The sequence below is a fragment of the Cryptomeria japonica genome, chromosome 5, assembly GCF_030272615.1.
Source record: "Cryptomeria japonica chromosome 5, Sugi_1.0, whole genome shotgun sequence".
Classification (NCBI taxonomy): Eukaryota; Viridiplantae; Streptophyta; class Pinopsida; order Cupressales; family Cupressaceae; genus Cryptomeria; species Cryptomeria japonica.
Window position 1 is genome coordinate 629,618,503 of NC_081409.1, and position 144,179 is coordinate 629,762,681.

Below are 144,179 nucleotides of genomic sequence, written 5' to 3' on the forward strand. Positions count from 1 at the left end.
GAAGTGAAAGTGAAGGTTTTATGAAGTCTACAACAACAAACCAAGCATTCATCAAGTATACATCAAGTATTTTCAACATCCTTTAGGAGGTTTGAAGACATTGAAGAATAATAGGAGATCACCAACTGATGATTGAATTGTACATCTCCCTTAGGGTTTGGTATGGTTTCATGTTGTTTCATGTCTTTGTATGAGCTTCATTTTTAGATTTACATTCATGCTTTAGATCTCTAGATCATTTGTGATTTGAAGCATTTGCATTTACATTTACAAGCATTTAGGGTTTTCTCTCCAAAGCGTAGGGTAGAACTCTATATTTACTTTCTTGTTCATTTAGAATCTTGCATACACACAAGATTCTTTCACACACTTTTTCAGTACATTATCGATTATTTGTGGAGGTGAAAATCACCAAAACAAGGGGTTTGACTAAGGAAAAACCCTATATAGCCACCTCGACACCCTTTTTCAAGTTGCAGGTGCAGGTATAGGAATTCGAAAGACGTATGAATTTCGGGACCGACGAAAGACATAGAGATAGTCTCAGGGCCAAAATATGACCTCACATCATAGAGACAGGGGTGTGGCACCCTGGGATAGGACCACGACGTGGCGCGTTGGTCCCTAGGGTTTTGCAGTTTTTTGTGTCAGATCTACATTTCAGACCCTCAGGACCTCAGATCCAAAAATCCAGCCTTCTGTCAGCACAAGGAGCAAGGCGCCCAATGCCTTGGTCCTATCAATTCTGCTTCATTTTTCAGCATCAGGTGCACCTCTGAGTCCATTTTTCAGCTCTACTTTCTATATTTTAGTTTCAGTTTCCACATAATTTGCATTTTAAGTTTAAGTGTGATTCGTTTCTCATCTCTTAGTTTAGTCGATTGTTGCATCATATTTCACATATCTACTCCTCATTTATAACAAAGGAATAGAAACCATAAGAGATATTCCTTGACTCTCTCTTCCCTACAAGAAGTAGTCAAAGTGAGATATCTCCCTATGCTCTTTCGTATTCCACTGTGTGTACATAAGAGTGGGATTAGGTCTTAGCTACTTGGTTCCATTTTTATGCATCACAGATACAAGTAGCAAAGCTTCACGTATGATGTTTATGAAGTTCAAATATCCAAGGTGGCAAACATGTGTGGGTATTAAATGCCATTAGTGTTCTTGCGTTTGGTATGTTGATTTTAAAGGTTGCCACCACCTTTGCCAAAGAACGAAAGGCCATCCATTGTAGAACAATGCCCATCTAGATACATTCAAAGATTTCTTTGATATGCATGGTACTTGAGCTACGTCGTCGTACCCCTAACTAACAGAGCAATTAAGGCTCTTTGCTTAACCCAATAAATCACCCCTTACTGTCCCAATGGGCAAGAAACACATGTATTCAAACTTGGGCATGGTGTAGTGTCCACCCTTGACTTGTCTTGTTTTGATTAGAGTTGACTTTTATTTCATGCGTGATAGACTTATCTCGACTATCTATGATGATTTGGATGATGATTATTCATGTATTTTAGTTATGCGTTGTGATGATAGACATTATTGGGTATATGCTATTTTGGATGATTTATACGATGTTGATACTATCATTATTGATCATGTGATTTGATGGATACTATATGCTTACTATGTGATATATTATCAAAAGATTATATTGATCACGGATTTGCTGTTGATTATGATTACAATAACCCTATTTCATGATTACATTTTATGAGATGTGTTTGACTATTGTTTGACTGTCTTCGTGATAGAGATGATTCCACATCACTCATTGCGAGCGGGATGTGTCGTCGCAACTCTCTATCACTTGCCTGTTATGATATATATGTATATGTTGTGTTATCATTTTGTGGTTGTAGGACCTTGCAGGTATCGGACATCGACTCCACCTGACTTCACAGGTCTGAGTGTGTCTTTAATTCCAATGGATTATGTGGTTCGGAGATGACATGAGTTCCCTTCACTTATTCTAGGTCTAAGATGTGCACCAAGTGTTGTAGTGTCTTGGCGTAATTCGCCATGTCAGTTAGTGAGTTTGATCTTTTCTGTATTGTGAGTATGTTTAGAGATGGTTGATTTATTTGATTATGTTTAGATTAATTATGTGATCCTTGATGTGTGATTTTATAATTAATAATGCTTATTTTAATGTATTTAATTTATTGGCTTTGAGTATTTAATTATTTGATATTTTATGGTTATTTATTTTGTGTGATTTTAATATTTATTTGGTATTTATTGTTTAATCTTTATTGAGGTTTGATCATTTATTTGATATCTAATTATTTATTTATTCATTTAATGTTTATGGTTTAATCATTTATTTGGTATTTAATGTATATTTATTTATTATTGATTTATTGCTTAGTTGGTATTTATTTATTATTTATTGTTTAATAGTGCTTTTATATTTCAATGTTGATTAATATTTGTTGGTAAGCTTTATTGTTGTTTAATATTTATTTTATAGTTGTGATTTGATTATTTATTTATTTATTTGATTTTCTATGGTTTATTATTTATTTGATATTTAATATTTATTCTGGGTTCCTTAATTTATTTTATTAGCTTTTGGTTTATTTAATTTTAATCCCCATTTGGATTATTTATTATAGCTTATGTTTATTTAATAGTTTGACTTTCATTTCCTAAGTGGGGTGTATGAACACATTAAATTTAAAATAATAATATAACATTCCCACTTGGCTGGATAAATATATTTACTATACCTACCATTTACTCTCATTGGCTAAATTCGAAATGGGAGAATAAATTATAATATATGGTGGGTTGGTAAAATATATTCCAAAATGGAATACTTTGATTGGCCGAGATTGAGGCTAGGGTTTTGATTATTGTTTGCTTTTTATTTTCATTCCTGTGAAGTTTTTAGGGCTTGGATATTCTCTGAAAGTTTTTCCTGCAAGCATTTTTCCTTTGGCTTTTCAATTTTTGCACTTGGATTTTGGCTGGAGCTTGGTTGGATTTTGGTTGGAGCTTGATTTGGATTTTGGCTTGGCTTTGTGGGGATCTCTTCTTCAACTTCATTCTATCACTTTTGGTTGCAGGTTGGAGCTTTGAGCCTTTGTACTTTTTTAAAATTTTAATGGCTTCCCTGTATGCTTTGTGTCTGCACATTGTTTTCGTGAGATGGGTTGAAAATAATATTTATTCTATGGTTTTAATATAGTTTTTGGAAATAAATATTTGGGGATAAACTTTATATTATATGAGTTTTTATATAGTCTGTTGGAAAATATATTTTGGCTTCCTATACATGTCGTCTCACAACTTTGAGAAATTTCTGTGTGAATCTTTGGTTGTTGAGCCATTTTATTGAATGGGAGTGTGAATAGTTTTTCCTTTGTGAGTTTTATAGTCTAAAGGTGTTGGATTTGATTTTATTGGAGTTTCTATGTGTTTTGAAATGGTTTTGTATGTGCTTTGCCGTGAAGAAAATCTTATTAGAACTTGGCTTATAGTTTGTAGCTATTCATCTCATTTATGCCCTCTTATTCCTTGTTTCTGGGTGACTCTTTCCATATGATTTTCGAGCCCTTTTGTTAAAGACTTGATTTTATATTTTTACTGAAAGTTTTCTAAGTTTTCTATGTATTTGTACTGTTGTGTTAAAGTGCTAACCTGCTATGTAAAAGTGCTAACTTGCTGTGTAAAATCGCTAACCTGTTGTGCATAAGCGCTAACCTGTTGTGTAAAAGCGCTAACCTGCTGTGTAAATGTGCTAACCTATTGGGTAAATGCGTTAACCTATGTGTGAATGCGCGAACCTGTCTGATTTATGTGTTTTTCATAGTTTTTCTTATTTTGAATAATTTTTCCGATTGGATTTTTGTACCAGAGGCTTGTTTGAGGTGTGATGATGATTTCCAGAATTGGTCTTGATTTGATTTGATTCTTTTGCATGGTTTTATGCTTATTTGTCTTCCTACGTTATTGTGGTTGTACTTGCACTCTCTCCATGTTGATAAGCCATGGATGATGAGATGATTATGTTGTTGTTTTGGACCAGCAAGTGGATTGGCCTTGCTGTGAGGTTATATTCTTATCTGATGGCAGATTTGATGGCCTTGTTATGCCTTGCATTTATTGGCCAAGAGGCTCATCTTGTTATATTTGATTATGTTGTAGCCTTGCGTATGTTGCAATAGTATGAGTGGATGTTCTTGGCTGCATATGAATGTTATATTTTCATGTTTTATTATGGTTTAGAGCCTCTTGTGATTTATTGTTGGGCCATGTTAGGGGGAGTGGACTTCCTTGTGATGACCGGGGTCACGAGAGATAGGCTTGCATGAGGTTCCTTGTAAGGATGCATGAAGTCTAGACCACTAGGGCACATTGGATTTTACCTTGATTTGTAAATAAGTGATAACCTAATAATTGATGGGCTAGATAGCTAGATTTATTAATAAGATAATAAATTGATTTGAGCCTCATGACTTAGTCCTAGGCAGGATACTTTAGGATAAGAATGAGAAGTCTGTGAAGATGGTAAGATAATCTCCCTTAGTCTCTCATAGGTTGAGATGGCTACACATGTCCATCAGGCTAGTGCCTCATGTTATTATTTTTTGAGGATAACATGTGATGACACTCCACTCCTACATGTGTCCCCCTTGATGATTTATGATTATGCCTTGTTGAGTTGTACACCTCTGGGAGTTTAATCTTGTTGTATTGTGTTGGTTCATGCATGAGAGTCCTTGTGTGGTTAGTCTCTTTGGTTATAGGTGCCAGCTTAGGTTTAGATTGTGCGTTGGGACCTTGTGTCATCTCCTAGCACGGGGGGTGGTTCCACTAGTTCCACATAGTCAGGTGGTTGGTTCTTTTTAGCCATTAGGATGTTCTCTTGGATTCTTCGTGCACGGATGTGGATTCTCCTTCTTGATGGATCAAGGATGTACCTTGTAGCAGATTTATGTAATGAATATGATGGAATGTATGTATGTAGTATCTTGTATGTGGTGGATGGAATCATGTAAAAGGAAGAGCTATGATCATGATGTATTGTTATGTAAATGTATTCGTAGGTAGTTCATAAATGGTAGTTAGGATATGTCATGATTCCTAAATATGGCAATGAGATGTATGAATATGTTCTTGTTAAATGAAGGGAATGATTTCATGTACCCAAATTTGGTAATGGAGTTGCAATTGAAATAGATGTGATTTATGATATGATCTTCTTGTATTGGTTAGAAAGGAATTTTATGGTTATTCTTTAGGTTATGATTTAATATGTGAAAGAACCTTGAGAAATAGAATAATCTTAAATGTAAGTATTGAGGATGTTAGATAATATGGATAAGGTTTAGATGATAATGTCTCTATGTGTGGGCATTGGAAATTAGGAAAAGTGTGCATAGAATTCAAAAAGGATTATTGAAATAAAATATTAGGAGTCTTGTGTTATGCATTGGGGTAATTATAAAATGAAATGATCATGTTAGGAAAGTGGTTGCATAGTAATGGAATACATATCATGCTAGATAGATAGTAAATGACTTGTATTGAAAGTAGTGGATTTATATTGTTATATGTTTTTAAGTTAATACATCAACTCTATGATTGAAGGATTAGAGTGACATTGTGCTTGTTCATGCTTAAGTAAAGAAATAAGGGAATTAGTTTATCAGGGTGGTTAAAGAATGAATTATAGTTTATACATTATGAGTAGATAATCATAATAGATGGAATGCGATCATGTTAATATTAGATACAATTGATGTAAGTTTAATTGGATTAGTAAAGATGGATTATACCCATGCATTAGGATTGCATTATCATGGAAAAGGATAAGAGCATGTAGATAGGAAATGATGGGTTACAACACATTTAGATTTGGTGCATAATATGAATGTAGGAATATGGGGTTGTCTTGCATTTTTGAAGAAGGAATGTAATATGTTAGTAAAATGGTAGAATGTCATGCATATCATAATGGATAGATAATTTGGTAGGTTGCATATCTCATGATTAGGAAATTAAATATGATGCATTAATTCAAGATGGAATATGTTTATCATGTGAGTAGGATGTCATTATGGAAGTTAATTGAGTAATGACGTTGAAGTACCCTAGGGAAAGATTAATGACGTTATGTTATTTCCGCTTGCATTAATTAGTGAAATGTGTAATGATGCATGTTCATAATGGATAAATGGTAAATGAAAGTAGTTAAATGGAGATGTTATGTGTTACGTTAGTTGTTAATTATTATTTTTTATCTCCATTAGTGTGTTAGATGCTTAGTTTCTCTAGGGTATTTTGGCGGGTATTACACTTGGAGCCTTGTCGCTCAATTTAGTTGGAGCCGTTAGGGAAGTCGAATTCAAATTTGACTTCGCCAGTTTGTAGTTGGTCAGCGCACGTGTCTGCTTCCATATTGCCCTCCCTTAGGACATGATAAATTTTAAAACTATGGAAGGAAGATAAGAGTTCTTTTATGTCTCGATTTTCCTTGTCAATTTTCCAATTTTGTGCTCCGCTCCGAATAATGGCATGAGTAATGACTTGAGAGTCCCCTTCTAAGTGTATTTTAGTTACCCCAATCCTTCTTGCCAATTGAACTGCCATCAAAGCCTCTTTCACTTCAGCTTCATATTTGTTCCTTTAGGTAGACGCTACTTACCTTTCACAAGAACTTTACCGTGACAATCTTTAGCCACACACCCGACACTTGAGGGGCTTGGATTACCTTGAGCTGCTCCATCAAAGTTAATTTTGATCCACCCAAGTTCCAGGGTGATCCAAGTAGATATCCTTTTTTGAGCATGCATAGGATTAACCCTTATAGATCTATTAATGGATTAAAATGGTAGTGGATTATTGTTTCCAAGAGAAATATTTGTTTTCTCTACTCTTCTAGCTCTATTTATAGTGTCTTGTAAATAAATAGGATAAAAAGATCTTCTTAATGCTGAATTTGACCCTTCAATCTACCTAAAATCAAGTTCAACATATTTTTAGTTCAAATACCTGCTAGTCTTTAGATCCAAGTTGGAATTCTTAAATGCAATCATTAACTAAACCTCCTTATCGAAGCTTTTACAATTGGCTAAAATATTGACCACTAGATTATTGTTGTACAAGCTAAGATTTAGAATAAAAAAAGGATAATGAAAATAGAAGCCCCTATTCTAAACTAGCTATACACCTTCAATTGAGAAATGTAGAGTTAAAAAACACAAAATAATCATGCTTTTAACCAGTCTAAACCCTTTGATGGAGTGGAAGAATGATGATGGAAAGAACCATTATGAGGTTGCTCCTAGAAATTTCAACATTGGATAACATATATTTGCAAACATTAATGGATTTTATATGATATGATGCCATTTCTGGGGTTTTATAGATTGTTGGCCAAGGGCACAAATGGTTGAAATTGTGCCACAAATTTGAGGGCTGAAACTGATTTGACAGAATTTTGTTCAAAGATTGGTGACAAATGATGACAAAGAGGTAGCGCGATGAAGGTTTTAGATTCTATTGATTAAGATATTTATTAGTTTGAATGAAGGGATGTGATGCAGATTTGTTTTGACTTCCATGATAAGGTGGATGTTTTAAAGGTGGAGTAAAAGAGATTTTACCTTTTTAAAGGGGTGAAGGAAAATGTGTTTTTTTTTTAATTTTTCAAAAAATGTATGATTGCAAAGTTATTTTTTGTACGTGCACGACTTGAAAAATAAATTAGCCTAATTAATTAAATAAACATAGTTTATTTAGATGAAGCACAATGATATGAACACACAATTAGCCCAATGAATTAAAAATAATAATATTTATTTAACTAAATTGTGATGGAGCAATGTGGAATTAATGATATGGTGACGGTGTCAAAACTATGGAAATGTCAATGGAATGTTAGATATAAAATTAAAATATAGAAATAGATTTTGACTTTCTATATTTCACCCCTGTTTGAAATAGTATCCTGACAACAAGTGCATATTTCAAAGAAAATAAATATAGATATAATTGAGGAAAAATTAGTGCTAAGATGTTCCACTTAGAAAATGGGTTTAAGGATACCCACTATAGAGAGTAGGTAGGCTTGGTCCCTTGAAAGGAGAATAAGAAAAAGGTGAATAAATAGGAGGGAGTCAAAAATATCATTTCCACCCTTGCAATAATGGATTAGAACTCTACAAATTAGGAGAAAGAGAGTTAACATGGATTTTATTCTTGTTTATGACTACTAGATCAAGTGGGTGAGGTAATATAGGTGATGATATTTGGGTGGGAAGATAGTAAATACTATTTTGAGTTTATAAGTGTTCATTAAATAGGGTCAAAGTTAGCTAGAGCATAAATGCATGTCATTTGCATGATCACAAATAATATTTGTACTTAGGACATAAGTGTATGTCGTGCGATGTTTGCTCAAACCTTTGCAAAGGTTGTGCAATTATTCAATTGTACTTGTGGTGAGACATTTTTGTGCTTCTTAATGATGTTCATGCAAAGCTTGTGCCATTTGCAACGCATAGTGTTTGCGATTTAATTATGTAAAGAATGAATTTTATTTAAAAAAGGTTTTTTAGTAATTGTAGGAGTGATTATTGGCCTTGGTGACACAAGAGAGGAGAACATTTTTAGAACTCACAACACAGTTTAGCGAGGCTAAGCAAGATCTCTTGGATATGGTGGGATTGTATCACATTACCTAGATTCCAATGACTCAAGCAAATAGAGTGATTTGGTGGCATTGGTAGAGGTGGAACTTTGAGACTATCATCTTCCATTTATTAATAGGGAAGATGATTGCAACCTTGAAGGATGTGTGTTAGATCCCACACATTCCACTTCAAGGGAAAGTATTGCAAACAACACAGTAGAGCTTTGACAATCTAGGAAAAATGTAGAATCTTTGAGGATGTGTGGTAGATCTTACACATTCTAATCCAAGGAAAAATATGACATTTTTAATAGTGATGTAGTGAATTTTGGGGAGGGTAGATGTTAGAAATCAAGATCTTAGGATACTAATCAATATAAACAAAATATAAAATAAATATAATAAGTATCATACAAACATATACTTTATACATTACTCAAGATATGCATGGGGAAAACCATTTCAAATAAAAAAAATCATTAAACATCATTTATTAAAACACTTACAAAAAATAGTCTGTTAAAAAATAGATTGAATCTGGTGACACTCCTTTACATACTTCTAGATGGCCAATAACACCTCATGTGCATACTGATACGATTCTCTATAAATCTTAAAATTTACACATTCTCAAATGAGAGAGAACCTCCTTAAATATATGAGAAAGGTTGGTAAAATACCTTTAAGGGGTATTAAACACACCTATTCAAAGTGACCATTTGTAAATAATTAATAATCTAATAGTTATTAGATTATTAATTATTAAATGGTATATGTTTTATAACATAAACTTTTATTACCTTATATTACAACAATATATAAATGTTCTAAGGATATGACCCCTGATAACATTATGTTTTAACATTCCCTCTTAATGTTAATAGGGGGAATCACATGTTAATTCCTATAAAAGAAAAAAAAAAACAGAGCACTCCAATAATGTGTTTTTTCTTTGACTAATAAATAAGGACACAAATATATACAAAAGTGAAGAGCATGTATTCTAGATTACATGAAAGCCATCTTCTCATAATTTACAATCTCAATGTATCAAAATATGCTATATATAGAAGGGTTATTAAATATTTTTGATGGAGCCCAGGTCTTCTCAAATCAACCTCACCCTAGGTTCATTACATAGTGCATGTAAGTCTTAATACAATGTTTTTATAAGTGGAAGATTTACAAAGATAACTTGATATTTAGATGAACAAAACTTGAGATAAATTTTATGATGGAATACTTTTTCTTGAATGAAGTGCCCATGGTCTTCAGTGTGCTTTCCTATCTCTTTTTTCGTTGGAAATAAGTGGCTTCGGTAAGAGAAAAATATTTCTAATTATCATTTAGTAAGTTGGTACTTTTACTAGTACCTTGATGAAATTTTTCCATAAATCTTCAAAGCCACATTGATTCTTTTGAAGCTACTTTTGTATTTAGCCTTTTGACTTTTAAAACATAGAATATAATTTTTCTAAGTATTACTTTATCTATGGAATAACACTTGCACCATTTATTTTCAAGACACATTCTAAGGTAGATTTCCTATAAATGGAATCACTAGCATATTCATAACCCAACAATCAAAATGAACTTGATTCTAGGTGTAGTGTAGTGCCCCTCCTAGACTTGCATTTTGATTTATGCATTGATAGACTCATCTAGACATATGAAGGATACTTAAATAGTTATTTATGACTCTTCTGCTATTTTAGGTGATACCATTGATGTTAGGACTTATGCGGATTTATGATTACTCGATATGATTCATCATGTTTTGGGACTTAAGTGATTGATGATGCGAGACCTGTTATATGATGTGGTATTTTGGTATTTTGGTGATTCTTATGGATATTGATACATAGTATCACCTTGATGAATGGATTTATATGATTCATGGATTTATATGCAATTATTGATCATGAGAATTATATGCCTTATGATGATACTAACCCTATTTAATGATGATGATTCTATGCAATGTTTTGATATTGTATTGTGTGACTGCCTTCGTGAGTAGAGACGATGCCATATCATTTATTGTGAGCGGAATATGTCGTCGCGATTCTAGATATCACTTGTCTATTTATCATGATGTATATGTATTGTATATGATGTGTTGGTCTTTGATGCATGTTTGTAGGTACTAGACATCGACTCCACTTGGCTTCACAGGTCTGAGCGTGTCTTTATTCCAATGGCAAGTTGTCGGAGATGACATAGTTTCCCTCACACACTCTAGGTTTAAGATGTGTACCTTGTCGATTTCGCCACGATGCAAGTTGTGGTTAGAGTCTTGTGTTATGTATGTTCCCTTGGCGTAAGTTGATTGGAGTCTATGCTTATTTATTTGGGTAATATGATTATTGTTTGATTATTTGATTTTAGACATTTGTTTGATTATTCTAGGATGATGATTTCATTGTGAGGTTTTATTTAAAACCAATTGGGATTAATTTAATTGGTTTATTGGTTTATTAATCAATTTAATTATTGTGTATTTTTGAATATTTAATCATCTATTTATTTGTTGATGATTTATTTATTTAAATTAATTATTGATGAGATTTAATTATATTAATGGGTTATTTATCTATTTATTTATTGTTTAATGATTTACCTATTATTATTATTATTATTATTATTATTATTATTTATGTTGTTTTATTGATGAATGTTTTATTTATTTATTTTATTTATTGTTTTATTGCTTTATGTAATTTATTATTGTTGTTGAATTTGATTTATTGGCTCTATCGAAATTATTTATTGATTTTTGTGATTTGAATTTTATATTTTAATATAGGAACCTATTTTTACGGTCTTATCTATTTAATTTATTTAATTGCTTTTATTGGGTAAAAATTATTATTGAATGTGTAATCAAACATTGTCAACGATTACATTTGAAATATATATTACCTACCCACTTATTTGATTGGTTGGGTGAAAAGGTAGGTAAATAAAATATATTTATTAAATATCTTTCTTGAACTATGCAAAGGTAGGTATAATATATAGTATAAAGAAATATTTTGATTGACCGATGTTTTGAGTGATTTTCATATTTACTTGGTTTTCTGGAATGGTTGTCGGGTTGTTCTTTCGACAGATTTTGGATTTGATTTTGAAATTCGATTGAAGATTTGGCTTGAGGATTCTGGATTGTTGTGGATTTCTTCATCCTTTGATTTGCGTTTGCAGGTTGGTGCGATTCCTCCTTGAAGTTTTTATTTTCCAGAAAGATTGTTCTCTCTATGCCTGTGAAAATTGATTGCTGGTTATTGTGAAATTTGTTTTGGGAGATTTTGAATTCAGATGGTAGATTTTAATTTGATATTTTAAAGAATTTGGGAAGGGAAGTGCAGATTGTTGTAATTTTTCAAATTTAAGAAATTGGTTTGCCAGGATGCTTTCTGAGTATTCTCTGGGAATTACATGTTTCCTTATTTATGAGTTTTTATGATGTTAATTCAACTACTTTGGAGTTTATGCCATCCCTATTTGTGTATCTTGAATTTTCCCTTCGTTTCAGTGAGAATCTCTATGTGTGGGAGCTTCTTGAGTGTATTTTTCACTCTCTGTGATTTGCATTTCCCGAGGACAAACCATTAGGAAGTGTTTATGACAGTGTTTTGGTTTCCTTAAGCCTTTTTTATGCTTCTTCAATGTTGTCTATGTGGTATGCATACCTCCCTTTCATTATTTGTGCCTTTGAACTCAATTTGAGCATTGTGGGAGAAGAATTTATTCACTATTTTCATCTTCTGAGTAAATAATTTTGTAATCTTGTTGTTCTTTAGTGATTTATGCATCTTTCAGGTCTTCTGAGTTGGTCTTGGGTGATTTTTTTGACCCCTCTTCTGATTTGGGCAAGTGCCCTATCCATTTGAGCTCTTTTCTCTATATTTTTGGTATTTTTACCCAAAACGCCATTTTGGAACCTAGGAGCATTGCAAGACATACCAAGAGCACTACTCTACATCCCAGGGGCACTAGAGAACCTACCCAAAGCACTGGGAAACATACCCAGAGCTCTAAGCCCAAAACCTCAAGTGCAGGACCCAGAACCCAAAACTCTATTATGTGACCCCAAAACGCTGCAGGATGGACAAAAAATGCTACTGGATGTACTAGAAATGTTGGGACACATACGAGGGTTGCTTTTTTGCATTCTAGGAGATCTAGACTACTCCGGCGGTCCTAAAAAGTCAGTTTTGAGCCCAGATTTGTGTCTTGATGAGTTTGTGATTTCTCTATGGCTTTTCTAGACTATGTTGTCATTTTTAGAGTTGCATTTGATGCATTTTGATCCTTTAGGTTTTTTCTTGTGCTCTGGTAAGAGGGTTCATGCCTTACCATTGAGGTGTTTCATATGCGATGTGTAGCTTCGACAAGAGGGAGAATGCCTCACTATTGAGGGATTGATTCTATGGCTCTAGTGGGATGTGTTATTCCTCCTTGTTGAGGATTTGATGTGATTTTAATATATTTGGTGGATTGCATTCATGATAGGATTTTCCTTTATGATGTTCTGGTGAAGGTTCCTTTCTATGAGTATGGTTCATGAGTTCTCTTGCTCAGTTTGTGCTCAGTTTATTGTGACTGTTCTTATATCATTTTGGGCCTTCGTGATGATGCTTTATGTTCTTTGGATATGTGTTTCTACCCTATGGTTTTGGTCCATGGTAGGGAGAGTGGGCTCTTGCATGTGTGGACCAGGGTCTTGAGCATTAGGCCTCTAGGAGGGGGTCTTGACTTGATGGAACCACATGAAGAGATTATTTGTAATTGCAAGTGATAACCTTAATAATTGATTAGTGGGTTTGGGTATTTAGGAATTCACTAAACAAGATAATAATTGGTTTTGGCCCCACCTCATAGCCCTAGAAGCGTGCACGCTCAGGATGATCTTGGGAAGACCGTTGGAGCGGTAAACCAATCTCCCTTGAATGGATCCAAGGTTGAGATGGATCCACATGTCTATCAGGGTGAGGCTTGGCCCCTTCTATTGTGAGGATAACATGTGATGAAACTCTTGCCCTACATGTGTCCATTATCCATATGCCTTGCTTTGTTGGTTTCGCCTCTAGAGGTTATTTGCTTGATTTAGCCATATGATGCATTTGATGTTATTTTTCCTATGTTGGAGTCTTGTGGAGCCTTGCTGTATCCTTTGGTTGTTAGGTATCAACTTAGGTTTTGAGTGTGAGTTGGAACCTTTTTCATCTCCTAGCACGGGGGGTGGTTCCTATTTGGTTCCACATGGTCGGGTGGTTGATCCCTTATTCCATTGGGATATTCTTCTTGGATGTAGCGTGCGTGGATTCTTGGATTCTTCATGTGATTATCCTTCGTAGCTTATTTCTATGTTCAAGGAAAGAAGACATTGTATCATGAGGATTTGAATATGTAAAAGTGATTATGCCTCTTGTAATAGGTATCTATATGAAATTGTAAATGACATTGCAATAGGACATGTTATGCCTTGCATACCTATTTCCCCATTAGTCTCCTTGCATCAAATTTGGGTCCCTTTTGTCTTTTCTTTGCTTCTTACCCTTTGTTCCTTTTATGGGTTTTAACCTTGCAACTCTGGAGTCCTAGAGTCTCGAGGTCCCTTTGTTTTCTTCTTTGGTTTTTGACCTCGGAACTCTGGAGTCCCGGAGTCCCGAGGTCCCTTTTTTTTCTTTGAGTCTTCTGCCTCAGAACTCTGGAGTCCTGGAGTCTTGCGGTGGAACCTCCTTTGCTTGCTTCGGAACCCTGAACCCCTAGAGTTTCGGGGTGGGGTGTTTTCTTTCTTGTGTCGAGCTTGGAACCTTGGGACCCCGGAGTCCCGAGGTCATGTTTAAAGCCTTCGTACAGGCAGGCTTGGGAAGGACTATAAATAAGGATGATGAAATTTTAAAGTTCATTTGTGCATTCAGAACTCCTCCTCGCTAGCTCGAAGTTGCGAACTTGCGGACTTTCAAGCTTCCCTTGGCATTTTCGGGCATTTCAATTCACTAGGTTGGTAATTTTTCTTGCCCATTTTGGTGGTTTGTAGATTAGATTTTCTTTCCTCGTCGTTCTTTTTGTTGGTTGTTGGTTTTTGTTTGTTTCATGTTTTCTTTTGCGTGCCCTAGTTCTCCCGCCCGGAACCCTGAAGTTTTGGGTAGTTGGTTTTCATGTGTCCAGAACCCCAGAACCCCAAAGTTTCGGGTAGTTGGCTTGACCTAGCCCGAAACCCCAAATTTCCGGGTCACTCCTGTTTAATAAGCTCAGAACCTCGTAGTTCTGGGTCACTCTTGTTTAATAAGCCCAGAACCTTGGAGTTCTGGGTGGCTCTCATTCAATGAACCCGGAACCCTGGACCCCCGAAGTTCTGGGATTCCTTTTCACATACAACCCAACCCTGAAACCCCGAAGTTCCGGGACTTCTTCACTTGTGCCTAGCTCGAGACCCCGAGACCACAAAGTCCTGAAGTAAATCATCTTTTATGATTATTATCTAAGACTGAAGATTTGTTTTCTACTTGTAGGTTTGAGTGGTTAGATGGACTCATCCTCCAGTAAAAGAGGCAAATAAATTGATAGAATCCCAGCCACCATGAAATATCATTATCAAGGACATGTCTATGTTTCAAAGTTAGATGGGTTACGTATACCGAAATTGGCCATATAGAAATTGAGGATATCAAGGCCCAATAAGACAAACCTAGTCTAGAGGCCCTCCACAGGAGAATCAAGAGATCGGGCCTAGTTGAAGCTACTGCCTTTCTACAGTCATTGCAGGCACCAGAGTTCATAATGACCATTGCCCCATTTTATAACCCAGAGACTAGAAAGTGCACGGATGCACAAGGAAAAATAGTCTTAGACTTCTCTCCTGACATGCTTGGGTTCGTTTTTGGCATCCCAACCAGGGAGGAGATATTTCTGTTAACTGAAGAAGAGGCCTTAAGGGCATGGAATGACAAAATATAAGCCAGTAAGAAGCACATGAATACAAACTAGTTGGAAGAAGAAAGAAAGACAAGTCTCAAGGCAATGTAGATCCCGAGGACGGATTTCAAAGAGCCCCAAAGAGACTTAATAATTATGCTTAGCAGGGCCTTTGGCAAGCTGGATTACAAGAATTTTCATCCCTGGATGTTCCAATTCATGAGCATTATTTTAATAGGGAAACAATACTTTGATTGGCCGCAGATCCTCTCCGACAATATCTACAAACATATGGAAGAAGTTCAGCATACCCAAAAGTTCTTTTTCACATCATACGTCATCTGGGTAGCTGCTAGAGCTAGAAAGTTTCCAGAGTTACAGGTAGAAGGTCAATTGGCAGAGGAGGAAGGACAAAAGAAGGTATGTGAGTATTATTGCCAACTCACTCTAGCTAATGAAAAGGCTCATTTCAAGAGAGTTAATGATGCCTTCATTTTCCTAAAAATAATTAAATGAATAGGAGATGCAGTATATCGAATTAGCCCGAAGGCCATGACTATCATCCGAGAGTGGGCATGTTGGTTCATCCAAAACCCACGCTCCACTTACATTAGGGTTAGTGGATTCAAAGGGAACCTAATGTTGCTGCCCCGATATTGCAATGATAGGATAATTTTGGTAGAGTATGTAAGGCAACTTGTGGGCCTCCAGTCACTTTTGTCATCAAAACACAAAGCGAGTATCGATTTATCAATAGCTATTGGGTACTTTGCATGTTCTAAGATACAAGTAGCAAAATTAGCAGAACAAGAACTTCAAGATTTCAACTTGAAGGAGTATGATCATGCTAGGGAGTTCTATGATCCCTATGGGAAACTTAAACAAGCTATGCCTAAGGCATATGAGGGGCACAAGCCCAGCTTGGAGGACTTTTGGGCCAACCTGTAAGACAATTTTGAGGTTAGGGAGAAGAGCTATAACATGTTATATGTGCCACAGGTAAGAGATTTTGGAATTGAGACTAACCTCCTAAAAGCCTTAGGGATGATGGGGATTTACTTGATCTAGTTTATAGGGAATCAAGGATAGAAAAAGGCCCCTCTCCCCAATAAAGTGGTTTGCAAGTGAAGGCACAAATATGGAAAAAGTTTCTCAAGTGGTCATCAATATGACCAAGCAATGGTTAGGCCAGAGGGTAAGGCCCAATGTCTCAAAGGCGAAACAGAAGGAGTCCACTTTAGGTGTACCTTAATCAAGGGACTATAAGGAGTACGCTCGGAAGACAAGGTCAACCTCAAGGCAAAATACATCCATCGATCTAGATGAGGAGGACAAACCTCAAGAAAGTACTGAGGACTTAATCAAGAAACTCCAAGAAAAGATGAGGGAGTCTGAAATGTTAAAGAAGGCAGCGAACCTGAGAGTGACCGATGGATTGGGAGTGGTACCACTTGCCAAAGTTCTCCCACCAAGGAAGGCTATAGGACAGACTGCAGGAGAGGGTACCAAAGAGAAAGAGGAAGATAAAGAAATTACTGAGGATATACCTACTCAGGCACCTTCAACAGATGCCACACATGCTCCAAGTACCAACGCCCTTGTAGCACCACCAATCAATATTCCTGCAGGGCAACCTGGACTGCAAGGCTTCAGGTCTACCACTGAAAGGATAAAATTTAGAAACATCGAGTTGAATTTAGATCAGGAGGAAGAAGAACTTGAGCAACAATGACCACTAGAAGGTGAGCAAGAAGGGGATGAGGCAGAATACCTATTGAAAGAAAGACTAGTACTAAACCCTCAAGATAAAGAGGACCTCCTCAAGGATATAGGAGTCAGGGAAGGTGAAATGGAGGCAGGTAGGAAAAAGATAGAATTTAATGAGGAGGTCAGTGGAAAACTAGGAGAGCTACATAAGCATCAGGCTCTCCAAGCCAATCTAGCCCGTCAAATTATCCCGCCTCAAGACCTTGGGCAAATAGAAACAGAAGTGAGAGATGAAGCAGAGGAGCAAGCAGAGGTCCATGTTATGATTGCGGATATAGTGTCACATCAAGGTGACAAGGATGAAGATATACCACAATGGTTGGAGTTTACCTTTGGGAAGAAAAAGAGGAAAGCCAAGCTCCCTAAGGTCACTCTACAATAAGTAATCACCGAGGAGCCACCAAAGGTTAAGAAGCTGAAAACTATTCATCATCTATCAAAAACTGGTTTCGGTGAAGTGATTGCAGATGTGGTCGTTCCATCCCAAGCCGAGGGACAAGCTTCCCCCAAATATCAAATATCCCAGATAAATTTGGGCAAACAAACCAAGTGGGGGGAGCTATATACTGTGGAGTTAGCCACGAGCGTCATCAGAGGGCGTTTAGAGAAGGAGCATACTTCCAACATGGAGCTCAAAGCGCAACTAGGGCAATATAAGCAGCTACTAATTGAAATGAGCAAACCCCTGGACTTGTGCAAAGCTGATGACCTGCCTTCTACCTCATCATTTCCAAAGGAAGAAGTAAAAGCATTAAGGTAGGTGAGATAGGTGGCCGCTGCAGCCAAGTCATGGGCCCAAGTAAATACACCCAAGATAAGATTATTTTTGCAAAATACTATGGAGGTATATCGCAAGGCGGTATAGGCAGGCGAAACTTTGGCTTCCTATTCCATGCAATGGGAACGAAAGTCGAACATTTTCAATAAACAGTTCTGAATTTTGAAAAAGATATTGCAACTAGGGGAAGAGACGATAGTGGAGGAGGACCTTTGAGGGGGTGATAGTTACAAAAACTTGCACTCATATGTGTACATATTGAAGCTAAAGATTGAAATGCTTCAGTAGTATATCAAGGATATAACAGAGATTCGAAACCCTCTCCTCAGGGAAATTTTATCATATGAGAGTTTTGTAAAGGATATGCTAGGACCTTTTGGCCTCGGATTAGCTAATATAGGAATAATGGAGCAGCAACAAGTTTTGGATCAGTGGGACGCATATGAGGCGCAACACCTAGGACCCTTGGCCCAGTTTGATGTCACTCTCATGGACATGTATACATATCTGATTACTCATTGTCAAGAGGTGGCAGGCATGTTGAAGGAGTTAGAGGAGGGGATAACGCATGTAGATGATGTTTTGAAGTAATATAAATTATAGATGATCCTCATGTAGGTGATCCTCCAGTTCAAGCAGTTGCATGTATAGTTGATAATTATAGAGCTTTTACCAAGAAATAAGGAATAAACACATAATTGCTAAAGATGGCAAAGCTTTTTCATAAATCCTTAATCTTGTATTTTCAGTTGGAGCTCCTACTCAAGTTCCAATTTTGAGAGCAATTCTGCATGACTACAAAAATGTGGCTCACCCAACATGGTCTTCGTAGTGCTCATGCAGTCCCCATTTTGTAGTTGTTAAGTGGAGTGTCAAGGCAGAAACTTGCAAGTTAACTATGACTCCTAGTTTCAGTTCTTAATTTAAGGTAGGGTTATTTCCTAGATAATAGGGTAGAGAGCTTCTATAAATTGAGAAGTTGGATTCATTTGTAAGTGTCCCAATTGATGATTTGTGGCCCACTTAGAGATTTTTAGAATATTTTGCAGATTGTTAAGAAGTCTGAGTTATTTTTGTTATACATTCATTTAGATTAATATGAGAAGCAGCTTGTAGATTGCCTGATCTACGTTTATATTCTACCAAACTGTTATGTGTAATCATGTAATGTCTATTATTTGGAGTTAGCAATGTGGTTTAATCTTTTTGTTTATCACTTTATGAATCATATTGCGCAAGTCAGTGGTGTATGAGAATTATTGTGATAGGCCATATTGTTGATGATTTTATTTTCATAAATTTGTGAAATTGATGATTTTGCAGGTTTTCTAGAGGTTCGTTGTTGAATGCTAACTTGGATAATATTTGATAATTTTTTGGATTGCACGAAACTAATTGAGTAGTTCATTAAGTTGTTATCATATTGGTTTTTATTGTTATTTTCTTGTTCCTCTTTACGCTTCGCATTTTATTTCCCAGAGAATCTTAAACCATAAAAACACAAAAAGAAAGGAAGTGCAGTTATCCATAACCAGCAGTATTTAGTTCCAACCAGTAGGCCCCTTTATAGGTACAACCACATCAACCATTGGGCTGCCCATCACTATCGTGACCCGACTATAGAGACCTTGAGGTAGTGAGTTTTCCCAAAACTCATTGCTTTCCAGGAGAGGTGGTGAGTGTTCACATTGGCTACATGACTGTTGGTGGGTGTGTCAAAATAGTTGTCAATAGAAACTGGAGCTAGAAGGAGGGCCTAGACTAATCCCCTCACTAGTTAATCACATATGGTACTTCCAGGAGATAGATTGATGCCCTTTACCCAACCTAACCTCAACAACGAGAAATACGACATTCTTATCCAACTATACGACTTTGCTTGGGACAATACAAGAGATTATAACGATTGGTTACGAGAATGAAAAGTATTGGACAACAAGAGACAAAAGGCTATACATATAGAAGTAGAGGCACAAAGACAACTTAATCCTCAGGTGAAACCACAATAAAATCCACAACCACCTCCTCAACTAGAGAATTGAGGTAGTAAGCTGGATCATATATCATCTTTCTCTCCTGAGAGATTCCACCGAGTCCTTAGTAGTGGTTCTTCACCATCCGACTTAGTAGAGTTAGGACCTGCCACTAGGAGGAAGAGGAACAAAGCTAAGAAACAACCCTCAACAGCCTCACCTAGTACAGTCATCCATACTCAATGTAGAATATCAACTGATTCCTAGTCCTCAACCTATCGCTAAACCTTTTGTGACTCAACATCCACCAACACCACCTTCGATGGCCTATTTTAACCAAGACACCACACCACTAGGAACCGTACCAGGGGGTATACATGACCTACCTAGAAACCCAAATAAATTTTGCAACAAATTTTACTATTTTGGGGGACGAACGACTGATGAACATATTGAAGCATTCAAAGATGCGGTCGTTCATAATCATATTGAACACCAAGATGTAGTATGTAGACTCTTTCCATATTCACTTGAGGAGAATGAATACAATTGGTACTTAACCTTACCTTCAATCTCTATCACAGGCTGGGACGTCTTGGAGAAGGCCTTCATTGATCAATTTCGAGTGTATGCAAATCCTGAGACACTATACCACTAGTTTGCTTCTCTTAAGAAATCACCAAATGAGCCATTAACGACTTTTAATAATAGCTTCCAAAGGGCATTCAAGAGGCTACAAGCTCCTTATCAAGTAGCGCCTAACATAGCCATCAACTCATATCTAAGAGCTATCGACCCTTGGACTGCTATGTTTATTAAGAAGAGTGTTCCTCAAGATCAAAGAGATACCTTGGCAAAAGTCTTCACATTAGCAATTAGCATGAACCATGAGTTGAATCAAACCCCAGGAGGGATCATGTATAATCTACCTATAGGGGTGAATCAAGGAAACTACAATCAACTCCCAGGTGTACCCTCGTCTCTACCTGTAGGTGCCCCAACGATGAACCCTATGCCAATCTATGCACCCCAACCTCAGGCGAATCAACAGTTTGCTGCCCAAGCTTTGACTTGGCAAAATGGTACCAATACCGCCCCCACTCAAATGTAATATGCTGGTCAAGTGTAAGTCAGAAATCAACAATTTGACAATACTAATTTAGTGAACCAACCTCCAACCATGGCACCTGAGAATCAAGGATCTCATATATCTACTGAAGTAGAAGCCTTAAAGAAAATGATCTCACAAGTTACTTTAGACTTGAGCTAGATAAAAATGAATCCTCTAGGAGGGTATAATCAATCCCAACCATATAATAATAAACAAAACTACAATAACCAGATCCAAAATCAAAGGTATAACAACAAACCTTATAATAGGCAGTGGAATACGGGTCCGAATAATGGTGGGGTGAACCATGATCACCCGACGCATGAGATAAACCAAACCACACACAAAGTGTTAACCTTGTAGACATGAGTTTGCTAACAAATTGGTGCAAGTTGCATGACACAGCTGCACATTCTGAGGTTAATTATGCTCAGTTCGAGAAAATCATAAGAATTGCTCAAGCTGACTCTCAGCAAAAAGATTGTTCCAATGATGAACCCGATAAGGTTAATACTACCATGTTGGTCGATACCTTCCTTTACAAAGAATTTTAGGCTGAGGCTGAATGTGAACTATGTGTATATGATGCTCAAGCCTTTCAGACCAGAAACAACTACAATTTTAGGAGTCAAGGCAAAGCTCCATTAACGGAGCCACCTCCCCCGATGGGTGGGTTTGTACCTCCTGATGCGAATGCAAGCAACAATCCTCACCCTCTTTAGGCTTTCCAAGGAGCACACCCTAGACAAGCTCAAGGGCAAGATTATATTCTAAAAGGATCATTTGACGTTACTAAGGAAATGGAAAGAACTGCCACCACTATGTCCTTGATGGAAGTATTGAGATATTGCCCTGAACAGAAGAGGGCTCTCCTTAGAAAGTTGGAATTGTTAGAGTCATAGAGTAATGAGGTTAAGATGGCAGACCTTAATGAAGTCAACACTAACGTCAGCAATGATGCAATAGAAAATCCACCATTTTTACTGAGTTTGAGGATATGTGGAAAAAATTTACACAACTGTTTGGTAGATTTAGGGGCTTCAGGAAACGTAATGCCCTACTCTATATGTCAGACGCTTGGACTTCAACCAGTATGTGCAAATAGTAAGATGGTACAACTAGACAAAACTAAGGTTAATGTAATCAGAGAATTGAAAGATGTATACATCCAATTAGGTGCTGATCCCCAGATATCTCGTTATATTGACATTCAAGTAGTGGATATTCCGGAAGTATATGGGATGCTCCTTAGTAGGGATTGGTCAAAGACTTTAGGAGGATATTTCTCGACTTGTTTTACATACCCGTGGCTTCCATGGAAGGGGGTAAGCAACCAGATCCGAATCGATAGTGAACCTAAGTTGAAGAAGTTGGTAACAAATTATGGTGCTCCCAATGAGGTGGTGTTTTCTGAAGTGAGTCTAGGAGTTTACAGGGTTAATGAGATTCTCACTTTCTTGGCACCAGATCCTCTCCAGTTATTTCGAGTAGATATGACCTCATCTAAAAGGAGAGTCAAAGGTTTCGCTACAACAGATACAACAAGGAATGTGTTTGTTGGGGGACACTATGAAGATACAAGATTTGTTGCTTCCAAAATGGTGTTAGATACATCATGAGGAGAACTCAGAGATTTCATGTATCCCATGTCAAAATGAGATTATGAAATTGATGAGTCCGGTTCCATATGAAGAAGATGATCATACCATCAACATGGAAGAAGTTCAAGGTCTAAGTTTTGAAGTATTAGAGCCCCAAACAATAGATTTCATAAGTAAGACTACCCAACCTAAAGAATACAACCAGGAGATTCTTACAGTTGAGATTGTCAAAAATGAGAAGGAAGGTATCTCTCTTGAGCAAGAGAACAACAAAACACAATCTCAACTTCAACCTCAATCGAAACAAATTATTCTTAACACTACTGAACCATTCATACAACCAGAAATTGAACAACCTCAATTGTCACAAGACTTTGAGTCAGAGAAGCAACAATCGTCTCTGAAAGCTAATTTGATTATTGACCCTAAGGTGAAAAATTTAAAGAGACCAAAAGATGAAATATGGTTTTTAAAGTTTGTTGGTCAAGATCTGCAAGGCAGTGGAGCAGGCCTAGAGTTAACCAACCCAAAAGGGAAAACCCTTTTAGCTTCTTATCGACTCCAATTCCCTTGTACTAATAACATGACGGAGTATGAGGCCTTAGTTAGAGGATTACTTTTTGCTCATAAGAAGGGGGAAATTTTTTTGAAGGTGCAAGGAGATTCTGAGCTGGTGGTTAAACAAGTGCGAAGCCAATATGTGTGCCATGATAAAAGGTTAGTAGCGTATCAGAATAGAGTGTGGGATCTGATTGAGGATTTTGATGCTTTTGACATTCAGTTGGTACTTAGGAAAGTAAATGGAATACCTGATGCACTGGCCATAGCTACCAGTACATTAGAACCAGTAAGCCAATCCCCTTTGAAGAAGTTCTCCATGGAATTAATCTCTATACCTGCTATACCTGATAATATTAAACACTTCAAATTCTTTCGGGATGATGCCCACATTCTAGCCTTTCTTGCCAATTCAGGGGATTTTGAAGAGCAAATTATTGATGAGGAAGATAAATCGAATGATCTTAATGTTGAAAGTAATGCTAATATTTTGGATTTACCAACTAACGTTATTCCTAAAGGGATGGTCACCTTAGATAGACTTTTTGATTCATACCCTAGAGTAAAGGAGAGACTAACAATGGATTCAGATGCTGGAAAGTACGAGCCCCATAATATTGGTCCAGAAGGTTAAGAGAGGATTGTCTATATTGGGAAGATTTGCACTCAAAATGAAAGAGAAAAACTGATACAAATATTGAAAGAGTTCATTGATGTAATAGCATGGGGGTATGAAGAATTAAAGACATTCGATACAATGATTATCACCAATGTGATCCCCCTAAAACCTAACATAAAGCCGTTCCGACAGAAGCAACGACCGGTCAATTCACTAATAGAACCCTTGATTTTCAAGGAAGTACAAAAGTTACTCTCCGCCAAGATTATTTTTCTGGTACGACATTCTACTTGGGTTGCTAATCTGGTACTAGTACGAAAAAAGAATGTAGAAATACGGCTTTGTATGGAATTTCACAATCTCAACAAAGCCTCTGAGAAAGATAATTACCCGCTTCCTTCTTTGGATGAAGTACTACAAATAGTAAATGGTTCGCAAATGATGTTATTCTTAGATGGTTATTTAGGATATAACCAAGTATTGGTGAACTATGAGGATTGTATGAAGACAATGTTTACGATGAAGTGGGGAACATATGCATACAAAAGAATGCCATTCGGGTTGATTAATGCTGGGGCAACCTTCCAATGAGCGATGGATACGACTTTTAAGGAACTGATTGGAAAATGCATTATTATCTATATGGATGACTTGATATTTTCCAAGGTCAGAGAAGACCACCCAAACCACCTCCAAAAGGTATTGGAAAGATGTCAGAGATATGGGATTTCCCTTAACCCCAAGAAATATGTGTTTGGAGTGGTTGAAGGAAAGCTACTTGGCCACGTAATATCTGAGAGGGGGATATCTATAGACCCAGATCGGGTAGAAGCGTTATTGAAGTTACAAATGCCCGACAGTAAAAAGGAGATGAGATCTTTATTTGGGAAGATCAATTTTGTTAGAAATTTTATTAATGGGTTTGCAGAGATAGTCAAGCCATTGAATGAAATGATGAAGGATGCTAAGATCGAATGGACAACTGAAGCAAAAGAGGCTTTTGCCCAGATTAAGAAATCCATCACCGAAGCTCCTGTGCTAACTAGCCCTGATTACACTCTGCCATTTTACATATATTCTTTTGCTTCGCTACACTCAGGAGCAACTATTTTGATGCAAAGGCAAGCGGGAGATGAGAAACCTATTGCATTTATGAGCTCTCCTTTCAAAAGTGCCGAGGTTAGATATTCTGCTCTTGAAAAATAGGCCTTTGCATTGGTAAGAGTAGTCAAGAAATTTAGGCATTACATCCCGAGGAGTAAAATTTATGCGATTTTCCCTGATCAAGAAGTGAAGTCACTACTCATGCAGTCCGAGCTGGGAGAACGTCGAGGAAAATGGATGGCAATATTGCAAGAATTTGATTTAGAGATGCATCCAATGAAGTTTGTTTGAGGCTAATGATTGTCTCAAGCCATGGTGACTGACATCCCTCAAATCCAGTGCCAATAGTATATGTTGGAGTCATTCACTCAGGACCCTTGGTACATGGATTTGGTATTTATATTGCTGAATAATATGTGTCCTGAGGGGTTGACAACTACGCAAAGATGAGCATTAAGGCTCAAAAGTGCCAATTATATGATCAATGATTCGTCACTTTATAAAAAGAATTATGAAGGTTTTTACCTTCGACGTCTTGATCATCAAGAAGCCCATAATATGATTGAGGAATTTCATGGGAAATTTGGTACAAGTCATGGGTCAGTGGATGCTACTGCACATCAAATCTTGAAGGCTGGATATTATTGGCCTAGAATATTTAAGGATACTCATGAGCATGTTTGTCACTGTCATACCTGCCAAACTGCAGCTTCCAGAGATAGAAATCCTGCCATGCCTCTCCAACCAGTGTTCGAGGTAAGACCTTTCGCTCAATGGGCACAAGATTTCGTAGGTGTTATTAATCCTAACTCATCCGCATGACATAAGTTTATTCTTACTGTGATAAATTATTGCACCTGGTGGACAGAAGCCATTGCATGCTAGAATGCTACTGCTGAGGTAGTCTTGAAATTTATTGAAGAGCACATCGTCACCAGGTTTGGTATGCCATTCACTCTGGTATGTGACAATGGCCCTGCTTTTACTTTTGCATAGGTGATGCAATGGTCATACAAATATAAAATGATATTAAAATTTTCATCCAACTATTACCCGCAAGGTAATGGAGTAGCTGAATCTATGAACAAGAACATCCTAGATGTCATTAAGAAGCTACTTGAGAAAAACCCCAGGGATTGGCATAATCAATTGAGATATGCCTTATGGGTTGATCAAACCAGAGTAAAAGCTGCCTTGGGAACTTCTTTGTATTACCTTGTCTATGGCCAGACCCCTATCTTCCCAATCAACTTACAAATACCAGTCCTCCAATTAATGAAAGAACTTGACATTGAGGATCAGGTAGAGGTTCGCCTCTTAAATTTATTAAGACTTGATGAAAAAGGATTAATACTCTACAACACTTTGCCAAGCACCAAGCTGTTGTTAAGCAATGGTTTGATAAGAGGGCCAAGGTGAAAGCTTTTTGGATCTCTGACCTAGTCCTGTTATGGGACAAGGCCAAGGAGAAGAAAGGTGATCACCACAAGTTTGAAAGATTGTGGTTAGGTCCTTACCAAATAGCTGAAATTTTAGGCGAAAACACTTTTAGGTTAAGCTCTTTGACTGGAGAACTTGTACCATTGCCTGTCAATGCTTAGTTCCTCAAGCATTACTTCGATTAATCTTCAGTGAAGCTTAACCTATTGTCTATAGTAGATTAGTTATTTCTTTTGTTTTTCTTCATTGTTTCTTTGGGTTTTTGTTTGTTTGCTGTGTTTTTGTTTTGCTGCGTGCTTGTTTCCCTTTTGTTTTGTTTGATTGTTTGTTTGTTGAGTCGGGATATACAAATTTTGTTCTCAAATATTCTAACAGGAAGCTATCCTTTGCATAACAACTTGCCAAATCCTGAGAGACTTCAACTCTTTGCTATTTATAATTTCATTGTCATTTGGTTAATTTTGAAACTTTTGTCTATACTCGTTCAAAGTGGTATATAATCATTTAAATATGATTTGAAGTTTTGAATTTCAATTGGAAAAGACTAGCGTGATAAACTCAACACAAACGTCACATTAAAATTCATCAGAAAGTTTTGTAAGATATTAGATAAACTGGATTTCAAGTGAAAAATACGAAGTCAGGGCGTTTCACGTTATCCACCGTGGCTCCCAACCCAGTTATCAAACTTCAATGCTTGAAAGTTGCTTAAAAGGTTATTGAAGAAATAAGTCATTCTATATCCTATAATGTTTTCAAAAAGAGAGAGAGAGAGAAAAGAAATAATCCCCTTAAGCAACTCAAATGGGTGTTTCAAGTAACCTCCACCGGGGCTATGGACGCCTGCCTAGTAGTGGAGCACTATTTGATGAGAACTAGAGGTATCTCTGTCGGGGCTATAGACACCTAACTGGCAGCAAAGCTATGCCTAGGATTACCTTGCACGAAACACAATTGATGACTTCATCTATGTAGCTTGCGCCCAGTTTCCTCTGATTATTTGCATTATTGAAATGATGGAGTAATAAATCATACACACACACTTAAAAGTTAATCACATTTATTTCTCTTCTTGGTTGCTTGTTCATTGGTTCACTCATCTTTTTCTCTTATACATCCTTTTGAATGATAATAGCCTTAGGTATCGGGTTAACTAGAGATTCTGAAGTTCTAAATTGCCTATAGTCATTTTGCCCAGATAGTCACTATTTGTTATGCCTTGCATATCTATTTCCCCATTAGTATCGTTGCGTCAAAATTTGGGTCCCTTTTGTCTTTTATTTGCTTTTTTCCCTTTGTTCCTTTTTTGGTTTTTGACCTCGAAACTCTGGAGTCCCGAGGTCTCTTTGTTTTCCTCTTTGGTTTTTGACCTCGGAACTCCAGAGTCCTAGAGTCCTAAGGTCCCTTTATTTTCTTTGAGTCTTCTGCCTCGGTACTCCGGAGTCCCAGAGTCCCAAGGTTTTGAGTCTTCTACCTCAGAACTTCGGAGTCCCGGAGTCCTGCAGTGGAACCTCCTTCTGCTTGCTTCAGAACCCTAGACCCCCAGAGTTCCGGGGTGGGGTGTTTCCTTTCTTGTGTTGAGCTCAGAACCTCGGGACCCCGGAGTCGCGAGGTGGTGTTTAAATCCTTCGTATGGGCGGGCTTGGGAAGGAGTATAAATAAGGATGATGAACTTTTAAAGTTCATTTGTGCATTCAGAACTCCTCCTCACTAGCTCCAAGTCGCGAACCTCCAGACTTTCAAGCTTCCCTTGGCATTTTCAGGCATTTCGATTCACCAGGTTGGTGATTTTTCCTGCCCATTTTGGTGGTTTGTAGATTAGATTTTCTTTCCTTGTCATTCTTTTTTTTGGTTGTTGGTTTTTGTTTGTTTCATGTTTTCTTTTGCATGCCCTAGTTTTCTCGCACGGAACCCTGGAGTTCCAGGTAGTTGGTTTTCATGCGCCCGGAACCCTGGAACCCCAAAGTTCCAGGTAGTTGGGTTTCATGCGCTCGGAACCCTGGAACCCTGGAACCTCGGAGTTCCGGGTAGTTGTCTTGACCTAGCCCGGAACCCCGGAACCTTGGAGTTTCGGGTCAATCCTATTTAATAATTCTGGAACCTTGGAGTTCCGGGAGGCTCCCATTCAATGAACCCGAAACCCCGGACCCCCTAAGTTTTGGGATTCCTTTTTGCATACAACCCGACCCTAGAACCTCGGAGTTCAGGGACTTCTTCACTTGTGCCTAGCCCAGGACCCCGGGACCTCGAAGTCTCGAAGTAAATCAACTTTTCTGATTATTATCAAAGTCTGAGGATTTGTTTTCTTCTTGCAGGTTCGAGTGGTTAGATGGACTCGTCCTCCAGTAAAAGAGGCAAAGAAATTGATAGACTCCCAACCACCATGAAATATCATTATCAAGGACATGTTTATGTTTGAAAGTTAGATGATCAAGTCAGATGGGTCACGGATACCGAAATCGACTATATAGAAATTAAGGATATCAAGGCCCAATAAGACAAACCTAGTCTGGAGGACCTCCATAGGAGAATAAAGAGATCAGGCCTAGTTGAAGCTACTACCTTTCCACAGTCATTGCAGGCACCGGAGTTCATAATGACCATTGCCCCATTTTATAACCCATAGACTAGAAAGTGCACAAATGCACAAGGAAAAACAGTCATAGACTTGTCTCCTGACATGATCGAGTTGGTTTTTGGCATCCCAACCAGGGAGGAGATATTTCTGTTAATCAAAGAAGAGGCCTTAGGGGCATGGAATGAAAAAATTTCAGCCAGTAAGAGGCACATGAATACAAACTGGTTGGAAGAAGAAAGAAAGACAAGTCTCAAGGCAAAGGAGATCCTGAGGGCAGATTTCAAAGAGCCCCAAAGAGACTTAATCATTATGCTTAGCAGGGCCTTTGGCAAGCCATATTGCAAGAATTTTCATCCCTGGATGTTGCAATTCATGAGCACTATTTTAATAGGGAAACAATACTTTGATTGGCCGCAGATCCTCTCCAACAATATCTGCAAATAGATGAAAGAAGTTCAACACACCCAAAAGTTCTTTTTCACATCATACGTCATCTGGGTAGCTGCTAGAGCTAGAAATTTTCTAGGGTTACAGGTAGAAGGTCAATTGGGAGAGGAGGAAGGACAAAAGAACTTATGGGAGTATTATTCCCAACTCACTCTAGCTAATGCAAAGGCTCATTTCAAGAGAGTTAATGATGCCTTCATTTTCCCAATAATAATCAAATTAACAGGAGATACAAGATATCGGATTAGCTTGGAGGCCATGGCTATCATCCGAGAGTGGGCATGTTGGTTCATCCAAAACCCACACTCCACTTACATCAGGGTTAGCGGATTCAAAGGGAACCCAATGTTTCTGCCTCGATATTGCAATGATAGGATAATTTTGGTAGAGTATGTAAGGCAACTTGTGGGCCTCTAGTCACTTTTGTCATCAAAACACAAAGCAGGTATCGATTTCTCAGTAGCTATTGGGTACTTTGCATGTTCTAAGATACAAGTAGAAAAATTAGTAGAACAAGAACTTCAAGATTTCAACTTGAAGGAGTATGATCATGCTAGGGAGTTTTATGATCCCTACGGGAAACCTAAACAAGCTATGCCTAAGGCATATGAGGGGCACAAGCCCAGCTTGGAGGACTTTTGGGCCAACCTACAAGACAATTTTGAGGTTAGGGAGAAGAGCTATAATAGGTTATCTATGCCGAAGGTAAGAGATTTCAGAATTGAGACTAACCTCCCTAAAGACCTTAGGAATGATGGGGATTTACTTGATCTAGTTTATAGGGAATCAAGGATAGACAAAAGGCTCCTCTCCCCAATAAACTGGTTTGCAAGTGAAGACACAAATATGGAAAAAGTTTCTCAAGTGGTCATCAATAGGACCAAACAATGGTTAGGCTAGAGGGTAAGGCCCAGTGTCTCAAAGGTGAAACAAAAGGAGTCCACTTCAGGCGTACCTCAATCAAGGGGCCATAAGGAGTATGCTCGAAAGACAAGGTCAACCTCAAGGAAAAATACATCCACCGATCTAGATGAGGAGGAAAAAACTCAAGAAATTACTGAGGACTTAATCAAGAAACTCCAAGAAAAGATGAGGGAGTCTGAATAGTTAAAGAAGGCAGTAGACCTGGGAGTGACCGATGGATTGGGAGCGGTACCACTTGCCAAAGTTCTCCCACCAAGGACGGCTATAGGATAGACTGCAGGAGAGGGTACCCAAGAGAAAGAGGAAGATATTAAAATTACCGAGGATATACCTACTCAGCCACCTTCAACAGATGCCACACATGCTGCAAGCACCAACGCCCCTCTACCACCACCAATCAATATTCCCGTAGGGCAACCTGGACTGCAAGGCTTCAGGTGTACCACTGAAGGGATAAAAGTTAGAAACATCAAGTCGGATTCAGATAAGGAGGAAGAAGAACTTGAGAAACAACGAATGGTAGAAGGCGAGCAAGAAGGGGATGAGGCAGAAGACCTATTGAATGAAAGACTAGTGCTAGCCCCTCAAGATCAAGAGGACCTCCTCAAGGATATAGTAGCCAGGCAAGGTGAAATGGAGGCAGGTGGGAAAGAGATAGCATTTAATGAGGGGGTCAGTGGAAAACTAGGAGAGCTACATAAGCAACAGGCTCTCCATGCCAATCTAGCCTGTCAAATTATCCTGCCCCAAGACCCTGGGTAAACAGAAATAGAAGTGAGAGACAAAGCAGAGGAGTAGGTAGAGGTCCATGTTATGACTACGGATATAGTATCACATCAAGTTGACAAGGATGAAGATATAACGCAATGGCTGGAGTTTACCTTTGGGAAGATAAAGAGGAAATCAGAGCTCCCTAAGGTCACTCTACAAGAAGTAATCATCGAGGAGCCACCAAAGGTTAAGAAGCTGAAAAATGTTCATCATCTATCAAAAACTAGTTCCGGTGAAGTAATTGCAGATGTGGCAGTTCCATCCCAAGTCGAGGGACAAGCTTCCCCCAAATATCAAATATCCCAGATAAATTTGGGCAAACAAACCAAGTGGGGGGAGCTAGATACTTTGGAGTTAGCCACAAGCATTGTCAGAGGGTGTGTAGAGAAGGAGCATACTTCCAACATGGAGCTCAAAGCACAAATAGGGCAATATAAGCAGCTGCTAATTGAAATGAGAAAACCCCTGGACTTGTGCAGAGCTGTTGTCCTGCCTTCTACCTCATCGCTGCCAGAGGAAGAAGTAAAAGCATTAAGGGAGGTGAGATAGGTGGCCACTGTAGCCAAGTCATGGGCCCAAGTAAATACAACCAAGATAAGATTATTTTTGCAAAATACTGTGGAGATATATCGCAAGGTGGTACAGGCAAGCAGAGCGTTGGCTTCCTATTCCACGCAATGGGAATGGAAGTCAAATATTTTCAATAAACAATTCCGAATTTTCAAAAAGATATTGCAGCTAGGGGAAGTGACGGTAATGGAGGAGGACCTTTTAGGGGGTGACAGTTATGAAAACTTGCATTCATATGTGTACATATTGAAGTTGAAGATTGAAATGCTTCAACAGTATATCAAGGATATGACAGAGATTCGGGACCCTCTCCTCAGGGAAATTTTATCATATGAGAGTTTTGTAAAGGATATGCTAGGACCTTTTGGACTTAGATTAGCTAATACAGGAATAATGGAGCATCAACAAGTTTTGGATTCGTGAGACACATATGAGGCGCAACACCTACGACACTCGACCTAGTTTGATGTCACTCTCATGGATAGGTATACATATCTGATTACTCATTGTCAGGAGGTGGCAAGCACGGTGAAGGAGTTAGAGGAGTGGAGAACGCATGAGATGAAGTTTTGAAGAAATATAAATTTAGAGTTAAGCATGTAGCTGATCCTCCAGTTCAAGCAGTTGCATGTATAGTTGATAATTACAGAGCTTTTACCAAGAAATAAAGAATAAACGCATAATTGCTAAAGATGGCAAAGCTTTCATAAATCCTTAATCTTGTATTTTCAGCTGCAGCTCCTACTCAAGTTCCAATTTTGAGAGAAATTTTGCATGATTACGAAAACATGGCTCACCTAGCATGGTCTTCGTAGTGCTCATGCAGTCCCCATTTCGTAGTTGTTAAGTGGAGTGTTAAGGCAGAAACTTGCAAGTTAATTGTGACTCCTAGTTTCAGTTCTTAATTTAGGGTAGGGTTATTTCCTAGATAATAGGGCAGAGAACTTCTATAAATTGAGAAATTGGATTCATTTGTAAGTGTCCCAAATTGATGATTTGTGGCCCACTTAGAGATTTTTAGAATATTTTGTAGATTGTTAAGAAGTTTGAGTTATTTTTGTTATACATTCATTGAGATTAATATGAGAAGCAACTTGTAGATTGCCTGATCTACGTCTATATTCTACCAAATTATTCTATATAATTTGGTAATGTCTATTATTTGGAGTTAGCAATGTGGTTTAATCTTTTTGTTTATCACTTTATTAATCATATTGCACCCATTAGCGGTGTATGATAATTATTGTGATAGGCCATATTGTTGATGATTTTATTTCCATAAATATGTGAAAGTGATGATTTTGGAGGTTTTTAGGAGGTCCGTTGTTGAATGCTAACTTGGATAATATTTGATAATTTCTTGGATTGCAGGGAACTAATTGAGTAGTTCATTAAGTTGTTATCATATTGGTTTTTATTGTTATTTTCTTGTTCCCCTTTACGCTTCATATTTTATTTCCCAGAGAATCTTAAACCATAAAAAGAAAGGAAGTGCAGTTATCCATAACCAACGATATTTAGTTCCAACTAGCAGGTCCCTTTACAGGTACAACCACATCAACCATTGGGCTGCCCATCACCATCGTGCCCCGACTATAAAGACCTTGGGGTAGTTAGTTTTCCCAAAATTCATTTCTTTTGAGGAGAGGTGGTGAGTGTTCACATTGGCTACCTAACTGTTGGCGGGTGTGTCAAAACAATCGTCAACATGACATGATGTAGTAATTAGGAGAAGAGTCCCTTGATGTATCGTATGTTCATTCTGAAATATGAGTTTATGAGATCTATGTGAAAGTGAAATGGAATAGTTATATGTACTTGAGTTGCATTTGTATCTATGAGATGGAATTGTGTTATGTCATACTTTAGAATAATTGATAGAAAGAATAAAATGGTTGCATTGAATCTTATATGAGTAATTGAGAATCATCTAGATGAAATGGTTAAGTAGATCTATGATGCATTATGATAAAACAAAATAAGATTATGTACTTATGTAAAGCATTTAGGATGTGATGTAACTTTAGAGGCTATGTGCTTGTTCTATGTACTCCTTTGTATTAGGTCTTGATGAAATAGAAACAATAATCTTGTATTAAGATGATGTATTATCATATGGCTCGTGATGAAGGAATGTTCAATAAGTTGAGATTGAGGCACTATGTCGTTTTAGGGGATTGAATGATTGGATGATGTTTATAGAATTAAATATGATTCTTGACATTGTTTAGTGGCATGGTATCCTATTTGGAAGATAATAAGTGCTTGCTATTATAATCTTACATACAGATAAGGAGAGTATTTTTGATGAGTAGTGTAATGGTTATGCTTAAGGAAATGCAATGAGATGAGTTATACATATGTATTAATGTTATCCTAGTTGCATGGACTGTAAATGAATAGTTGAATGATAGAAGGTGATGATGTTCTAGATGAAAAGGTGTCATGATATAATGATGTCAAGTAGTGACATTAAGATACCCTAGGGAATGGTTATGTTTGCAAGAGTATAATTGAGATATGTTGATGTGTTTAAATATTTTAATTCTGCTTGCGTAATATAGTTCAGGATTATGTACATTGCGGTATATGTTATCTTTTGAAAAGTTGATGTTGCATTGATGTATGATAGTGATAACTTAGAATATTGATTGTTAAAAAAAAATATCTCCTTTTTGTTAGTAGATTTTAGGTTATTTCTCTAGGGTATTTTAGTGGGCATTACATCCGGTATCAGAGCCCGTGTTGAAAACACTGCGATCTCTGGTTAAGGTTGTTTCTCTTGGCCTTGCATCATGAGCTATAATAATTTCTTGACTTGAGTTTTTCTCTGAGATTTTTGATGGAAAATGATACTGGGACTTTTGAGATCTTATATGTTTATGCTTGGTGTCCCTCCCTAATCCTTTCTAGAAATCATAATTGTGTGCAATATTTGTATACATTTCTTATGCATGCCTCTTAGATTAGCGTGATTTCTATACAACTCTATGTGACCTTGCTTGCTTGAAATTGCTAGTGCTTATCACAATATTAAAGGTTTTTTTTCCCTATATAAGTGATCATGCTATAGAGTGAAGAGAAAGTGTGTGTGTTCTCTTATCTAATGTTATGTTTTTAGGATTAGTTGTTATATTAATTTTCTTGTGAATAGAAAGATGAGGTGTTTTGTATTATACATATAAGAATGATTTAGTGTAGACCTTGAGGTGAAATTGAAGAACTTGCATGGGATGCACCTATAGTAGTTTAATGATGCCTTTCTCTTTTGTGTATTCTCCTATGTAATATGTGAGGAAGTTAATTAGTGAAGAATGGATACCAATGGAACTATCTGGTGTTTATATAGGTGTGTGTGATTCTGCATTTAAGAAAAGATTGTTTGAATAAATCATATCTTTCATTAAGGATTGGAGATTTCTAGCTGCATTTGTAATATTAGGAGACCTTATGGGAAGCTGAATTTGCATATCTTAGAAAATGATGTGAATATTTACATAGTATGATAAATGAGACATGCCTAGGAATTTTAAAATTTATCATGTATAATTCTTGTGTGCATACATTGGTTGATTGGTAGTGTTCTTTCTCCTTTTCCTCTTATTTGGGTAAGAGAATCATAGTGCTTAGGAGTATTGGATACTCATTGATGAAGTGAGGTATGATATATATATTAAATAAGTTGGATAAAATGAAATTGTTTGAAGATGGAGACTTGTGGAATGTATCCATGTTTTAATTTAAGGAATAATTGATTAGATATAATCTCTTGTGCATAAATAATGTAGGAAGTTATTGTAAACTAACAGGTTAAAAGATAATGTTATAATATGTGAGTAGAACAAAGCAAAAACTTGGTGCATTGCATGTATAGAATATTTGAAATTATACCATTATGCTTTTATTTTCTTTGGCAAGATAAAAGTCTTACTCTTGAGTAGGAGCTGTGTGGTTTGATGAAATGTTCTATTTGATCAAAAGGATGGATTGAGACTAGATGTTATCTCCTTATCCTATTTAATTTTAAGAAATCATTTGTTCCATGAATTTTAGCAAGATGAATTGGCAGTGCATTGAGTGAAGTTGTATTGCATTCTAGATGGCTATGTTTCTTGTTCGCTATGATGCTTAGTTGGGAATGATTATAATTAAGTGATGGCAGGAGATGAGATTGAATAAGTAATATGTTTGTGGTTTAATTTATGTATAACATTAAATGGAAATAAAGTGGTGGCAAATAAGGCTAGGATATCAAGTTTCATGCTTAATATAGGCAATTGACTGATTAATGGTATGTAGGGAAATGACCATAGGTGATTGAAGTGGAAATTTGGTATTAAATCTTGCTTCAAGTGAAGAGATTTATTTTTTAAGAGTCAACATTTTGAGTAAATATATGAATGACCAAATGTTTAATAATATCATGCAGAACATTCTAATTGTCTTTTTACTATTTATTGAGCATTAATCTAGAAATGGTGTATGTATGTTAAAGTATATCATCAAGTGATTAATTAAATTTCTAACATTTGTTTCTATTATAACTCGGTAAAGGTGATCATATTATAGATTGGTTATCTTTGAATATTAATCACGAATGAGTGTATTCCTTGTGTATGTATGAGAAACCTTATTTCCTTCTTGTATATGTTATCTTTCATGAAGGATAGTTGCCTAGGTTATTGTAAAGGATTGTATTTCATTAAGAAAGATAGATGAAATTTGGGTATATAGATAAAATTTATGATTTTAAATGTCTAGCACACACTCTCTAATACATTCAGGGCATTGTACCCTTGGATGCTGTCTAGCGGTTACTCCCTCCTGGTGTGACTGATATTGGTCACCTTGTGATGTAGATTTGGATAAGATGGTTATTTGGTCTTGATTTATTTTGTGATATTGTGAAGTACCGTTGGAGTTAACTTGATTTTGAATCTCTTACTTTAGGATTGGCCACTAATTTCTTCTTTCATTTGTTTTGTTCTTGTGGTGGCACTTGTCACACTTTATTGCTTGATTGATTTCGCTGACAAATTTTATTTCTTTCGTGATTGGATTTGATGATCTTTCCTTTTTACTTCCTTTTTTATTGTCCATAGTGGTCATTCTATATGTTGAGTGTTGTGGGCCCTCGTTCTGTGTCAATTTTGTCTCTATCATGTTCAGTTAGAACCTCTAATAGTGTGTGCAAGGGAGGACACCACAGAGAAGTGTACTAGCTTTAAAGAACAATTGAATAATGCTAGAATCAATTGAGTAAATGAAAACATGTTAATGGAATGAAATATACTGATGACTTGTTAGATTTTATGAAATTTAGATAGCAGTGCATTCAAATTGAGGAAATTGTGAGTAGATAAAAGCAAAGGAAACTATGGAGGACTTCTTATTATTAAAAGGAGAATAGGTTGGATATAGTATCAAATGGTATCATTATATGTGTATTAGACCAATAATGATTATTATATTAGTATAAAAGATTATATTTTAAATTTTACCAGTTTATATTTGGAAAGAGAATTTGTTTTTTTTTAATAAAGTTCTAATGTATGTTTTTACAAGTTGCTTTCAAATAGAGATAAACGACAAATAAATGCTTCATGATATATTTAATATGGTCAATGGTCTATTAGATGAGTACAAATTATCTTGTTTATTGTGGTGAGAATTAGAAGGAATACGCTAAAAAATATCTAGTCGTGCATGTGGTTTTATCCAAGACAAATTGGGCTACTTAGTGTGATTATAAATCAATCTACACCATTAACAACTTAAAAAGATAACATGAAATAGTGATTTTGAAACTAATAGAAAAGACACATCATATGTATTGCAAACATAGCCTTGCACTTGTGTATTGAGCATAAAGAGGGTTTCCATCAAGTTCTATATATCTTCTAGTATAACCTATAAAAAATGATTAGTATAGCCTAGCTTGCTTTGATACCATATTAGAAATTAGGATCTTAATATACTAATCATATAAATAAAATATAAAATAAATAAAATAAGTCATAAATGTATAGATTTTACACATTACACAAGATATACATGGGGAAACACTTATGGGTTATAAACCTTGTGAAGCGTCATTTATTAAAATACTTACAAATATAGTCTATTAGAAAATAGACTAAACATCGATGCACTCCTTTAGATACTTCCACATGACCAATAATACTTCATGTGCATAGTGAGATAATTCATTATAAATTTCTAAATTCACACATTTTCAAATGAGAAAACCTTCATAAATATAGGAGAAGGGGTGAAAATACCTTAAAGGGTATTAGTCACATCTCTTCAAAGCATTCATTCATAAATAATTAATGAATTAATGTTAGTGAATTATTAATTAATAAATAGTTTATACCTTATAAGGATTTATAACCTTATATTAGAATAATATATAAATGTTAATTGAGTATGACCTCTAACAAAATTATGTTCTAATAGTAGACATACCATTATTGGGTTGAGCCTTGGATTTAGATGCTTGCATGGCAAGAGAGTTGGTGGAGCTTCCTCTAGTTCATAAGGTACTTGTCAATGATGTATGTTGCATGACACTATTGGCTGCTTCTTTACGATGGGACTTGCAAATTGTGTAGCACACATTATTGAGGATGATGTGACATTAGTATGGGGGCCTTGTGTGCTAGTGTAATTGTACATAAATCTACATTTGGTAGTATATAGGGGTGGATATAATATTACCTCATCAATATTGCTTTAGATACACGCTTGGAAGCATATGGTCATTGGTTAGCAAAAGGGTGTGTTAGATTTGGCTAGATGGAGACTCATGTGTGTATACATGGAGAATGATGAGAGGTAGCATACAACATCAATTGGGAGACATGTGACATATATATGCACACACACAAACACAAATTTATTATGGATATGCTAATGTATGAGTATTAAGTATGTGAGTATTTTGGGTTATTAAAATGTATGCCTTTATGATGTTATATATGGATTGTGAATTAAGGATTCATAGTTTCTCCCACTGGGATATGATGCATGTTTTCATGATAACAAAATGTTAGGTAAATGCATGAAAATTAGTAAAAGGAACATGTAGAATGTTTTAATATTTTATGAAATGAAAAAGAACATTATATGTATGGATAATGACAGGTTGGGATATTGTATTTTAAAATAATTTGCATGTTTTTTATGGCAAGGACATGCAAAGAATCTTCAAAGGAACTCCAATGTGTTGAACAACCTAAGTTTGCTATAGCACTAGACATGATGCATTGTGATATGATAACCATAATCCCATATAATTTTATTTATCAAAATCCCATGATGATGATAGTGGAAATGTTACACCTAAAACATCTTTGGGCACGAATACTAACCATGGAAAAATAAAATCAATGGAAGACAAAATCTAATCCTCATTGTACATTTGGTAATCATAGGAAATACTTGGATGGAAGATTGCCTCTCGCTTTTAGTTTATCTCAAGAACTTGAAACGACATGTCAACATATTAAGCTGAATAATCACATCATGAATATGACCACAAAAAATAAAATAAAAAACAATATAGAAAAGATTATAGATGAAATAGGGTAGGAAGTAGAAGATTCAAAAATAAGATGTTTGAACCATTAGGTAGAAAAGATGCATAACCTCACTCAATCATGGATTGTAACTACAAGGGAAGGACAATAAATGCATTTATCTATGTGCATAATACATTAAAATAACATCCCACAAAACTACATGTAGGCTAGATGTCTATTGAAATGGTTGTGTTAGATGTAGAGTAGATGTTTTCAAAAGTGAATTCCATTATGAAAATAATGTAAACTTCAATTAAGCAATAAATAAAATTCAAATCATAAAATTTAATGAAAAACAAGTTAGTAATGTGAACTCTATTGTTGTAAGTTGATTTTCTTAATGTTTTTTATATGTGGTTGCTCAACTATTTGCTTTAAAATCCCTATAATATATACCTATCAAAGGGAATTGATCCTTTATGGGGAGCTTGCAATTCTATTTATAATTTTTTGAAATGGGTGATGAATGGTGGAGATTTGTTTGAAATATTGACAATAGATAATGAATGAGAGGGTTTTCCCTGAATCAAGGAGAAAATGTAGGGGTGTTGATTTAGTTTGTTTAGGATGACGGGATGGGATTAAATCAACTAAAAATAATAATAGTCACAAATAATTAGTTACAACAAAAAATGAGAGGAAAAAATAATTAGTTGGTCATTTATTTATAGAAATGGAGGGAATGTAGATTAATTAAAAAATAAAATATAATTAGCTATTCATGTCAGATAGAAATAGAAATTGAAGAATAAGGTTAGTTAATTGAAATGAGGTGGAAAATGAAATAAATAAATAACAAGTGTCACGTAGTGATAGAAGTAATAAATGTAATAAGATAAGTATATATGAAAAGAAATAGAAATAGACAATGTAATTGTAACTTTGAATTATATACATTGCAGGTTAAATTTATATGTATTGTAGTTTAATTTTAACATTGTAGGTTAAATTTATATGTATTGTAATCTAATTTTAACATTGTAGGTTAAATTTATATGTATTGTAATTTGATTTAAATTTTGATTTTAAGAAATGAAGTTGTATTAGAAATAATAAGATGCGACCTATTAATGAGCCAAGGTAGATTAATCCTCTTTCATCTACAAATAAAATGGTGGAATGAACCACTCTCAAACATAATTGGATCAAGATCAATTTTGACAAGGGCTTGCAGGAACTGGGACTGGGGCTGGTTGTCTTGCTAGAAATTGGAAGGATCGAACATTAGCATGGAGTAAGCAAAGGCTCGATTTAGTAACAAACAACGTAGCAGAAGCAATGGCGACCCTTCTTGTGGTTAGATTAGCGAAGAAACTTTCAGCCTCATTGGTCCATTTGGAGGGGAATTCTTAGATTATAACTAATGTAACTATTAAGGGTGACTCAGAAAATTGGAAGCGGGGAAGTCCTCCTGTTCGAAGAGTGCTAAGAGGTCGAAGATTGCAAAGGTGGCAGGGGCTTCTTCCAGCTGTGGGAACAGGGTGCTGGACTATTCTACCACTTTGCAAGAGGCATCAATTTTTCTTTGGATGTTTTATATGCGTAGTGATCCAGGTGGGCAGTTTATGCTCATCTTTTTTGTTGTGTTTCCCAGACTGTGCTTCTACGTTGTTACTAGTTGTTTGAGTCTGAGTAGGCGAGTTAGTGTTTGAAATCATCTTTCTTGTTTTGCTCTATGGTTCAGGGGTGGTACTACTATGAATTTCATTTTCCCCTGCAGGTGGTAGTGCTATTTTGTGTTGTGTGGTTTTACTTTTGCAAATGGACTTTTGTTGTACATTTGATGCTTATATACGATGGAATGAATGTCTATACATAGGAGGTGCAATAAAGGTTGAATGCAAAGAAGTATGAAACTTAGTAATTATGATTTGAATTTGGGAAATGTATGATTGATAGAATGAGACATACTTACATAAGATTGTATCATTTGTTCATATTTAAATGTAGTATTTTTTTTTTCAAAATAGACACAAAATTAAATGAAAATTTATACAATGTAAATTTTACTATTACATTTTTCCTTCGATCTAAAATCCATGGGAATCACTTTCCTCAATTTTATCTAAAATGTTGGGTTTGTCTTACACATTTGCCTATGCAAAGACACAAAATTAAATAAAAAATTATTTAAAATTTACTATTACATTTTTCCCTCGATCTAAAATCCATGGGAATCGCTTTCCTTAATTTTATCTGAAAGGTTGGGTTTGTATCTTACACATTTGCCTCTACAAAGACATGAAAACAAAAAAAGTGAGTCTTTGTTTCTCTCATACATACACATGAACACTAATATAGATAAGCAATCACATACATCAAGAGGCATTGAACACTAATGTCAACACGAAAAAAATGAGAAACTAAAACTCAATAAATTAGAATATATTTTCATGGCATATATGAACATTTAAAAAACCTTAAAAAAGAAAAAGGAATAGGAAAATGAAATAGTAGAAGCTATGAAATTTAAAAAAATGTAAGGTGTGCATATTTAGAAAAACACAGAAATTGAAACCGCACAAATTTTATCCATATCTTTTGTACTTTTATTGATTTGAAGATGATCTTTGTCTTCAGTTTTGACCTAGGAGAACAATTTGTTAAAAAATTTAAGAAAAAAAGTTGTTACAAGAAACCTTGAACAACAATGTATTTGTGCCTAAACCTAATTCAAGAATATATTTGTGTTTGCAACTAAAATGTTAAAGTGATGATGAGAAAAGAAAATTGATTATTCTGTTTAAAAATGTGGACAAGAGTTGAACCTTGAACCATTAAAAATAATAATAATAATAACTTAATGAATACAATATCAATAGATGATGGCAAAGCAAAGGAAGGAGCTAGGGTTTCATAAGCCCCAAGATTGGTGGATTGGACGAGGGCAAGGTGCCTAACCACTCAACAAGAGGGCTGGTAGCTGTTCTTAGAATAGGGCTTGGCGGCCTCCACAACAAGCATGGAAGGCTCCGGTAAAAAACGCCAATAACTCCTTTGTAAATAGCTCTAGGAATTTCTCTCGACAAGAAATAGTGAAAAGGAATAGATGGGGTTTCACAGACTTAAGACTGAATGAGCCTTTTGATTTCAGAAGAAGTTCTAGAGGAAGAAATCTCTGGGTGAGGTACATAGTCAAGAAAATATAAGCCCTAACTGTGAGTAGACTACTTTAGTTTCTTTGTGTAGTACCCCTACTCGTTTGAACTCTTTAGACTCATACTTTATTATTGTTTGTTTTCAGTGGATACATTACCATGATGTGTTATTCAGATTTTTATGACATTATTTCATGCTTTATCTGGATATGAGATGCATAATTTATTTGCAGTATTTTAGTACTTGTGATTTATGGCATTTTATGGATTATTGTTATGTACTAACATTTTACTTTATTTATGCAATGTGGAATTATATGTTGTGTGTCTGCGAGTGTATTGGATGCAAGGGGACGATTTTCCTTCACTCATTTCGGTGAGACAAGGAACGTTGCGATTCTCCTTCGTCAGTGTGTATACCGTGTTTTCTATATTGTATATATGCATGTGTGGTTCGGTGATGCAGGATATTGTAGGTACAAGTACCGGGTAGGTACGGGGTATCGTCTCCACCTGGCTTCACAGGTTTGAGCGTGCCTTACATTTTTCGATGGAAGTGGAGGAGATAGTAGTTGACCCTATTTTACTCAGTTACACTCGTGTGAGTGTCGTTAGTTGATCGTCCTTTCAGTTAGTTCGGCCTTCATATTTTGTCGTTTGATCTTCTTATGAGTCTTTGCTTTGATTTTCTCAGTTGTGTTTTTTTGTGGATTTGAATTAATTAATTAATTAAGTTTATGGAATTGTCTTATAGTTGAATTGTTTATGCATTGAGATTATAAATTTAGTTAATTAAAAGAAATAATTAGATTAAGTTGCAAGCTGCATGATATTAGAAATATATTTTATTGAAATTTTAGTGGAAAAATAATTAGATTAATTATATTTATTGTTTCCTAGAATTTTAAATAAATAAATAAATAAAAGGATAAATAAATAAATAAATAAATGAATGAATTAATTAGAATTAAAGTATTGTGTTAATTCTTTATTTAGAAAATTAATTAATTTGCATGAGAAAAGAAAAGAAAAGAAAGAATAATGATTTTTAATTATTGCATGTTAGCTTATCTTTTGTTATAAAACTAGAAAAGAAAAGAAAATTACTTTTATTCTAAATTTAGGTTTTTTAGAAAAAGCTATTGAACCTAGAATTTTAATTTAAATAGGGGAATAGGTCTTTATTTTAGGGAGACAACAAATAGGTTAGGGATTTAGGTGAAGAGAAATTTATTTGGAAGCTTGTTGAAGGATTGGTTCTCTTCTACAAATTTCTTCCTGGAAAGCTATACCAGGTTGGGTGGCTTTGTTTGATTGTTTGTTTTAAAGAAAATATTTTTTCTTTTATCTTTCTGAATGATGTGTGTGTTAAGATGTTTGTCAAATTTAAAATCTTGTTTGATTATTTCTTGTTCTTGGCTAAAGTCCATTCCTGAAGTTAATTTCTAGTTTATGGAAAAAAGTGATTTCCTGGGTGTTTGTAGATTAAATTTTAAGAAAATTGGAAAAAGTTATTATGGCAAATTTCGCCAAGATTTTTATTGTGCATGGAAATTGCAAGATTTGGGAGGAATTGGATTTACCAGAGAAACCATTCCCTCTTGTTTGATTTTTGTTTTGATATTTGGCTATGACAGTCCTTTTTAATATTTGTGTATCTCTGTGATATAATTAGTTATTTTAGAAATAAATTTAATCATTAATTAAATTTGTTGGGTTATTTAATTTTGGAAAAAAAATAGTTTATTTAATTATTTAAAAAAAATTGTATTAAATAAAATTCTGTGGAAGTGAATTTTATTGGAATTGGAAATTTATTTTTTTGTTATTGTATTTTTAAAAAAAATAAAAAAATAAAAAATTAATTAATTAAAAAAATAAAATTATATATATGTATATAGTATTTTTTGTGGTTTTAATTATGTTATTTTGGAAATGAAAGATATTTCAAATTAAATCATCTTTTTATTATATGTTTTAATGTGATATAATTATATAATATTATATTCGTAGAATATATATATATATATATATATATATATATATATATATATATATATATATATATATATATAATTTTTAATTTGGAATTTAATTTAGATTATTGATATAATCTAATCGGGTTTATTTGTAAATTAATCATGAACATATAATTAGGTGGTTAATTTTTATGTGATTTTATTTAACTTTATTGGACAAATGACAAAATTGATTTCTTTGTATTAATATAATTGTATTTTCTTATTTTCTGGAAAATCTTTAATTGCAAGTTATTTATGCTTTTGACTGTTTAAAGAAAAGATTGTCTGTATTAGGATCTTGTGTAAATGGTGTTTGTAGTCAAGCTTAATTTTGTTGCTATTCTAGTTGAGTTGTCATTATGTCATATGTTGATATATCTCCTTGGTTAGGTGTTGTTGTATAACCCCGTTGATGTGAGCCATTGTGTGTTTTGTCCAAATGGTCAATCTTGGGTTAGTGATTGTGTATCCTTCACTTGTGGTTTGTCAGGATTAGTTATGGCTGTCTGTTTCACCATAGAGTTCTCGTAGAGAGACCTTTCCTGTTAGTGTCTTATGAGAGAGTGGCTTTCGAGCGGGGGTCATGCCTGAAGTGGATGACAGGATAACCCGTCGAAAGTCAATTAAAAAGTGATGACCTAATAATATATTGGGGGGAGTGAGATAAATATTAATTAAGATAATGTACCTCGTGCATAGGTGTAGTGCTAGTACAGGGCTCATAATGCTACGAGAAGGCCTGGAATGGCAAACTTACCACCTTGTCTTCACGAAAGGATTGGTAGGGTCCGCATGAGACTTAGTTGGAACCGAAGGCTCGGGAGAGGTTACTAAGAGAAACCCAGGATGGGGGCCGGGACCTATGGAGGCTGTACCATGGTATCCACCGTAAGACATGCGATGACACTCTCTCCTCAGAGTCACTTTTTTTTGTGAGTTGAGTTACATGGATGTTTGCGGAGTCTTGTAGTCCTTTCATACTTGTCTTACTTTGCTTGCTTGAGGGTTTTCTACTATCTCCTAGCACGGTGGGGTGGTTCCATTTCAGGATCACATGGTCAGGTGGTAGTGCCGCTTCCCATCAGATGTTCTGGATTGTATCTTCAGGCGAGGAAAGGCTTCGCTGGTGTTTCTTGGTTCGTGGTTCATGTACCAGCTCTTGTTCAAGATCATTGTTCAGTTGAGACCTTGTGGTCATTGTATCAGACTTTTATGTAACCTTGATATTGTAACTTTGTAATTTATGGCATTATTGGAAGCCATGTATTTATGGATATTGTAATAGTATGTCAGTGGAATGTATGTTATTTCAGTTGCTTTGATCTTATGTTAAATTGTTTTATGGAAATTGGATACATTGGAATACTTTCATTTCTTCATTATGGAATTTAGATGTATGTGTAGTTTTAAACTTAAGCATTTAATTTATCTAATTAAATGGACAATTGGATTAACTGTGGTGTTAATGTAATATACAAATTAATCTTCATTAGTAACCCTTAGGAAATCATATGTTAGACTTCCGCTGTGTTATTAAACGTGCAATGGTTATAGTTAGTGCACTTAGTCTTTAAATTTTTTTTATTTCACCCTTTAGTTGCCTAGTTGTGTTGTTTCCTTTAGGGTTCCTGGTGGGGCATTACACTTTGTCAATAGAAGGTCAAGATTGGAATGAGTCGATCAATAATCTAAAAGAGATCTTTTTTCATGAAATGGAGTGGCCCTTGGCCGACGTTTAGATGGGTTAGAGATTGGTGTAGTGATCATTGGGGGAAGATGGGCCTAAAAATGTTACCCAATGGCTTTTATTTGGTTATATGTCCGAGTCCAAAAGATAAGGAGTGGATTTTTAACAGTGGACCATATATGGTGGGGGGCAAAGGTTTTTATCTTAAGGATTGGACTCCAAATTTAAATCCTAAAGAAGAAACTATCACATCGCCACCAATGTGGATCAGGTTGTATAACCTACTGCACGAGTATTGGAATCATGAAACCCCAGCCCAAATCGGAAATAAGTTGGGTAATTTTGTTAAGGTAGATGAGGCTATTACAACAAAGGATTATAGTATGCATGCTCATATATGTATTCTATGGCATGCTGAACACCCACTTCCTAAAATGATAGAGTTGAGAACTGGAGAAGGTATATGGAAACAATCAGTGGAGGTTGAGGAGCATATAGAAATGTGTAAGGTTTGTAAAAGGTTGGGACACCTGGAAAATGAATGTTTGGTCTATCTTAAAGGAAAGGGATTGGAACATGATACACTTACTGATATCCTTCTTAATAAGGAGTCTTTTGTAGCCAAAGATCCATTTTTTTTGGAGGCGATGGTGTTGAAGAAGGATCAATATAATGAGTATGAACAAGGATTTGAGGATTCAACATATATTCTAGATACTCAATCTTTGGTAAGGGATGAGGTAGGTGATCAAGGTTTTGATGGTGAGTTGGTGGAGACGGGAAATGGTAAAGTTAGTAAAAGGACTGAAATAAATGAAGCTTCATTGAACTCGGGTTTTCAGGAAAGAAATTCAATGCAAAGGATGGATGGAGAGGAGAAGGAACCATTGGAGAATATTAATAATCAAGGTACAATAGACCTGATAATGAGTATTAAGAATCCAGAGGAAGGTGAACTGAATGGCCCATTGAAGGGTACAAATTTGGAGGATGAGATGAATAAGATGGGAGGAATGCCAAATCCTAGGGATGGTGATGGTAAGTTGTTAAGTTGGCTACCATCTAAAGATAAATTATTAGAAAATTTTTGAGAGGGGAGAAACATGGGGAAGCTTGTTCTGTTAGTTAGAAAGTTTCAGAGAAACTAGTGTTTGAATCTTCTCACACAATGGAAGTTGATGGGGAAGATTCAGAACCCCTATTTAAAGACATACAAATCTTTCCAATAAGGAATTTGAAAAGTTATCTAGAAGAAGCAAAGTCTGAATCTAACTCTTTTGAAGAGTTAGATTCAAACTTTCATTTAGAGGAAGACATAGAGGATGGTGATGATTTGGGCCTTACAACGATCATGGGCATCATGGATAAGAGATCTCTGGACCAAACTCTAACAAAGAAATTGAAACCATCACTAGGGGAAAAAAGAAGAGGGGTCCACTCTCAATGAGAGTTAAGTTGGAGATGGCAGGGTGTGTAACAGGTCAAAAAAATTGAGATCAGGAAGAGGCTATGCCTTTTCCCAGGAGCCATGAGGGTCCTATTGTTGAATGTCAGGGGTTGCAATGATCAAGCGATGTTTTGATCAAATGAGAACTAAAATAGTGATTTTACAAGAGATGAAGTTAAATGGTGTAGATGTTGATAGATTTATTAGAAATTTTAAAGGGTGGAAATGAAAGATTGTTGAGTCGGTTGGAGCTTTAGGTGGTTTGGGCATCCTATGAAAATATATAGTGGTGGAGATTCAAGTGATTAAAGCTGAAAGATCATGACAATGGGTAGAGGTCTGGTTGAAACAATTACAATTTAGCTTCAACTTGATTAATTTATATGGGCCTAATAATACTCAGGAGCTTAAGTGTGTCTAGGAGGCCTTGTCAGAGGTTCTAGAAGGAAATGGTGATAAAAAATTTCTCCGAGGGGGTTAATTTTAATGCCATTTGATGACCCTTAGATAAAAGAAGAGGAACAAGTTGGAATAAGCAAAAACAAAGAGATTTTAGTGATTTTGTCAACATTAATGGATTGTTGGATGTACCTTTCAAGAGTGGAGAATTTACTTGGACTAATAGATGTAGTGGATTCTTGAATATTGTGAAAAAGTTTGATAGATTTTTATTAGGAGGGGCATGGGAGTCCATTACCAATGGATTATGCAGGCGGAAATTCCTCCGATCACTAGGTCAGATCACTACCCTATTTGTGTAAGGATTCATGAAGATGGGGCCCCAAAAAGATGCCCCTTCAAATTTGAAAAGATGTGGATAAGGGAGGAAGGATTCCTGGATTAGGTGGCTTAATGGTGGGCAAAAGCTCCGTAAAGGTTTGGAAATAGCCTTTATTTTCTTTAAATAGTTGTAGTACATCAAAGAAAAGTTAAAACAATGGAATAGGAAAGTTTTTAAAAATATCTTTATTGAGAATTTTAGATTAGAGAAGTTAGGGGACTTACATCAGAAATTTATGGGGAATGGGAGAGGAGGAGTTCCAGAAAGAGAAATATCTTAACAAGGAATACTCAAAGGTGTTAGCTAGAGAGGAAGATTTTTGGAGGCAGAAATCTAGAGAGACATGGTTGAAGGAAGGGGATCGTAATACAAAGTCCTTTCACAATTTAATAAAGGTAAGGAGAGATAGTAATAAGATTTTCAATTCAGAATGCTAATGGTGAAGTTCTAAGGGAAAAGTTGGATATATGCTCTGAAGCTATTCACTTCTTCTCAAGTGCCACTATCCATAATGTTCAAGACTCTCAAAGGGATGATATCTTAAATGTGATTCTGACCACAATCACAGATGCTCAAAATTCTTTTCTAACACGAGGGGTATCAATGGAGGAAGTGAGAGTAGCTCTATTTAATTTGGGATAAAATAAAGCTTCGGGGCCTGATGGTTTTCCATCTCTTTTTTACTAGCATATGTGGGAGGTTATTGCAAATGACATCTTAGAGGTTGTGGAAGAATCTAGGGTGGGAGGTTTTGTATTAAAAGATTTTAACACCTTTATTACTCTCACACCTAAGAAGGAAGAAGTGTAGTCTTTTAGTGATTTTAGACCTATATCATTGTGCAACACAATATATAAGATCATCTCTTAGGTAACAACAAATAGGTTGAAGGTGATTTTGGACTCGATCGTCTCTATGGAGCAGAGTGGTTTTTCTCCCAATCGGTCAATTTATGAGGGTGTTATCATAGCTCATGAGGTGATTAATTCAATCAGAACTTCCTGAACGGACAAAATTTTAGTTAAATTAGATATTAGAAAAGCTTATGATGAAGTTAAAAGAGATTTCCTCCTTGATGTGCCTAGAAAATTTGATTTTTGTTTGGGTTAGGTGAATTAGGTGGAAAGTTGTATAAAAACTCCATGCTTCTCGGTCTTAGTGAATGGCATCCCACAAGGTTTTTTGAGATTGAAAAAGGTTTGAGGAAAGGTGACCCAATCTCTCCATTCCTCTTTATCATAATGGTCAAGGCACTGGGAAGACTGGTATCTAAAAAGAATAGAGATGGGAGCTGGAAGGGTGTCAAGGTTGTAGATGGTTTAGAAAACATATCACATTTACAGTTTGCGGATGATAACTTATTACTGGGAGAGGCATCTTTTAGGGAGGAAAGAATTATGAAGGATGTGTCAGATAGTTACAGCTGAATATCTAGATAGTGCATAAATTGGAGAAATTATGAGATCTTCTTCTTTAATACTAGTAGTCCGAAACAAAGGGAAATCTGCTCCATTCTGGGTATGAAACATGGCACACTACCTGGAAAATATCTATTATTCCACTCTTTGGGGGTGGTAGTAAATATTCTATGTGGAAGGATTTAGTGGAGAGTTGTCTTAGAAGATTGGATGGCTGGAAGAGTATATGGTTAACATCGACAGGAAGGATTCTGATGCTAAAATTGGTTGTCTCATCAATTCCAATTTTTTCAATGATGTGTCTTAAGATTCCTAGGAAGATTATTAAGTTTATTGGTCAAAGGATGAGAAATTTCTTCTAGAATGGGGTGAATGATCAGGAAAAAATCCCACTGCTAGCGTGGGACAAAATATGTTTGGCGAAGAGTAAAGGGGATATTGGTCTGAGGGATTGGAACATTATGAATGAGGCCTTAACGGATAAAATTGTATGGAGTATTTATTCTCAACCTTCTCAGCTTTGGGTTAAGATCCTAAAAGTAAAATACTTGGACTCCATGGATGATTGTAGGATCTTTACATTTTGTAACCCCCCAAAAGGTTCTGCAATTTGGAACTTTATCATTTCCTATCACAAAGTCATTGTAGAACACTTTACTTTGCAGGTAGGCTCCAGTATGAAAGCTAAATTATGGGATGAATCCTAGAATGGTCTCTCAGTTCTAAAGGAAAATCCTAAGTATGAGGAATTAAGACAATCGTTCTTACAACATTGGGGGGAGGAAAAGGTTTGTGACTATCTTTCTTTTGAGGAAGGAGATTTAGGTGGTTCTTGGAAATGGAAATCTATTCAGGATTTAGAAATTTCAGATCAGTTGAAAGGTCTTATGGAGGTGATATTTAGTAATAGGACTATTCAGAGGGTTAATAGTGAGGACATAGTGGTTTGGTGTGGGGCTGTTAATGGGAATTACTCAGTGAAACTGGGGTACCAATTTTTGGATGCGAGCGCAATTGGAGAAAACTGGCTAGTGGATCTGTTTTGGGGGAAGGAAGTTTTTCCTAAAGTTGGAGCTTCACATGGCCAGCGTTTACAGGGCATATTCTTACGGGTGACAGAAGAAAGTGTTTGGGTTTTTGTGAACCGTCAATGTGTGTTATGTGTGGGGAAGCTGAGGAAACAACATACCACCTACTGTTAAATTGTAAAACTGCTTTCTCTTACTGGGAGATGTTAAGGGGATTATTGGGGTGGCAGAGTCTGATGTCAGAAACATTGATACAAGTTTTTGAGAGCTAGCTCACTAACTCATTTGGGTGCATTTTCCGACGAACTATGGGATTTCCTTCGTTTTGTCGGCTTAGGAGACGATTTGTGTCAATTTTTTTTTTTTTTTAAAATCTTGCTTGACATTTGTCGGAATTCCGACGAAACTAACTGTCGTCAAAATGTTACCCAACGTTCATCGGAATTCTGATGAAAAATAGAAAAGTGAAAAAGTAAACAAAAAAAAAACCCTTAAGGTTAGTCAAGTAAATAATATAAAAAATTGTGTGGACAATGTTTTCCATACTCGCGACATCGTTTTGCTTGGTTTGTGAAGGTTATAGACAGAATTTTCCACAACCCAATTTTTTTGCTTGTGAAGAAAAATCATGTCAGATAATATCAGTGAAGAACAAAATAAGGAGACAATTGCTAGATTGTGGTCTAGCTTGAAAATAAAAGGTGATGGTAAATGTTATTGTCCTTGCAAAAATTGTAAGGGCTTAAAGACTAGAAGACTTTTAATCACAACAATTGAGAAACATTGTAGGCAACATGGTCACATTGAAGGGGGGCATGATTATCGTCCATTGGTAAGTTGTTCATTATATGTGTTTATATTGATTACATTTATAAATGTTTATATTGTTTTAATAATTTATATACATAAAAAATCACTTGTTAATGAGATCATGATCATGGTGTTTATTTATGTTGATCATTTTTATATAGGTGGGGCACCTTAGGGAACATGACATGGACTACCACGACCCAGAGAATGTGGTTTTCCAAGTGGAGGAACATGGAGGTGTGAATATTGAAGTTGAAGATAATTATCCTATGGAAGAAGATGATCATGCGCAAGGAAACACAATTGAAGATGATGGTACAAATAAATTGATCCATGACACATTTAGTACTGGCACAACTGATCATGATGATCAAGATGACTTTGATGTTGTTCATGATTTACCTGTATTTGAGAAGACATACGAGCCCCTTTACAAAGGCTCCCAAACAACTCTTCTCTTTGTTGTATTGTTATTGGTGAACTTGAAGGTTATGAATGGTTTATCCAAAATATGTTAAGGTATGTCATATATGTCATCTTTTTTCATCTATTTTTGTTGTTATTTCATCACTACTAAATAAAAGGTGAAATATATACCATTAATATTCTTTATATTAACAAATTATTGTTTTTGTTCTAGATTGATAGGCTATTTTTTGTTACTACCATCAAATATTCTACCTCGCTCATATTGAGAATTATCTGCCATTATGAAAGATATTGGAATGGAATATCAAGCAATAGATGCATGCCCCAATGATCATATTATATATCATAAATAATATGAATTTGCAACAGAATGCCCTCAATGTCATATCACTAGATATCGAACAAATCAACTAACAAAAAAAGTGCCTCACAAGGTTCTTCGTTATATTCCCATTATTCCACGTTTGCAATGATTATTTAGGTGTAAAATCTTGGCGCAATTTATGGATTACCATGCACTCAATAGAAGTTGAGATGATATTCTTTGAATGCCTGCGGATGGTTCTGCATTTACGAACATAGAGGAAAAATGACCACACTTTAAAGAAGAACCTCATAATATTAGGATTTCATTGGCAGCGGACGATGTCAATCCATTTGGAGAGTTGAGATCTATTTACTCGATGTGGCCTGCTTTTTTTATCAACAATAACATTCCTCCATGGATGTCAATAAAGAGGGAGCACATAATGTTGGCAATGCTTGTTCCAGGTATTTTTTCATTTTATAGTCATGTACATTAAATTATATATATTGCAGTAAAATGGTTATAATAATTATGTAATGTTTTTGTTCATTCAACTAGGTAAGCACCAAGTTAAAGATATAAATGTATATATCGAGCCTCTTATTGATGAGTTGCTAGAGTTATGGAATGGTGTCACTATGTATGACATCTCTAGACCAATAGGACAAAGACAATTTCAATTCCATGCAATGCTTGTATGGACAATTCATGATGCCCCAGGGCTAACACATTTTTGTGGTATGTTATAATGTTCAACTTGCGCACTTTAATAATGTTTAATTTTTTAAACTATAAATCATGGATTTAAAAAAAAAATCCATTCAATATTATATAATTATAAAAATTAACACATTTAATCCAATTATACATGATCTTGCTGGTCGTCAAACAAAGGGAAAATTTGCATGTCCAGTTTGTGGTTCAAAGATGAAATATCGTCATTCAACAAGTTTAGGAAAGCAGGTGTTTGATGAGTATAGGCACTTCCTCCACAAAAATCATAAGTATCAAACTACTGGAAAACACCTTTTCAATGGGAAAGCAGAGACTACATCAAAACCATGAAGAATGACACCTCGCCTATGGAAGTTGGAATATAATAGAATTAATCGTCAAGGTAATGTCATTCAATCTAATTGTTTATCTATCATATATGAGATGTTTGGAATTTATATTTTTATATTGTGTTTTGTTTACTCATGTTGTAATTGATGATGATTGTCATTGTTAACTTTTTAAACTTATATGCTTCATGAAGGTTGTCAAGGCATTAATTTTTACCTTCCAAAGGGACTAAAAAGTTATCCCAGACAATTTAGTAGGTTGTCCTACTATGAGCAGATACAAATTTTGCATTTGTTTGATACTATGCATAATGGAAAGAATATAATAGATACGTTATGGAAAATAATGGATGGAAGGCGTGGCAAAGAAAAAATTGTCAAAATTTGTAGTGACATTCAGGAATCCAATCATGCAATGAAAAATGTCATTCAATTAAATAGCAATGGAGACCGAATTAATGTAAGTGCCATTCCTTGGTTATTAATAGAGTAGCAAACCAATGCAATAAAAGAGGTCATACAAAAAATTCATTTTTCCACAGGATTTGCTGCGAACATAAACAATCTCATAACAAAGAAAATTGAATTTGGGCTAGGGATGAAAACGCATGATTGGCATATCTTCATTAAGGTAATTCATGTTCTTGTATATTTTCTATATATTTGTATAGTACTAGTTGTGGAAAAACAATGAAAGGATCATTTTATAATTGTTGCAGTACGTTCTACCTCTATCTCTCCCAGACCACTTCGACAATAATGTCAAACAAGTTATATATGATCTTGGAAAATACATGAGGTAAGTAGTGTTATTTGTTCAATTTGTTGTATAGGTATTATATTTGCCATTTGTTTTACTTGTTATGTAATAAATTGTATATTATTTTGTTAATTGTCATTAATATATTTGCATCTCGAATCACTTGTAGATGGTTGTCATCTAAAGAAATCCATAAAGAAGATCTAAATATTGGAAGAGAAAAATTTCTCGTCTAATGTGTAAAATGCAAAAGTGTCTACCTTTTCAATGCACAAGAACACTACCTCATACACCAAGTTGGGGAGATTGAATTGTGTGGACTTGTACACACAAGGTCAATGTGGATGGTTGAGAGGCACTTGAAATTTTTGAAGGCTTTGGTTCGACAAAGAGCACATCCTGAGGGTTCTATGGTGGTGGGATATATGATATACCAGATTATGGTGTACATTATTGAATATCTTCCTAAGTTTGCGGAAAAGATCCATGTAGATCACATTTGGGATCCCAACTCCATTAACAAATTTGAAGGGGAGTACCTGATGGGGAAAGATAGATTGAGGAAAGTGAGAGGTAATTATTGGATGTTCATGGACATTAATATAAATACATTTTACATTTGGTTTTTATATATATTGTAGTTAATTAATTCTTAATCTTCAATATACATCAGTTGTAAATTTCTAGTTATTTTTCTACAGTTGCTCGAGAGTGGGATGCACAACATTTTGTATGTCACAAACAATCTTGATTGGATGACGATATGGATTGAACGATGTCAACAATATGTTCATGCATTAACATGGGAAGGTGTGGCTTAATTGGTTAAAGAAGCTCATCTTAATGGATATTCCAATGTTACACCAAGGGAAATTGATTTGGCATATGGTTTAAGAGATAACCGGGTACGTATAAATATATTAATCACCCATATTATTTAAATTTTTTTCAATTGTAATGATGTATATATATGTTATTTTTTGCATACATTCGACCAAGAATAAATATGTGTATCAATTGGAGATGCAATAATTTTTACATGTTTGACATATTGCAGGTGAAACACCACAAGGCTATGTGGTGCAATGGTCATAAATTTTGCATCAAAAAGTTGGATGACATGAACTTGTGATTTTGGGATAATTGCAATATTTTAGGTGACTAATTTTTCATCTAGAAGTGACATACATCCTCAAGTCTTAGAAAATTGATACTATGGGATTTTGGATGATATACTTGAGTGTGAATTTGGGTCCTTCAAATTAGTTCTTTTCGTTGTCCAATGGTACAGGCTACGATTGAATGAAAATGATCCTGACAGAACTGTTATTGAATAGGATAATGGATTTACAATGGTCAATACAAGGTTGTTTGAACAAGCTGGAAATGAGCCGTATGTTCTTCCAAGCCAATGTAAGCAGATATTTTACTCAAAGGTTCCACATAAACTGGGTTGGTCATTTGTTGTTAGATATGATCCTAGAGGAAGACTGGTAAAGTATAATGTCATAGAAGAAGAAGATACAAAAGAACTAGAAGATGATGTACATGATGATCAAGATCAACAATTAGTTGATGATGTGCCCGTTGAAGATGTCGAAGAAGAGGAACAAAATCACGATGATGTAGGAGTTAATGTTCATGAAGATGATGATGATTATATCAATGATGATGATGATGATGACGATGACGACGACGACGATGACGACGACGACGACGACGATGATGATGACGACGACGATGACGACGACGACGACGACGACGACGATGATGATGATGATGATGATGATATGACCAACAATCCTTACAATGTCGATTCTGGATTGGAAGATACAGACAAAGAGATGGATGAATAAGAAGATCAATGACATGATTTAAATGTATGATGTATGCGATTAGTATATTATCTATTTGATATTGATTTCTTGATATTTTTGGTGAAATATAAATGTTGTGATTATGTGGGAGGACTTGTTTGTAATTATGTGGGAGGACTTGTACTTTGTGATTATCTTTACATGTATCTTGACATGTCAAGTCATTTATACCTTTACATTACAAATATTTGCATCATGTTGTGTTCCCTACTAAGATATTTATGGAAAATTTAAGGGATGAATCATTTTAATGGTTTGTTATGCAATAACACAATGATTCCTATTATGATGTATGATGCACCTGATACTATTTTGTATCTATGCTCTTAATATAATTCGATGAGATGATGTTTTCCAATCATGATATTTGCATGAGCTATTGTAGATAATGCCTTAGGGAATGTGTGTTGCATTAAAGGATCATTAAGAAGTGTTGCAGATAATACCAACACTACCCATGTTTACCCTTTGCATGTGTTTCATGACATACACACTAAAACACTTTACATACATTTCACCCTCTTATTAAATAGTGAATTTCATAGTTTAGTACATATAATTTCCTAGTTCTTCTACTCCATTAGTGACCCCCAAAAGCACCCAAAGCTCTAAATTTTAATACATATATAGGTTATCAACAGATCCTAAATCCTAGAGAAATAGCCACTAACTCATGAACAGACTCAGGATTGGACTTGGCCAATGAACAAGATTCAGTATGGAAGCTGCAATCTTCTAATCTTCAAGCTCTGCAAGACCTAGGTGGATTTACCTATTGCATTGTTATCCATATTTTGGCTTTATATTAATTGACAATGCACTATGCAACATATGCTTTCAATGATAATATACCAAGGAAAAGCATAACATACTACAAATTCTGGCTTGAAGCTTAGTTTCTTATCACTTTTTCTTGCATTGAAAAATGGTTCTAATCTACTTCTACTCCTAATACAGAACTACTAAAAACTGAATATAAAAGGTGAAATAAGAGTATAAAGATGACTCACAAACTTCAAGAAAGTATGATCAGTGCCTATTCTAAGGGAAAACAGAGTCAAATCACACTCCTAATGACAAACAAAAGTAACATTATTAACATTAAAGCTAAATACTAAATAGTTAAGACTTGATTAAAGTGATTAGATTGAGAATGCATTCATGACCTCCTCACACTCCCTCATAATTTATTGCAGTATTCAAGACATAATTTAATTCATTTAGCTAGAAATGAAACCTATCAAAGAATACACATTTCCCATTAGAGAAGACAAATTGCATATGTTATTTAACATAACAATTCATACAACACATCACAAAAGGTATGAGAAAGAAAATGAATGTTCTCTTTATTGATTTTCAAGATGAAACTAATACATTCATGAAAATGCTACAATGAGTCACCCAAAACTGCCAAAAGACTTTCTGTTGTTATATTAAAGTTTTCTCTAATGCATACATATTAAAAAGTCTGGAATCCTTCTTCTTGGCCCTGAATTCCCTTTTATAACACAAGGGAGCAAAACAATCCTCAGGCCAAAGAAGACACATGTCAAAACCTAATTACAAAATTGACCTAAAGCCTAGGTTTTTGACTTCTACATGCAACCTGCATTGAATGATGGCAGCTGAAAAGGCATCATCCTGGGAGCTTGGGTTGTGGTCCTAAAAACTATGTTCTTTCATTAGTACTTTAAATATTCTCTTATTAGGATCAAAAGTGTAATCTGACATGCAGTGGCAGACACCTTGGAAACTGGTCCCTACTAGTTGAGTGCTCTAATCATTCTCCCCAAAATAGACATCCTGCACAAAAATTTTAGGAATAGCAAAAATGGAATGATTGTGACTAGTCTTCCTCTTTAGGTTTCTCTTCTTCCAAGGAGAAATATCTTTTATGCAATGCTTCAATCTCATCAGCTGGCCAAGAAAAACCCTTCAAGCTATGCAACTTGTTCATAGCTTCCTTTGTTTTGTGAGCGGGCACAACTGCAGATCCTAAAACAAATCTATGATACATTGTTTCAACTTCCATAATCTTACCAAAAATATTAAGAAATGTATCATCTTGTTTTGGATCACCTTCCAAGGATGTGAGAACTACATTTATTGCTTCTTGGAAGCATTGTTTCCATTCTTCTAGGCTCTTAATTTGCTCATCATCTATCAAAATTGTAGGGACATGTCATTTTCTGAGGCCCTGGAAAGAATAAATCATTATCATTAATTATTTTATCTCCTCCTCTATGTTTGGTAACTCTTTATTTAATAAATTATCATTTTTCCAGGTTACCCCTACAATCTGAGGTGGTTGAGCCACATTTTTCACTGCCAACATGACCTCCTTCAAGATTTGACCCCTTGGCAGACATGTAGCTCTAATTGGTTGAAAGAATGAAATGAATTCATCAAGCTGAATCAAGAGCTTAGATGTCAAAGAATATGAAGTGTGAACTTCATCCAATTTATCAATGATTTTATTTGAAATTCTCAAAATTTAATTTTTCCTAATTTCAAAATAATTGCTTGTAGCTTCATCTTTGACCCTTTGCATTTCTTTATTCATTTTCTCAAGTTCCTCGGGTCTAATCCCTCCAGAAGAATCAACTGACATCTTCTTTATATGCTCCTTTAATGCAATGTTCTCAAAAAATAATTCATTGTATTTTGTATTCAAAACAACATGCATATCCTTTAGCTTTATATGTTTTTGCTCCAAATATTCCACTGCAAATTGAGAAAGCTGGACTACATGTTTGGAAATTGCCACAACTTTTGGAGCAATAGTATCTTCTAGGGTCCCTAAAATAGTATCCCCTATTTTGTGTTGTACCCCCTGCAAAACTATGGGCTTCTTAGTGCTAGGAGATTTTTACCATACTGTAAAAGCCTTTGAGCTTATATTAACACCGGAGCCATGTTCTCCAAACTCTCTTGCAAAATAGGGATCATTTTGATGCATGATCTGATCCAACAAGAATATCCTTTCAAAATTCCACCCTGGGACAAGGAGCATTTCACTATTTATCACCATCTCTCTAGCCTCTTGAGGAGTGCAATCAAAATTGTTCCTATCAAAATTATTGATTTCTTCATCAGACATATTGTTCAATTTTTCTCTTAGCCAAAAAGATCTAAACTCAGGGGAGTTGACAAAATTGTCATCCGCCATAAAATTCTTTGAAGCAACAATCCTTTCATCATTAGCTTCTTCCATAGGGATTGTGCTTGGGATGAGGGCCCTGTCTAGATCATTAAAAACTTCAGCATTTACATCATCTTGGAACATCTCCCTTGGAGGAGAAGGTGGTGGCACTGAAGTATCAAAATACTCTTGGACGTCTACAAAGTCAAATATTTTGACTTTTCCCTTTTTAATTTTCTTAACCTGCTCGGTTGTCACCCTGTTATCCTTTTGTATGCCCCCTTTAGAGGACTCTACAGGTGCTTCCTTAGTCTGAGCCTTAGGAGATGGATCAATTGGATTTTCTTTGTATTCAACTCCTTTATCCCTGGCCTCTCTTCTTTGCAACTCATCTTTGATTATATCATTTGCCTTTCTTAGCATGAAAGACATTCTAGCAAAATCATCCATGAAATGTCGGAAGGAACCTACCAAATTGGGGTCCTCTTTCTTCCTTTCTCTTTCAAATTTATTCTTGAGGTCCCACTTCTTCCTCCTATGTCTCGCCTCAAGTAGATGGACATTTCTAATTAGGTCCTCCCTTTCTACAAAATAATGAAAATACCTCTCTCCTTCAATTTGTTCACTCTAATATCATTTACACACCCCTCAGGGTCAAAATGCCTGGCCTGGGCAACTCTCAATCTATAATTCTTCACCAGAAAATTCTGCACCTTCTCCAAGGCCTCACAACCCACACTGAATTCATTGAAAATTGTTACCTTGGGGAGAAACTTTCCCTTTCTATCAGACCTGATTTGTTCCTTCTCCATCCACATTGTTTTCTAGACAAATTTGAGGAATGCTAACCTTGGAGAGACAAAAATTGGCAATACATGGGGCCCCTTCTCACACCCATAAATTTTAATGATTGTATAATTGTCATAAAAGAAGAAATCCCCAAAATTGTGAGTGAATGCACCCTCAGGATATACTAGTCCATCAGCCCTGCAACTCTTGATTCTCAATATTTTGATGGTTTCCTTGGGCAACCTTGGCAATACTAATACAACACAAAAATCACCAAATTTAGATCCCTTGTCCCACACTTGGGTCCATATTTGCACTATCCAAGGAAGACTTGTGTAGGGATCATTGATCCTTATTCTCAACTCTAGGCCCCAGTAGGCTTTGTTTTGATGAAGAATCAAGTGGCATACCAAAGAATAATGCATGATTTCCAATTTTTCATCTTTGTTTTTTAGCCTTTATCAATCCCTTATGAATCTTCTCATGAATAACACTTGCAAAGTCATACAAATCATTTATTGAGGGGTGATGAATGTTAATGACCATCATCATAAAATCAATGGGCAATTTGGTGAGCCTGCAATCAACTCAAAGGACTCGCCCTAGTGCATAATAAGTCTTGACAAAGTAAGGCTCAAAGCAGTCAAGCTTGAAAGGCTCCCTTTTAGATGGTAGGACATAATTGCATGAATCTGTAGCATCCTAAAATTGTGACACTTGCAATTTCGACTGCATTTGGGTCTTCACGATGGCGGTGCAACGTTGAACCTGAATGGAGACCCCAAAACCTGTTTATAACACCAAAAACTGCATTTTTCTGCACCCTGGCCTGATCCCTCCTTGCACCCTGCTATCCTGGGAGGTGGGACCATGGCACCGAGCGCCCTGGTCCCCCAGGACCATGGCGCCCAGCACCCAGGTCCCCCAGGACCATGGTGCCCAGCGCCCTGGTACCTGGCCCTATTTTGGGCCCGGTCTCTTTTGGGCATCAGGTCTTTAAGTTTGCAATTCGGGAAATAATGTTTCCTGGTCGGCCTAAGGTTGGGAAAATTAGTCTATCAGCCCTAATTGACAAGTATATAAACTACATTTCCCCTCCCATTTGAGGAGGTAAGAAAGAGAAAAACATATGTGAGCAAGACGCGGAAGCGATATTCAAACATTCAAGCATTCAAGCATTCCTTCAAGCAATTGAGCATTCTAAGTCTCCATTCAAGGCTAGGTGTTGCATTCAAGACAAGGATTCAACCATTGAAGAGGAGATCACATACAACATACAACATACTACATACATTACACCTTCACATGTAAGAATACAAACATTCTTACAACAAGGTATCAGTACTTGTTTACATTACAAACATTTACATTTACAACATTCTCATTTCTTGGTTAATTCCAAAATCGGGGTTTGACCTAAAGGCAAACCCCTCACCCCTAACCCCCCAATCATCCTCTCTTTTCTGTGTGTAGGTTGCAGGTACGTGGCTGTAATTGAAGATCTGGAATCCTTGTGCAGAGACGAACAGACCCCCCTTCGTTTTGCAGATTTTTCGGAGGACCATGTGCACGCCGGGCGCCATCGTCCAGTCAACTTTCACTCAAATTTGTAGAACAGCACCGTCTCGACATTTTACTGCTAATTCTAGGTCCGCAGCTTCATCCCGTATCCCTATCTCTGTTTATAAGCGAATCTTTCCTACTTTACATTCATTCCTAGTTCAATCTTCCTAGCTATATTCTTTACAAAAGAGGGTATCCTTGATATCTTAACCCTTGAAACTCATTTAGATTCCAATCTTGCATTGCGTGGGATTGGATCTTGTGGGTTTCAACCCCTCTTTTGAATGTAAAGCCTCTCCTAAGTGAAAACCATCAACCCTAGTGACTCTCCCTTCTCTCTCCTTGGAGTTGGGGAGGGGAGAACAACTAGGGTTCGATTTTTCCGCTTTACATTTTGGTGAACCCGACGTGAACATCCTCATTCTGATTATTCATGGTTAGATCTAAAAAATTTGCTTCCTTAATTACATTTCCATGTTTGATCTTTTGCAAATTTTAGAGGTTGATTGCATAAAAACCGTAAAATTTTCTTTTTAGTAATTAAGCTTGTGAAATGTTTAATTCTTAATGCTTGTTTCAGATCTACCCTTCTATTACAAGTTGTCAATTCATATTTGTGCCTTAATTCTGAAAATTAAGTGGTTAAATGTCAAAACCCTAATTTTTAAGACCTTCTTGATTCAACCTTTGACTGATAATTTCACTAATCAAAACACTTCCAAATCGGCTGTAACTTTGGATTCCGCAATAAAATCACAATATCTTTCATCCCTGAAAATTTGAAAAAAGTTTGTGAGGACCGTGTGCACCCCGAGCGCCATCGTCCCCGACATTTTTTCTGAAATTTCGGGAGCTAGATCTTACTGTATTTTTCTGCTAAAATCCAGAATTTTGGCTGATTTTGTCAATTTTAACATCTTCAAAATTAAAGTCGAAGTTGGTCTAGCGATTGCTTGGATTGAGGCTTCTAATCATTCAAAAAATTGTTGAAATTGAAATTCATATCAAAATTGTGTTTATTACAGTCCTAAATCTGAAAAGTGTGTTAGCATTCATTCGAAATTTCAGTGTTTTATTCAAATTTTTGTAGTTTGTGACTTTTGAAATTAAGTGTTTAATTGTAGCAACTTTGATTTCCACTTTCAAATTCGAATTTTGCATGAAATCGAGTCAACTTTTAAATTTCGAAACTTGCATTGCTTTCAGTATTCCTTCTAAAATCATAAAATTCAAAATTTCAGTTTCCCCCTCTTTTTCAAAATTCAAATTTTACATTTTTCAACAATCTTGGTAGGGTTCAATTTCGAGATTGCAACTTTAATTTGGCCTATCTACAGATCTTAAAATCACTCAATTTTTTCAGATTAGCTTTAAAATCATCATAACTTTCATCCCTGAAAATTTCAAAAAAAGTTGCGAGGACCGTGTGCACTCCGTTCGCCACGGTCCCAGACATTTTTTCCAAAATTTCGGGAGATTGTCCTGATTGCATTTAACAGCTTAAATCTAGGAGATTGGCTGATTTTATTGAAATTTGTTGCCTCTAAAAGTCAAAATCTTCTCTCTCTCTTTAGTGCATGAGTTTTACAACAATAAGCCCTACTTACACTATTCCCGTTAGACGAAGCCTTAGAATTAAGTCTTTCCAAGGTGTAATTACCGAGGAGATGGAACCTAATTTGAATGGCCTTCTTAACGAGGACATGGGTAATTCCTCTAATCCTCTTAAAGATGAAGAAGCTCTCCATGAGGTTTCTGTAGAACAATTTTCAAAATTGGATAACCAATTTGATGATTTTCGACAATGGATGTCTCAAGAATACCCCGATAGTGAAGCTCTTTCATTAATTGAAGGTCTAAAACGTATGGTTCAAAGTGATAAGAATGGAATTGATATTTTGCGTGGTATTGCACACATTTTGGATTCGAATGTGATGCCTATGAAGAGTTGTGCCGAAACTTTAGGTTATACACAACCTCCTACTCAAGTTAATCATTCTATTCCTTTGACAACTCCTATTGCTAGTATACCTACTTTTACATCAAACATAATGACTACTTCAATACAAGACATTCCTCCTATGATCACTAGTCATGGGGGCAATCCCTCTTCTTCAATCAACCCTCTTCCTTCATTCAATCCGACTTCTTCATTCATTCCTTCAATGAGTGTCCCTATTATATCTCCACAAATGAACATGACGCAACGGGGCAATTCATTTAACCCTTCCATTCCTCCTTGTAGTGTTCCTCCTTTCCAATCATCTCCTATGACTAACTATCATATTGTCCCACCACCTTACTCTCTACCTTCATTCAATAACATAACACCTCCATCACAATCTAACACGTCTAATATGAACTCTTCGACTGAAGTGACCATTAACAATCTTGCACAAACTGTCTCTTCTTTACAGCAACAAATTGCCTCTATGAATCAATCTAAGTTTAGTGTGCCCACATTTGATGTTGCGAGCCCACTTTCTGTTGACATTGTTCGAGCTATCCCCCCTAAACATGTTGAAATTCCGCATTTGGAGCTTTATAATGGTAAGGGTGATCCTCTAACACATGTTAAGACCTTTCAAACAATATGTACTGATTTTGCTTATGACCAAAGGTTGCTTGCAAAACTGTTTACTAGAACATTAAGAGATAAAGCCCTACAATGGTATTGCTCGTTGCCTTCTTATTCTATTACTTCTTTTGAACAACTTGCAAATGCTTTTATTCAACAATTTCAAAACAATATAAGTCCTAAAGTTACTTTGATTGATTTAATGCATTGTAAACAAGGTGTTAAAGAAAAAGTGACTGATTTCATTGGTAGATATAAGCATTTGTATGCTCAAATTTCCTTTTCAGTACCTGACAATGATATTCAAAGAATCTTTATTTCTAATTTACAAAAAGATATTAGAGAAAAACTTCTGTTTTCTGAGTTTACTTCTTTCCAACAGTTGTGCGCAACTCTTCACAATTATCAATTGACTATGAGTCAAATGGAACAAGCAAATCCTATGGCTCCGAGTGATAAGGGTGATAGTAGTCAACAACCATTTGGGAAGTTTAAACCGAACAGAGAGTCCATTAAATTCGACGAAAACATCATCAACAACAATGTGAATGCGGCATCAGGTGTGCCTCCTATTTCTAAGTTTTTCAAGAAAGAAAGAAAGTTTACTCCTTTGAATGAATCATTGCATAGTATTATGAATAAGTTATTGGAACAAAATGTGCTTACTCTTCCTCCTATAAGGCAAATAGACCCTGCAAAGATTAATTCACCCTATTTTGATAACAAATCTTTTTGTCAATTTCATCGTCAACCTGGGCATGATACTGAAAAATGTTTTGCTTTAAAGGGTAAAATTCAAGATTTGATTGATAATAATACTATTTATGTTTCTGGAGTGAATGATAAAGGCAATACATCTGTAGCTCTTCCTAACCAAAATCTTTAGATTTTTACTGGTCCATTACCTTCTCATACCTCTAATGCGATTGATACTACTGATTCCCCTATCTCACCTGATGATCTGGTGTCCATGACTCCGAATGTGATTAACTTTGTGGAACAACAGAAAATCCCTAAAGAACCTTCCATCGCATTTGATTCCAGTGAAACTATCAGGGCACCTGATGGTCCTTTATATATAGTTGCAAAAGTCAAGAATACACCTTGTCGTGGAGTGCTTATTGATCCTTCTTGTATGGTTAATATCATTACTGAAGAATTCCTTTTTACTTTGCAATTGAATCAAGTGATCTATGATGAAACAAATGTGGTTGTGAAATTATTTGATGCATTTTCTTCTCCTGCAATTGGTTCTATTACATTACCTATTGAGGTCCATAACAAATCCCTTGATGTGGACTTTGCTATTATTCCATCATCCGAACAATTTTGTGTGAAGCTAGGCTATCCTTGGCTATCTTCCATGAAAGCTATTGCTTCTCCTATTCACAAGTGTTTGAAATTTCCCCATAATGGTGAAGTTGTTACTGTCAATCATAGTCTCTTTAAACCAACTGAAAGAACTTCTAGCATTCCTATTGATTATTTTTGGCCTAAACAATTCCAATCTCTTCCTCCCTGAAGTGATCATCTTTTAAAATCTTATCAAAAGTGGAAAAAAGATATGATCCTATCTCTAAGTGAACCTAGAACACCCAAACTTGACATTCCTATCATTCTTGAGAAGGAAGTTCTTCCTTTGAAAGATAAAACTAATGTCTTTCCTCAAGAAGATCCCCAACCCATTCCTATGAATGTGACTATGCCTATATCTAATAAACTTCCTAAAAGTAGACCTATACCTCCTCGTCATGAGGGGCTTGGTCTCCTTCCTAAACCAAATATTCCTCCCTTATATGGAGCAGTTCCTCCTCCTTCCTCTTTTGGAGAGAAGAGACCTTCCTCTTCTCCTATTGTTCAACCTAAGAGACCACAACCTAAACACCCAAGTGATAAGGATGAGAACATTCCTCCTCCTCAATCTTCTCAACTTCCTACTAAGACTAGACGAAATCGTTCTGCATGTGAACGCCGATGAAAGCGTCGTCTTAGAGCTCAGGCAGCTGCTTCTAAAACTTTGCAATCCCCAAAAACACCTTCAGCTAGTATTATTCCATTTTCTCCTCAGCCGACAATTGAGCCGAAATCTCCTAAACATAAGATGCATGATGGCCTTGATCCTGTGCGAGTTAAAGATCCTATTTTTATAAATCTTGATGATGATATAGATGAAAATATTATTCATGATGAAAATGTTACTCCTGTTCATTCTGATAGTGAATATGAATATGTTGATGTTGATAACCATTTATCTAACGAATTTTCTAAAGCGCTTATCCTTGCTCCTAGACAAGAACAATGTGGCTTGGAACATGAACATAGCCCTTGTTTGGATCTTGTAATTCTCCATCTGCTGTGTTGGATGTTCCTCCTCTAGCTGTTTCCTACCTTCCCGAAATATTGATCAGCAAGATCAGGGGGTAGATGACGTGCTAGACTACTTCATTAGCATAGCAGACTCTCTCCTCCTCTCTTGATCTCTTTTGTTACTTCTTCTATGTGTTATTCTCATTCTTCTATTTGTTGTCCTTAGTGTTGTCTACTTGAGGACGATGCAAAACATTGAGATCTCTTTTGGTCTCTCTCATGTTGACTCAAAAGACACATGTGTTCCCTTCTTCTAGGTGACCTTCCTTGATTGGGGAATGAAGAACGATTATGCATACATACATATGATATACATGAATTATCATATAGCATATTGACCCCGAGGAAAGTGAAGTCACCTTGTGCTATGTGTTTTGTGTCCATTATCCTTGGGCTTATCTCACACTTGGGGGCTAAATCCTTGTGATAACGTGGTCCTTTCTCATTTCTTATATGTATCACTACCCTAAAGCAATCACCCCTGATGAGGCGTGTGTGATCGCTTTAACGTAGGGGGGCATACATCCCGTTCATATCTTTTCAAGATACTTGAAAATTTCTTGACAAATTTAGCTTTGCCTTGAAAATTTTTGATATCTTTCTTGCATGACTCATAGTGAGGGAACCTTACTACTGATAGTCATGGTTCTCCCTCGTGATCTTCCCTTTTACTTTGTCAATCGAAGTCGTAAGATCCTTAGTCCACTGGGGGCTTGGTGTATCTTGCCTCCTTGACATGGTGAAAGTTTTTCAATGTTGTTTCCTTGTACTTTACCAGAAGTATGAGCGTATGCTTATACTCCCGCTAAAGTGGGGGCTAAATGTAGCATCCTAAAATTGTGACACTTGCAATTTCGACTGCATTTGGGTCTTCACAATGGCGGAGCAACGTTGAACCTGAATGGAGACCCCGAAACTTGTTTATAACACCAAAAACTGCATTTTTGAGCACCCTGGCCTGATCCCTCCTTGCACCCTACTGTCCCGGGAGGTGGGACCATGGCGCCCAGTGCCCTGGTCCCCCAGGACCATGGCGCCCAGCGCCCTGGTCCCTGGCCCTATTTTGGGCCCGATTTCTTTTGGGCATCGGGTCTTTAAGTTTGCAATTCGGGAAATAATGTTTCCTGGTCGGCCTAAGGTCGGGAAAATCAGTCTATTAGCCCTAATTGACAAGTATATAAACTACATTTCCCCTCTCATTTGAGGAGGTAAGAAAGAGAAAAACATATGTGAGCAAGAGGCGGAAGCGATATTCAAACATTCAAGCATTCAAGCATTCCTTCAAGCAATTGAGCATTCTAAGTCTCCATTCAAGGCTAGGTGTTGCATTCAAGACAAGGATTCAACCATTGAAGAGGAGATCACATACAACATACAACATACTACATACATTACACCTTCGCATTTAAGAATACAAACATTCTTACAACAAGATATCAGTACTTGTTTACATTACAAACATTTACATTTACAACATTCTCATTTCTTGGTTAATTCAAAAACCAGGGTTTGACCTAAAGGCAAACCCCTCATCCCTAACCCCCCAATTGTCCTCTCTTTTTTGTGTGTAGGTTGTAGGTACGCGGCTGTAATTGAAGATCTGGAATCCTTGTGCAGAGACGAACAGATCCCCCTTCGTTTTGCGGATTTTTCGGAGGACCGTGTGCATGCTGGGCGCCATCGTCCCGTCAACTTTCACTCAAATTTGCAGAACAGCACCGTCTCGACATTTTACTACTAATTCTAGGTCCGAATCTTTCCTACTTTACATGCATTCCTAGTTCAATCTTCCTAGCTATATTCTTTACAAAAGAGGGTATCCTTGATGTCTTAACCCTTGAAACTCATTTAGAATCCAATCTTGCATTTCGTGGGATTGGATCTTGTGGGTTTCAACCCCTCTTTTGAATATAAAGTCTCTCCTACTTGAAAACCATCAACCCTAGTGACTCTCCCTTCTCTCTCCTTGGAGTAGGGGAGGAGAGAACGACTAGGGTTCGATTTTTCCGCTTTACAGAATCCTTGTAGATTTTCCTCATAAAATGAGAAACAAGATGATTCTTGTACCTGTCCCTCTTATTGTCATACCCCCTCTTCAAATTGTCCTTGTTCATGCTTGTGAGGGCAGATTTATCTAACTCAAAACATTGAATGATGGCCTCGGGAGAGATGTCTAGTAGGACATAACCTTCTATAGTCCTAACAGTCTAACTTGGAGAGTAATATGCATTTGCTAGCTCCCTTATGAGAATAGGCTCCACAAAAACATTGGGTACCACCAATTTGCCAAGATTTAGTGTCTAGGGGTTGCATATTGGGATGGCCTTGTCTTTGTTGCCATTGAATGAATGGAAAATGTCCCAACCCCTTTGCTTGGTGAAAGAATCCCTATACCCTATCTCTTTGTCATTGAAAATAGTACTCAAATGTTCTTACATTGTGGATCCCTCAAACAATTCTAGTAGGTCCTGGTATAGGCTCCTGGTCTGTCTAGCTGGTCTTCGTTCAATTTCTTCCAATCTCTATTCAACTTCATGTTGCAACTCTTCAGGGGTCATGGCAGGAGCAAGAGGAGTAGTAGGTTGTGCTGGTGGATTCTCTACCCAAGCTGATGACTCCCCTTTGGATGGCTTCCTAGAGCCCTTTGCAGGCTTGGGGGTCTTTTCTTTGGTTTGAGTAGCCTCTTTGGCTGGCTCTTGAAGGTTTTCTCCTGGGTTTTTCTTTTGAGGAATTGGTGCTTCCTCAACAGATGGGTTAATTGGAGCAGGGGCATCATGTGCAGGGGATGGGGTTTCAGTAGAGGCTTCTTCAGTTGAAGCCTTCTTGGTGCTCTTCCTCCTCTTTGGAGTGGGTTTCCTTGTTTTAGGAGCGGGAGTGAGCTTGTCTGAAGACTCACTAACAGAAATGATAGTGACGGTCTTTTAGACTATTTTTCTCTTTCTCTTCACGACCTTTTCCTTCGGAGGGGAGCTAGCTTCGACCTCCTTAGATACTTGTGGGACGGTTCTAGGATTTGGTTGCACAAAAGGGGCACTCACAATTTCTTGCATGGGGGGAAATCATATCTATAGGCATAACCTCAATGATAGGAAATGATGAGCTTGCCTTAGTTGCATGGGCTTTCTTGGTAGCAGGAATAGCAAATTTCTCAACAGGGGAAGCCATCTTAACACTTGAGATAGAAAAAAATTGGAAAGAAAATGCAAGAATAAAACCTACCAACTTCTAGGGAACACACACAAACAACTTAAAATATCACAACAACAGTTTGATAATGCACACAAGCAAGAAAAATCACTTACTAGTTTGCTCTTCAACTAAAATTGCTAGAAGGTGCGCTGGAATGCTGGAATTCGCTTTTCTTCTCGCTCTGTAATGCTATGAATTATTTTTGTATTCAAGGTATGAAATAATTCCACTAAATTCTCATTTTATTACAACACCATTAATTCATTCGTGTTGGACAGAGGTAGTCCTAGGCGCCAATTTTGAATTTCATCCATTGATCTGGCAATAGACGGTCAGGATTGCTCGTTGGCCTTCCCCAAATAGTGAGGTGGCATCCTCATAAATTTCCTTCTGTCACCTTAGAAATTCATACTCTCTAGAGCTTCCTTGTTCATCTTAGCTTTCTCTGTGAGATAAGCTTCTATTGTAATTTTCCTTGTTTTACTTATCCCACGGTGTCATTCACCCTTTCTTCTATCTTTGCAGGACAAGCTTTTATGTGCTTACTTTGGAAATGTTATCCCATGTTTCTCCTAGCTCTTTCTTTCACCTTTCACCTACCAGCCCTTTTCTTTGTGTTTTTATCATCTGTGGGATAATCTTGTAATGCCCCGCCAGGAACCCTAAAGAGAGACAACACAACTAGGCAACTAAAGGGTGAAATATTTTATTTAAAAAAGATTAAGTGCATTAACTATAACAATAGAACGTTTAATAATACAATGAAAGTCTAACACATGATTTCCTTAGGGTTACCAATGAAGATTAATTCGCAGATTATATTAACACCATGGTTAATTCACTTGTCCATTTTAATTAGGTAAATTAAATGCTTGAGAATAAAACTACACATACATCTAAATTCCATAATGAAAGAATCAAAGTATTCCAATGCATTTATTTATCCATAAACCATCTATACAAAAGATCAAATCAACTGAATTAACATACATTCCATTGACATAATATTATAATATCCATAAATACATGGCTTCCAAAAATACCACGAAATCCAAAAGTTACAATATCAAGGTTACATAGAAGTTTGATACAATGACCACAAGGTCTCAATTGAACAATGATCATGAACAAGAGTTGGTACATGAACCACAAACCAAGAAACACTAGTGAAGCCTTTCCTTGCTTGAAGATAGAATCCAGAACATCTGATGGGAAGTGGCACTACCACCCGACCATGTGATCCCAAAATGGAACCACCCCACCGTGCTAGGAGATAGTAGAAGACCCTCAAGCAAACAAAATAAGACAAGTACGAAAGAACTACATGACTCCGCAAATATCCATGTGACTCAACTCACAAACACTAGTGACTCTAAGGAGAGAGTGTCATCGCATGGCTTAAGGTGGTTACCCTGGTAGGCCTCCATAGGTCCCAACCCCCATCCTGGGTTATCCTGGTAACCTTTCCCGAACCTCCGGCTCCATCTAAGCCTCATGCTGACCCTACCAATCCTTTCGTGAAGACAAGGTGACAGGTTTGCCATTTTAGGCCTTCTCACCACATCCTGAGCCTATACAAGCACTCAACCATGTGTGGGGCACGTTATCTTAATTAATATTTTAACTACCCACCCTCTAATCAATTATTAGGTTATCACTTCTTAACTGACTTTTGAGGGGTTATCCTGCCATCCACTTCGGGCGTGGCCCCCGCTCGAAAGCCACTCTCTCTCATAGGACACTAACAAAAAAGGTCTCTCTACGAGAACTCTATGGCGAAACTGACAACCATATCTAATCCTGACAAACCACAGGTGAAGGATACACAATCACTAACCTAGGATTGACCATTTGGACAAAACACACAATGACTCACTTCAATGGGGTTATACAACAACACCTGACCAAGGAGATATATCAACATATGACATAATGAGAACTCAACCAGAATATCAACGAAATTAAGCTTGACTGCAAACACCATTTACACAAGATCCTAATACAGACAATCTTTTCTTTAAACAACCAAAAGCATAAATAACTTGCAATTAAAGATTTTCCAGAAAATAAGAAAATACAACTATATTAATACAAGGAAATCAATCTTGTCATTTGTCCAATAAGGTTAAATCAATCACATAAAAATTAATCTACTAATGTATTTCCAATCATAAATAAAGAATCTAAAAATTACAAGCTTTTATGAAAATAACCAAACTCTGAATTATATATATATATATATATATATATATATATATATATATATATATATATATATATATATATATATATATATATATATATATATATATATATATATATATATATATATATATGAAAACACACACACATATACATCTTATATATATCATATTACAAAACATATATATAAACACATGAATTAATTTTCACAGTATTAAAATAATACTTAAATGATATAATGTCCAAAAATTAAAAAAAACCTATATATGAATATATATATATATATGTATATGTATATATATGTATCTATATATATATATATGTATATATATATATGTATATATATATATATGTATATATATATATATGTATATACATATATATATATATACATATATATATATTATATATATAATAAATTAGTTAAAAATAAAATTTTATAACTGCATGGAAATCCGAGCGTACCATATTTCGGATTGCTTGAGAAAAAACCCAAGGAAAGTGAATTTATTATAACCCCTGCTACCGCCGATAGCACTGCTATCGCACAGTAGTAGGTACTACGGTTGGTAGCACTGCTACCGTCGGTAGTAACTACCGAAAGTTTTTTTTTATTTTTTTTCAATTTAAAATTTACAATAGCATCAGAATATATTAAATTTCATTTTCCAATAAAAATTTATTTCTCACAAATTTATTTAATACAATTTTTTTTTCCAAAAACAATTAAATAAAACAATTTCCCCAAAACTTAAATAACCCAATAAATTTAATTAATAATTAAATTTATTTCTATTTTAAATATATATTTTCACAGAGATACATAAATATTAAAAAGGACTGCCATAGCCAAATATTGAAACAAAAATCAAACAAGAGGGAATATTTTCTCTGGTAAATCTCATTTCTCCCAAATCTTGCAATTTTCATGCACAATAAAAATCTTGGCAAAATTTGCCATATTAACTTTTCCCAATTTTCTCAAAATTTTAATCTACAAACACTCAGGAAATAACTTCTTTCCATAAACTAGAAACTAATTTCAAGAATGGACTTTAGCCAAGAACAAGAAATAACTAGAAAGGATTTTGGATTTGACAAATATTTTTAACACACATCATTTAGAAAGAGCGAAGAAATAGAAATATTTTCTTTAAACAAAAAACAACCAGAAGAAGCCACCCAACCTGGTATAGCTTTCCTGGAAGAACTTTGTAGGAGAGATTCAATCCTTCAAGAAGCTTCCAATAATTTTTCTTCACCAAAATTTCTGCCTCTTTCCCGTCACTTTTTAAAATAAAAAGACATATTTCCCTTTTAAACTAAAATTTTAGGTTGCATATATTTTTCCCCAAAAAACCCTAATATTTAATTTTAGTAATTAAAAAGCAATTTTATTTTTCTTTTCTAATTCCTAACAAAGGAATAAATTAACATGCAATAAACAAAAATCATTTTTTTTCTTTTCTTTTCTCATGCAAATTAATTAATTTCCTTAAAAAAGAATTAAAGCAATACTTTAATTCTAATTTATTCTTTTATTCATTCATTTATTTATTTATTCTGTTATTCTTTTATTTATTTAAAATTCTAGGAAACAATAAATGAAATTAATTTGATTTATTTTTCACTAAAATTTAAATAAAATATATTTCTAATATCATGCAGCTTGCAACTTAATTTAATAACTTCCTTTAATTAATTAAATTTATAATCTCAATTCATAAAATACATAATTCAAAAATACTAACTATGAGATAACTCCATAAATTTAATTAATTAATTAAATCCACTAAACACACAAACTGAGTAAACCCCAAACAAAGACTCATAAAAAAGTCAAATGATAATACATGAAGGTCAAACAAACTGACAGGACGACCAACTGACGACACTCTCAAGAGTGTAATTGGTTAAAATAGGGTCAACTACTACCTCCTCCACTTCCATCGGACAATATAAGGCACGCTCAGACCTGTGAAGCCAGGTGGAGATGATACCCCGTACCTACCCGGTACTTGTACCTGCAATATCTTGCATCATCGAACCACACATGCATATATACAATATAGAAAACATGACATACACACTGATGAAGGAGAATCATGACGTTCCCTGTCTCACTGGAGTGAGTGAAGGAAAATTGTCCCCTTGCATCCAATACACTCGCAGACACACAACATATAATTTCACATTGCATAGATAAAGTAAAGTGTAAGTACATAGCAATAATCCTTAAAATACCATAAATCACAAGTACTGAAATACTGCAAATAAATTATGCATCTCATATCCAGATAAAGCATGAAATAATGTCATATAAGTCTAAATAACACATCATGGTAATGTATCCACTGAAAGTAAACAATAATAAAATATGAGTCTAATAAGTTCAAACAAGTAGGGGCACTACAAATCTTTTGAACTAGCCTTTTCTTATCCCAGAGCATTTCTCTTATCCCCGTAGGAATGCACGGGATAAGGCTTTCTCTTATTTCCCATTTACAATTCTTAGCCCGTGACCATCATTGAGCAAGAGGAACACATCACGAGATAAGATTTGCTTTATGATATTTCAACATTAGTATCCTGTGGTGCACATTTGAGTTTCGCCGTTGTTCTGGATCTTTGTCGCCTCATAGGATAAGTTCTTTTACCTTTTGCTTAAGTATTTTGTTATCTCGAGACTCTTTTCTTATCCCCACGAGGATGTACGAGATAAGAAAAGAATTGCATCCTTCATTGTTGACTTATCCCATGTTGCCTTGTAATTCTTTTCTAGTGGCATGGAAATCCTGCGGGATAAGACTCCCTTTATATTTAAGTCAACCCTTATCCCGTGGCCATTTCACAGTGTTCCTGGTTCATTGCAGGATAAGCTTTTACCGCTTGTTTTCTTCGACCACTGCTTATCTCGCATTTCTCATTACTCCTTGCTTTCTTTGTATTTGTCATAGGATAAGGACTCCTTTGTAATTCTTTCTTTTTTCTTATCCCGAGAGGTTGAAATTCACATTAAAACCACTTGCGGGATAAAGAACAGGTTGCGCTTCCTTTTGAAATCTTATCCTGCGTGACCGAGTTACTTGGGGTCAACACTTAAGTGATCATTTAGAACATGTGGAAAACTTCACGGGTTAAGTGACCGTGTGCCTTCCTAGGAAATAAAGGACTTAAGACGCAGGGTTTTTTAGCAATACTTAAGTCCCTTTTGTCACTTTAGAAATTCATATTCTCTGAAGCTCCTTTGGCCATCTCAGTTATCTCCACAGGATAATACTCTATTATAAATTTCCCTTGTTTTATTTATCCTGTGATGTCATTTTCCCCTTCTTCTATCCTTGTGGGATAAACTTTTATGTGTTTTACCTTGGAAGCCTTATCTCGCATTGCTCCTAGCCTTCCGCGTGCAAGCCCTTTTCCTTTATGTTCCTACCGTCTGCGGGATAAGCCTTTGAACTATCTTTATCTTATCCCGCAGTACTCCTTTTATCCCCACAGGAACGTGTGAGATAAGATTTCCCTTATTTCCAACTTATAACTCTTATCCCGCGACCATCTCTGAATAAGAGGAACACATCGTGGGATAATACTTCCTCTTATTTCCTTTAACACTCTTATCCCACAGTGCACCTTTGAGTCTTACCCATTGATATTTCATTCACCTTTTTTGTGGATCTCTGCTCCCCATGGGATAAGCCCTTTTACCCTTTTCTTAGTTATTTTCTTATTTCGCGACTCTTTTCTTATCCCTGCGGGAATGCGTGGGATAAGAAAAGCATAGCATCTTCTTTGTTGACTTGTTTTGTGTTGCCTTGTAATTCTACTATGGTAACTTGGAGATCCTATGGGATAATATTTCCCCTTTGTGCCTAAGACAAGCCTTATCCGGCGGGCCTCTCACAATGCTTGTGGATCATTGCAGGATAGGCCTCTACTACTTGTTTCTTTTAGCCGCTCCTTATCCCGCGTTGCTTCTTTGCTCACCTTATAGTTGTCGTGGGATAAGGATTCCTTTGTAATTCTTTCCTTCTTATCTCGCGGTGCCAGATCATTGATGCAAATATGTCATGGGATAAGATGCAATCTTTGGAAACTATCATTTCCTTATCTTATGAGGTTGAAATTCACATTGATACACCCAACGGGATAAGGGACAAGGGACGCTTTCTTTGTAAATATTATCCAGCGTGACCGAGTCACTTGGGGTCTGCACTTAGGTTATCATTTAGAACACATGGAAAACCTAATGGGTTAAGCTATCGTGCGTAGGGCCTTCCTAGGAAAATAAATGACTCAAGACCCGGGTTTTAACTATACTTAGGAGTATTTTGTATATTAAAACAACCTTTACGGACAGTAATTCCTAACGCAAGGGGTTGGTAATTAAATGACAAAGAACCCTTTCAATCATCACTTAAGATACAGAAACCTACTACCATAAGTCAACAACAAGAAATAACATAGCTCGGGAGAACTAAAAGAAGAACCTACGACATAGAACCCTTAGGAACCCTAAAACCCTAACTCTCAGGCGACATGCATTGCATAAAACAATATTTCTACCATATCCAACATATTGTATTTCCTACTTCTGGTGTTTATCTCAAAGGGGCATATACCTATGGCATAAAATATAATTTTGTTTAAATTACTTGTTTAAATTATCCTTTTAATTCTTGTATTGAGTTAAATAAAACTTATGTAGCTTCAACCTTTCACTTATGCCAAATACAAAAACTTCGTGATGAATGACATGCTAGGGGTATTAGGTATTGTTACTGGATTTTGGGGTATCAACAGTAGGATAGAAAAAAGAGGATGATTCCCCCTTTAGAGGGTACTCAAGAAAAAAATAACATTTTTAAGCACCAATTTGGAGAGTTGATTAGTGAGTAGGTACACCCGCCTAGGTTCTGCACAACCTAAAGTGAGGGAGTTAGCAACCTTGAAAGGTTCACTCTATTAGCTAGCCAAATCAATTGGAGAGTATCTAATTGAATGAATCCTAATTGAAGAAGATCCCTAATGCATATAATTAACTAAATGTATCTAAAATGAACTCATCTAAGATGAATGGATGAATCTGAGAGAGAGAGAGAGAGAGAGAGAGAGAGAGAGAGAGAGAGAGAGAGAGAGAGAGAGAGAGAGAGAGAGAGAGAGGACATGATTAGGAGATTAGACATGATTAGGACGGGATTAGGAGGTTTAGAAGAATCTAGAAGGCTCTAGAAGAGTTTTAGGAGGCAAGTGGGAGATGTAGGATTTTGCAAGTGGGCGAGGGAAAATATGATTTAATTAAAATAAAATTTATTTATTTTAATTGTTGGTTGCAACTTGCATTTGATAGATTTAAATAGATATTGATTTATTTAAATGTGAATTTTTGAATTTTTGCAAGTGGGGGGGGGGGTTTAATTAAATGTAAATTTAATTAAAATGGCTAGAAGGGGGATTTAATTAAATGACTTGAAGGGGAATTTAATTAAATGTAAATTTAATTAAATGGCTTGGATAGAAGAAGAGGAATATTAATCAAATCTTTAATTTGATTAATAGGATAATTAAAAGAATAGGGATATTAATTAAACTTTGATTTAATTAATTGAAAGAATTAGGGATAATTAAATGAATAAAATTCACTTAATTCATTGTGCAACTTTTAGGTGTCTACAATAGGCAAAGAGAGAGAGAGATGTGAGAGAGAAAGAGAAAGGGAGGACATTGAGAGAATGGACAAAATGGGATGGAGACATCTGAGAGAGAGAGAGAGAGAGAGAGAGAGAGAGAGAGAGAGAGAGAGAGAGAGAGAGAGAGAGAGAGAGAGAGAATATTCATAATATCTACAAGTCATCCACAAGTTAGTTTATCAATCACAATGTCTAGTCAACTAGGTCCTAAAACCCACACATTACTCCAAGACTGGGGACATGAACTACATGTCACCCAAACCACACTATAATTGGTCCAATAAAAATCCACACACTTTGTCTAGCTAGCGCATAGTGCAATATTCTAGTGCATTTATTTGGAACACCCTGGAACAAACTACGAACTAGTCATAGTGAGCATAATGTCAACCTTAACTTTCATTCTTGATCACCCCCTATAAAATTTGAATAGAGTTGTCTTTATGTTTAGCCTTACTCATTTTTCAAACTAAAAACCTCAAAACAACATAGTGACATAGAACGTGGTACAAAAAATTGCATCAATGTACTAAAGGTTGTGAGCAATAAACCTTTGAAAAATATCATAAATAATTTTTAATATAGAAAAGTTTAATATCCCATAGGTAAATTTTAATTTTAATATATAATGACAAATAGAAATGTATAATATCCCATATAATATCCCATTCAATTATAATTACCCATATAAAATCCCATTTAATTATGTAATTAAAATATCATATTTACATATAATTATAATATCCCATACGCCAATTTGAATTTCAAATTACTCTGCAAAGCAAAAGACTTCAAAAAACTTCATTCCCGTGAGGCAAAGCAAAAGACTTCGAAAAAATTCATTCCCACAAGGCAAAGCAGGAGAGGATCAGATTCATAGATGGGTGGTGAATGAAGAGTTCATTCGTGCATAGGAGAGGAGATTCACATGAGGAGGAAATTAGTTTATAGGTGAGCAATCACTTAGCTTCATCTTATGTACATTTCAAACATAATCAGAATTATTTGTTTCCCTTTTCAATGATCTTCTAGGGTTTTTTATGGACTTGTTCTTGGTATTGTAAAGGTTTGTATGCTTTATGAAGGTTTTGAAGGATGTTATTTGAATGTTGGGATTGTGCCAAGTACTTCTTTTGTATATGAACAATAAATTGAATGTTAGGGGAAGACATCGTATGTGATGTGTGAGGTGACCGACGCGTCTTGTCACTAGGAACCTTAAGCGTACTGGAAGATCATAACTCAGACATGTATTGCAATTACATACTTATTTATTATTATTGTGTTATGAAAAGGGGATAGCTCCCTTACATCCTATATGTAGGCTACATAATAGCAGAAATAGAAAATAAACTATTCTAAATAATGAAAAATTGCAGTGAGCCTTTCACCAATCTCCACCACATATACAGTTGAGGCCACACTAAGCTAGTTATCATTTGAGTTTAGGAATCTCTTGAAGGGCTCCAAGTCACGGTTTATGACACCCACCTAGAACACCTCCCAAGCCTCTGCCATGAAATTCTTCTTCCTTTCTCACACAACCCTGGCCTCTCGAGCATCCTCGTCCTCTGACTCGGACTCTTCCTCTGACTCAGACTCTTCCTCTGATGGATCCATTATGTAATGTTCTGAATTGAAGTACACATCTAGAACACTAGTCCAGCTGCCCGAATCTAATTCCACAATAGCACTTTCTACCGCCTACCCATCAACCAATCTTACGAAGCCATTGATCATCTGTATTCATGCTTCCTTGGAATCAAGGATGTCAACCATTGGGCACATAATCACCCCATAGACAAAACCATCACACCAGTGCCTGTCCCCTTCCAAAATAACCTTGGCCAAACGCCACAACGCATCCCAAGTGAGCTCATCATAGTTAAAAAGTCTCCTGCATTGCTACTGAAATGTCTCCTCTGCACATAGGCAGATCAACCCAAAGTGATGGACTATTTTCCCTTAGTTCTCCTCCTACATTCATTGCTCAATTTGCCTTCCTATTTAACCTCAACCTTATGATTTCTTGTCCTTATCGAACATTAGACTCTGTCTAAAAGAGAAAGAAATCTAATATCCTGTGAAAACCAAATCCATCTTTCAATTTGAAGTGTCCTAATCTCTTGCCACCTTCTCCCAAAATCCCTTCATTCACAATAATCGTAACCTTATTTTCGTCTATCATGATCACCTCTGTCACTTCGGATCCAAATTTGTGGTTTGGAATCTAGATCAGTACCCTCCCTTAGTCATACCTATTCAATGCCTTCTTTTTTCTGCCTCCACGAGGCTTCATAGTCATCCACTAGAATCTGTTCCAAATCCTCACCCGAGATTGCCTCGAAAACCTGGTAATCCTTTGTCCTTAAATTTATTCCCATGTTTTCCATGTAATCTACAACCATTTTCACCTCCTTGAAAACATGTCTGACCTCGTAGTCGGGAACTTTATTTAGAGCATCCATAATGTCCTTCAGAATCCTTTGTATTGTCCAATTTGGTGTGACATCATTCTTAATAGCATTGATAAGTATCTATGCATCACCTTATGTTAGTATAGAGTTCAAACCCTTCTCTACACATTGTCTGAGTCCTCTAGCAATATAGTAGATATAGATGATGCTAGGCAAAGGCATATACGGGCCTATAAAATTGCTACAAAGCAAGGGTCAAGTGTTGAAACAAACAAAGCCAATATAGACTCAATTAGTTGCTTGCTAGACTAAATGAATCGGCTCTACCAAAGCTCTTATGGATCAAACATAACAAATTTGTAAAATAAAACTGTTAGATTTGATTATATAATATCCCATTTATTTATAATTATAATATCCCATTTACATATGTCCATGAAATTGAAATATCCCATATTTATTATAAAATGTACATAAGATGAAGCGAAGTGCTTGCTCACCTGTAAACTGATTTCCTCCTCCTACGTGTGTGAATGAAGTCTTCATTCACCATCATCTCTAACCCTGTGAATCTCCTCTCTTGTGCATGCTAATGGTCTTCTGCTTTGCCTTGCGGGAATGAAGTTTTTCAAAGTCTTTTGCTTTGTAGAGTAATTTGAAATTGAAATTGACCTATGGGATATTATAATTATATGTAAATGGGATATTTCAATTACATAATTAAATGGGATATTAAATGACATATTATATGGGTAATTATAATTAAATGGGATATTATATAGGATATTATAATTATATGTAAAAATTAAAAGTGACCTATGGGATATTAACCATTTTATATGAAATTATAAGTAAACATTGCCAACGTATGGGACATTATACATTTCTATATGTAATTATATGTAAAAATCAAAATTGACCTATGGGATATTAAACTTTTTTATATGTAATTAGAGAATTTGTGATCCGAATGGACATTTCCTAGCTATGTTGAATATATGTTTTGCACTATTTGACCATGTAGCATCCTAAAATTGTGACACTTGCAATTTTGACTGCATTTGGGTCTTCACGATGGCGGCGCAACACTGAACCTGAATGGAGACCCCGATACTTGTTCATGACATCAAAAACTGCATTTTTCAGCACCCTGGCCTGATCCTCCTTGCACCCTGCTGTCCCTGGAGGTGGGACCATGGCGCCCAGCGCTCTGGTCCTTCAGGACTAGGGCGCCCAGTGCCCTAGTCCCCCAGGACCATGGCGCCCAGCACCCTGGTCCCTGGCCCTATTTTGGGCCCGGTCTCTTATGGGGCTTCGGGTCTTTAAGTTTGCAAATTGGAAAATAATGTTTCCTGGTCGGCCTAAGGTTGGAAAAATCAGTCTATCAACCCTAATTGACAAGTATATAAACTACATTTCCTCTCCCATTTGAGGAGGTCGAAAAAGAGGAAAACATATGTGCGCAAGAGGCGGAAGCGATATTCAAACATTCAAGCATTCAAGCATTCAAGCATTCCTTCAAGCAATTGAGCATTCTAAGTCTCCATTCAAGGCTAAGTGTTGCATTCAAGACAAGGATTCAACCATTGAAGAGGAGATCACATACAACATACAACATACTACATACATTACACCTTCGCATGTAAGAATACAAACATTCTTACAACAAGGTATCAGTACTTGTTTACATTACAAACATTTACATTTACAACATTCTCATTTCTTGGTTAATTCCAAAACCGGGGTTTGACCTAAAGGCAAACCCCTCATCCCTAACCCCCCAATCGTCCTCTCTTTTTTGTGTGTAGGTTGCAGGGACGTGGCTGTAATTGAAGATCTGGAATCCTTGTGCAGAGACGAACAGATCCCCCTTCGTTTCGCGGATTTTTCGGAGGACCGTGTGCACGCCGGGCGCCATCGTCCCGTCAACTTTCGCTCAAATTTGCAGAACAGCACCGTCTCGACATTTTACTACTAATTCCAGGTCCGCAGCTTCATCCCATATCCCTATCTCTGTTTATAAGCGAATCTTTCCTACTTTACATGCATTCCTAGTTCAATCTTTCTATCTACATTCTTTACAAAAGAGGGTATCCTTGATGTCACAACCCTTGAAACTCATATAGAATCCAATCTTGCATTGCGTGGGATTGGATCTTGTGGGTTTCAACCCCTCTTTTGAATGTAAAGTCTCTCCTAAGTGAAAACCATCAACCCTAGTGACTCCCCCTTCTCTCTCCTTGGAGTTGGGGAGGGGAGAACAACTAGGGTTCGATTTTTCCACTTTACATTTTGGTGAACCCGACGTGAACATCCTCATTCTGATTATTCATGGTTAGATCTGAAAATTTTGCTTTCCTAATTACATTTCCATGTTTGATCTTTTGCAAATTTTAGAGGTTAATTGCATAAAAACCCTAAAATTTTCTTTTTAAGTAATTAAACTTGTGAAATGTTTAATTGTTAATGCTTGTTTCAGATCTACCCTTCTATTGCAAATTATCCATTCATATTTGTGCTTTAATTCTGAAAATTAAGTGGTTAAATGTCAAAACCCTAATTTTTAAGACCTTCTTGATTCAACCTTTGACTGATAATTTCACTAATCAAAACACCTCCAAATCGGCTGTAACTTTGGATTCCGCAGTAAAATCACAATATCTTTCATTCCTGAAAATTTGGAAAAAAGTTGCGAGGACCGTGTGCACCCCGAGCGCCATCGTCCCTGACATTTTTTCCAAAATTTCGGGAGCTAGATCTTACTGTATTTTTCTGCTAAAATCCAGAATTTTGGCTGATTTTATCAATTTTAAGACTTTCAAAATTAAAGTCAAAATTGGTCTAGCGATTGCTTGGATTGAGGCTTCTAATCATTCAAAAATTGTTGAAATTGAAATTCATATCAAAATTGTGTTTCTTACAGTCCTAAATCTGAAAAGTGTGTTGGCATTCATTCGAAATTTCAGTGTTTTGTTCAAATTTTTGCAGTTTGTGACTTTTGAAATTAAGTGTTTAATTGCAACAACCTTGATTTCCACTTTCAAAATTCAAAATTTGCATGAAATTGAGTCAACTTTTAAATTTCAAAGCCTGCATTGCTTTCAGTATTCCCTCTAAAATCATAAAATTCAAAATTTCAGTTTCCCCCTCTTTTTCAAAATTCAAATTTTACATTTTTCAACAATCTTGGTAGGGTTCAATTTTGAGATTGCAACTTTAATTTGGCCTATCTACAGATCATAAAATCACTCAATTTTTTCAGATTAGCTTTAAAATCATCATAACTTTCATCCCTGAAAATTTCAAAAAAAGTTGCGAGGACCGTGTGCACTCCGTTCGCCACGGTCGCAGACAGTTTTTTCAAAATTTCGGGAGATTGTCCTGATTGCATTTAACAGCTTAAATCTAGGAGATTGGCTGGTTTTATTGAAATTTGCTACCTCTAAAATTCAAAATCTTCTCTCTCTCTTTAGTGCATGAGTTTTACAATAATAAGTCCTACTTACACTATTCCCATTAGACGAAGCCTTAGAATTAAGTCTTTCCGAGGTGTAATTACCGAGGAGATGGAACCTAATTTGAATGGCCTTTTTAATGAGGACATGGGTAATTCCTCTAATCCTCTTAATGATGAAGAAGCTCTCCATGAGGTTTCTGTAGAACAACTTTCAAAATTGGATAACCAATTTGATGATTTTCGACAATGGATGTCTCAAGAGTACCCCGATAGTCAAGCTCTTTCATTAATTGAGGGTCTAAAACGTATGGTTCAAAGTGATAAGAATGGAATTGATATTTTGCGTGGTATTGCACACATTGTGGATTCGAATGTGATGCCGATGAAGAGTTGTGCCGAAACCTTAGGTTATACACAACCTCCTACTCAAGTTAATCATTCTATTCCTTTGACAACTCCTATTGCTAGTATACCTACTTTTACATCAAACATAATGACTACTTCAATACAAGACATTCCTCCTATGATCACTAGTCATGGGGGCAATCCCTCTTCTTCAATCAACCCTCTTCCTTCATTCAATCCAACTTCTTCATTCATTCTTTCAATGAGTGTTCCTATTATATCTCCACAAATAAACATGACGCAAGGGGGCAATTCATTTAACCATTCCATTCCTCCTTGTAGTGTTCCTCGTTTCCAATCATCTCCTATGAATAACTATCATAGTGTCCCACCACCTTACTCTCTACATTCTTTCAATAATCCATCACAATCTAACACGTCTAATATGAACTCTTCTATTGAAGCGACCATTAACAATCTTGCACAAACTGTCTCTTCTTTACAGCAACAAATTGCTTCTATGAATCAATCTAAGTTTAGTGTGCCCACATTTGATGTCACGAGCCCACTTGCTCTTGACATTGTTCGAGCTATCCCCCCTAAACATGTTGAAATTCCGCATTTGGAGCTTTATAATGGTAAAGGTGATCCTCTAACACATGTTAAGACCTTTCAAACAATATGTACCGATTTTGCTTATGACCAAAGGTTGCTTGCAAAACTGTTTACTAGAACATTAAGAGATAAAGCCCTACAATGGTATTGCTCGTTGCCTTCTTATTCTATTACTTCTTTCGAACAACTTGCAAATGCTTTCATTCAACAATTTCAAAACAATATAAGTCCTAAAGTTACTTTGATTGATTTAATGCATTGTAAATAAGGTGTTAAAGAAAAAGTGACTGATTTCATTGGTAGATATAAGCATTTGCATGCTCAAATTTCTTTTCCAGTACCTAACAATGATATTCAAAGAATCTTTATTTCTAACTTACAAAAAGATATTAGAGAAAAACTTCTATTTTCTGAGTTTACTTCTTTCCAACAGTTGTGTGCAACTCTTCACAATCATCAACTGACTGTGAGTCAAATGGAACAAGCAAATCCTATGGCTCCGAGTGATAAGGGTGATAGTAGTCAACAACCATTTGGGAAGTTTAAACCGAACAGAGAGTCAATTAAATTCAATGAAAACATCATCAATAACAATGTGAATGCAGCATCAGGTGTGCCTCCTATTTCTAAATTTTTCAAGAAAGAAAGAAAGTTTACTCCTTTGAATGAATCATTGCATAGTATTATGAATAAGTTATTGGAACAAAATGTGCTTACTCTTCCTCCTATAAGGCAAATAGATCCTACAAAGATTAATTCACCCTATTTTGATAACAAATCTTTTTGTCAATTTCATCGTCATCCTGGGCATGATACTGAAAAATGTTTTGCTTTAAAGGGTAAAATTCAAGATTTGATTGATAATAATACTATCTCTGTTTCTGGTGTGAATGATAAAGGCAACACATCTGTAGCTCCTCCTAACCAAAATCTTCAGATTTTTACTAATCCATTACCTTCTCATACCTCTAATGCGATTGATACTACTGATTCCTCTGTCTCACCTGATGATCTTGTGTCTATGACTCCGAATGTGATTAACTTTGTAGAGCAGCAGAAAATCCCTAAAGAACTTTCCATCACCTTTGATTCCAGTGAAACTATCAGGGCACCTAATGGTCCTTTATATATAGTTGCAAAAGTCAAGAACACACCTTGCAGTGGAGTGCTTATTGATCCTTCTTGCATGGTTAATGTCATTAATGAAGAATTTCTTTTTACTTTGCAATTGAATCAAGTGATCTATGATGAAACAAATGTGGTTGTGAAACTATTTGATGCATTTTCTTCTCCTGCAATTGGTTCTATTACATTACCTATTGAGGTCCATAACAAATCCCTTGATGTGGACTTTGCTATTATTCCATCATCCGAACAATTTCGTGTGAAGCTAGGCTATCCTTGGCTATCTTCCATGAAAGCTATTGCTTCTCCTATTCACAAGTGTTTGAAATTTCCCCATAAGGGTGAAGTTGTTACTGTCAATCATAGTCTCTTTAAACCAGCTGAAAGAACTTCTAGTGTTCCTATTGATTACTTTTGGCCTAAACAATTCCAATCTATTCCTTCACGAAGTGATCATCTTTTTAAATCTTATCAAAAGTGGAAGAAAGATATGATCCTATCTCTAAGTGAACCTAGGACACCCAAACTTGACATTCCTATCATTCTTGAGAAGGAAGTTCTTCCTTTGAAAGATAAAACTAATGTCTTTCCTCAAGAACATTCCCAACCCATCCCTATGGATGTGACTATGCTTATGATTAATAAACTTCCTAAAAGTAGACCTATACCTCCTCATCATGATGGACTTGGTCTCCTTCCTAAACCAAATATTCCTCCTTTATATGGAGCAGTTCCTCCTCCTTCCTCTTATGAAGAGAAGAGACCTTCCTCTTCTCCTATTGTTCAACCTGAGAGACCACAACCTAAACACCCAAGTGAAAAGGATGAGAACATTCCTCCTCCTCAATCTTCTCAACTTCCTACTAAGACTAGATGAAATCGTTCTGCACGTGAACGCCGACGAAAGCGTCGTCTTAGAGCTCAGGCAGCTGCTTCTAAAACTTTGCAATCCCCAAAAACACCTTCAACTAATATTATTCCATTTTCTCCTCAGCTGACGATTGAGCCGAAATCTCCTAAACATAAGATGCATGATGGTCTTGATCCTGTGCGAGTTAAAGATCCTATTTTTATAAATATTGATGATGATATAGATGAAAATGTTATTCATGATGAAAATGTTACTCCTATTTATTCTGATAGTGAGTATGAATATGTTGATGTTGATAACCATTTATCTAAAAAAATTTCTAAAGCACTTATCCTAGCTCCTAGACAAGAACACCGTGGCTTGGGATATGAACATAGCCCTTGTTTGGATCTTGTGATAGCTCCATCTGCTGTGTTGGATGTTCCTCCTCTAGCGTGTTTCCTACCTTCCCGAAATATTGATCAACAAGATCGGGGGGTAGATGACGTGCTAGACTAGTTCATTAGCATAGCAGATTCTCTCCTCCTCTCTTTTGTCACTTCTTCTATGTGTTATTCTCATTCTTCTATTCGTTGTCCTTAGTGTTGTCTACTTGAGGACGATGCAAAACATTGAGATCTCTTTTGGTCTCTCTCATGTTGACTCAAAAGACACATGTGTTCCCTTCTTCTAGGTGACCTTCCTTGATTGGGGAATGAATAACAATTATGCATACATACATATGATATACATGAATTATCATATAGCATACTGACCCCGAGGAAAGCGAAGTCACCTTGTGCTTTGTGTTTTGTGTCTATTATCCTTGGGCTTATCTCACACTTGGGGGCTAAATCCTTGTGATAACGTGGTCCTTTCTCATTTCTTATATGTATCACTACCTTAAAGCAATCACCCCCGGTGAGGCCTGTGCGATCGCTTTAATGTAGGGGGGCATACATCCCGTTCATATCTTTTCAAGATACTTGAAAATTTCTTGACAAATTTAGCTTTGCCTTGAAAATTTTTGATATCTTTCTTGCATGACTCATAGTGAGGGAACCTTACTATTGACAGTCATGGTTCTCCCTCGTGATCTTCCCTTTTACTTTGCCAATCGAAGTCGTAAGATCCTTAGTCCACTGGGGGCTTGGTGTATCTTGCCTCCTTGACATGGTGAAAGTTTTTCAATGTTGTTTCCTTGTACTTTACCGGAAGTATGAGCGTACGCTTATACTCCCGCTAAAGTGGGGGCTAAATGTAGCATCCTAAAATTGTGACACTTGCAATTTCGACTGCATTTGGGTCTTCACGATGGCGGCGCAACACTGAACCTGAATGGAGACCCTGAAACTTTTTCATGACATCAAAAACTGCATTTTTCAGCACCCTGGCCTGATCCTCCTTGCACCCTGCTGTCCCTGGAGGTGGGACTATGGCGCCCAGCGCCCTGGTCCTTCAGGACTAGGGTGCCTAGCGCCCTGGTCCCCCAGGACCATGGCGCCCAGCGCCCTAGTCCCTGGCCCTATTTTGGGCCCGGTCTCTTATGGGGCTTCGGGTCTTTAAGTTTGCAAATTGGAAAATAATGTTTCCTGGTCGGCCTAAGGTTGGGAAAATCAGTCTATCAACCCTAATTGACAAGTATATAAACTACATTTCCTCTCCCATTTGAGGAGGTCGGAAAAGAGGAAAACATATGTGCGCAAGAGGCGGAAGCAATATTCAAACATTCAAGCATTCAAGCATTCAAGCATTCCTTCAAGCAATTGAGCATTCTAAGTCTCAATTCAAGGCTAAGTGTTGCATTCAAGACAAGGATTCAACCATTGAAGAGGAGATCACATATAACATACAACATACTACATACATTACACCTTCGCATGTAAGAATACAAACATTCTTACAACAAGGTATCAGTACTTGTTTACATTACAAACATTTACATTTACAACATTCTCATTTCTTGGTTAATTCCAAAACCGGGGTTTGACCTAAAGGCAAACCCCTCATCCCTAACCCCCCAATCGTCCTCTCTTTTCTATGTGTAGGTTGCAGGTACGTGGCTGTAATTGAAGATCTAGAATCCTTGTGCAAAGACGAACAGATCCCCCTTCGTTTTGCGGACTTTTCGGAGGACCGTGTGCACGTCGGGCGCCATCGTCCCGTCAACTTTCGCTCAAATTTACAGAATAGCACCATCTCGACATTTTACTGCTAATTCCAGGTCCGCAGCTTCATCCCATATCCCTATCTCTGTTTATAAGCGAATCTTTCCTACTTTACATGCATTCCTATTTCAATCTTTCTATCTACATTCTTTACAAAAGAGGGTATCCTTGATGTCACAACCCTTGAAACTCATATAGAATCCAATCTTGCATTGCGTGGGATTGGAGCTTGTGGGTTTCAACCCCTCTTTTGAATGTAAAGTCTCTCCTAAGTGAAAACCATCAACCCTAGTGACTCCCCCTTCTCTCTCCTTGGAGTTGGGGAGGGGAGAACAACTAGGGTTCGATTTTTCCGCTTTATAGACCAATTTAAGTAATGTATGCAAAATGCGGTAACATAGACAAGGCAGTGAACTGTCAGAAAAAATGCCTTAAAGAAATGCGGTGTCATGGTGATGGAATGCAATGATAGTGATGGAATGCCATGATAGTAAAATTACTATGGATTTTCATGGCATTCCATCACCATGAGAACACATTTCTTTGAGACATTTTTTCAAAAATTTTGCTGCCTTGTCTATGCAAGGGAGTGAACCATTTGATTGACCTTCACATAAGATGTATGCTAACATAAGATAAATGAATTACATATGCAGGAACCTGAACCCCTTTGATGAGGATCTTGCGTAGTCTACATAAAGGCAAGGTGACAATTCTTCTCATGGATTGACATGTATAAGTCAATACACCCTATAGAAACCATTTATTATTTGCTTGCTTTCTCATTACACCCATCTTGGAGTGGTTTAATTATAAGCCAGGTTTTAGCAACTATATTTTGTCAAAACTTTGATTATTTTTCTCACCTAAACCACCTTGACATCCACATGGTATATCTCATTCCACTTTCTCTACCCTCCTATATGCTTTAAGTGACAAGGAAGACTATTTTTCTGAGTTTTTGAAACTCCAAAATTGCTAGGAAAACAAATTTGCTTAGTTTTTGAATCCTCCACATTAGTAGCAACTTTAATACAATTATTAGCACTTGAGGCCCCAGTTGGCCTTATTCGAATTTAAATCTCAACATCAACTTTAGGTTTGACTTCTTCATCAACATTACCCTCAATGATGAATTTGGGGAAAAAGCATGAGCCATTGTTATCAATCCATGGAATAGACCTGTTGGTTCCCAAATGGGTTTACACTGCGAGAGGCAGAAACCAAGTTGATTCTTCAAATACTCATGGAGAAGACAACTCCAAATATTAAAATCTACGAGAACTTGGACCAACTGACAAGGATTATGCTAATCCTTCTACACTTTGGGCTCTGCAAGACCCGAGAGGGTAATCCCTTATCAAATTTGTGATCTATGCGCCACAATCATGAATTATGCTAAAACAAAGCAGATAATCTCATATACAAGCTCAATAGCAGGGATAATGCTCAAGAATGACAAATTCTTTAGTGACCCTCAACCTTATTTGGAGCATGAGATAGTTGGACACCTCAAACATACATAAAAAATTGGAAATATGTCTTGATTTTAATGATTTATGACAAACTATAAGTGAAACAAACAAGAAATTGATAACCTAATGACATCTGCTAGCATATACTAGAGCCTTACTCACATGGGCTCTGAGCTTATGAAATATCACCTAAACTTGATAGAAATTTATCTAATAGTTGATTAAATCTTAAACAATACCGCCTTACAATATCATTTTATTTGCAATTTATTACCCGATCTACTTATCAAATCCTAGTACAAGCTTTATCCCTCTATAATTTCATTCAAGCAATTTAATTAACCCCCTAGATTAAAGAATGAAATGAAAAATTACATACATCATAACAATGCAACAAGAAAACGAAACCCTTGACTCCATTAACTCAAAAGAAGATAAAATCATACACATGAGAGTAAGGATTTTGAAATTATATTCATATTAACTTCAAAAGATATCTTCTATCAAATAACCGAATACATTTCATTTACAAAACAAACCATTTGAAATTTGAAACTGATGACTATCTTCTATTTTTCTCAACAAAATGACATTACAATTCTCTGCTATTTACTCATGACTTCTCAAAACTGGAACCTAATCCTGCAGATCGGACCTACACAAGAGACCCTATTCAAAGATTTTGGAACCCTTTCTAATGGCCTTGATTTCCCTTTTATAGAAAATAAGGGAGCAACAAGCTTGAGGCTAAGAGACACATGTCATTTATAATGAACAAGCCAAGAAAGCCATACACAATTCTGTTACAAAATATTTCTTAAAACTACCCATACGTTGACACCCGTGCTAAACAAATTCACAATTTGTAACTGAACATTGGTAGAAACAAAAGTGCTTGAGTCATTCCATTATCATCCTAATGTATTCAATCAAACTGTGAGATGCTTCATTATGTCCTATATATCATTTCCCTTCTCAGAAGGGAAACTGGATCCTGGCAAGAAGTAAAATCGCCCCCAAACTAGAGGAAGATCTCCAACCTTTATGCCCAAGATCAGAGAAAGTGGAAGGAGAATCTTATAGGGAAACATAATATGTTGGGGAGGGGTTGCAGCTTGCATGCCATTGCAAAGACAACTAGCTATCACTCCCCACTCAAACAAATCCTTCTTTCATTCCCCTGTGGGCTCCTTCCTCAAACCCCTTTCCAACTAGTGGCAGAGTAGAAGCAAAGGATGTATCATGAGTGGATTTTTCTGATAAGAAATGTCTTTCACACCCCCTCTGACAATCCTTCAAACTTTCACAACCCCTCTAACAATAAGAAAACTCACACAAGAGAAAGAACGTCCATCTGGTATCAACAAGCACATAGAAACTCCATGCACAATATTGCTCAAACACCATCTTCTTCAGTGATGAAAAACTTCTCTTCAGAAAGAAAAGAGGCTTCTTTTCTCTTCTACCAACTGAACTACCACCTTATTGTATTTATAATACAATCACTTCACTTGGTAGTGTCTTTTTATGCAAGAACAATCTTCCTAAATGCTCGCTTCTATCTATTCACCATGCCAGCTGTGAACTAGGGAAATCATGCATGTCAGACCCAGGACACTGTTGAATTCCATCTTTTTTAGAAGGAAAATCAATCCACTACTTTTCTATCAATATTCACCTTACATGGATGATTTTGTTTTGATCTTCTCATCTTGGGACTGTGCAACTTTGCTTAAGAATTCCTTTCAAACATCAGATTCTCCTCTTTTAGATCTTCTCAAAGAAAGCTTTTTTGACTTTATCCCTCTGTGAGAATCCATGACAACAAGCAACCTCTGATTTTACCAAGAAATCCATGATCTTTCATTTCCAACTCAAAGGTTATCCAAATTCTCTTATGCCTCTGAAATTGTTGTCCTTTATTGTCAAATCAATTTCAACTCAATACAAACCTTTAGAAAAATGGCCTTCTGAAATGAGTCAGGATCCAATCATCCCACCTTGTTGCTATTTTCTCCAAGTTGACAAGCTTGCACTTTGTCCATTCTAACTTTGTCGCGCAGATAACATACCATGCCTTTACAACACCCTTATAAAAATTGTTTGAAACTCCATCGTAGATCCTATCCATCTCAATGAATCACACGATCATCATCAATCAATCTAACACTGGCCTTCCATGTGGCAAAAACATCCATCCAAAGTATGACTTGGCATAGCCAACTCACCGCTTACTTCACCTCGGTCAGCAACCCCACCATCGGCTTTTCTTGGCCCGCCTTGGACATGTGACATCATCTCATGATGTTGTGGTCCATAATCCCCTTGCATCTCTTGATATCGGGGTTATGAGGGTCGTTGGATTGGCTCACTTTACTTGTCGGCCATAATGACCACCTTCTTAAGTCCCTTAATAGCCAAGCAATGTTTTTGCAGAAATTAAAACATTTTCATCCATTACAAGAACGTGCAGATTAATGAACCATTAGTAGTCTAGACTTTACTTGTTGGGAACCGGTAACAACAAATGTTGCAAAGATTTAACTGTCGGCTTAACCTCCCTACCAAGGACACATGGCATCATCTTGTGATGTCACGGTCCTTAACCACCACGCACCTTCAACCATGAGGGAGTGTGGGTTGTAGGATCTTCTCATAGTTTAGCTGTCAACCGAAATATTAAAACATTAGACTTAGGAAAAAACAAAGGGGTCGACTAAAATGTTAAATGGGGTCCGCCTAGGATAATATAGGTAAGCACAACTTAGGGGATAAAATGGCCTTGTCGATGAAGACACGACCCTCAAGCCTTAAGACACAAAGGTAATGTGAATTTATAATAGCCTTAGGTTTTTTCTGCAATATTTAATTATAAAAGCATAAAAACCTAAGCCCTAAACCCCAAAGGCAAGAATAGAGAACAAAATCAATCCAGAATGACAAGGATTTTGACTAAGGCGTGAATTTCTTGCATAGTCATTTTTAGGACTATCAGGACCTTTGACAACCCGCCCTCAAATCTATTCACAACATTTGCAAAAAATCAACAAGATATGGTGAACCATCTATTACAACTTCTTGTCATCTCTCTCCATGGAATCCAAAAATTTATTTCCTCTCCCAATAACAATCGACCCTCTCCCAACTATCTCTCTCATTTGATGAAGTGCAGGTACCACCAAATAGGTATTTGTCAGATGTGTCTTCCTCGAGCGAGGGAAATTCAGGAAGAGAAGAGGAAAGTGAGACATGTAGTAGGTCTAAAAGAGAGAGATCAGCTAGAGGTCAAAAGATTAAAAGAAAATTCCATAAATGCATGGAATTGTTTCTTTCTCAAGGGGGGTCATGTTATTATGATGATGAGAGAATAGCAACATAGAGGTGCCCTTGAGGTACAAACATCTATAGAAACAATGGGTACCCAAGGAACTTCCTCCAATAAACACTGATTTTTGTGTTAATGGGAGGATATATCACATAGCACCATCACCATTACATGGTTTGGGCCTATTTTCCATGGACAGTATAAAGGTCTATTACAACAAAGTTGTTTAATTGATGGAGTATGTCAGACCCTATTATAATTACAAAAATTGGATGCAACTGATTCAATATACACTAAGTATGCATAGGTATGCACTATCAACAAATTATATATAGCTAAAAGGTAATGTTCAAAGTAAAAGAGTGGCTATGTACATTGATGGAAGGCCAAAAGCAATAGGGAATATTGTAGGTTTTATAAACAGTACATGACCTAGGTCAACTTATAGGCAACTCAATTGCATATTCGAGGTGCACGAGGGAAATCGTGTATTCATATGTGCGATAAAATTAATAAGTGAAGGGGAAGAGCTGCTAATCGATTACAATTTGAATTGCATAGATACAAACAAAGTTACTATCCTGGGGGTGGTGCGTATTTATATATACCATTTAAACCAACCTCCAATTAATTACTCCAATATACCATTTTATTATTAAGTTTGTTTGGTAAGTCTATTGGTTTCATTTCGGTAATATTTTTTTATATTTAATTTTTGTCATAGCGCGACATTGATCCAACACATAACACAGACCGAGATGTAGCTTCAGGCACTTCTACCGAGCTCGTAAACCTCATTGTAATTGTAGAAATTAGATACAAGCAAAATGTTATATTATTATGTTCTTTTCTTTAGGGTTTTATATTAATTTTGATAATGTTACTAATATTCTTCTCACAGATGGTTGTTCGGGGAAAGGCACCTATAGTAGCTGAGAACATTGATACATAGGTGGACTCACTATTATGTGATGATGACATTGCATATTCCACAAACCTTGTTGAAATGATAAGAAAGACGCAAAAAAAAAATTAATAAATAAATTCTTAAATTGTTATTCATAGTCTCTCAAACTTATGAGATACAAGAGAGGGTGAAACAATTGATAGAGAGAGCACAAAACTTGCAAGTAAGCAGTCATGAAATCTTTAATTATAACATAAGTTCATTCATGGTTTATATTTTATACTCTTTTATGTCATGATATAAAATATGTATGTGTTGTTTTTACAGGAGTTTTTGCGTCCTCATGAAGCTGGTGGCCATGATCAGGGTACTCCAGGTAGTTCAGGTGATGACCATGTTTTGTGCATACACCAGCTCATATTTTTACATGATCCTATCCTTTTGTTAATGTGTTATTTCTCTTATATTTAATGTACTATATATTTAATGTATTAATCTTTAGGTGTTGTCCATGTTCCTATGCATTCACCACCTCATTTGACCTTATCATTGACACCTATATTGTCGACTACAATGTTCACAACACGCCACACGCAATCATCGAGTATTGCACCAACCTGTGCAATAGGACATGCACCTGGGGATGCAAAGGCCACTAGTGGTGATATTTTAGCAGCATTTCCTGGATCTTCCAATATTACTAGTACAGGAACGTTGTCGGTCACATTTGTGGTGACCGATGATCTTGTTCCCATAAAGATAGAGAAGGTTCTAGGTACTTTAAAATAATTATTATATATAGTCCAACTATAATTTACTTATTGATCACTCATTTTGGACTAATGATCCCATGATTTTTTTACAAGCAATGATGTTTTTTATAAATATCTAAATGATATTACATTGGAGATCTTCGGGCCTACCATACATACACGATGGAATGCCCAAAATCAACAATTAAAAGATGAACTCATAAACCGTTTGGTTGTGTTTTTTCAGAAATGACACATTCAACAAAACCAATGTCCTTCAGAAAGCTAACACATATCTAAAGTATGTGAGGGACCAATATAGGACACATTTACAGAAGAACATAAAGTACAAGCATTGCCCCATGATTCTAGAGAGGGAGTGGAAGGACTTGGTTTCAAATGGAAAGGAGAAAGCTGAAAAGAGAAAAGGACATACACCATCGAGTGAAGGAAGGTATGTGATACTATTAACAATGTAATTATGTACTACTTACTCTTTATACTTACATAATCTAACATATTTCAAACTTTTCATAAGCTACCTGACACATCGAAGACAACTAAGGCAAGACTAGAAAAGCACGGGCAACACAAACTTGGCTCTGGTGGTTATATGAAAGTTGTCACACGAATTGTAAGTATCAATAAATAAAGTATTGCATTGAAATAATAAATTACAAACTTTTTTTTAATCAAACAATAGAAGCAAAATTCATGATATTAAGCAAAAATTCAGGGATCCAAATTTAGTAGAGCGCCCACAGAAGATGACATGAAAATTGCCTTCCAGCAAGGCTATGGAGCCATGGCTGAACGCCTAAGAGAATTGAGTGGGCACACACAAGATTCTGATGCATCCGTCACATAGGTAAATAAGCTAAATGAAAATTATTTAAAATTGAATACTTGAGCAATAATCTATTCAACATTAATTTCCAACATAAAGTGACTATATTTGTTTTAAATAAGCAAGCAATGATAACAATGCACATGGCATTGGAATACAACCTGCTAAGGGTGGAACACAACCTACACATGATGAAGGTTGTGGTGTGCATCCCAGTAGTGGAGGTATTCATATTCTATGCAAAGTTTTTAATGTAATTATTAATACAATTAAACATCTTTAATTGAAATTGGTGTAGTAATTAATGTAACCTTTTTTTATTTTATTTTAGAGCATGTAGAGCCTGGTGAACAAGTAGAGCATGATCAGGGTAGACAACATCAGGAACATGAAATTCCTGTTAGGCCCAATATGGAAAGCTAATGTACTGAGAGGGGAGGGGTGAATCAATACTTCAAAACATTTCTTCAACAATATCTTTACTATTATGCATAAACCGAATAGTGCAGTAACATGATATAAAACTAAAACTAATAGATAACAATCATACATGATTCACTCCATAACACATATATTTTGGTTACGTAGAAACTCTTGGTTAGAGAGAAAAACTACGGTGGGGATGGCACCCACAACTTCACTATTGCAATAATAAAGAGTGCTCGATTAGAGCTACATGTTTAGCTATTTTTGATAGCTTACCTTGTTAGGAGTAACAAGATCTGTTAGATCTACCTTGCTAAAGGATTTTACAACACTTCACCCAAATGCTACACCTAGTTAGAGGCTTTACAATTTATAGACTTGATTAGAGTCTTTTACCCTGTTAAAGGTTTCTCTTTCAACTTCACAATATTACAATAAAATCATTACAAATATCCGCAACTTTACATCTGGAATGTTATAGCAGATTCTATGTGCTCAGAATAGATTACCTTGCTTATAGCATACCTCGGTAACCCATATAGTAACTCGGTAAACCCTTCTGTTTACTCTGTTCTTTTACTGTTCTCTAAAAACCTTCTCGGTGACCTCTATGTCTCTGTAACAGTCTTCTTACACTCATGCACTCACCTTTAACTCTTAACTCATGCTATATAAATAGATCTCTTATGACGGTGATCCAATTCATTACTTCAATCTTACAAACACGATTTATTGAATGAATAACCATGCAAAATATTTCATTGGTTAGATAACCTCAAAATCATACACAATCTTTAAGTGCAATTTCCAATGTGATAATGGTTAGATGTGCCTCGATCTTGTAACACATTTTCATGTGCATGTCCAGGTTCAATGAATTTGGTAACACATTTCACTCACTGTAAATCAACTCGGTGTGTCATCTTTGCTGCTCGGTAAACATGTAAAGATACTCGGTAGACAGCTCGGTGTATACTGCGTTCTGTGACTGCTTTCTTCTGTAACCAACTAGACTGTACATACCGACTGAATATTTCAGTAATAGATAACTGACTAGAGTATATAGTATAAATTTTACATAAAACTAATGGCAATCTGATGAGTAGTAACAATCTCCCCTTTTGACATTAGTTGAGATGTTTGACAAAAACTACTTTCAAAGTTATAACTCAAAAATCTATAAACTTTGCAAAATGACTATACTGACAATATATACAATAGTCAATAAAATAATATATCAAATATACTCCCCTTGTCGATATACTATACATAACTCTGATTTTGCATGCTTGGTGATCTGTTCTTGTGTGCTTTGCTTACTATTTTGCATACTGCTCTTGGATACTCTGCTTATTCTACTCGGTACACTCCCCCTGTATACTATACTCCAAATACTATATCATTCTCTAAATACTGTATCAAAACTGTATCACTCCCCAAATATATTGTATCACTCCCCTAAGACTGTATCATATTACTCCCCAAATATATGGTACCACTCCCCCTTTTTAACAAACATCAAAAACTTAATTTCCATTCGGGGATGGTAATTGGTCAAAAATGGATTAGTACTTGGTCTGAGAATTGGTGAGAGTGACAAAGAGTGCATCCTTTACACTGTCCATTAAAGAATTATGTGCTTGAATATCAGCCAATGATATTAAGCCATATAGAGTGCTTCCCTCTTGAGTAGTAGATAAGTATGTGGCTCGGTTGATCTGTTTTTGGACTGATGAAAGATGTGGAAGGAATAATGTTTGAAGTATCATTATGTCCATCCTGATCTTGTGTTCTTCATTTCTTAAGTTCAATTGTTGACCCATGAGCTGTTGAAGCTTTGTATAAAAATTCTGAATTGAATTTGGCTCGGTGGTCAACTTATTTGAGAGATCGGTGATCTCTTTCTCAATTGCCTCTATTTTATTCTTAATGTCTTTAATGAATAAAGAAAATGTGCAGAGTTTCTGAAATAAATAATAAATGTGCTTGAGTTGAGGAGTCAACTCAACAATAAATTTGACAAGTTTAACTTTGCCAATAGCTATAGCTTTTTGTACCTCTTCTATCATTTTGGCAGTGGGCTCTTTGTCTTTCAGCTTGCTCAAATACTCCGATGCATCTACTCCAGATGTCTCTATCTTTGTTAGGAGTTCATCCAGTTGAATGTGGATGGCTGCATCTATTGATACTGTAGCTTCAGGTAGCATATCTATTAGGAGTGCTTTTACCTTCTAAAGTACTTTATTTTTCTTTTGAATGGCCATTTGCTTCTCTTGTTCAGCCTTTACTTTGCACAGTTCACCAAAATCAATGAGTGCTTGCCCCTTTAATTTTGCTATTTCTACATTGGGCAACACTATTGGTTTTGACAAATCAACTTTAAAACTATGCTTCTTCACTTTCTTTTCTTTACCTTTCACCGATGGAACTAAGACAATTGCTTGTGAGGCTTGATTACCCTCGGTAGGTTGCTCGGTAGAGGCAACACTTTGATTGGTTCCTTTAGCCTCTGTAGAGTCCTTCGGTGTCTCGGTACTTGGTGTCTCAATTGCAACATTCTCAGTGCCAGAAGGTGCTTGAGATGTCTACTCCTGAGTAGTACCTTCTCCTGTTGTAGATTTGTGACCTTCAGTGCCTTGATCTGTATCCTGTGGAGTTTCGGTTGAGACAGGTTGCTTGACCGGTGGATAAGGCTGAACTTGTTCCAAGACTGATTCACTAGATACAAGTTTTGCATATGCAGTGCCTTCTATCATTTAATGGTTCGAGGCCTCTGAATCCATGAAATCTTCATCTATTTGAATGGTGTCAGTAGGGTCTTGTTCGGTAGCATCAGGACCTTGCTCAGTGACATCAGGATCATGCTCGGTGACATCAACGATTTCAACTGTAGCTTGCTCATCGGCATCCTTGATTTTAAATATTTCCTGCCACTTTGCTTTTGTCTCATTTTCTACATCAATATATAGCCCATTCATCAGTTTTAAGGCTCTATGTTTGACAAGAAACTTTGAATTGTAGGTTGTCAGATGTTCCTTTATTTCAGCTACTGACATATCAGGAAAGAGATGGATTAGACTTCTTTCTCTGATTTGTTTCTTTGATTCCATTGCATACTTCCACCTATTATCAATATGCAGATATAGTTCATTTGGAAGTGACTTAGCTAGTTCTAGTGGAGCTAACTAGAACTTTAGAAGTGTGCAGATGACAGCTTCTTCAATTTATCTCTTTTCATCATTGTTCCTGGTTTCATACTTAACATATCTAAATCCTCCAAATCCTCCATATTCTTTCAGATTAGCACAGAAGTTTTTAACACTATGTACATTTACCTTCTTGCTCTTGACAATTTGGAACTTGCTTGCATCCTCTCATTCGGTATCACTAGACTCTTTTGCCAAAATGAGTCTCTGAGTAGATTTCTTGTATGTCTTTGTTACCTTGGGAACAGTAACACTCTTTGTCTTCTTACTCGGTGAACCTGCAGATGCTCTAGTGTTAGGTCGCGTTACTGGAGGTGGAGTCAGTGAGACTTTTGATGTGTCATGTTTCTTTCTCTTTAACACTTTACCCTTAGGCAATTCAGTGCTCAGTGCTATAGTTGCCTCTTGGGCTTCAGATTCCTCTTCGGTAATGGCAATGGTGCCTTTGACAGGTGTAGAGGAAGAGTCTTCTCTGAATTTCTTAGACAATGCCTTAATCATCTTTGTTGCCTTTCTTTTAGCTTTCGGTACTACAATATTCATCTTTACCTTTTCCTTTACTTCCTCATAGGTACCATACCTCAGCTCGGTAGCATGTCTGGGCAATGTAAGAAATGCATCAGTTTGCTATTTTGTGATGTCAAAATCAATCTTGTAACCCGTTGGTGACAAAGATTGAGTCCTCGGTTCCACAACATTCACATAATAGTAATCGGTGTCAACTTCAAAACATATATCATTTTTGTATTTCTCTACTAGCTGGGGTGGTATCCTATATCTGTTATGCATTTTCTCTTGAAATTTACTGAAGTAATCATCCATGATATCATTGAAATTATCTCCTAACTTCTTAATGAAGTCATTAATCTGATGGGTGATTGGTCGGTGTAGCTCCCAAACAACTTTACCGATTGATGGAAAGAATTTTTCAAAGTAGAAAAACATGCATACCAGTAGTGATCCAAACTTTAGAGTATTAGCCGAGTTATTCTTCTTCGGCTTCCTGATGGTGTTCATATTTTCAAATGGGTTCTTTAGCAATACCTCGCATAGGTCAATTTTCATTCCCTTTTACACAATTTTGTAAGCCAAGTCTACTGCTGCACAGGGAACACTGTTTTCCCTTGCCGATTGGAAGAAACAGTAACCCATTACTCTAATGGAAAATTTTAGTTCTTCATCAGTGACATTATTCAGTTTCAATCCTTTGCAATCAGATTCCACTCCAGTTAAACTGATCAATTCCTTCTGTGATATCATCTTCTGGGCTTGGGCATGATCATAGATAGGGTAACTGGTAATCAGATGAATGATTTCCTTGGTAATCTTAAATGCTTGTTCTTCTAGCCACATGAAATCATTATGAACTCTGCTCAGAACAAACTTGATCCACTGTGGTTTGAACACACGAGGATAGGTTAGGGCTTCAGTTAATCCCTTGACTTTGATGTGCTCATACTTGCTGTTCAATATACCATCGGTACATAGCTCATCATAGGTGTCTCTAATTTCAACATGACCGAGTTCTTCAACATGATATTTGGTGAAGAATCTCACATCTTCGACTAGTAACACTCTGTCTGGGATGAGTGAAAAGATGGTTTTGTCATTCGGTTCAAAAGCGACTTTGGGAGTGAAAGAGTATTTTAGTGAGGGATTCTCTACATTCTTGACAACTATGGGATCTTGGATCTTGGGTGCCATTCAAAGATTTCAGATAAAAAACTAACAAAGAGTCCTTAGAGTTTCAGGATTTCAAACAACAAACGCTTTATACTTAGCAGATAATGGCAACTAGATACGCTCGGTAAACCAGCTTAACAATGTATTGAGATTTGATGTAAATACCTTGAATTTGGTTTGTAGGAGGTTTGATTGCCTTTGAATCACTTGCTCTGCTTTCTCAAAAACTTGGTAAGTGTAAATGACCGCGAAAATGCTTTTAAGTACACAAAATACCTTATTGGGCTCCGTGCGAGTTAGGTCAAAAACATTAAATGCAATTGGTTCCTCTTTAACCGATTTACTCTCCTTTTTCTGTTTTAACCGAGTAACCAAACTTCCTTCATTTACCGACTTGACAGACTTCTTGTATTCACCGACTTGACAAGTTTCCTGTAAAGTGCTTCAAAAGACTTTGATAGAATTTCAAACTTACTAATACATCTTAACTATGTAGATTTTGAATTTAGTACATAATATAATAGGAACTGTTAAGATTTTAACCTTCAGAGAATGCAGTCCCTTCATACCTTTATCGATTAATTTGGAATAGGAGCACCTAACTTGGTAGGTAAGGTGATTTCTTCATTTGAAACAATTTCCTTCTTTTTCCAAATCATCTTTAATTTTTCTTTTATTTCCTCAGTGTCTTTTCTAGGTTGATCTCTGCAATCTCTAGCTAAGTGTCCCACTTTGTGACAATGAAAACATGCCATACCAGGATTTCTCCATGATCTTCGGTTGTACATCCCAAACCTTATAAAATATCTAGCACTAATATGTCCATATCTTCCACAACATTCACACCATATCCTTGTATTGTAATCCCATGGTACTGCAGAATACTGTTGGTAAGGATCTGTGTTAGTTCGGTAACCTCTAGCATTTGCTTGGTGTGCATACCACATATAGTTCTTTTGCTTAAACCGGCACTTCTCGGTACTATGTCCATATCTATTGTAGTTTTTACAAAACCCTTTGAATTTTGCCTTCTGATAATTGTTAACAGATTTTGTCCTACATTGATTAGATGCGTGACCATATTTATTGCAATTGTAACAATAACCATTGGACTTAGTGACATTCGGTTGCTTACCTTTTCTGATTTGGCATATGTTGGCAGTGTGACCTTGATTTCCACAGTAGTTGCAAATAGGCTTCTTTCTTTTGATGTTATTCCTGTTTCCAGATTGCTTTGATGATTCTCCTCTCTCAGTAGTATGAATTCCCTTCTCAGTAGAGTCTTTTCCTTTGTAACCGAGTCCTACATCTTTGTTGGTTCTTCTTATTTAGTTTCTCATCCAATATCTTTGATGCTTCATAACTCTTCTTTAGCATTTCTTTGGATTTCTTCTCTATTTCAAGTTCATTGGTTAACTTTGATACTTCAAGTTTCAATGCTTGATTCTCATTATTCTTCAGAATTGCTTCATGATGTGCATAGCCTAGTTGATCTGATAGGTTTTGTTGAATTCCAGTCAACCTTGTGATTTCATCATTCTTATCAGATACTAAGACTTCAAGTTGTTGTTTCTCTCTTTCTAGATCTCTTACTTTATCCTCAGTTGTGCTCAATGCATCTAGATTTTCAATCATCTGTGTGCTGAAATGTTCATGTTCTCTTTTCATTGCTTTTAGTTGATCAGCTAGTGCTTTGTTCTTTTGTTTCAATACTCCAATCATTTCTTCATTCTGATCAGATATACTATTCTTAGATGATGTCTCAATTTGTTCCACTAACTCTTGATAGTCCTGCAAATCATTAGATAATCTTCTTCTCACTTTCAGAGATTTTTGCATTTGCCTTTGCATGTCTGTAATCACTTGATTAGCATGATCCAGCTCTTCTTGTAGATACACAATCCTCCGAGATTGTTTATAGCCTTCCATTGATAAGATCTTTCTCTTTAGGCAGTTAAACCCTTTTCCAAGATTCAAGCTCTGATACCAATTGTTAGGCCCAATATGGAAAGCTAATGTACTGAGAGGGGAGGGGTGAATCAGTACTTCAAAACATTTCTTCAACAATATCTTTACTATTATGCATAAACCGAATAGTGCAGTAACATAATATAAAACTAAAACTAATAGATAACAATCATACATGATTCACTCCATAACACATATATTTTGGTTACGTAGAAACTCTTGGTTAGAGAGAAAAACTACAGTGGGGATGGCACCCACAACTTCACTACTGCAATAATAAAGAGTGCTCAATTAGAGCTACATGTTTAGTTATTTTTGATAGCTTACCTTGTTAGGAGTAACAAGATTTGTTAGATCTACCTTGCTAAAGGATTTTACAACACTTCACCTAAATGCTGCACCTAGTTAGAGGCTTTACAATTTATAGACTTGATTAGAGTCTTTTACCCTTTTAAAGGTTTCTCTTTCAACTTCACAATATTACAATAAAATCATTACAAATATCTGCAACTTTACATCTGGAATGTTATAGTAGATTCTATGTGCTCAGAATAGATTACCTTGCTTATAGCATACCTCGGTAACCCATATAGTAACTCGGTAAACCCTTCTATTTACTTTGTTCTTCGACTATTCTCTAAAAACCTTCTCAGTGACCTTTGTGTCTTTGTAACAGTCTTCTTACACTCATGCACTCACCTTTAACTCTTAACTCATGCTGTATAAATAAATCTCTTATGACGGTGATCCAATTCATTGCTTCGATCTTACAAACACGATTTATTGAATGAATAACCATGAAAAATATTTCATTGGTTAGATAACCTCAGAATCATACACAATGTTTAAGTGCAATTTCCAATGTGATAACGGTTAGATGTGCCTCGATCTTGTAACACGTTTTCATGTGCATGTCCAGGTTCAATGAATCTGGTAACACATTTCACTCAATGTAAATCAACTCGGTGTGTCATCTTTGCTACTTGGTAAGCATGTAAAGATACTTGGTAGACAGCTCGGTGTATACTGCGTTTTGTGACTGCTTTCTTCTGTAACCAACTAGACTGTACATACCGACTGAATATTTCGGTAATAGATAACCGACTAGAGTATATAGTATAACTTTGACATAAAACTAATGGCAATCTGATAAGTAGTAACAATTCCCCCATCAGGTAAAGAGGACCACTGTTATTCCTTTAAATGAATTTAATTGCAATTGGTGTATTGATTAATGTAACCGTTTGTGTGTGTTTCAACTCCAGAGGATTTAGAGGGTGTTCAACATGTTGAGGATGAGGCTAGACAAAATGATCAAGAAGATGATGTGGCCCCATCAGGTAAAGAGAACCCTTGTAATGTTCTTTTAATTAATGAAATACTTGTAACAATAATAAAAAAATCTTATGAATTTAATCCATCTCTTTGTTATTGCAGCGGAGCCCCCTTTGCCTAGGTGTCCTCATCATGAGTATAGGACTAGGAATACATTAAGATTACGAGCATAGGGCACAACAACTAAAGAGGGAAAAATGATGAAGAAAATGATGCTCCACTTAGTGCTTACTTAGCTTCAAAAAAAATAAAAATAAAAAATGATTGTAATCGTATTATTTGTTAATGAATGGATTTTATGTGTTAATGAATGTAATTATGTGTTAATGAATGTTGATGAATGTTACATGTTAATAAATGTTAATGAATGTTATGTGATAATTAATGAATGTTATATTTTATAAATGGATGAAAAAATGAATGAATGTTATATGTTAACAAGGAATTTAGAGTGATGTTAGGGGGGGGGGAGGGCCAAATGAGCTTCCACCTTCATGTGGTTGGCCCTGTTAAGTAGAGAATATTAAAATATTCTTGAAACAACGAGAAGCTCAATAAGGTAACACACTTTTCAATATTTGATTATACTCCACTATTAATCTTACTAAATAATATGTATTGAATCTTAATTGCAGGGTCCAATAGAGCCAACACAAACAACAACACAAGAAGTTACTTAGTGGAGACCATCAAAGGTAAGGTCCTTGATTAAGATTTTGTTGTTTATATTCATATTGCTGATTACAGAAAATAGATTTTGTTGTTTATATTCATCTTTATGATTACATAGGCAAATATTCATTTAACTTTTTAAAAGGGTAGTCACCAAATACACCAAATAGCTGTTTAAGTCTGAGATCAATGATTAGCAATTAGGAGTCACCAAATACACCAAATAGTTGTCTAAACAAGGGCTAGAACCCACTATGAAATATAGTTTACACTTGTCCTTGAACTAAGAACTTCAACATTTTAATGGACTACGTAGGGCACTACCTTAAAAAATGAGCCGACTTCACATGAAATTGGTCTAAGGTAGAAATAACGGTAAAAGGAACATCTAAGATTTTAAATTCAACTTTAACTTGAGGGTGATGGAACCAATAGTGGGACAAGTGAAACCATCATGCATCTTAATCAAGACTTTAGATTTATCATAATTGTCTCAATATAATGCATATGTAAAAAGATATTCTTTTGTATTCATATTAACCATATGTAGTGGATCAATAAGCACCCTACACTTGGGTTTGTCATTAGTTATAGCAGTAATGTATATTGGTCCATCAAGTGTATGCTTTGAGTTACCACTTTGGGTAAAGGTGATATTAGGTTCAATCTTAGGTTTTTATCTATCTTGTTTAGGAACTGGTTCCATCAAGTTCACTAGATTTTCAACTCAGTTGGTAACTCCAAGGGTCACCTTTTTACCCTCTTTCAATCTTATGAATATCATTGTCCCTTGATAAGGCATTTTCTTCATTGACGTTGAAATTTATCCCTAATGCCTTTATCATATGACTGGATTCTGTGATGCTATACATTGTCTTGTTTTTTTTCTTTCCTAACTACCATGGTTGCTCATACACCTCTTAATTACTTTAATTCTTATCTTGGTTCTATGTTGAGGCTTTAAACTATCAATGTAGCTTGATCTTTGACATTTTGTGACAATGACTGCATTCTATTGTGACTGATACTCTTGATAGTCTATATAACTATGAATTGTCCTTTTGTTTAAATGATGTTACTATTTTGACTATGTACTGTAGGTCTATCTTACTTTGGGACTATCAAAGATTTATTCATATTGCTGCTACGATACTATCATGTTCTCATTCATCTAAACCTTATACCCCTTTAACCCTAAATCATTGTAACTGCCTTTGGCCCTTTTGGCATTGGATTAAATCCTTACATGGGTAAAGTTGTTAAACTGCTTCTACTCCCTGTCATTAACTTGCTACATTTTTTTCTGATCCAATCCTGTATATGAACATCTTTGCTTGTGGACTATGAGAGGTCTCTTTGTGGTTTGAGATCTGTATAGTCTTAGCGTGTTTCTATGATTGTAATCTCTGCATCTCACTCTCATATCCATGCTTTATCAAGGTCTTCATTACCCAAATAGTCCCTCGTGGTTGTTTTTGTATATTGTTAGAATATATGGATTGTTGATTTTGTATATTGTTAGAATATATAATTTACCATAGTTAGTTAGTCATTGAGGTAAGGAGTTATATAGGGGTAGTTCAATATTTTAGAAAGCTTATCAAATCATATTCCATATTTTCAATGCTTTATATTCCCTGATGGCAATTATTTTTATTTTATTTTAAATATAGCCCGTTCATTGGAATTCTGACGGACATGCTCAACATAGGCCTCGATGAGAGTGTTGTATTTGTGATGAAATATTTCATCGCAGGTACAATACTCTCGTCGGAGCTTCCTTGAATTTGTTGTCAAAATTTCGACAAAAAGGGACACTATGTTTCGACAGGAATGTTGTACCTACGATGAAACATTTCGTTGCAGGTGCACCATTCATGTCGGAGCTTCCTTGCATTTATTGTCAGAATTTTGACAAAAAATAGCACTATGCTTTGATGGGAATGTTGTACTTGCAATGAAAATTTTTGTTGTAGGTGCACCATTCTTGTTAGAGAATTATGCCCTTTTTTGTTAGAATTCCAATGAAAAACCCAATGCATGGTTCGTTGAAAGATTAGCGACTTCGTCGGAATTCCAACAAATTAGACCACCACATTATGTGTCAACTTTTGACAAAGAAGGTGTCGTAATTCTGAGGAACATCTGTCCGTCGAATAACCAGATGAAATTTGAGCGACAAAAATCTTTTCGTCGTTTCGTCAGATCTATGACAATAATATGTCAGAATTATGACGATAATTCATCAAAAAATGACCCCAAATGTATTAGTGGCCTTTGGGGTGGAAAAAATTGACCCTATCTTGTGTCTGGAAGGTGAGTCCATCTTTAGTTATTTGGGAGTTATGGAAAGAGAGGAATAGGTAGATCTTCTTGGATAAGATAGAGTCTTTGGAAAAGTTGAAATGGAGAATCAATCATTCCATATATGAAATGATAGGTGTAGAAGCATCCAATTTTTTTAATCTCAGAGTCTCTTTTACTTTGGAAGATTGTTGGGTGCATAATCATTGGCCTAACATTTGACTTAGGTCCATTAAGGGGCAAGGCTTGGTTCAATCTAGAAATGCATGTCATTCTAGTGAGAAGTGGGTGAGACCTTCGCAGGGATGGTGGAAAATTAATTTTGATGGTGCTTCTAAAGGTATTCCAAGACCATTTGGGGTAGGGTTCATCATTCGGGATTGGAAGGGTGAGGTAGTGGCTCTAGGTGCTCAAAAAATTGATGAAGACACAAATAACATAGCATAAGCATCGGTGACATTGTTAGCGGTTAGAGTTGGTAAAAAATTGGGTGTCAGGAAGTTACATTTAGAAGGTGATTCTTTCATTATTATACAAGCTATAATGAAGGGGAGTATAGAGGCATGACACTTACAAAATTTGATTAGTAGTATAATTGAGGAACTTAAATTTTTTGAAGATTATCAAGTAAGTCATGTGAGGAGAACAGGTAATGCGGAGATAATATCCTATCTAAATGGGCATTATCTTTTAATGAGATTGGAGAATTTAAATTAGAATATTTTTGGTAGATTTTATTTGAGGAGGATTAAGTATTAAGGAAAATAATGATTATAGTACATTTGAATTGCATGGATTGTAGAGAAGAGGTGGTAAGAGGCGGCGAGCATTAAAATCTAGGAGGTGTATTAATGAAGGAAGACGAGTTGATGGATTAAACCATTAAGTTATTATCCCATCATTCTGGTAACGCGTGATTGTGAAGGAAGTCGAGTTTCTCTGCAAAATTTTTTTGTAGGGGTGGAGTAAAGCTGGGTGGTGTAAGGTGGTGGAGTGGAAACAATGGAGGAAAACTTTACACTACGGACCAAGAAGCAATTATGCCCTTTTTATGGGGACTTAACAATTAGAAGGCTCTGGGGTATATTCAAATTTTTGGATGAGTTGTTGTCACAATGTGTTGTTATCATTGTGGGTAAAGCATTGAACCTGGTTAAACACAAGTACAAGATGAGAATGGAGATTTACTTGCTGATTATGGCATGGGGTTTGGAAGTGGGGGAGAATACAAGTATGGTGAGGAGGGTTATGGAGATGATAATCCATAAGGATTTTTTGGTGGGGATGGATTCCTTTCTGAAGTGGGCTATGCTGGGAGTAGGATTTGATGTGGGCGAAGGCATGGAGGATTGTGATCATGGCAATAGGGCAATGTTGATTTAGTTTGTGAGGCTTGTGTCAAATCCACCACAGAGCAAAGGAAAAGCATGGTTGGGAGGCTTTGAAACTTCTTGTGGAAATTAAGGAGCTTGAAGTAGTGATTGAAATTGCCAAGGCCGAAGTAGAAGGGATAGGGAGGAGAGTGTTGCACCTAAGGAAACAAAGGGAGATAGAGATGAAAAAATCCAATGATGACTCTCGCTCTTGTCATAAGAGAAGATCGTGAGTTGGTGTTTTTACAGTTAGTTGGGTTTGTTTTGTCTATAGTGGGTTAATCCACTTTTTTGTTTACATCTTAGATTAGATGGATAACTGTAGTAAGGGGTAGTTTTTTGGTGGCATAGCAGTAGTGTTAGTTTGGGAGCATTTTGTAAAAGCTTGCCTTAGATGTGGAGGATTTTTTTTTTTTGGTTATACTGTGAACTTTATGGAAGCTACTATTATGGTTGTGTATTACTATTTTTGAATATTAATAAAATATAAATTATTATTGAGCAAAAAAAACAAAACTTGGTGAACAAATAGTTTACAATTTGATTTAATAATATTATTATAGTTTTATATAATCCAAATCGATAGAAGTATCCCACCATTAAGATTACAATAAAATAATTATTAAAAAAAACATTTTTAAAAAATTGCAAGTGTTTTAGTGAATAGAGAAAAAAATTAAAATGTAAAAAAATCTTAAATTTCATAATTCATTCTCCAATGTTCAATTTGAGTTACATTAGTCAAATTCAATTCAAAAATTTAAAAAAACTTTTACTTTAAATTCGACTCCGATTAAATCTTTAATTAATTATATTAATTTTAAAAATAGATAAAATTTAATTCTATAAATTTATGTAATGTATTATTATGTTATATTTAATTATGATTATATTATATTATACAACATTTAATATATATTATAAAAATGTCATTTATTTATAAAATAAATATATGTATTTTTAATTTTATTTATTCAATACTTAAATATGAATACTTTTAATGAAAACAATATTTACTACTTTTACATATAAATAAAATGGTATATTTTTACTAAATCTTAAAAAAAAAATAATGTGGGTGCTAATTTGAAAAGGAAATTTATAGTATGTGTTTTGGTAAGAAAATTAGGGTCAGGATTAAATTAAGATAATAAAACTTCTAAATGACCTAATTTACCAAAACATTGAGGAAATATAGAATCTAATAGATCTAGGCCTAATAGACCAAGATTTTGATCAGATTCTAGGCCTCCTGAATGGGGCTCTTTCTTCCCTAAGTTGAATTGAATTTGAATTGTTAAAGATTAGGGAAAAATAGTAAATTATTGACGCAATTTGATAGAAACAGTGAGCTACAAATGTCGTACGGAACCACCAACCTAGATCTGAGTAGAAGAGGATGATATTGATATGTTCCTAGAAGTTTGACTTGATGTTTTAGGACTGTGTTGCTCCTCACCCTGGTCCTCTGAATTTATTGTTGTCAAAAAGTGAACTTGTTCATCTTTGCGAATCCTATTGATCCTCTCGAACACAACTTTGTATATGTTTCCTACACACATAAAGGAGGGGGAATTGCTGGGAATATGGGTTTGGGTTAAGTCAAATCCTAGTTTTGGAATTAACCATGAAATTAAATTGACAATGTAAATGAAGTACTACAGTAAAATACTTTCTTTTTCAAGGAAAGGTTGAAAATGTCTGAAACACTAATGATATACCTTTAATGAAGTTTTGTTTGTCTTCACAAAGAATTAGGGTTTCATGTAGATAGTTTTCATAAAACATAGAACATGAATGCCATCTCCAATGCTTGAACCTTGACTTCACTTCTTCTCTAATGCTTGATAGAAGACTGATTACTTGTTCACTTGAATGTAAGATCTCAATTTTTCTTTCTTGATTTGATTATGAATTCGAATTAGGTTCTTGATCCTATTTGAAATGAGAGGGGTAGACCTCCTTTTATACTTGCTGGTAGAAAGAATATTTGAATTTCTGACATAAGATGGCATGGGATCTAGGTCCCCACCCAAATTAGATGACCATTATGAGGCCCCAAAATGGGTCCTTTTTGAAAGGACCATGGTGCCCAACACCATGGTCCTGGAAATTAGGGCTCTAGGATCAAGGGGAGACAGTGTAGACAAAGAAAAATTATGTTTAATAGTTGGTGCAAGAAGAATTAGTGCTTTAGCTGGGCCTTAAGGATGGATGCCAAAGTGAGCTCTAAGTGAGGAAAAAATTGTAGGCGAGTACAATTTAGGACACTACAATACAAAATATTGCAACCTAAAAAATTGTCTAAAATAATTATGATATAAGACATAAATTTTTCTAGCCAATTATGTTTGAGAAAAATAATTTCTATAATTTAGAAACTTAATTAAATAATAGCTCAAGAATCCATCCATTCTATACAGATCAACAAAAAACCAAGCATGATAATTAAGTTGGATATTAAAAAAGCATATGATAAAGTTGATTAGAGGTTTTTATGAAAATGTTTAAAAGCTTTTGGGTTTTCAAGAGAAAGTGTAAATCTATTTTTTTATAGTGTATCTAGTCCCAGGTTTTCAGTTTTAGTTAATGGATCTCCAAAAAATATTCTTTGAAATTTCTAGAGGTATCTGACAAGGGGACCCTATCTCTCCCTTTCTCTTTATAATAATGGCAGAGGCTTTGTGGAGGTCTTTGAGTAGAGCCCAACATGATGGATAGTTGAGAGGAACTAAGATTTCTAGCATGGTTGAGGCAATTTCTCAACAAAAGTTTGGAGATGACACTATGATCTTTGGATATGCTGATAGAAGGAGGCAAAAAATTTAGGAAAATTATCAAAATCTATTCAACAACATCAAGCGAGCAGGTAAATCAGTCCAAATCAGAGATTTTTTTCTTTAATGTCAAATCTAGCATAGAGAGGTAGATATTAGCAATTCCCTTGCTCATATTTAGGATTACCCTTAGATAAGTGATTCACGACCACCAAAGTGTGGGATCCAATCGGGAAAAAAATGGATAGAAAAATGGAATCTTGGAAAATAAAATGGCTCTCATGGGTAGGGAGAATTACTATGTTAAAGGTTGTTTTATCTACTCTTCCTATTTATTTAATGCCATGCTTATCTCTGTCAATAGGAGAAAATTTGAAGTTGGTGAAGAAAATGAGATCCTTATACTAGCAAGTAATGGTTGAAAAGAAAAAAATTGCACTAATTTCCTAGGATAGGATTTGTAGGCCTATAGCTTCAGGGGGTGGGATTGAGAAATCAGGTGTGGCAAAATAAAGCATTGGGAGCTAAGTTGGTTTGGAAATTGTATAAGGATTCTCACTTAAAATGGGTTAGAATTATTAAAAGTAAATACATAGAAGACGTGGTCCCGGAAGGTTTCTTTAGGACTCCAAATCCCCCAAAAGGGTCAAAAGTTTGGAAATTTATATTAAATTGTAGAGTTAAAAAAGATCTCTTGGGATGTGGCAGATGATCAAAAGGCCCTTTTTTGGTTCGATTCAGGAGGAGACTATCTTTTTATATATAAAATGATGAATGCCAACAATATAAGAGAGGTATGTGAAAGGTATTGGGGAATGCATGTTAGAGATTACATTGAGTTTTATGATAGTAATCCCTCTTTGGGATGGAAATGGAGAAAGTTTGAGGAGCTACCTATCAGGAAAGAAGATCTATCCCAGCTTATGGAGATATTGAAGAATAGATCACTCTCTTTTCAAAATGAAAAGGATATTCTAATTTGAAAAGGAGTGAAATCGAGTATTTATAATTCCAAAGATGGATATAGATCAATTGTTGAGAAACAATGCATTCAAAAGACTGAGATTCCGATTCAATTATGCTGGGATAACATTTGCTTACCTAACACAAGAATTTTCACTTGGGCAACCCTTCAAGGCAGAATTTTAACTATATAATAGTTCAGGATGATTGGTTTTGATAGCCCATCCATTTGTATCTTATGCGAAAAAAATGAAGAGACAATCGATCATATTCTATTAAGTTGCCCATTTGCTTATAAATGTTGGCAATGGTTAAGTGCAAGATTGGGATGGATAACAACTCTCTCCAATGATATTATGAGTATGTTTCAAGGTTGGAAAAGATTATTTTCTTCAAGTTTGTATGGTATTATATGAATTTCATCCTCTTCTTTATTGATATGGGAACTATGGAAGGAAATAAATTGAAGGATATTCTAGTAGAAAAAGATGACTTGGGAGGCTCTATCTAATAAGATTGAAGAAGCTATTGTGGAGGTAGTTAATAGTAGGTTATCAACCTATGAGCCAAAATATATCTAGTTCTCTAGTTGGGATGATAAGATGAGGGGTAGATGGTTTGGGTTGAAGATTCCTCCCTATGTTGGTTAGGGGGGTAAAACATCCAAAAAAAAGAGAAGTCAATGCGCGTGGGTTCCTCCTAAAGAAGGTTGGTATAAGATGAATTTTGATGGATCTTCTCAAAGAAATCTTGGAGCTTTAGGAGTAGGGTGTGTAGCTCACTTTTAGGAGGGAATTCTAGTTGCCAAGCATGCTAAAACATTAGAAATAAACAAATAATATAGTAAAACTTAAGGTTACAATCGAAGGGCTTTAATTTGTAGAGAATTGGGGATCAAGAAGGTGGAAATTGAAGGGGATTTTGCAATTGTTATTAACACTTTCAAAATAGGAGAAGCCCCAAATTGGAGACTGAGTTCAATCCTAGGCAGGGCATTAGAGCTTCTAAAGTTTTTTGAAGTTGTTATGATAAATCACATCTATAGAGATGCAAATAGCCTTGTAGATCATTTATTGAATTTAGGAGTTGATGCAATAGACAGAAAAGAGATCAAAGGGTCTCAGGATAATCAAATCTAACTAGAAGATAAATATTGTTTTTAGATTCCATGGCAAAGGATAGTAGAATCATATGATTTGAATGGAAGTTAAGGTTAAAGAAAATAGTTATATTAGACTGAATTCAGTCAATGTATTTTATTTGACATCGAGGTTAGCTTTCATAGAAAATAATAATGAAAAAAAATTATTATCTCATTCATACATGATGGATAGTAATCATTAAGTTTGGATTGGTAAGCATTAGAAAGTTGAGTTTTTTATTTTTCATAAAGTCCATTGAAGTATTGAAGGCCTAGAAGGTGGCAGTACTAGGAAGGAGGTGGTTTAAAGGACAACCTAGGTGGAAACTCTTTTGAAATTTTGAATATGTCTTCACTTAGGCAAGAGAAGTGTTAGTTGGCAATACCTATGGGCATTCAAATTATGTTGGATCAATCACATCTCATTAATATTTGGGGTGGTGGTTAGGCTGGCATATGGTGGTGGTTGTAGGTAGCTGCCTATTGTTTGTTTAGCTAGGGTTGTGAATAAAGTAAGAAAAGATTAGAAGGTAAGCCTATTAAAAAAAATAGTTTTGATTTCCCCTAGGCAAAAGGACAGCCAACAAGAATTCTCTAAGGACTTTTGTCACATTTTGGGTCGATCACATCTCATTAACTGTCGTGGTGGAGTATAGGTTGACAATTGGCAGTAGTTGTGGTTAGAAGCTAAGTGGATAAAGTTAGCAAGGTGGTAGCTAGTCGTCTTATTTCCTTAGTCAACAAGATATCGGTGATCATAACTTAGATAAGTTTAAAAAGGTGGAATGAGGGAGAATGATTAAAACATAAACAAAAGATAATTATCTTAGACATTGTTTTAGTTGGGGTCGTGTTTCTTTTGTCAGCCTTCTAGGAGGTCCTAGATGATGAGTTGGACTCTATGAAATAGGTCAACAATTAATTGGAAGGCATTATTTGAAACTTAATCTATTCATATTAAAATAAATATTTCAATTATTAAGGTAGGCCAACAACAGGTTGGCTTACTTGCTTCACACAAGCTTGTAGTCATATCAAATCAAAATTTAGTTTGATATGCATTTTTTGAAGCACTCCAAAGTGTTGGATAAGATGAAATGGTGCCATAAAATGATGGAGCATTTATTTGTTTCCTATTTGAGAAGATATCAAAGACAAGAAATCTTCCTATTTATTCCTCCACTGACTAGCCAAATTATTTATTTTTTTGCTTGGTTTCCGCTTGGATAGCACTCAAAGATGGAATCACTTATAAAACTAGTTTCAGAGAAAAGGGAGATGGCCTTTCTTGGTGTAGTGACTAACAAGCGAGTGTTAGAATGATAAATCACTCCCATCGTTTGTTTATTCATGCAAAAAAGTTTACTTTAGTGGTGAATATTTGCCAATGGTGAATTTTTCACGTCAACGACCTGGGAAATGGCGAATATATTGTACCAACTAGGGGTGGCCATGTTTCTAGAACATTATCAATTTCTGTCAAATTCACGACCCAGTCAAAATATGTTTTATGTAACTAATTGTTTCTATGCGAGGATTTCACTAATACAATATATGGTGGACACACGGTAAATTTAATTTTTTCGCCTACACTCTCTGAGGTTGCCTTAATAGGCAACCATAATTCACCTATAGGCATATGAAGATTTGTTGGTCAGGAGGACCCAATTCGCCTGACATTTTGCTGACACGTGTCCTGATTCACCCCAATTTTTGCTAACTCTATTGTATTTTCCAATTAATTGGACGACCCATAATTGCCTCAAATTACATAAGTCATGTTATAGTTAAGTAGGATTCACCAAATATTTGCATACCATATAAAATTCTCACAGAATTTGCCATATAAGGATTGGTATAAATACATTCAAAGACCAGATCTATCTCTACACAATCTGGTGGGTTCTAGGCTCTGAATTTTGATTAAAAGCGAAGTTTCAGACCAAGGAAAATCATTATTGTTGACTGCATTGGCGATTGCTAGTGACCTAAAGGTGAGTGATCATATTTTTGAAGTATTATAATATTATTCTGAATTTATCTATATATGTTTGCATTGTTGAGTTCATTCTTATTCAGTGGGGACCCATCAGTGCCAAGTGGTCAGCCCATAGAAAATCTGGTCCTTCATAGACATGCTTCTCAACCGGATAGGAGTGTCCATCTTCAGAAATCAGAATACCAAATTATACAACCTGATCCTATAGACCTAAACTAGAGGCAGAATTTAACTACCATGAGCTCTGATGATTTATCTACCAAAGGATAATTGAAGATGAAAGAAGCAGAGATTGTTTATAAATAGATGAAGCTCTTGATTGTAATAATTCCTTGAAATTTTTTAAAATCTTTCGTATATCTCTGCAAATCTTTCCCATAACTGCACTAGTGTGTGAAATTGGAAACAACTCTAAACCAGTACCAAATACCATATTGGAAGTCGTGGGGGTAGAGTGGATTGCGCTTAGTAACAAGACATATATTAAATGACCAACATTATCGAGTGTGACATTTGATACGTGTCTATTGAATCCAATTCCATTCTAAGCACTTTTTGGAGAACTACGTTCTCTTCAAAAATTTGGGCCAAAATAAAACTTCAATCATTGATCTACGATCATCGAACGATTTAAAATTATTGATGGGTTTTAGGTACATGTGACATGTCAATGAGGTCATGCTTATCGATACATCGTGCATAGTCCAGACTCAATATGATGTGATGTGATGTGCCTTGTCTATTAATGGCAATGAATTCATGAAATCACCAATAAAATATATATTTTTCCATAAATAACAAAATATTAGCCAAACAAAGTAAATCATTTTCAAACGGTGGATAAAAATCGCCAATACACTTAAATAATTTTTCCTTTGGAGTAAAAATTTTCGCCCATACACTTATATATTTGTTCCGTTAAACGAAAAACATTTGCCTCCTACAATATATACTTTCCCCACAGAACAAGGTATTATTTGCCAAAATTTTATGGAATTTTCATACCCTAGAAAAAAATCACCAATACAAATTAATTTTTTTGCCTACTTTGAAAAAAAAATTCGCCATCAATATGAAAATTCTCCCCCAAAATAATGCCTGATTTGCCAGGGTTTTACACTTTTGCCTCGGGGGTGCTTTCTTAAAGTGATCCCTATCATGCAGTCAAAATCATTTTGGGGGGTGAATTTATAAGGGTAAACCACATATATAGAACTAACATGAATATTCTAGCCTTTTTTATAGCCACTGTAATTGTGGATGGGTGAGAGTAAGGCTATGGTGAAGGAGTTGTGTAGAAGGGTTTTTAAAAAGGCTTTCCTTGGGGATCTGGATTGAGTGCTTCACAATGTGGATGTTAATTTTACTATCCCATACCCTAATCATTACTTACACATTAGGTTTGTTGGGTAATTGGTTCCAAGATTACCTATGATTATCAAGGGAGACATGCCATCACATATAAGGAGACCCATTGTCCAACCGAATCTAGATTTTTTGGAGTGACTCATGGGCTTCACTCTTGAAGGTTTCTTGGTTGATGCTATTGGAGATGTTGTGGATGAAGAGGATGATTGGGTCATGGAATTTAATAAGGATGAGGATATTGATGGAATGGGTGATGACTCCACTGATATTGAAATAAACTTGGGGATGGAGGCTTCGGTTGCAAGAATGGGTCCAACAATTGGGGATTCTCAAGCTCAACCCTTGGCAGTGGATGAGGTGGGTCCTTCTGATGCCCATGATCCTCCAAGCGAATTTATCTTTGGTTTAATGGTCTTATACATGTTTGTTTTTTATCTTGCTCTATTTTTCTCCTTCGCGAGCATATGTTTCAATTTTTTTTGCTATATCTCAACTTTTATGGGCAAATTTTCAGTTATTAAGAATGGGAGATATGTGTACGATCTCTATTTTTGGATAAAACTCAAGGCATGATCCAATTAAATTTAAATTTATGATATATCTTTTGACTCGGGGAATTATCCAATTATATCTATATTTTTGATATATATTAATATAAAAAACTTTGGCCTATGCCTTTTATTGAGCAAAAAAAAATCATGCATCTTAATTTAAAAAAAAAAAAAAACATCAGAAGAAATTGGTGGAAAAACAATTGAATAATAACAAGTTAAGAAATGCTGATTGCAATAGTAATAGATATGATTTTTGATGTGTAGTGAAAAATGAAAAATAATAAATTATTTAATTAGGTGTATTATTGGGTTTGATTAATTCAATAATATTTAGTGATTTCAATAATTTTTTATGTTGTCGAGTGATCTTGTATTCTTGGTTGGAAAAGGATTATTTGTGAATTTGATTCTCAAGTGGTGGTGATTTTGTTGAGTGAGTAGTGGTTGGATGATGTTAGTGTTGGCATATGTGCATAATATGTTGACATGATGATATTGTGTTGTCATTGATGTCAATATGCTGAAAGAGAACCTATAATATGCTGAAGAGTGAACCGGTAACATGATGAAGAGTGAACAAGATTATTGAAGTTAAGCAACTAACAAAGTGAACCGGAACCGGTATGTTAGAATGAGAACCGATATATGGAATGTTTTGTATCTAGGGTTCATATGGCATAACTACTGGTTGGTAGTCTCAGCTTTAGGGTTTCTGGTTGAAGTGTTTCGAGCCTGTGTGTTTCAATCGATGGCATTGTGTGATGAGTTAGCATTGTAATAGAGATCAGATCATGTTGCCACGTCAGCCTCATGCACGTGAAGGATCTTGCATGAAGGAGATTGATCCTATCTACCTCAGGAATGTGCGAAATCTCTGCAAATGATGGAGAACGCGTGATGGGTTATCACCTCCGAGAAGTGGCGAAGAATGAATGATGGAGAATCTCTTGAGATCTGTTCAAGACCGTTGTATTCAAATGCAAAGTGTTCATTGGTCAGAATTGAACCAACTAAATTTCTCAACCTAAGTGTTTAGGGTTTATGCTACCGACCTATCTGTTTCTTATAAGGTCAATGTGGTGTTTCATGCTGAGGTTGTTGGCAAATGTTGTGTGTGTATCTATGTGCAGAGATATGTGATTCTTGCCAGACCAGTTGAGAGGATTGATACCTGCATAGTGTGTGTGTAGAAGGAAGGAACTAAAGCGAATCTACATTGGCATTGAGTGCTATTACCAGATCATTGTAATACCTGTTGATCTCTAATCACTTCAACAGTTGGAAAATCCCTTAATAGGGTAGCTTTAACCAGCTTGCTGTAAATCCTTTAACAGGGTGACTCAAAGCCATTGAGTTCATAAAATCCTCTAACAAGGTAACCTCTAACAGGGTTTAACCCTCAACCGGGTATTCTAGCCATCCCTTAACCGAGTGATCCCTAACAGGACCGGTTCCTAATAGAACCTGATGTAACTGTCTTTAACCGGACTAGGCTTCTAACAGAGTGGACTTCTAAAGAGTTCAAAACAACTTGTGGGTATTCATTCCCACCGTGGTTTTTCCCAGTTGGGTTTCCACGTGAAAAATATGTGTGTCATATGTGATGTCTTTTTCATGTGATGCTTTGTTGTTTTCTGTCAAGCGGTGAATCATGTTGATCTAGCAAGTTATTATATCTCTGATGATAGATTATCTGTTTATGCATAAGGACAAAGTGGAAATGAGGGAGTAGGTTGTATGAAAAGCTAAGAAGATTGACCGGTTCATGTCTTTCATAGTTGCACTATGTTTAACCGGTAGTAATCTGGTTTGGACCGGTGTTAGGGATTGCCAGTAGTTTACAGTCTGCAATCAAACCAGTTCAAGAAAAGTTTTTGTGCTTGTACTGATTCACCCCCCCTCTCAGTACCAGTTTGGTACTCACTATTCATCATTGAGTGATCAGTTAGTTGGCACTTAGCTTTGGTTATTAAATGGATTCTTAGGCTGTGTGGCTCTTTGGAATATGTTACTTTTATTCATATACCTAGGGAGTGGAATGGAGTAGTAGATTGTCTAGCCAAATCGGTTTCGGATTGATTGCAGGGTTGGATTATTGTGGATAGGGGGGAATTATCTTCATAACTATCATGTTGGATCAGTTGGTGGATAAAGATAGGGTTGTATAGTGTTCTTTTCTTTGCTGGGCAGTTGGCCCTTCTTGCTTTGTACTTCTCTTGTTTTGAATAAATTTTTACTCCCTTTTAATCAAAAAAGTAATAAATATAGTTGTTTAATTAATTGGTAGCAAATTTGATTAATTAAATAATATAACTAGCATAGATATATTAAATACATCTATTTAAAATATCTTACATTGTTTAGTGATTTTTAAATATTATTTAATATATTTTTTATCTATAATTTAAATAAATTATTTACTTGTCTTAAATATATAACTATATCAATAGTGTCCAGGTTTTATGAAAATTAATTATTTCACTGGTTCTATATATTATTTTTGGAAAAAATACTAAATAGTTATACATTTTTGAATAAATGATTATCCAAATTAAAACAAGTGCCACGTCAGTACTTGCCTTCATAGTATTTTAATAAAAATATTTGTTGTAATTCTCCATTATTATTATTTTAAAATTATATTATATTAACTATATATATGTAATATCAACTATAATTCTTAATTTAATAAAATAGTGTTAAGAAATATAATATAATATAAACATTTAGTGAAATATACATTATTTTAAAAATAATAATCCTAATTTAATTAAAAAAATTATATAATCATAATCATAATAATAAAATTAATGTTAAAGTTAATTATTAATTATTAGTTTAAGATGGCAATATTTTAATTATATTTATGTAATATTAAGTATAATTGATCTTATAAAATAATTATGAATAATTATAAAATTGTATTATAAATATTAGAGTGAAAATAGACATTTTCTTTAATGACTAAAATGAAAAATACTTAAGTTTATGATTAAACGTTATTAAATTATTTTGTATATATTAAAATGATTAATAAATTATGATTTTTAAAAAGTATTAAAAAATAGAATGATTTAAAAAAATATACAAAATTATAATTATAAAGAATACATACAATGATTGGATTAATTTTTTTAATAGAGATATTTGTTGTGTAATATTTGTAATGAAATAGTTAATTTTTTAATTTAATTTAATTTAATTTAATTTAAATAGTGTGAATCAAATCTTTATAAACTAGCTAATTGATTTGTCCAAAGGGAACCCTGGGCCATCAGGAGATGGTTTCATTATCCGAGACTGGAAAGGGGATGTTTTGGCATTGGGGGCGAAGAAGTTGGATGATGGAATGAACAATGTTGTTGAAGCTTTAGCAGCTTTAATGGTTATTAGATTTGGCAAGAAATTGGGAGCTCAGAAAGTCCATTTAGAGGGTGACCCCCTGATAATCATTCAGACAAATATGAAGGGGAAAATCGATGCATGGCATCTTCAAAATCAAATTGCTAAAATAATGGAAGAAATAACTTTCTTTGAAGATTTTTGTATTAGTCATGTCAGAAGATCCGAGAATTGGAAAGATGACACTTTATCAAAATGGGCTCTAACTTTTGGAGTGGTTGGTGAATTAAGGACTAGAGATTTTAGGCATACTTCTTTAGAGGAAATTTGTGATTTAATGGGTGAGGTGCGTGCAAAATTTAATGAGCTCAGATTTATGATGGCTCAAAAGGAATGCATTGTATGGGGAAGTGAGATGAAGAAGGGAGGTGGAGTAATGAGGGCACTTAGAATTTATGGCAAAAAACGTAGTGACAATGGTGTTTTAATTTAGCTTGCCCCCTTTTCTCGATCCTTCGATAGAATTATTCATATAGAGGAACCTTTTGTGTTGATTGCGGAGTAGGATGGAGACACTATTTTGGAAGAGAAATCATGGAGGCGAACTTTACTTTCAAGACCAACAAACAATTGCGCCCCTTCTTTGGTGATGTAATCGAAAGGAGATTGAAGGGAATGCTTCTGTTTAAAGATGATAAATTGGTAAAATGTGTGCAATTGATCTTGGGAAAGGTGTTTGGATATTTGAGGCACATGTACAAAACTAACATGGATGTCTATTCTCTAATCATGGCATGGGGCTTGGATTTAGGGGATTCGAAGGAAACAGTGAAAGGGGTAATGGAGTCAATTGTGCACAGAGACTACCTGGATGGAATGGATTCAATTCTTGAGTGGGCAATACTGGGTGAAGGGACTGATGTTCATGAAGGTGTTGAAAATGATGAGCATGAATGCTTTGAGAAATGCATTCTATTTTTTAGGTGTCCGGAGGGGCGTTTCAAAGCACGTTACAGAGCGGAGGCAAAGCATGGTTGGGAGGCTTTTAAAGTCTTTATGTAGTTGATGAGAGTTGAATCTTTGATTGAGCAAGCCAAGGCAGAAGTAGAGCTTCTAGATTGAAGAGGGCTTCAACTGAGAAAGAGGAAGGCAATGAGCAAGTATATGGAAAGAGCGGACCCGGGGAGTTTGCATGGTACCAGTTAATGTACTTTGTTCTATAATTTGCATTTTACCTCTTGTGTTTATCCCGCATCGTTGGGGTTTAGCCTTGTTCAATCTTAAGATTTAGATTTTATCTAATTTTGTAGGATGGTGGTTTGTCCTTTTTCTATTGGCATTAAAAAATACTATTACCTGTTAATTTTGAGTGGATTTTTGAGCTCAAAATTGATGTAAAGGGGTTAGGGTTGGGTGGTATGCCTGAAATCTGTTTTGTGTTTTGAACAGCTAGTTCTGTGTTTTGTGGTGGTTTTTTGGGTGGCTGGATTGATGACTGAAGTATCATCTTTCAAAAGACAATGCATTTTGTTTTTGGTAATTGAATAATATAAAATCTTATTACCGATCAAAAAAAAAATTAGTTAATTGATTTTATTATAGAAATAAAAAAAATATTAAAATTTATATATCTATATAAAAAATCACTATGAAGAAAACTATTTAAATTCCAAAAAAACTTAAAAAATCTATCATTCCTAAAAATTTGCCAGAATTAACACCATTTTTTTGAAATCAAGTGTAAATAAATAATTTCTACAATATATTAAGTTTTAAAATACAAATCTCAACTTTATAAAAACCAAGTTTATTTCGAAAACAAAATAATAATAACTTAAAATCAAGTTTATTTTCAAAACAAAAAATAATAATCACTTTAATTGGTGCAAAACAATTGATTAATTGGACTTAGTGAATGCAATAGTATTGCTTAGGGTGAGTACTAATAATAGGTAAGAATTTTTGTTAGCAAACTCATTACACTTTGCTTCTTATTGTTTGTTAACATAATTAGTAATAATGACAAAGATGTTACACAAACTCATTACACTCCACTTCTTATTGTCTATTAACATAATTAGTAATTACAAAGAAGTTACTCAAAATTGAGTTTAAATAAGTGTTGGGTGGAAATTTTGTAAATTGATGAAAGTTCACAAAATGTGTGTTTCACGACAGCACACAAAATGATATCTTTTAGAAGGCAAGATATAATCCCTCCTAATTACAAGGGAAGGCTCCCTCTTGTTACTGCAACTATTTCCTATTTTTCCTACCTACTAACTTTACACTAATCCAAGGTACAATAACAACTTAGTTCTCTTCTTTCAGAACTAGTTTTATCTAATTCTCTTGTAAGAATAGACTTTTCCTCAATCTTAAATAACTTGAAAAATTACAATAATATTATACTAACTAAATTGGAAAGTAAAGTGTCCATGAAAGAACAAAGTCTTATGTTACTTCCCTTTTCTGAAAATGACCCAGGGACAGGATTTTGCACACTTAAGAACTCAAAGAATCTTCCTATGTACCAAAACTACTATCAACCATTGTAACCCAAATATATTGTTAGCTCAAAGTTTGACAAATATAATGAAAGATATTCTACTCTAACCAGATAGTGTAGCATCGTAAATTGTACGCACTTGCTAGGGTGGTACAATTTCACACCTAGTTTAGCACCCACCTTGGTCATTTTGCATTTTGCATTGCATTTCCCCTTTAGTACTTAATTAATCAAATTAATTAGGTCTAAGGTTCTATTTTATCATCTCCCACATCATAAAGTTGGGCCCTTTCATTAAAGTGTGCCCTTTTCATTTTATTCCTCCTATACATCATTTAATCAAAAACCCTAATTAGGTCCTATTTTGAACTTGGGGGCTTGGTTTTGGGGGTCAAAACATCTCAAAATCACCTGTAACTTCGGGATTCTCTCTAAAATCATCATATCCGACGGCCCTGAAAATTTGGTGAAAAGTTGTCAGGACCATGGTGCCCGGAGAGGACCATGGCGCCCAGAGTGCACATGGTCCCGGACATTTTTCCCGAAATTTTAGGAGCGCGATCCAATCATAAAATAAAGCTTAACCCCAAGAAATTGGCGGGATATTCAATCTCTAGGTCGGCCAAAAGTCAAAATTAAGACCTAGGGTTTCATATATAAGAGCTCTCTTTCTTCATTTGAAAGGATCCGAATTTTGGCTTTGGAGGACCTTCTATGCAGCGAAAGAGCAGATCTTTGAAGACTTCAATAACATTCAACATCCATCCATCAAGCATTCATCAATTTCATTCATTTAGGGCTTGGGAGACATTGAAGAACAATAGGAGATTACCGACTGAAGATTGGCTTGTACTCCTCCCTTAAGGGTTGGGTATGATTTCATGTTGTTTTCATGTCTTTGCATAAGCTTCAATATATCCTTTATTCATGCTTTAGATCACTTTGCATCTTGATTTAGAGCATTTACATTATCATTTACAAGCAATTAGGGTTTACTTTCTAGGTTGCTCTAGTTTGCTTTCTTGCATTTAAGGACCTTGCACACACACTAGGTCTGCACACACAATACATTTTACAATACAACTTGGCTATTCATGGAGGTGGAAATCACCGAAGCGGGGGTTTGACTAAGGCAAAACCCTATATAGCCGCCCATACCCTTTTCAGATGTAAGTGCAGGTTTCGGGACTCGGACGACGCCGCAGGTGACAGATCCGGGAAAAGCAGGTCAAGATAGCACTCCACACCAAATTGCAGAGCAAAAGACCAGGACAGAGGCATGGGGCGCCCTGGTCCCTGGGACAGGGGTGCTGGGCGCCCTGGTCCTCCTGACAGACAACATTTTCAGCATTTTTGACAGCTTTTTTCCAGAGTGCAAAACAATAGTTTCTGGAGCAGTTTCAGGGGCAGAATCAGGACAGTGGCGCCCGCGCCCCTGTCCCGAACATTTTCAGTCAGATTTTAACTTCGGGTACGCATTTGCAATCTTGTCTTATCCTTGTATTTACAGCTTTCCATTGTTTAAGTTCAATTCTGCAATCTTGTCATTAGTTCATACTTGCATTTTGGGGTTAGGAATTGAACTTGCATCATTTTATCTTTCAATTACAACAAAGGAATAGAAATCCTAATAGGTAGCCCATGGCTGTCTCTTTCACAAGAAGAAGTAGCCAATTGTGTGATACCTCTAGGCTCTTTCGTATTCCGTAATGTGTGTGAAAAGGTAGGATTAGGGCATGTTAACCTAGTCTCGCTTTTTCCCCTACACATTTTGGTGAACCTGACGTGAATCTATCATTGCTTCCTCTTGCATTGCATTTGTTAGATCTAGATCTAGATTTAGTGTGTTTTCATTTCATTTTCATTAAAAAGAAAAAGAAAAAAAAGAAAAAAAATGTTTTTCTTTGCATTATGTGTTTAAATTTTATGCAATTTCAAAATGTCAGATTTTTATTTGCAAGATGTTCATATTTATGATGATTATGAGTTAGATGAAGCTTTAGATGAATTTTTGAAACCTAAATATACCAAACCCTCATTTTACCAAAAACTCATAAACATTGTGTAAAGCGGAAAATCACGATCGAACCCTAGTTGCTCTCCCCTCTTCCAACTCCAAGGAGAGAGAAGGGAGATTCACCAGGGTTGATGGTTTTCACTTAGGGGAGAGACTTTACATTCAAAAGAGGGGTTGAAACCCACAAGATCCAATCCCACACAATGCAAGATTGGATGCTAAATGTGTTTCAAGGGTTAAGAAAGCAAGGCTACCCTCTTTTGTAAAGAATGTTGATAGAAGAATTAAGCTAGGAATGCATAGAAAGTGACAAAGATTCACTTATAAACTGAGATAGGGATATAGGATGAAGTTGCAGACCTGGAATTAGCAGTAAAATGTCGATACGGCGCTGTCCTGCAAATTTGAGCAAAAGTTGTCGGGACGATGGCGCCCGAGCACCACGGTCCTCCGAAAAATCCGCGAAACGAAGGGGGATCTGTTCGTCTCTGCACAAGGATTCCAGATCTTCAATTTCAACCGCGTACCTGCAACCTACACACAAAAAAGTGAAGACGATTGGGGGGTTAGGGATTAGGGGTTTGCCTTTAGGTCAAACCCCGGTTTTGGAATTAACCAAGAAATGAGCAATGCTGTAAATGTAAAGGTCTGTAATGTAAAACTAGTACTAATACCTTGTTGTAAGGATGTTTGTATCCTTATGTGTGAAGGTATAGATGTTGTATGTTGTATGTTGTAGTAGTATGTAGTAAGTGATCTCCTCTTCAATGGTTGAATCCTTGTCTTGAATGCAACACTTAGCCTTGAATGGAAACTTGAAATGATCAATTGCTTGAAGGAATGCTTGAATGCTTGAATGCTTGAGTATAATTTCCACGCTTTTTCCATCATGTCGAATGAAAGAGGAAAATGTAGTTTATATACTTGTCATTTAGGGCTGATAGACTGATTTTCCTGACCTTAGGCCGACCAGGAAAGATAATTTCCAATTTGCAAACTAAAAAGACCCAAAGTCCAAAAGAGACCGGGCCCAAAATAGGACCCAGGGACCAGGGCGCTGGGCGCCATGGTCCTGGGGGACCAAGGCGCTGGGCGCTGGGCGCTCTGGTCCCACCTCCCGGGACAGCAGGGTGCAAAGGAGGTTCAGGCCAGTGTGCAAGAAAATGCAGTTTTTGGTGTCATGAGCAAGTTTCGGGGTCTCCATTCAGGTTCCATGTTGCATCGCCATTGTGAAGACCGAAATGCAGTCGAAATTGCAAGTGTCGCAATTTTAGGATGCTACATTTAGCCCCCACTTTAGCGGGAGTATGTATGCTCATACTTCTGGTAAAGTACAAGGAAACAATATTGAAAGACTTTCACCACGTCAAGGAGGCAAGACACACCAAGCCCCCAGTGGACTAAGGATCTTACGACTTTGATTGACAAAGTAAAAGGGAAGATCATGAGGGAGAACCATGACTATCAGTAGTAAGGTTCCCTCACTATGAGTCATGCAAGAAAGATATCAAAAATTTTCAAGGCAAAGCTAAATTTGTCAAGAAATTTTCAAGTATCTTGAAAAGATATGAACGGGATGTATGCCCCCCTATGTTAAAGCGATCGCACACGCCTCACCGGGGGTGATTGCTTTAAGGTAGTGATACATATAAGAAATGAGAAAGGAGCACGTTATCACAAGGATTTAGCCCCCAAGTGTGAGATAAGCCCAAGGATAATAGACACAAAACACAAAGCACAAGGTGACTTTGCTTTCCTCGGGGTCAGTATGCTGTATGATAATTCATGTATATATATGTATGTATGCATAATTGTTCTTCATTCCCCAATCAAGGAAGGTCACCTAGAAGAAGGGAACACATGTGTCTTTTGAGTCAACATGAGAGAGACCAAAAGAGATCTCAATGCTTTGCATCGTCCTCAAGTAGACAACACCAAGGACAACAAATAGAAGAATGAGAATAGCGTATAGAAGAAGTAACACAAGAGAGGAGGAGAGAATCTGCTATGCTAATGTAACTAGTCTAGCACGTCATCTACCCCCCGATCTTGCTGATCAATGTTTCAGGAAGGCAGGGAACACGCTAGAGGAGGAACATTCAACACAGCAGATGGAGCTATCACAAGATCCAAACAAGGGCTATGTTCATGTTCCAAGCCACGTTGTTCTTGTCTAGGAGCTAGGATAAGTGCTTTAGAAAATTCATTAGATAAATGGTTATCAATATCAACAAGTTCATATTCACTATCAGAATGAATAGGAGTAACATTTTCATCATGAATAACATTTTCATCTATATCATCATCAAGATTTATAAAAATAGGGTCTTTAATTCGCACAGGATCAAGACCATCATGCATCTTATGTTTTGGAGATTTTGGAGAAAATGGAATAATGCTTGTTGAAGGTGTTTTTGGAGATTGCAAAGTTTGAGAAGCAGCTGCTTGAGCTCTAAGACGACACTTTCGTCGGCGTTCACGTGCAAAACGATTTCATCTAGTCTTAGTAGGAAGTGAAGAAGATTGAGGAGGAGGAATGTTCTCATCCTTAGCACTTGGGTGTTTAGGTTGTGGTCTCTTAGGCTGGATAATAGGAGAAGAAGAAGGTCTCTTCTCTCTATAAAAAGAAGGAGGAGGGACTGCTCCATACAAAGGAGGAATATTTGGTTTAGGAAGAAGACCAAGTCCATCATGACGAGGAGGTATAGGTCTACTTTTAGAAGGTTTATTAGGCATAGACATAGTCACATCCATGGGAACGGGTTGGGAGATTTCTTGAGGAAAGACATTAGTTTTATCTTTCAAAGGAAGAACTTCCTTCTCAAGAATGATAGGAATATCAAGTTTAGGTGTTCTAGGTTCACTTAGAGATAGGATCATATTTGTTTTCCACTTTTGATAAGATTTGAAAAGATGATCACTTCGTGGAGGAAGAGATTGGAATTGTTTAGGCCAAAAGTAATCAATAGGAACACTAGAAGTTCTTTCAGCTGGTTTAAAGAGACTATGATTGACAGTAACAACTTCACCATTATGGGGAAATTTCAAACACTTGTGAATAGGAGAAGCAATAGCTTTCATGGAAGATAGCCAAGGATGGCCAAGCTTCACACGAAATTGTTCGGATGAAGGAATAATAGCAAAGTTCACATCAAGGGATTTGTTATGGACCTCAATAGGCAATGTAATAGAACCAATTGCAGGAGAAGAAAATGCATCAAATAGTTTCACAATCACATCTGTTTTGTCATAAATCACTTGATTCAATTGCAAAGTAAAAAGAAATTCTTCAGTAATAACATTAACCATGCACGAAGGATCAATAAGCACTCCACGGCAAGGTGTATTCTTGACTTTTGCAACTATGTATAAAGGACCATCAGGTGCCCTAATGGTTTCACTGGAATCAAATGTGATGGAAGGTTCTTTAGGGTTTTCTTGCTGCTCTACAAAGTTAATCACATTCAGAGTCATAGACACAAGACCATCAGATGAGAGAGAGGAATCATTAGCCTCAATTGCATTAGAGGTATGAGAAGGTAATGGATCAGTGAAAATCTGAAGATTTTGATTAGGAGGAGCTACAGATGTATTGCCTTTATCATTCACTCCAGAAACAGAAATAGTATTATTATCAATCAAATCTTGAATTTTACCCTTTAAAGAAAAACATTTTTCAGTATCATGCCCAGGCTGACGATGAAATTGACAAAAAGCTTTGTTATCAAAATAAGGTGAAGTAATCTTTGCAGGATCAATTTGTCTTATAGGAGGAAGAGTAAGCACATTTTGTTCCAATAACTTATTCATAATACTATGCAATGATTCATTCAAAGGAGTATACTTTCTTTCTTTCTTGAAAAATTTAGAAAGAGGAGGCACACCTGATGCTGCATTCACATTGTTGTTGATGATGTTTTCATTGAATTTAATGGAATCTCTGTTCGGTTTAAACTTCCCAAATGGTTGTTGACTGCTATCACCCTTATCACTCGGAGCCATAGGATGTGATTGTTCCATTTGACTCACAGTCAGTTGATAATTGTGAAGAGTTGCACACAACTGTTGGAAAGAAGTAAACTCAGAAAACAGAAGTTTGTCTCGAATATCTTTTTGTAAATTAGAAATGAAGATTCTTTGAATATCATTGTCAGGCACTGGAAAAGAAATTTGAGCATACAAATGCTTATATCTACCAATGAAATCAGTCACTTTTTCTTTAACACCTTGTTTACAATGCATTAAATCAATCAAAGTAACTTTAGGACTTATATTGTTTTGAAATTGTTGAATGAAAGCATTTGCAAGTTGTTCAAAAGAAGTAATAGAATAAGAAGGCAATGAGCAATACCATTGTAGGGCTTTGTCTCTTAATGTTCTAGTAAACAATTTTGCAAGCAACCTTTGGTCATAAGCAAAATCAGTACATATTGTTTGAAAGGTCTTAACATGTGTTAGAGGATCACCCTTACCATTATAAAGCTCCAAATGTGGGATTTCAACATGTTTAGGAGGGATAGCTCGAACAATGTCAAGAGAAAGTGGGCTCGCAACATCAAATGTGGGCACACTAAACTTAGATTGATTCATAGAGGCAATTTGTTGCTGTAAAGAAGAGACAGTTTGTGCAAGATTGTTAATGGTCGCTTCAGTCGAAGAATTCATATTAGATGTGTTAGATTGAGATGGAGGTGTTATGTTATTGAAAGAAGGTAAAGAGTAAGGTGGTGGGACTCTATGATAGTTAGTCATAGGAGATGATTGGACAGGAGGAACACTACAAGGAGGAATGGAATGGTTAAACGAATTGCCCCCTTGCGTCATGTTCATTTGTGGAGATATAATAGGGACACTCATTGAAGGAATGAATGAAGAAGTCGGATTAAATGAAGGAAGAGGGTTAATTGAAGAAGAAGGGTTGCCCCCATGACTGGTGATCACAGGAGGAATGTCTTATGTAGAAGTAGCCATTATGTTTGATGTAAAGGTAGGTATGCTAGCAATAGAAGTCATCAAAGGAATAGAATGATTGACTTGAGTAGGAGGTTGTGTATAACCCAAATTTTCAGCACAACTCTTCATAGGCATCACATTCGAATCCACAATGTGTGCAATACCACGCAAAATATCAATTCCATTCTTATCACTTTGAAGCATACGTTTTAGACCCTCAATTAAAGGAAGAGCTTGACTATCAGGGTATTCTTGAGACATCCATTGTCGAAAATCGTCAAATTGGTTATCCAATTTCGAAAGTTGTTCTTCAGAAACCTCATGGAGAGCTTCTTCATCATTAGGAGGATTAGAGGAATTACCCATGTCCTCGTTAAAAAGGCTATTCAAATTAAGTTCCATCTCCTCAGTAGTTAAACCTCAGAAAGACTTAATTCTACGGCTTCATCTAACGGGAATAGTGTAAGTAGGGCTTATTGTTGTAAAACTCATGCACTAGAGAGGGAGAGAAAATTTTGATTTTAGAGGTAACAATTTTCAGTAAAATCAGCCAATCTTCTGGATTTAAGCTGTTAAATTTAATCAGGACAATCTCCCGAAATTTCAGAAAAAATGTCAGGGACCGTGGCGCTTCGGAGTGCACACGGTCCCAGCAACTTTTTTCGAAATTTGCAGGGATGAAAGTTATGATGATTTTAGAGCTAATCTGAAAAAATTGAGTGATTTTATGATTTGTAGATAGGCCAAATTAAAGTTGCAATCTCAAAATTGAACCCTACCAAGATTGTCGAAAAATGCAAAATTTGAATTTTGAAAAAGAGAGGGAAACTGAAATTTTGAATGTTATGATTTTAGAGGGAATGTCAAGAGCAATGCAAATTTTGAAATTTAAAAATTGACTCAATTTTACGCAAAATTCAATTTTGAAAGCGAAAATTAAAGTTGTTGTAATTAAGCACTTAATTTCAAAAGTCACAAATTGCAAGAATTTAAATAAAGCACTGAAATTTTTTAATGAATGTAAACACACTTTTCAGATTTAGGACAGTAAGAACACAATTTTGACACAAAATTTCAGTTTCAATGATTTTTGAATGATTAGAAGCGTTAATCCAAGCAATCCCTAGACCAGCTTTGACTGTAATTTTGAAGGTGTTAAAATTGATAAAATCAGCCAAAATTCTGGATTTTAGCAGGAAAATACAGTAAGATCTCGCTCCCGAAATTTCAGAAAAAATGTCGAGGACGATGGCGCTCAGAGTGCACACGGTCCCAGCAACTTTTTTCCAAATTTTCAGGGATGAAAGATATTGTGATTTTATTGCGGAATCCAAAGTTACAGCCGATTTGGAGATGTTTTGATCAGTGAAATTGTCGGACAAAGGTTGAATCAAGAGGGTTTCAAAAATTAGGGTTTTGACACTTAACCACTTAATTTTCAAAATTAAAGCACAAATATGAATTGATAATTTGTAATAGAAGGGCAGATCTGAAACAAGCATTAATAATTAAACATTTCACAAGTTTAATTACTTAAAAAGGAAATTTAGGGTTTTTATGCAATTAACCTCTAAAATTTTGCAAAAGATCAAACATGGAAATGTAATCAAGGAATCCAATTTTCAGATCTAACCATGAATAATCAGAAAGGATGTTCACGTCGGGTTCACCAAAATGTAAAGCGGAAAATCGCGATCGAACCCTAGTTGCTCTCCCCTCTTCCAACTCCAAGGAGAGAGAAGGGAGATTCACTAGGGTTGATGGTTTTCACTTAGGGGAGAGACTTTACATTCAAAAGAGGGGTTGAAACCCACAAGATCCAATCCCACACAATGCAAGATTGGATGCTAAATGTGTTTCAAGGGTTAAGAAAGCAAGGCTACCCTCTTTTGTAAAGAATGTTGATAGAAGAATTAAGCTAGGAATGCATAGAAAGTGACAAAGATTCGCTTATAAACTGAGATAGGGATATAGGATGAAGCTGCGGACTTGGAATTAGCAGTAAAATGTCGATACGGCACTGGGTGAACTCACAATACTGGTTCCCACTTTTTGACCAACTTTGACACTTAGATGAACATTTTGCAAAAAACCTTCACTTTCCGACACCTATAACTTTTAAATCGTTAAGAATTTGAAGATGATGTAAACTAGTGATTTGTAACATCTTTTTTGTAGATTCTAAATATATTTTTTTCAAATTTTTTTGAATAAAATTTTATTGATTTTTCCATCTCCCTCAAAAGTAGTTTTTTATAGGAAACAACATTTTTCAAGAGTGATGTGCATCCCGAAACATACAAATTTTTTTCTATAAATGATAAAAACTTATCTCTTTTAAATTTTGGTTTGTAACATCAATACCCAGGGCATGCAGTTGGTTTGATAGTGATATGCTGAATATTTTTTATTTTATTGATTTTTGAAGTCCGACTAATTATAATTTAGATATAGGTGTACGTTTGAACACATAACTTGCTCTATATATATCAAAATTGAGTTTTATTTTTTTTGTTAGAAAGAAGACATTAATACCTAGGGCATAGATATTTTTCAGAATTTTTTTGAATTAGTTTGCTATTTTTCCCAATGCATTGAACAAAGAAGTTCATGTTCGGTGAAAAACCTACATTCATAAAAAATATAATAAAAATATATTAATAAACTTAAATATATTAAAAATTATAGTATTTGGAAAGCTTATAATAAGGACTAAATCCTCAAGAAAATAAAACTTCTAAATGAATTCGTTTGACCCCTCAAAAGCTAATGTAAAGTTGGTTTTTTATCAGCATTTGATAGATGCAAAGGAGACTCTATTGCAAGTATGATTTAGAAGTAGAGAGGTTCTATCCAAGAAATTTTGATCTAAGAGCCTTTGATCTAACTCTCTTCAATTAATTACTTCAAATGGGACCTCTTAAAGATTAAATAATTATATTTTTCAAAAAATGTATGATTTCAGCAAAAATCAGGATGTACCAAAAAGTGGGAACCAGCTTTGTGAGTTCACCCCACTGTCCTGCAAATTTGAGCAAAAGTTGTCGGGATGATGGCGCCCAAGCGCCATGGTCCTCCGAAAAATCCGCGAAACGAAGGGGGATCTGTTCGTCTCTGCACAAGGATTCCAGATCTTCAATTTCAACCGCGTACCTGCAACCTACACACAGAAAAGCGAAGATGATTGGGGGGTTAGGGATTAGGGGTTTGCCTTTAGGTCAAACCCCAGTTTTGGAATTAACCAAGAAATGAGCAATGCTGTAAATGTAAAGGTCTGTAATGTAAAACAAGTACTAATACCTTGTTGTAAGGATGTTTGTATCCTTATGTGCGAAGGTATAGATGTTGTATGTTGTATGTTGTAGTAGTATGTAGTAAGTGATCTCCTCTTCAATGTTGAATCCTTGTCTTGAACGCAACACTTAGCCTTGAATGGAAACTTGAAATGATCAATTGCTTGAAGGAATGCTTGAATGCTTGAATGCTTGAGTATAATTTCCACGCTTTTTCCATCATGTCGAATGAAAGAGGAAAATGTAGTTTACATACTTGTCATTTAGGGCTGATAGACTGATTTTCCCGACCTTAGGCCGACCAGGAAAGATAATTTCCAATTTGCAAACTAAAAAGACCCGAAGTCCAAAAGAGACCGGGCCCAAAATAGGACCCAGGGACCAGGGCGCTGGGCGCCCTAGTCCTGAAGGACCAGGGCACTGGGCGCTCTGGTCCCACCTCCCGGGACAGCAGGGTGCAAAGGAGGTTCAGGCCAGGGTGCAAGAAAATGCAGTTTTTGGTGTCATGAGCAAGTTTTGGGGTCTCCATTCAGGTTCCGTGTTGTGTCGCCATCGTGAAGACCGAAATGCAGTCGAAATTGCAAGTGTCACAATTTTAGGACGCTACACATTGTTACTATGCCATTTCGTTGTGATGAGAAAGATAAGTCAAATGATTCCTCTCAAGGGTACATTCCTATCCACTCTTCCACTAAATCTAGTAACATGGTTGTTTTCAATGATCCCCTCTATGAAGAGATATCTCCTTTTGAATCAAAAGATAAACCTTTTAATAGATATGATCATGCTTTGTTGAATGATGCCCTTGATGCCTTTGTGTCTCCTAAAAAACACTCCCTTCATGAGGATCCTTTTGTGCAAGAAGATGACATTATCCCTACATTTCCTAGTGATGGCCTTTCCTTTTCCAACAAAATTCCCACTAGAGATGATGAATTAATGATAAATGCTTACCCATCTCCTAAAGTTGGTCTTACCCATAAGCATCCCTTAGAGAAAGAAGATGAAATAATAAGCAATTTCCTTAATTCTCTCTCCCCTAAAGATCATACTGAACATATTTTGAGGAAAGAGGACGAGTTTAACACATCTATTGATGCTCTCCCTCCTAAGGATGAGGAATTAATAAACAATGTTATCTCCTCTCCCGAAATTGACAATACTTCAAACATTCCTTTCAACAACCTCACTATTTGGGATGAACCATTAGAAGAAGGTATAGATTATTCTCTACCCCTTGCCAAAGGGGATGAAATCAAGATTGGAAACTCCCTTGATAGTTTCTCCCCTTCCTTGAATCTCAATTATTCTCCCTCTAAAAATAAAGCATCTCCCTCTCCTCAACTTGGTTCTACTCATAAGGAAACCCTAGTTCAAAGCAAGATGGTTAACATCTCTTTCAAAGATCTCCCTCTCAAAAGTGAGACTTTAGAGAGTAATGTTGATCCTTCTCCTAGAGAGTTTATTCCCCATGTAGATCCTTTGATAGAGGATGATATGACCTTTCCTAGTATTACCCTTCCTACTAGAACATCAATGCCTATCCCTTGTCTCTCTCCTAAAATTGATCTAATCTGTGATAAGATTTTAGTGCAAGAGAAGACTATCAATAATTCTTCCAACACTTTTGTTCATTCCTCTAAACCATCCTCAATCAATTTGATACATGTGAATGAAACACCTAACAAACCTCTCTTCACTGTCCAAGGTGCTTGTCCTTCTCAAAATTCTCAACCTTTAAATAAGCCTATCTTAGTGGTTCAAGGTGGTTATGCTAATGATTCTTTTTGCACTCCTAAGAAACTGTTATTACTGTGCAAGGAGGTTATTCCTCTAAGAGCCCTTATGAGTATGCTAAGCAATTGACTAGAGAGAGTTAGCATGCGGTTGCCCATACTTATAATACTAGAAACAATAGGCAACCTAATCCTCCTCCAGTTATCCCAACTTCACTTCCTCCTTCCCAACCTATTCTTCCCCAAGCTCCACGTATTTCACAAGTTCTTGGTAAGGAATATGATCTCATAGAACAACTTAAAGCTACCCCTGCTAAGATATCCCTTTGGGATTTGATCCAAACTTCTTCTGCTCATCATGGAATGTTACAAGATGCCTTGAAAGATTTGAATGTTCCTCCACCTAATACATCTAGTAATATAGTGTCTTTGGTTAACTCTATGATGAATCCTAAAGCTCAAATTGTGTTTACTCAAGATGAGTTGCCTACTAGTGAAATTCAACATCAATATGATCCCTTGATGATTGTGGTTATCATAAATGACACTGCTATAAGACGAACACTGGTAGATAATGGCTCTGGCCTTAATGTGTGTAGCATTAATCTATTGCATAAGATGAATGTGGATACATCCCTTATTGAGCCTGACTCTTGTCCCATTCGAGGCTTTGATAATGTGGCTAAGTCTTCATTAGGTATTATCACCTTACCCATCACAGTGGGACCTGTTACTTTGCCTACTCCTATCCATGTTATGTCGGGAAATCTAACATACAACTTGTTATTAGGGAGACCTTGGATTCACGGTATGCAAGCTGTCCCCTCTACATTGCATAGACAAGTTAAATTAATTTATAACAATAAGACATATACCTTGATAGGTGATACTAATTTTCAAGCTTGTTTGCAAACATCTAAGCCTTCCTCTCCTAGTAATGACTCTTTGAACAAGATACCTATGGATGAATCCTTACCCTCTGATAATCAAAATTCTTTGGATGAGCCTAAAGCTCTTGAAGAAGATCCTTCTCGACTTGAGTATACGCATAAAAAGGCTTTTGATCCTAAGAAGGTTCTCGCAGAAGATGATTGGGGATCTCTTGACTTTAATCCCACCTTTGTAGGTGAGTATAGGGTTCCTCCTAGAGAGTTTAAAGTTAAAAAGAAGGAAGAAACTAAAAATTAATCAATCTTACCTGAACCTATGAGCAATAATTTTGTGGCCGCTTCTCAAACTTCTTCTCCTCACACCTCTAATTATGAAGAGTTTGATTCTTTGTCTTATGAAAAACCACCTTCTCTTCCTGAAATGGCTGATCGTTATGGTCATGGTTTTCGCATTTTTGCTAAGCATGGGTATCATGGAAATGGTTGTGGCGCTCATGAACAAGGGATAAAAGTTCCTCTAGAGACTAATTTTTACAATTATGCCTTTGGACTCGGCTATAATCCCTGCAAACGTACCAAAGCATCTAAAAGACCATCTCTCAATGTGAATGCTATATTTAGTAGTGATGATGATCTCACTTCAACTAAATCATCTTCTACTTCTATCAACTCTCATTCCCCTCATAAGGAAATCTTGGCAATGAACAAATCTCTTTATGAATCCCCTCAAATTTCTAAATCCACTTATGAATCTTTATCTCCTATTCATCATAAAGTCCTTTCCTCTAGGGATAAGGCTCTAATAAATTACACTCATTCCTCTTCTAAGATTTCATGTGACTTTTCTTCTTCAATTTTTATCATTTTATACATGTTTTTGATCTCACTTATAGTTGAGCATTTAACATGTCATATTCAAATACCTCATTTAGTCTATCATGTCTTTAAATAACATTAATGGCTATTATGTTGCTCATCATTATGTGACATTGGTAGCTCATTTACTGGGGGCTCATTGTCATTCATGATGGTACAATTTCAAGTGCAATCATATTTTTTTGAAGCAACATAATAGCCTAATTTTCTTGTTCCTATGGGGACAAGAGTGATTTCATACATCTCTTCTTTTGCTTATGTCCAAATCTCTCCCTAGAAGATTGTGTAAGTCCTTCTCATTGTCCTTATCCTTGGGAGGCAATGATCTTTCCTTATTTTTATCTAAGGATCCACTTTTTCCTATTTTGTGGATGGTGTGGACTTTATTACTTGATGTTATGCCTTGTACGCATTTGTTGTTGTTTGTTCAAGGATTCTCTCTTACAAGAGGTGTAAGTCCTTGACTACAACCTCTTTTGCACTTGGTAAAATACATCCATAACGAATTCACTCTCCTAATTGGGTTAAAAAGAGCGTCATCCTTCATTAAGAATCACTTTCACCTCGCAAAAGAAGGAAGTATTGCATTCTTATTCTCTTCTTTGTCTTATTCTAGAAGATGTTATATTTGTCTAAGACAATTTCTCTCAGGGATAGGTGTCTTTTGTACAAAGAACTCTTCTCCTCTAAGGATCTCCTTTACACATACTACAAGATATCCCTTTTTCAACTATCTTATCCTTTCTTAAAGAGTGCAAAACTCTCTTGCTTGGATCTATGACATTGTTGCATTTTTGGGGTATCTTCTTTTGTGATGAAGGTAGGTATCCTTGTTCTACTTTGCTTATGACATAAACATTACACTTTTTGAGCAATGGGTCATTCTCGGAACCAGAGCACAGACTCTTAGAGCGAGATGTCACGCTTTTGTACTATACATATATAGGTTGTAGCATACTCGGGCATAGACTCCTATGAGGTGCTTCTAACCTCCCTTACACACACATGCACGAGGTTGAGTGGAACTAGCGGCATAAGGCTAGACTTTCTCACTCTCCTCCCTTACATGGATCACCTAGACAGACTCTAGGGGCTAGTTTTCCATGTCCTTTTCCCATGGATCACCTAGACAAGATCTAGGGGCGAGAAGTACATGTTTTCTCTCTCACTATTCTTCTCATGGATCACCAATGTGTGTATTCATGCTTTTTTTCCTTTCTTTTCTTCTCTTTGCATTTTGTTTCCATTTACATCCTTCATCTTTTGTTAGAGAACTCTCAAATCCTCACACTCTTTGTTGTGTTGGAATTGAGATTTAGTCCTCTTTCTTACCAAATGATTCTCCATTAGTTTTTGATCTCATATCAAATCTTCTTGTGAGCATTTGTCATCAATTTTCTTTAACAATTCAAAGTGGTAAACATGATACCCTGTTTCAACTCACTAAAATTAGCAAGCCAAAATAGGGGGGGGCATATAGCTACCCTCGAATTTTCATCACCTTCCTTAGTAAGCATTAGGTGATTTTGTGATCTAACATGTGGTTTTGTAGGTTGTGGTTCCTAACTGTGTACTGCAGATACCGCTGGGGGCTTCGTTCGACAGACTTATGGATATATCCTTTTTCAAATAATGTTTACTTTTCTGTACTTTAGCTTGCATATGCACGTAGTGTTCATATGACCGCTAAAGTGGGGGCTAAATGTAGCGTCATAAATTGTACGCACTTGCTAGGGTGGTACAATTTCACACCTAGTTTAGCACCCACCTTGGTCATTTTGCATTTTGCATTGCATTTCCCCTTTAGTACTTAATTAATCAAATTAATTAGGTCTAAGGTTCTATTTTATCATCTCCCACATCATAAAGTTGGGCCCTTTCATTAAAGTGTGCCCTTTTCATTTTATTCCTCCTATACATCATTTAATCAAAAACCCTAATTAGGTCCTATTTTGAACTTGGGGGCTTGGTTTTGGGGGTCAAAACATCTCAAAATCACCTATAACTTCGGGATTCTCTCTAAAATCATCATATCCGACGGCCCTGAAAATTTGGTGAAAAGTTGTCGGACCATGGCGCCCAGAGAGGACCATGGCGCCCGGAGTGCACATGGTCCGGGACATTTTTCCTGAAATTTTAGGAGCGCGATCCAATCATAAAATAAAGCTTAAACCCAAGAAATTGGCGGGATATTCAATCTCTAGGTTGGCCAAAAGTCAAAATTAAGACCTAGGGTTTCATATATAAGAGCTCTCTTTCTTCATTTGAAAGGATCCGAATTTTGGCTTTGGAGGACCTTCTATGCAGCGAAAGAGAAGATCTTTGAAGACTTCAATAACATTCAACATCCATCCATCAAGCATTCATCAATTTCATTCATTTAGGGCTTGGGAGACATTGAAGAACAATAGGAGATTACCGACTGAAGATTGGCTTGTACTCCTCCCTTAAGGGTTGGGTATGATTTCATGTTGTTTTCATGTCTTTGCATAAGCTTCAATATATCCTTTATTCATGCTTTAGATCACTTTGCATCTTGATTTAGAGCATTTACATTATCATTTACAAGCAATTAGGGTTTACTTTCTAGGTTGCTCTAGTTTGCTTTCTTGCATTTAAGGACCTTGCACACACACTAGGTCTGCACACACAATACATTTTACAATACAACTTGGCTATTCATGGAAGTGGAAATCACCGAAGCGGGGGTTTGACTAAGGCAAAACCCTATATAGCCGCCCATACCCTTTTCAGATGTAAGTGCAGGTTTCGGGACTCAGACGACGCCGCAGGTGACAGATCCGGGAAAAGCAGGTCAAGATAGCACTCCACACCAAATTGCAGAGCAAAAGACCAGGACAGGGGCATGGGGCACCCTGGTCCTGCCAGGATAGGGGCGCTGGGTGCCCTGGTCCTCCTGACAGACAGCATTTTCAGCATTTTTGACAGCTTTTTCCAGAGTGCAAAACAACAGTTTCTGGAGCAGTTTCAGGGGCAGAATCAGGACAGTGGCGCCCGCGCCCCCGTCCCGAACATTTTCAGTCAGATTTTAACTCCGGGTACGCATTTGTATTCTTGTCTTATCCTTGTATTTACAGCTTTCCATTGTTTAAGTTCAATTCTGCAATCTTGTCATTAGTTCATACTTGCATTTTGGGGTTAGGAATTGAACTTGCATCATTTTATCTTTCAATTACAACAAAGGAAGAGAAATCCTAATAGGTAGCCCGTGGCTCTCTCTTTCACAAGAAGAAGTAGCCAATTGTGTGATACCTCTAGGCTCTTTCGTATTCCGTAATGTGTGTGAAAAGGTAGGATTAGGGCATGTTAACCTAGTCTCGCTTTTTCCCCTACACAGATAGTTTGTGGAGCACAAAGACTCTACTTTCTATCTTTCAATTACAATTTATAGAGATAACTTGTGAAAGCTCAAAAACTTAAACCAATTCTCCCTTAGCTAATTCCCAAAATAACTCAAAGATTACTTGTAAAGACTCAAAAGTTCTTTAATATTCAACACTAATAACTATAACCTACTTTAATCATTCAAGAACATATGATACCAATGACATAGGAACATGCATATCACATAAAATATTGAACTCAAAACAAATTTTGAATGCCAAGCTCTTCTTTTTCTTGATTAAATTGCAAATTTACAAAATGAACACCAAGTATCAATTTGATTTTCACTTTGGCAGAGTTTTGTTGCATAAACAAAAGATGGAAAAAATGTCCTTATTACAATAATAACCCTCACATATATATAGAGGAGGGGTGAAACATGAAAATAGGAAATTATAACTAATTCTAAGACTAAGTCAAAAGAAGAGTTCAATTTGACTTAGGACTTTTGCACTCAATAAGTGCACAAGAGTAATTACAAAAAGACACCTGAAGTGTCAATGTGTAAAATGAAAAGCCATTGGAAAAACATGAAAATGACCAAGTGTCATTTTCCCTTAAGTTGAGTCTCGCTTTCGGAACTCCTCAAACTTCTAAAAAACATTCTTCATTTGATTTTCGTCAGGTCCCTAGGTATTGTTAGTGATGACCTTGACTCTGGTGATGGAATCTTCCAAGTCGTTACAACACTTCTTGTGCTTCCTCAAAATAGTATCCAGAAAATCCAAAATGAATTGGAGATCAACTAATTTATCAATTGAGGATAAAAAGAAATCCTCCCTATTAACCTCAGTAGTCACAAGTAAGTTGAATCCTTTGATTATCTCATCTGCATCAAATACCTTCTCATTCTCATCAATAAATGCACATGGAATCTTAGAGATATTTGCATCAATCTCTTTATTCTTATCCACGCATTCTTTGAGGGCCTTCCCACTAGTACATTTGGAGCAGTTTTCTGACGACTGTTCGTCGGAATTCTGACAACTAAACATCAGAATTCTGACGTATTTGGTCGTCACTATTTTTTTTTCAGTGATTCTGATGACGAGATTCACGTCAAAATTTAGACAACACCACGTCGGAAATTTCTATGCACCCGCAATATGTTTTTTTTACAAGGAGACATCAAAATTCTGACCTTGTTGCATCATTTATTGTCGTAACCTCTGCCGATGACCCTTTATATATCGTCTTAACCTTTGTCGATGAATTTTTACTTTTGCAGTGTCCATCAAGATAAGTCTTACTGATAGCCTCAACGACTATCGAAAAGACAAGATTTATCCATTGTCGCTAGTCGTAACCTTTTCTGAGGACCCTTTAACATCATAACCTTTGTCGATGTATTTTACTTTTACCAATTTCCATCGGGATAAGGCTTATTGATAGCCTCATCGGCTATCGGCAAGGTAAAACTTCTCCATTACCACTAGTGTGTGTTTTGTTGATGGACCATCTTCAAGGAGATGTTGGAATTTCGATGATTAAGACAACAGACGAGGCTGCATCCTGTGACATTTTTGTCATCATAGGTATGACAACATCGTTGGTTGTCTTGTGGTGTTCGTTGGAATTCCAACCTTCCCCAACATTTCAAAAAAAAAAATCCCAACTACTTTTGTCTACACTGATGACCCTTTATCGTCATAACTTTTTTTGATGCATTTTACTTTTTGCCAATGTCCATCAGGATAAGTCGTACTGATAGCCTCATCGGCTATCGACAAGACAAGATTTTTCCATTGCCTCTAGTGTGTGTTCTGTCGATGCACTTAAATGGTGTATGCTATCCTGATCACATGCTTCTACTTGTTGGTGTTACCATCGGGTTGACTTTTGCCAATTACAAAGGATTAATATCAGCAACATTAATATCAGTGAGCTTACAAAGGATTAAGCACAGTAGGTACTTTATTATTAGGAAGATAAATATGAAATAGCTACAAGAATGCATGAGAAGACTTATCATAATGAATCATAATAGTAAATGTCAAAAATGTCTTGCAACCAGTACATAAAGCATTCATAAATAGTCATACAGATAGTCATATTGTTGTTTAAAATACTATCAAAAGAGGATATTATAAAGATAGAGACCTAGAACTCAATATGCAGTCATGGATAATAGTGTAGTGTTAGGTATAGTCCTAGACCTTGTTTAAAGTGAAACATGTGATAGTGCACGTGCCTAAAGAAAAATCTACAAAATAGTGAGTAGACAGACTATCAAGAACAAAATTTTAGTCTTAGGCATACACAACTCAAGGAGATAATGATTAACAAAGAAAGCACTTACAAAGATATATCTATTCATAAAAGATAATCATCTGAGTTGGAGACATGAGAATATTGTAGAACACAAAGTAGACAGTGCCATCATAAGGCATACACTCCATTTCAAGGCCCCAAACTTAAGGGCAATACAAGAAGATTCCATCAATGCCAATTGTAGTCCATAAAAGCCTTGTCGCAAAGAAAATCAAAGACAAAGTACAGTCATAGAGAGATAAGAAGATCAAGTCTATCAAAGAAAAAAAGGAACTAAAAGGCATTAAAAGATGTAAATGTCATAAGGCATGCACAGAGGCTCAGTACAATGGTGATACAATGTTGCAGACTAGTAATGAGGAGTGAAGAATAAGGATTGTGATAGAAATTGGGTTCTAAATACAGAGGCACATGACAGTAAGTTTGAGATTAGACAATGCAACATGAAGATATGATCAACTTCTATGAGAAATGAAAGTGAAATCATGATAGTATTTTTTAGTAGATTGGACTACCATAAACATGCACATGGAAATGACTAAACGGTGGGAGTTTCAGTTAAGTGAGCTTCGAGTTAGAATGCAAGTTCTTAGTATCATTTATCAGTTTAGGAATTAGTTTTTAGAGAAAATGTGGATTTCTAAGTTCATCATCAGTTTGAGGCCTAAAAAGGTGGATTTTTTAGGTCATTCCATGTATTGGATCAAAGTTGTAATGTCATTGTGCCATTTTATTGTCATAGGTCCTTAATAGGTCAACACTAGTCAATGCCTCCAGAGGTGGCCAAAAGTGATGAAATTGATGTAAGTCATGGTTTTATGTCATATTTAGCATGTTTGAGGAGTCCCAGGTTGATAGGATCATTTGGTTGAAAATTGCAAATGTTGTCAAAATTGCTCAAAAGCTGAAAATGAGCAACTTTGCAATTTTGGTGCAAAAAGTAGCATTTTGTTTCCCAAACAACCAACTAATTAGAAAGCTGGTTAAAATAGTTGGTGAGGGGTTGTAATGACTATATAAATCCTCTTTAGGTTGAAGGTGTAAGTTGGTTTGTCTCTAATTGTTTCCCTAAACTACTGCTTAGTCTAATCCACAAAATGTTAATCCATTATTTCTAATATACTATTATTATTTCTAGTATATTATTATTATTTCTAATACACTATTATTATTATTTTTAATAT